This window comes from Ranitomeya variabilis, chromosome 1 (assembly GCF_051348905.1).
Source record: "Ranitomeya variabilis isolate aRanVar5 chromosome 1, aRanVar5.hap1, whole genome shotgun sequence".
In the NCBI taxonomy this organism is placed as follows: Eukaryota; Metazoa; Chordata; class Amphibia; order Anura; family Dendrobatidae; genus Ranitomeya; species Ranitomeya variabilis.
The window spans coordinates 990621040-990723308 of NC_135232.1; the positions used below are offsets into that span (position 1 = coordinate 990621040).

At 45.8% G+C, this 102269-nt stretch overlaps 1 long non-coding RNA gene across 1 annotated transcript; it reads right to left on the reverse strand.

Moving 5' to 3' along the window:
• Nucleotides 1-361: 361 nt before the first annotated feature.
• Nucleotides 362-68460, reverse strand: LOC143782437 (uncharacterized). The gene is made up of 3 exons (XR_013216952.1): nucleotides 68334-68460; nucleotides 640-816; nucleotides 362-457 (listed from the first exon to the last, which is right to left on the reverse strand). It is a non-coding gene; the product is annotated as an uncharacterized LOC143782437 (long non-coding RNA).
• Nucleotides 68461-102269: the final 33809 nt, after the last annotated feature.

Here is a 102269-nt window from a genome sequence, read left to right on the forward strand (position 1 = left end):
AAACACAATGCAAAATGGGCACACACTCCAGGGGTCAAGCACACAGACTAAAGCAGAACGTATAGCTGGCAGAGAAACCCAGCTAGGAGTAAGTATAAATATCCCTCCATCATGAAACAGAGGCCAACAACATTAACTCTGAGAGAACAGGATATCAAAGATGTCCTAACCATGACAGTACCCCCCTCTTAACGGGGAGCCACTGGACCCCCAGGCTTCTCAGGGTATCTGGCATGAAAAGCCTGTACCAGTCGATCAGCATGCACAGAACTGGCCGGAACCCATGACCGATCCTCAGTAGAATACCCCTTCCAATGTATTAAGTACTGAAGCCTTCGACGCACCCACAGTGAATCAATGATGCGCCCTACTTTGTACTCCAGCTCACCCTCTACCAACACCGGTGGAACATTGGATGAGGAATCTTCTCTAACCATCCCCAGGTTTTAATAGAGACCTGTGGAAGACATTAGAAATTTTGAAGGAGGTGGGCAACTGTAATCTATAGGCCACCAGGTTGATCACCTCTATAATCTTGTGTCTGTGGGAGAGAGGGGGGAAAGGGAAAAGTTGGAGCCTGACACGCTGAAACATATATCATAAACTGTTGCAATTGAATATAGCTGGTGGGTGCCTTACCTGCTGGTGATTTCAGCCGAAGTGAGGAAGAAGGAGGGGAGTTTCCAGCACGTCCATCCAGTTCAAGTAAAATTTCAATTTTATTTGAACGTTTTAAAAAACAATTTTAAAAATGAGAGAGAGAGACTCTTTGCCTGACACGTTTCTGGTGCACCATGGCGCCCTTAGTCATAGGATCTAAAGCAAGATAAATGGATAAATGGAAGGTTTATATATATAACAAGGAACCAATCACAAGCAAGGTAATTAATGACATTGGAAAAACAACAGCTGGACACGCATAGCATAAATCTCTCCTTTCAAGGCATATAAAAATTACATAAATTTGTGATTTGTATTACCGCATAGTTTTAATACTGTAGATGTCTTTCAGTTTAACAGATATAAAAAAGAGAACAAAGTCAACACTGGCGCTCGCCCAAGCAGGTGCAGAACTCCTTAGCTGCGAGATTCAAAACCGGGTAGTGCCCACCCGCATATACTTTAAAATAGACAAATAGACTAGAAACCGCGCTTAAAGGAGAGAATTAGTAGTGCTGGAACGGACCACACATGCAGTACTCAAAAACAGACAACACCGCTACTCGTCCTGAGGATATCTGTCGTAGTGTTATACCCCCCTGCTAATAGCTGACCCTACAACAGTGTCACCCAAGGAGTACAGCTGAAGCTGATACGCTTACCTATGTAGAAATACTGCTTGCGGTGTGCTAGTTGTAGGTCCTTGGGTTCCCGGTTACATCCGCAGTGTGCGGTGGAGCCCTATGTGGATAAAGGGAGTTGTCCGTGGTGTATGCCGCACGCTGTGCCAGATGGAGGGGCACACTGTGGAACCAGGAGCGCTCCGGCTGGTATTTATACATCCAAAACAGGTACCACATGGTGTGAAACCTACTGTACATTCGCTTGTGAGGATATCATTGTGCCTAGGGTCTGAATGAAGTATTCATTTTGAAACATGAAAAAATTGTGTTTTAATAGGTAATGTAAACATGCAAGAATGAATTGTATAGAGTATAGATTTGTGACATCACAGGTTACAAAGAAATAATTATGACACCATTGAAATGTGTCAAAAACCTTCAAAACTGTTGAGGTATCTTTGAGATAACCAGGAGTTCTTGGGATAAGAGGTTGAAGATATTCATGAATTAAGTGACTGAGGTTTTCATTGAGAGAACCTATCCCAGAGATTATAGGTCATAAGGGTGGGGGAAAATGTCTTTGTGCATTTTTGGAAGCCCATGAAAAATGGGGGTGATTGAATCTTCAGGCAATAACTATTTGTACATGTTACTATTAATAACCCCCAATCTCTGTGCTTCATTAAGTATTACAGTCATGTCGTATCTAAACGATAAGGTAGGATAAGATGTTAAGGGTGTGTATGTGCGGGTGTCTGGTATGATTAACCATATCAGTTTTCAATACAAAGCAGTATCCATAACTACCACACAACCCCCTTTATCCGACTGGCGAACTGTCAAATTGTGATTAAGTTGTAAGTTTTTGATAGCCTGGAATTGATCTCAGCTTAAGTTGCTCCGATGGTTGTTACTCTGGGTTTCAGCATGCAGTTTTTTCAAATCTTGTTCAACCAAAGTCTGAAAGAGGTCTAAGGAGGGAACCCTTGATTGAAGGGGTAGTATGCTGGATTGGATGAAATCACCTCTATGTCTTTATCCTTTATTTTGTCTTCATCAAAATTTTCTTCCTGGAGAGAAGTTAGCGTAAGTAAAGTACATTGTTCCATGAAGGAAAAAGAAGCATTATTTTCCCTGGTGCAATCCAATTTCCTACTCCAAAAATTGGAATTATTTTGATTGTCTTACCAGTGAGAAGGCAAGTAAATTTGTTAACATCTTTGATAGTTTAAAATAAATTGAAGTTACAAGTAGGAACAAAATTTAAGCCTTTAGCCAAAATTTCAATTTGTGTAGGAGATAGAATAGTGGTAGTTAGGATTATAACACTGTCTAGGTGCTAAAAGAGGGGAGAAGCCAGCACTGCTGAAGGTCAAAACGCAATATCTAAAGTGCACATGCACATAATAAATTCTGACTGTATTTCAAATATGAGATATTTAGCAAATAATTGATCAATTCTTTGAGCTACCCCGCCACTTCACGGCAATCTCATAATGGGGCAGTCCTAACTCTACGTTTTTTATTTACATTGTGCCATTACGGCCTCCTAAATGTATAGAGAGTGAGAAAAAAAAAAAAAAAAGGACAAACCACATTAAATAACATTACATGACAAACTGTACCTGGAGCATTGACAGAATCACTCCCTTAGTGCCAGGAAGGCGAGCGCGGATAGAGGCCGATCAGGTCCTGTGCGGACATATCAGATCTGGCCTCCACACTGCCAAACCAACACCAAAGTTAAAGGATGAAACTGGCTGAGGCACAGCTGCCTAATTAACTAGAGCCTGAGGCAGGGCAGGGCTGCTGTGTGTGTGTGCACAGCAGCCTATCAATCCTGTCTAGGTGCTGGTTCAATAGTATTGTCTGTGTTTCCTTTCCCTCCTGGGATATCTTCTCCATTTATCTCTTGCCGGTCCTCTTGTATGGACCTATAAAACTGGGGCCCAACTTCATAGAGGGTATCCTAAGTTTGATGTTACGGGTAGACAACCACACCTTCTCCACCACAGTCAGTGAAGGAGCTGACCCCCTCCTCCTGTCCATAAAATGTTTGTACCTCTTCTGGGCTTTGGAGATGTTCCCCTGAACCTCCCTCCAAAGGGTTCTTAACTGTTGCACTAAACCCTCAGCACCAGGGCAACCAGAATCAATGCAGGAAAATTCTCCAAACTGCGGAACAAACCCATAACTGACCTGAAAGATAGATTTGCCAGTAGACTGATTAGTACGACAATTGAACGCAAATTCTGCCATAGGTAATTCCTCACACCAGTCCTCCTGTCTGGAAGAGGCCAGACATCTCAAAATTTGTTCCAACGACTGGTTGGTGCGTTCAGTCTGTCCGTTAGATTCCAGGTGAAAAGCAGTGGAGAAAGACAACGCAACCCCAAACTTCTTATAAAAAGCCCTCCAAAACCTGGCCACAAATTGCACACCCCTGTCAGACACCACATTCACAGGGACCCCTTGCAACCAAACTGTATGTTGAATAAACAAGCGAGCTAAGATGTCAGCAGAAGGTAATGCAGGTAACGGCACAAAATTGGCTTGCTTCGAAAACCTTAAACCACTACCCAAACTACTGAGTTGCCCATGGAAGATGGAAAATTAGTGATAAAATCCATGGACAGATGTGTCCAAGGCTTATCTGGAATTGGCAAGGGTACCAATTTCCCAGTCGGCCGGACCAGAGAGCTCTTAGAACGAGCAAACACCCCACAAGTATTCACAAACTTTTTGATATCAGTACCCATAAAGAGCCACCAAAAATTCCTATCTATTTCCCCCCTGGGTAGCTGCAATCCCAGGGTGTGCACTCAACACAGAATCATGAAATTCTTGCAGAAGTGTGAGATAGAAATGATCGGGTACAAACAATTTGCCTGGGGGTTTATTCCTGGGAGCTTGTGCTTGTGCTTCCAAAATCTCTCTCTGTAACTCAGATGAGACTTCTGCCACAACCACTCCCGGTTGAAGAATGGAGGAAGGAGATTCTAGAGGGGACACAGAATCAAAGCTTTGGGATAAGGCACCCACCTTTACATTTTTAAACCCTAGTGGAACGTAATGGTAAAATGAAACCGAGAAAAAAAATCCCCACCAAGCCTGTCTGGGGGTCAATCTCTTAGCGGACTCAATATAGGCCAGGTTTTTATGATCAGTGATGACAGTAATGGGATGAACAGCCCCCTCCAGAAAATGCCTCCATTCTTCAAAGGCCAATTTAATTGCCAACAATTTCCTGTTGCCGACATCATAATTTCTCTCGGCCAAAGAGAATTTTTTAGAGAAAAAGGCACAGGGTTTAAGGTTAGTAAGAGTGGACGGGTCCTGAGACAACACTGCTCCCACCCCCACCTTTGAAGTGTTGACTTCCACGATAAAAGGTCTCAACGGATCGGGCTGTATCAACACGGGGGCTGAAGTGAATCATTTCTTCAGTGTCTGGAAGAATTGTTTTGCGGCCACGGACCAATTTTTTACATCCGCCCCTTTGAGTGTGAGGTCCGTTAAGGGTTTCACCACCTGCGAAAACCCTTTAATGAACTTCCTATGATAATTAGCGAAGCCCAGAAATCGTTGCAACCCCTTCAGGTCATGAGGTTGCACCCAATCAGGAATGGCCTGAACCTTCTCCGGATCCATGCGGAATCCCTCCCCAGATACAATTATACCCAGAAAAACAGTTCTTTCATAAACAATAAACACTTCTCTAGCTTAGCGTATAAATGGTTCTCCCTGAGTCTCACAAGAACCGTATCTAGATGGTGTGTGACTGACTGTCCTCTGAGTATATCAAGATGTCATCCATGTAAATGACAACATAGCGTCCAATCAGGTCAGAAAAATTTATTAATGAAACATTAATGAAACTCTGGAAAACAGCAGGGGCGTTAGTGAGACCGAAGGGCATTACCAAATTTTCAAATAAACCCTCAGTTGTCAGAAACGCTGTTTTCCATTCATCCCCCTCTTGGATACTTATAAGGTTATAAGCCCCTCGTAAGTCAAGTTAGAAAACCACTTGGCCCCAGTGAGTTGATAACATAAAGCAGGAGTCAGAGGAAGAGAATACATGTTTTATACAGTAATCTTATTCAGTTTCTGAAAGTCGAGGCACGGTCTCAAACCACTATCTTTTTTCTTCACAAAGAAAAACCCCACTGCCACGGGTGAGACAGAAGGCCGAATATGCCCTTTGCGGAGACTCTCTGTGATGTAATCTTTCATGGCTTGACACTCCGGCTCAGACAAATTGTACAGACGAGCCTTCGGTAGTTTGGCTCCTGGAACTAAATCAATAGCACAATCACCGAGTCGATGTGGTGGAAGCGCCTCAGCCTCCCTTCCGGGAAACACGTCTTCGAAGTCTTTCAGGTAGTCCGGAATAAACTCCAGACTGACAGACAACACAGATACAGATGTTACCGGGTTAACCAAAAGGTCCAGGCTACAACACAGACCATTACCCTTACATTCCCATTGAGTGATCTCCCCTGCCACCCAATCAATGACAGGATCGTGGCATTGCAGCCAGGGCATTCCCAGTACCAGTCCTGCAGGTAGATTATTCATCACAAAACAACTTAATTTATCCACGTGAGTGGAACCGACTTTCAGAGAAAAGACGTCAGTCCTGAAACAAATTGCAACATCTCTCTGCAACTGTTGGTGCGAGTGGACCAGGGCTTGCTGTTCCACAGACAGCTTCTGCAAAAGCTAGGAGAGCTCATTAATCTGCCCCGTGAGAGCCTGTACTGGATCCATGGCATACCAACACCCTCCCACACATCAGTAAAGAAGACTGTGTGATAGAAATATATATATCATGTAGATCTCACTTGCATGTATACTCCTCTATAATCATATATACTCATATACTCACAGCTAATATATACATTATAATCAATGGTTTAAAATGGCTGACATGAACTAATATAGGCCAGACAGATTGTATGGGGTTTTCCATCCCAAAAGCGGAACAACAGTGTCAGATGTATTAACTGCTGATCAAATGTCTCAACTTTGTCCTACATGCAGAGAGCTACACTTTAGTTGCTTGGTCAGCAGTCATATGAGCATTAATCACAATATTCCATATATGTTTAGATAACCAATGACAGAGGAGCTAGACAATATGGTAATTAACTAACCACCCCTAACAACCCCTAACCACTCCTTTCTATCTGCTATCATAAAAACTATGTATGTACAATAAAGTATCAGTATTGATGGAATGTTATTGACACAATGATGTTGTGCAGTCTCATTCTTCCTTGAGCGCTCAAAATACTCAGTCTTATTGGGAGCGGCCACAGCACACACAGGGATATATTTATCCAACCCAAATATTTCCATATCAAATGGCCCCCAACAGCGAGGCACGGATGAAACGCACGGGACCCCCACTGACCGGAGAAACGAAGGTGTTGGCCACGGCCTTGGTTCACGGGACGGAGACTGCGCAGCTCCATAAGTAAGGTAAGAAAATGTTATCATCTTACCTGAAAGTCCCCTGTGCCCAGTCCGGGTCTATGCCTCTTGCCGGTCAGGTGTGGTCACCAATTCCCAGGTAGTGTAAAAAGTCCGAAGCCTGAATCCCAACCCTGGGAGGTGTCTGCTGTGTGCCGTGTATGTGTTCTGTGTTTGTGTAAGATCCGGGAGAAGGAAGGAAAAAGTGACTTTTGTTTGTGGTGGCTGGGTAACAGACCGCAGGAGGTCAAATCGCTCGATAAGTTATTGCAGGATTCCCGTGCATAGGAAGGACAGGTAGTCCTGGGGCAGGTAGTCCCATGTTCCAGGCACGGGTAGTGATAACTTAGAGGGCTACTGCAGATTCCCGTAGTGCCGGCGATCCAGTGAGGACGACCGGACCGGGGTGGTAGATTTCCCGCTTGTTGTGCTTCTCACTCACTCAGGCGGCCCGGGCGCAGGTGTGTCCAGTGCGATTGGCAGTAGTCTGTTCCCAGCGCAACCTGCACGTGTCACAGAATTAAAAAGGGCATCTCCTGGATTGTCTATCTGTTTCTGTGTGTCAAGTATTGCCGCTTTAAGAGACACAATTGTAAAAGAAAGTTTTGTTGTTTTTTTTTCTCTCTTTCCCCTGAACTTCCTCTTTTTCAGCTGCGGGCAAAGATATATGCATTGTAAATCACACTGTCATATCTGTTTTTTTCCAGACTGATTTCAGCTGCAATGCTGGCTATGTGTAGCTTTTTGTGAATAAGTGAAATTAAATTGTATCTATCATTTTTGATGCGACATACGTGTTTTCAGATACGTGATTTTAGTGACATTGATTGCAATAGCATAAGAAAAGGGGAAGTATGTATGTCTCTAACTGCATTGAGCGCAGAGAGAGGGGAGAAGAGAAATATATATAGTTTTTTTTACTGTTTTGAAGGTCTTTATTCTGTTTTTTTTCATATTTTTAAGGGTTTTTTTTAAGTTTTTTAAGTTTTCCAAAGTTACCCTTTCTGCCTCTTTATGTTTTTTTTGTTTTGTTTTTTTTTAAAGAAAAAGTTTTTTTCTTTTGCATCAAAATTTTGAGTTTTTGATCATTTTGTTTTTTTTCCTGGAGTTTTATATACTCATTTTTAGAAGTTTTTTTTTAGTACTGTTTTCTTTTTTCATTTTTTTGTGTTTTTCATTTTTTTTTTTTGCTCTTGCATGGGGAATAAAGTGGCCAAGCAACAGGAGAGTCTTTTACCTCCTGATGAGAAAACAGCCCCCAGATAGTGGCAGAACACGAAGGTGTTAAGTATGTGAAGAATTTTGGAAGGTATAAAGTACGTGAAATTCATAAGAAAGGCAGACTTCAAGCTGCGGAGTGGCATGACGTAGAAAGGAAAATAAGGGAAGTTAGCTGATGATAGATTGCTGAACACTAATACATGGTATGAAGTAGCAGCAGAGCTTACATCGTTTAGGTGGTACAGAAAGTTATGAGAGCAAACCAGGAAGTGTTTTTTTTTGTGTGTATAAGACGGGAAATATTGGATCTGTGCAGTCTGCTTTTAGCAGAATCCATGGTATAGGGAGTTTTTTTTTTGGTTTTTTTTGCACAGTATGTTGTGTGCCCCGTCCCGCCCTACAGGGAGAAGGCATCATTGCTCCTCTCTATTATTCTTGTTGTTCTCCTCTATCCTCCTCTTTCTCTGTCACTCTTTCTCTCCTCATTCTTCTCTCCCGCTCTCCTCTTTCTCCACACTTTTCTCTCTCTCCACTTCTCTGTTCTCCTCCTTATCTCTCTCCTCCACACCTTCCATCTTCTCCTCCCTCTTCTCCTCACTCTCTCTCTCTCCTCCTTCTCCACTCCCCCACCACACCTATCTCCTCCTTCTTTTCCTTCTCCACACCCATCCCTCCTCCTCTCTCCACCTCCTTCTGCACACCCTGATTCTCCCCGTTTCTCTTTACCACACCTTTCTATCTCTCTCTCTATCTCCTCATTCTTTTTCTCCACACCTCTTTCCTCCTTCTTCAATCAACCCCTCCTCCTTCTTCTTCCTCTTTCTTCCTCTTCGTTGCCGGCTGGGCCAACGCCCAATTCAAACAATGTGGTGCTTACAGCACAAGGTTTCCCTTTCTATGCCCCTGGCACACTCAAGCCATTGCCAGTTGTGATATCGGGGTAAGAAGGTGAAAATCCCACTACACACAATGCAGTGGGCAGCCCTCAGACACATCAGGCAGCAGACAGCTCAGCCCTGGGTGCAGAGGGGGGGGAGGAATGACATCACCATTTGTTGATAATGTACAACTTCAGCACCAGTCAGAGCTGCCTACATTCACACCAACATGAAACTATAAGCCTAATCCATCACAGCTTTAGCAAGGGGGGAGACATCCACACACAAAGAGAAAAAGAAAAGCAACTTCTAAGTCCAAAATCAGCCAGTGTATGACCCCAGTACAAGCTATCACAACTATTCCTGTGATGAAGATGAAGAGGGAACATCATACATGCTGTCCAGTACTAGAAAAAGAAACCCACAGGCACCAAGAATGCAGGGGCAGATACAGGCACCACCATTACACTATGTGCACTGCACTTCAAGTCAGGTGACAATCTTCCAGACCCAGGGATGCATCCCATGCCATTTTACCGAAGAATGTAGCAGAACCAGTGAACATATGCAGCCACCTGGAATGATCTCTGGGCCATAAATGAAAATAGAAGCAGGTGATGCACTCTGGCCAATCATGAAGGAACAATTCAAACTTCCAGCAGAATTAGACGTACACGCTTGGGAGTCAGGGCCACAGCTAATTGATCAGCTCAGAGAGTGGGCCAAAGGCAGATTGGCAGGACAAGCCAAAACCAAGAGCCAAGACAAGACAGAGTCTGTAAAGAAGGTTCATGGCAGAGTAATGCAAGTATTCCAAGACTTGGGCTTCACCATTCATGACCAGATACACAGGCAAATGTTGGTACAGGCCTTTGTGCATGGACTGAGACAGCCAATCAGGAAACCACTGATAGTGGCTAGGCCTGAGAACAGGTCAATAGCAGTGGACTGACCCAGCAAAATGTTTTATGTGCGCCTAGGAGACTGTTTATTGCCGATTGTCACCAAAACTGCCGCCATTATAGCACCACAAAGAGCGCGAAGAAGGAAACGGGTGCCGTGCTGCTGAGAAGGGGAGCCAGAGGTGAAGACGCTGCAAAGTGCCGAGCGACACACCGGAAGAACCGCTGCAGACTCCAGAGAGGAGACACCAACCTCAATAAGGTTAGCAAAGGGGAGAAGCTATGTCAGACCAGGGGGAAGAAGTGATGGCAGATGCAGCCACAGCCCCTGTAATGCCCCAAGACCTTGGGTTGGATGCAGCCGCCGGTCTCATGGCACCCCCGGGCCTCGCCACGAATGCACCTGCAGGCCCCATCTTACCACCGCAGCTTCAATCAGCAGGCTGGACCCCGCTGCCACTACAGTACCCATCATACTGTTGTCCACAGTAGCCAAAAGGGATTGAGTCCCAGCCAGGGGTGCAGAAGACAGCCCCTCTCATGATGACCACTGACCTGGAAGCGCAACCACCCTACAAAGACAGAAGAAGTGTCAAATGTTACATCTGTGGCAAGTTTGGCCATTACCAGAACCAGTGCAAAGCACCCACGTCCCCGAAGAGACTGGAGCCATGCAACCCAAGAGTTGGTCCAGAGAAACAGGTCAAGGAAGAAGTGCAGAAAGCAGTGAAGTACCCCGTCCATAGGACAGAGGCAAGCAAGCCAGGTCCGCAAGACACTACGCTTCTGACATGTAAAACTTCATCTGCAAGACCAATACCTCAAATTACCCTTAAAATGGATGGCGTTGTCAGATCCAACGTGGTGCAGCCAGAAGTGTGACGACACCTGTGGAACTCGCTGATCCCACCTGCCTATCAGAATCCTCTGTGCCTCGCATGGGCATTGATGGTCAAGTTAGACATTCTCAGCTTACAAAGTCACTAAGCGGGTGCACTCAAACAGGACACTCTATCCTGCCCCAGTTTGTTGTGTCCAGGACCTTCCACTCAACCTGCTGGGAGTGAACCTACTGCAGATGCTGAAGGCAACCACAGTGTTCCAGGAAGATGGGACAGTGACACTTTCTTCATCCCTGACCCAAGAAGAATTATGCTGGCGGCCCTACAAGAACCTTAAGCAACCGATGAGGCCTACTCAAGGAGGTACTGGACGTAGTACCAGAAAGTCTATGGTCTAAGGGACCCCAGGACATGAGAGAACCTCAAGTTGCCCCAGTACAGGTGTCACTCAAGCCAGGTACCCCATACCCACGTAAGGCCCAGGCCAGGCCTAGAGTCAAGCTGCCTCTGACCAACTGAAGGTCTACCTGGAAATAGGAATTATTGTTCCTTTCACATCGCCTTGTAATACCCCGCTTTTCCCGGTCAAGAAAAAGACTGTAAAAGGAGAGTCAGCCAAGTTCAGAATGGTACATGACCTGAGAGCTGTGAATGACGCCACGGTGTTTGAAACTGCAATTATGCCGAATCCGCACACTCTACTCTCGAATGTGCCTGTCACAGCAAATGTGTTCACAGTGACCGACCTGGCTAATGCTTTCTCCAGTGTTCTCCTTCATCCGGCAGACCAGTTCCTGTTTGCCTTAATGCACCAGGGGGGACACCACACATGGACAGTGATGCTACAGTGGGCCCAGAACAGCCCTTCACAGTTCACCAAAGCAATGTCCACAGTTCTCACCAACTGGGTCGCAGAACATGCAGAAGTAACCCTGCTACAATACGTGGAAAATCTACTCCTTCGTGCAATTGACTTTGACACGTGTAAAGCCCATTCCTTGTATCTCCTACTCTACCTGGCGGAGCAGCACTGCAAGATCTCAAAGAACAAAGTCCAGTGGTGTCTGAAGCAAGTTACGTTCCAGAGGCACTGTATTGCTCACCAGGGGAAACACCTGACAGATGACCGGAAGACCACAGTGGAGAAGATGGTTCCTCCAACAACTCCAAAGGTGCTACAGGCCTTCCTTGGTCTAGTTTCGTATTGCAGAGCCTGGATCCCTGATGCCTCAGTCCTAATGCAGCCTCTGTGTGAATACATCAGCGTGACCCCATTCCTCCTGACAAGATGCAGCCTTCAGCTCATTCAAGAAGTTAAAAGGCTCTGTAGTCTCAGCGCCAGCACTAGGCCTATCTGACTACGAGAAGCCATTCCGTCTCTACTTGATGAGAAAAGAAGGCCTTGCTACTGGAGTCCTGACGCAGCTTCAGGGGGGAAAGCCGAGACTTTTGGACTACTTTTCAGCTCGCCTGGATCCAGTTGCAAGGGGAGCTTCTTCCTCCCAGGACAGGACTACTGACATCAGTGGAAAAACCATTGGAAATCCTGGCTCTGCATGACATCTCAGCAATCCTCAACCAAACCCAGCTAAAACATCTCTTCACCGCCAGGCATCTTCGCCTCCAGTGCTCTCTACTCCTGCCCGACAATGTCACCATCTCCAGATGCACAGTCCTCAACCCGTCCACTCTACTGCCACTCCCAAGGGGGGATACAGATACGGACCCTCAGATAAAAAGTCTTATCAAAATCTGCATGATATTGCAGCGCCCCAGAGTCCTGGTCGTTGCAGTACTGTGGCTCCGCCACTAAGGGGGGCTATGGTACGTCTGATGGCACTGAAGGAGTTCATCTGACCAGGTATCACATACACCAATACATTTCACAGTCTGGCCTCCAGGGGGAGCTAAGGGTACTATTCATTAGGCCACTCCTCACAGTCTGGTAAAACTGGGGGTTAGGCAGGAAGTTAGGGAGAACGCTGACTGGGTTGGAACCAGGCAACACCTTGTGGCAGAGGGTGTTGTAGGGGAAGATTCGGTAGGGTCCCTGTCAGGGGTGGGATCCTGACAGAAGCCTGGCAAACAGAGAGAAAGCTACGGGACCGCGCCTGCACTTCATAGCGGCGGTGCCTTAAGAAAGGACAAGAAGCGAGATTTATTGTGCTGAGTGAGAAACGAGATCAATGCAACAGGGAGAAATACCAGTAGGAGTCGTGCTGTTAGACCGAGGCAACATCCTACTGAGGCGTAACTAACCGGTGGCCAGAACGCCGAGGAAGTACAGAGCTCTAAGCATTACTTCAAACCAACGGCAGGACAGAGAGCTATAGGCTGGCTGTCTCACCTACATCACCTACGCAGACATAGGGGGCAACTTGTGGAGAGGGGCGACTCTAGGGTCCCGGAAGAGCTCCAAGCCTTCCCGTCATACGGGTGCGTCCTACCATAAGATCTGGGGGACGAGATTAAGAAGAACATCAGAATCGAGTTGTGAGGGAACACGAGAAACAGACACAACAGTTGTGGGGACTATCCCGTAAGCACAGCAGGGGAGGACCACAACACATAAGCGCTAGAAGAAAGGCACAGATTTCCACCTGCGAAGGGAACTCTGGAGGTGCCATCGGACCGGCCGGACTTGCGCAGCCCGGCTAACCACATTCCGGACTGAGGACCCAGAAGCCTTCAGTAAAGAGGTAAAGAGACTGCAACCTGGTGTCCTCATTATTTACTGCACCGCACCACCACCACCATCCACATCTATTACTGTACGCCCCTCAGCAGGGTCACGGACCGGGTCTAGCCACCGTGACAACCCCAGAGCAGAGACTCAGAGGCCCGGTACCGGGTATCCCTCGGCCCTGCGGCAGTGGGGGCGCTACAATATCTTCTGCAGGGATCTGAATTTGCTCCGGACGGGTGACCATGATTGCTTCAGCATCATGCAACAGGAAACAGAAGGACTACCCAAGGTGGCAGAAGAGCCACCGACCAACCCAGAGTTTATCCTCTATGTGAATGGTTCCAGATTTGCAGATGATGAAGGAGGATTCCACACGGGATGTGCAGCAACCAGCAATCAAGAGATCATGTGGTCCAGAAGTCTGCCGCCCAGTCTGTCAGCCCAGGAAGCAGAACTGATAGCGCTGATGAAGGCCTACCAGATGGCAGAAGACAAGACTGAGGAAATGTATACCGATTCAAGGTACTCGCATGGCATAGCACACGACTTCGGACCCATCTGGGCTGCAAGGGACTTCATCACAGCAAGCGGAACAGCCGTGAAGCATCATGGAGCCATTAAGGACCTGCTGAACGCACTTCAACTTCCAAAAGTGGTGGCAGTACTAAAAGTCAAAGCGCATGGAAAACTAAACACAGTAGAGGCATGAGGCAACAACATGGTGGATATGGCAGCCAAAGAAGCAGTCAAGGGAAGACAATATGGAAAAGTGGAAGAGGTCGTAGAGCCGGTCGGCTACTGCAGGATGGCTGAAGACAGGAAACCTGACAAGATGTCATCCTGGGATCTGCTCAAAAAGCTGCAAGAGCAAGCCCCAAAGGACAAGAAGGAATGCTGGATGTGGAAGGGAGCAACACATGAAGAAGGAAGGGTATACTCAATGGACTACAAACCCTGTTTACCCCGAAGCATGTACCCTATGGTGGTCCAGTGGGCACATGGGCCCACAGACAGATTAAAGACACAGATGAATGATCCGATTGGTGCTTACTGGCTCGCTCCAGGGATCCCCACCCTAACAGCCAAGTTCACTAGCAGCTGCCTGACCTGCGGCAAATGCAACCCTGGAAGAATGGAGAGAGTTCCCACACATCGTCTTGCCAGACCACTGTACCCATTCCAGAGGATCCAGATAGACCACATCCAAATCCCGCCAAGTGGAGGATTCGAATATGCCCTTGTGGTCGTGTTCTCAGGATGGCCAGAAGCTTTCCCAGTGAGGAACCAGTCAGCAAAGACTACTGCAAAGAAGCTACTCTCAGAGACGAGATATGCAGCTATGGGGTCCCAGAAGTGATAGAGAGTGACCAGGGGACCCGCATTCACAGCAAACCTCACACGAGAGATCTGGTCAGCAGTAGGGTCAGACTTAGGCCTACACACTCCCAATCACACTACTCAGCGTAAGGCACACTCCCAGAGGCCCAGGAAAGCTGTCACCATATGAAATTTTGTTTGGGTCTAGTCCCAGGTTAGGGGTATCCTTTCCCTCAGCAGCATGCAATATGATACTTTGTCTGCTTATGTAAATTGAACTCACCAAGAAACTTGCTAACATCCATTTTCGAGGTTTTTTCTTCATTGCCAGATCCAGATTCAGTATCCGGTACGCACTCCTAGAAGCCAGGAGACTGGGTGTTGGTGAAAAAGTTTGTAAGGAGAACACCACTCGATCCCAGATTTGATGGTCCTGTTCAAGTGCTGCTGATGACACCAAGCTCTGTGAAACTGGAGGGAAGACCCACTTGGAGCCACTCATCGCATTGCAAGAAAGCTCCCCTACCAGAAGATGACACCCAAGCCAGAATGATGTTGTGGATGCCCTGCCTGACCGAACAGATGACCTACCTGATAAAGACTACACATCGCTCACTACACATGCTATTGACTAAAAGACTGATTGCAACGAACCCCCGTTAGGGACAGATCTCCTGACCGCCCATTTGCGAAAAGTCTGTACGGAGTGGGGCGCAGGCATTAGGCTTGTGTCAGTTCACCGACAGCACAAAAGAGTTGCAGCGCTTTGGGACAGGAGGCTAGGATTAGGGCAATTGATATCTAAGGGGGGCTTGTGATAGAAATATATATATCATGTAGATCTCACTTGCATGTATACTCCTCTATAATCATATATACTCATATACTCACAGCTAATATATACATTATAATCAATGGTTTAAAATGGCTGACATGAACTAATATAGGCCAGACAGATTGTATGGGGTTTTCCATCCCAAAAGCGGAACAACAGTGTCAGATGTATTAACTGCTGATCAAATGTCTCAACTTTGTCCTACATGCAGAGAGCTACACTTTAGTTGCTTGGTCAGCAATCATATGAGCATTAATCACAATATTCCATATATGTTTAGATAACCAATGACAGAGGAGCTAGACAATATGGTAATTAACTAACCACCCCTAACAACCCCTAACCACTCCTTTCTATCTGCTATCATAAAAACTATGTATGTACAATAAAGTATCAGTATTGATGGAATGTTATTGACACAATGATGTTGTGCAGTCTCATTCTTCCTTGAGCGCTCAAAATACTCAGTCTTATTGGGAGCGGCCACAGCACACACAGGGATATATTTATCCAACCCAAATATTTCCACTGTATGGTCAGCTATAATGTCCCGGTTATCAGTGCTGCGGGGAGAGCTGCACACAGCAGCAAAGGAGCCGAGCCACACGCCGGGTCACTAGCCTGGTAACCAACAGGACCTTAGACATGTGACAGAATGAGAGGAGGTCAGGGGGTGGAGCCAGATGCCGGGGAACAGAGAAGGGATAAACACTAAAGAGTTATCAAACAAGCAAAGCGGAGCCAGGAGATCATGAGATATCAAAAGGGAGAAACAGGGGATGGTAAGAAGCAAAGCCAGAGTTCAGTAATCCAGAAGAACAAACAGAGTAACGCACGGAGAGCAAGATAAACACAATGCAAAATGGGCACACACTCCAGGGATCAAGCACACAGACTAAAGCATAACGTATAGCTGACAGAGAAACCCAGCTAGGAGTGAGAATAAATACCCCTCCCATCATGAAAGAGAGGCCAACAACATTAACCCTGAGAGAACCGGACATTAACCATGTTCTAACCATGACAGCAACAGTTCAAACACAGCAATTAGGAAACAACAGTATATGGTAGTTCTCACACTGCAGCTCCTGCTGTGCACTAAATAGTGCTGGCAACCACGGGCACAGCTCCTTCTGGAGGGTACTGTAGTCGCTGGTTCCATCTTCTGGCAGCAGTGGTCGGTCTCTGGTACCTTCCACTGGGGCTAGTCCATATACTAATGTGGCTATTAAAGGCACGGGCCACAGTTCGGTGCGAGTCCAACGTGGCTCATTAACTATCTCAAATTTCTCAGGTAACAGACCGTCAGGAAAACGATTCTCTCCCCACGTCAGGGTGCTAGTCTCAGTCACTTGTGTGATCTCTCTTGGGGGCAACGCGTGTGCGGCACTCACGGTGATGTCGTTTACAGCACCTGGTATTCTCTGCTTATCACTAGGCACACACTGCACGTTCCACTGTCCCTGGTCCCTGCTGTTGGCGGCAGGCGATGCCGGTCTCTTTGGTGCTGGTGCTCCCGACTGGAGCACTCTTCTCCATGTCTGCTGCAGTACCCGGCTCGGCTCAGCTCTGTGTGCACAGCTCTGCACACCTTGGTTCTGCACGGCTCTGCTCCACTCTGCATGGCTCTGCAGCGGTCTCTCTCTCTTGCATGCTACTGTGCATGCCTGTCTCTGTAGGCGACTGGGCCCCCTCTAGGCCTGCTACAGCGCCAGTACTCTCTGAGGGCAAGGGAGACAGAGCGCGCCGCTCACTGCTCTGCTCACTGCTCTGCTCACTGCTCTGCTCACTGCTCTGCTCACTGCTCTGCTCACTGCTCCGCTCACTGCTCTGCTCACCGCTCTGCTCTGGCCCACAACTCTCCTCTTATGTGCGCTTTCTTCTCTCTGTGCGCACTTTTCTGCCTCTCCCTGCCTCCTTGGGTCTGCAGTAAGGTCCCTCCCACTCAGGCTTCCCTCAGGCTGCAAGGGATGTTCCGCTTCCTCAAAGCTGTCCCCCGGAAACAGAGGATGCAGCCTATCTAGTTCCAGACCCGACATGCAAGTACCCAGTCAGGTCTATCTCCTTACATATTCATACCTTCAGGTGAAATCTAGGACAGCATGTCACATCACAGGTATATAGAAGCACAAATAGGCTTCTGATAAGCACCAGTTATTTTTAACTCATATGAGAGTTTATTCATAATTAACATAGTGTTTTTTTAATCACTTTTGTCAAATTTTAGTAAACAAAGTTTATTTGAAATACCAAACAGGAAAACATTTTAGAACATTGCTTACGAACAAAGAAAAATAGCCTCATCTTGAACTGGTTACAGGGAATCTATATGAAGGTTTTTGCTATGTAAGCTGAAGACAGCTTGAGGTAGCGATTAAAACACAGATTTTAGCAATGCCTCTCTCATCAAGCTCAGTGGTTTTGGTTGCCTGCAATAATTGTTTTAGCAACAGTAACTTATCATTTTGTGACCCAGCAGCTCTGGCTATGCCCCCTACTGTGACAGGCACCTCACTGTCTATGGACATTGTATAGCCAGAGCCTCCTGTGGGATTAGCTTTTCAGCTCTGCTTCATTGCTAAATCTAATACCTTTGTGTCAGAATGGCTACAACCCAGTAATCTAAGTGATACCTCCTTAAGGTACCGTCACACTAAGCGACGCTGCAGCGATACAGACAACGATGCTGATCGCTGCAGCGTCGCTGTTTGGTCACTGGAGAGCTGTCACACAGACCGCTCTCCAGCGACCAACGATGCCGAGGTCCCCGGGTAACCAGGGTAAACATCGGGTTACTAAGCGCAGGGCCGCGCTTAGTAACCCGATGTTTACCCTGGTTACCAGCGTAAAATGTAAAAAAACAAACAGTACATACTTACATTCGCGTCCCCCGGCGTCCGCTTCCTGCACTGACTGAGCGCCGGCCCTAACAGCAGAGCGGTGACGTCACCGCTGTGCTGTACTTTCACTTTCACTTTACGGCGCTCAGTCAGTGTGGGAAGCGGACGCCGGGGGACGCGAAGGTGAGTATGTAGTTTGGTTTTTTTACATTTTACACTGGTAACCAGGGTAAACATCGGGTTACTAAGCGCGGCCCTGCGCTTAGTAACCCGATGTTTACCCTGGTTACCAGTGTAAAATATCGCTGGTATCGTTGCTTTTGGTGTCAAACACGACGATACACGCCGGTCTGACGACCAAATAAAGTTCTGAACTTTGTTCAACGACCAGCGATATCACAGCAGGATCCTGATCGCTGCTGCATGTCAAACTAAACGATATCGCTAGCCAGGACACTGCAACGTCACGGATCGCTAGCGATATCGTTTAGTGTGACGGTACCTTAAGATTCAGCTTCTCTTTGCCTACATCAGACTGCTCTCAGGTGAGGTAGCAAAAACCTGGTGACAGATTTCCTTTAAATAGCACGAGGCACAAGTAACCACAGGTTCCACATTTGACCAATAATGTATTGCAAGTGAAATTGGACCTCACATACCAGACCTAAGGTATCAAACAATGTATACACAAACCATGAGGCCAGTCTCACACGTCCAGATAATTCCGGTACCGGAGAAAACAGTACCGGAGTTATCCGTGTCCGTGTGCTCACGTGGCACACGTGCAGCAGCCGTGTGCTGCCCGTGTGCCGCCTGAGGACCACACGGACCGTGCAGGAGAGACAGCGCTACAGTAAGCGCTGTCCCCAGCGTGTGGTGCTGAAGGCAGCATTCATCTCTTGTCCCCTGCAGCGCTCGCAGGAGAGAAGAGATGAAAAATCAATGTTTTATTTTTTACATTGTCAAAAATAAAGTTTGGGGGTCACCTCCCGCCATCCAACCCACCCCCCCATGTGCGCCCACCCGCTTGCGGAGAAATACTCACCCAGCTGCTGCGATGCCTCCTCTCAGGGCCGGCAGCTTGTCCTGTGTGAGCAGTCACGTGGTACCGCTCATTACAGTGATGAATATGCGGCTCCACCCCTATGGGTGACCCCAAACTTTATTTTTAACAAAAAAAAACTTGATTTTTCATCCCTTCTTTCCTGCAAGCGCTGCTTTCAGCCGAGCAGGACAGAAGGGATGAATGCCGGCTTCAGCACTACACGTAGGGGAAAGCGCTTTACTGTAGCGCTGTTTCTCCTGCGGCGGTACGTGCACATGGAGGAGAGTGCACACTTTTCTCCGTGTGCTCGTGTGCGGGATGCTTTGCGGTACTGCCAGACAAAAACAGACATGTCTCCGTGTTTTGCACACGGACACATGGTCCATGAAAACACGCAGGCATGTGCATAGACCCATTCATTTGACTGGGTCTACGTGTGTCAGTGTCTCTGGTACGTGAGAAAACTGTCACTACACGTACCGGAGCCACTGACATGTGAAACCGGCCTTAGAGAGTGTTTGCAAGACACTGGGCTACGAGCCTGACATCCAGCTACAGGTGTTGCATTGACCAGTCTCAAAGATTATTATGGTACAGAACACGACAGTCACAACACATGCATGGAAATCCTGTTTGTTGGGCTCTCCATGCATGTGTTATGACAGTGAGACAGCCACGACACATGCAGCTGTGGTGCCGATCAGCTGATCAGCAGGAGCGATCCAGGTATCCGGGTTCCCTCTGCAGCTTATTCGGTAAGCGATATAGCTTGCCGAATAAGGAGGGAGCCAAACATATTCGCTCATCTCCAGTCATGAGTCCCAATTTTGCTTTTGACACAGTTATGGGTATGTGCACACATTGCAGATTTGACTGTGGAATTTTCTGTGCTGATTCTGCATTTCTTGGCAGAAAATGCAGGTCAGAATCTGCACTTTTTTGTTATGTGCACACGTTGCAGATTTTTGGGCGGATTTCTTCCTTTTTTTTTACCGCTGCAGATTTCTATTATGGAATGGGTGCAGAAACGCAGCAGATCTGCAAAAAGAATTGACATGGTCCTTTTTTGAATCCGCTGCGTTTTCCATGCAGCCTAGGGCTGAGCTCAGGAGTTAGGGTGAGGTTCGAGGCCTGAACATGCACACCATCAGTGTAAACTTCAGGTAGAGGGTCAGTCAGGATTTCCCTAGTCTTAGGGAAATTGCAGGAGCCCGGGTTATTAGCTCTCGCTCACCTAGTCTCTCCCTGACATTATAATCGGCCCAACAACAACAACAAAAAAAGGGGTTTCTTTTTTTTGTTGTTTTGTCATGGATCCCATGACTTCCATAACCCGCCAGTTGGAGGCGCTGTTCCTACAGGTCACTGAGTTGAGGGGGGCAGTGCAGCAACAGGGACTAGCAGTGTCCAATGTGCAAGCTGGAGCAACAGGAAGAGTTACTGAGCCTAAATTTCCGTTGCCTGAAAAATTTGCTGGGGAACGCAGTAAATTTGTTTCTTTTCGTGAAGCTTGCAAACTATATTTCCATATGCGCCCGATATCTTCGGGTAATGAGGCTCAGCGTGTGGGCCTGGTGTTGTCATTGTTAAGTGGGGATCCCCAAGCATGGGCGTTTTCTTTGCCATCTGATTCTGCGGCATTTGTCTATGTGGAGAGTTTTTTTTCTTCTCTTGGGAAAATCTACGATGAACCTGACAGAATGGCTCTGGCAGAATCTAAGATACGCTCTATTCGCCAGGGGGAGCGAGTTGCAGAGGATTACTGTTCTGAATTTCGTCGCTGGGCGATCGATACCCAATGGAATGATGCAGCATTGCGGAGTCAGTTTATACATGGGATTTCTGGAAGGGTTAAAAAAGCCCTTCTGATGTCCGAGACTCCTACTTCTCTAGATTCCGCTATGAGTCTGATTGTCCGCATTGATCGCCGTTTGCGTCAGGGGGAGCATGAGACACCACCTATGGGAGAGGGTTTAGGTTCATGTGAGGTTGCTGCAGGTGAGCCCACGGAGCCTATGCAAATCGCAGGGGTGTCACATGTCAAGCATCGAGCCCCTGAGCTCAGGAAGCAGGGAGCCTATTTTTACTGTGGTAAAACTTGTCATTTTATTAACATCTGTCCTCTGCTGCCTAAGAAAAACACAACGGCGGAAAACTTCTGAGCTCAGAGGGTGTGGAGGAGACCAGTCTGAGCTTATGTATATCCTCCATGGTGGTTTCTCAGTGCATGCTCCCTGCTTCCTGCTCAGGTGGTTTTGGGTTTTCCTTGGTTTGTCTATGCACAACCCGGTAATTGACTGGAAAACTCAGGACATAATTCGGTGGAGCGAGTTCTGCCAGGAGAATTGCCTGGCCACATGTGTGGCTGTGGTGACTTCAAGCGTTCCGGAGTCACTTCAGGATTTTGTGGATGTGTTCTCTGAGAAGGGTTGTTCAGAGTTGCCGCCACATCGTCCTTATGACTGCTCTATCAGGTTTAAACCAGGGGCCAAATTACCTAAAGCAAGATGTTTAACATCTCCGGTCTGGAGAGACAAGCGTTAAAAGATTACATTGCGGAAAGCTTGAGCAAAGGGCACATCAGGCCGTCATCCTTGCCGGTGGCAGCGGGGTTCTTCTTTGTGAAGAAGAAAGATGGCGGATTACGCCCGTGTTTGGATTTCAGGGAGTTGAACCAGATTACGGTTCGTGATCCATACCCTATGCCTCTGATACCAGATTTGTTCAACCAGGTGGCAGGTGCTAAGTGGTTCACCAAGCTTGACCTCAGGGGGGCGTACAACCTCATAAGAGTCCGTCAAGGTGCATTGACCAGTCTCAAAGATTATTATGGTACAGAACACGACAGTCACAACACATGCATGGAAATCCTGTTTGTTGGGCTCTCCATGCATGTGTTATGACAGTGAGACAGCCACGACACATGCAGCTGTGGTGCCGATCAGCTGATCAGCAGGAGCGATCCAGGTATCCGGGTTCCCTCTGCAGCTTATTCGGTAAGCGATATAGCTTGCCGAATAAGGAGGGAGCCAAACATATTCGCTCATCTCCAGTCATGAGTCCCAATTTTGCTTTTGACACAGTTATGGGTATGTGCACACGTTGCAGATTTGACTGTGGAATTTTCTGTGCTGATTCTGCATTTCTTGGCAGAAAATGCAGGTCAGAATCTGCACTTTTTTGTTATGTGCACACGTTGCAGATTTTTGTGCGGATTTCTTCCTTTTTTTTTACCGCTGCAGATTTCTATTATGGAATGGGTGCAGAAATGCAGCAGATCTGCAAAAAGAATTGACATGGTCCTTTTTTGAATCTGCTGCGTTTTCCATGCAGATTTTTCCGCACCATTAGCACAGCATTTTTTTTTCCATTCATTTACTTTGCCCTGTAAATCACTTGCGGACCTGCAGCGTTTCTGGCGGAAAAAAACGCTGCAGATCTGCAGGAAATCTGCAACGTGTGCACATACCCTATAGATTATGTAGACCATAGTGGAAATACCATGAAGAGGTCTTTGGAACATCACACTGGTCCTACGCTTGGAATTATGGAGTGGGGAGGCATAATGTAGTCGGACCCCTCCAGTCTTCATTGACTCTCTTCGTCGCTCTCAGGTTTCTTGTATCAAACAATGTGACATTTATTTTCCACTGGTTGCACAGTACCAAACAAAAACCATAAACATAAAACCCTAGCCTTGTCTAGGTGCTAACTACACAACACAGACCCTGGCTACTCATACATGGCTGAGCTAGTCCCAATCTGGTCAAAAACAGCAGCTATCATCCATAGCAACCAGTTATACTTGCAGTTTAGTGCCTGTGCAGACTTTTGTCATATTCTGGCTTATCTCTCTTCTCTCTACAAGCGTAAAAGTAAAAAAACAAACAGTACATACTCACATTCCGGTGTCCTTCAGGTCCCTTGTCGTCTGCTTCCTGCTCTGAGTGCCGGCCGGAAAGTGAGAGCAGAGCGCAGCGGTGCTGCGCTCTGCTCTCACTGTACGGCTGCACTCAGAGCAGGAAGCAGACGGCAAGGGACCTGAAGGACACCGACGGGTGAGTATGTACTGTTTGTTTTTTTACGTTTACGCTGGTAACCAGGGTAAACATCGGGTTACTAAGCGCGGCCCTGCGCTTAGTTACCCGATGTTTACCCTGGTTACCCAGGGACTTCGGCATCGCTCCAGCGCCGTGATTGCAACGTGTGACCGCAGTCTACGACGCTGGAGCGATAATCATACGAATCGTGCCGTCGCAGCGATGAAAATTTCAATGTGTGACGGTACCCTAACACAAGTCTAGTCAGGTCAGCTTACCCAGCTGACTGACTAATGTGAACAATTAGCCAGGTTATATGCAAAGCCAGCCAAGTGTAAATAGTCAGAGCTTGTAGAGCTAGGATGTAACCCTAGCCTACATGGCTTTGCCATAATATATACATATATACAGGTATTACGGTGCAGAAAGCCATGGATTCCTACACTGCAATAGTTAAAATGGCCACTGGCCTATCAGAGCTCGGCGCATGGAAGTGATGTCATGCAATGACAATAACATGCAGACTGAAATCAACCAGCTGGCCTCTGGTAGCCAGCAGCCATTTTAATGGCCCTGCGGGATGTGAAGCAGCAAGAGGACACCGCATGGCGCAGGAGTACAGGAGGGTAAGAAAAATCGTTCCCCCTCTCTTTTTCAGTGGATGCAGCAGGATATTGGACATAGGGGCCCAGGATGGGGAACATATGAACCCAGGACGAGGGACATAGATACCCAGGACGAGGGACATAGATACCCAGGACGTGGAACATAAGGGACAATGACAGAAGAACATAGGGGCCAAGGACAAAGGAACAGGCACTTCCAAATCCTTGTTGCAGCACAGGATTCAGCTGTCCCTACCCCTGGCCTTGTAACGAAAAAGAAAGTTCCCAGCCACCCACCCACAAGTAAAAATGCTAAATAGGCATATTTCCAAGCTGTTTGCCATGGAAATGTTGCTGTTCAGGCTTGTACACATGGAGGATTTCCACCTACTCGTGGCGGCAGCCATCCCTCGGTACTTGGTCCCCAGCCGCCACTATTTCTCCACTTGTGGTGTTCCCACCTTTTACCAGCACATGTCCAGGAACATCATTTGTGCCTTTACCAATGCACTTACTGAGATTGTCCACTTAACGACAGGCACGTGGACAAGCGCTTGGGGCCAAGGACGCTACATTTCCCTGACGGCACACTCAGTGAACATTGGGAAGGTCGGGCCAAATCTCATGGAATGCCTGCCAGGGCCACGGGGTACTCGGTACCGGGTCCGGTACTTAATGGGATGTGTCACGGTGGCAGTGACCCGGTGTCATGTCGGACGTTGTTCAGACAAGGTCGTCCGACAGACTGTGGTAATTCCACTATTTACTCATTGGCGTCTGCTAGATTTTGTCTAGCTGTTCCGGGGTTAATTTACCTGATCCTCGGATTGGAAGCTGGGCCATTCCCATGGCCTTTAAATAGTTCTCCTGATCATTGGGCATCGCCGATTATAGCTTCTGTCTTGCGTTGTTATCTCGGTCTGGAGTGGAGAGCTGGTGGTTGGAGATTTGTTGCTGGTGGTGTATATTCCTTCGTCTTATTTACTCCTTCCTATATTTGTCTTTATTTTGCCCTGCACATTTATAGTGTATTCCTGAGTGTCTGCGGCGTGGTGTATATTTTCCTTTATCCTTGTCTGTGCTAACTGTGGGTATTTAAGTATTACCTCTTCACTGGGTGGTGGGTGGAGGTTTCAGCCTAGGGCTGAGCTCAGGAGTTAGGGTGAGGTTCGAGGCCTGAACATGCACACCATCAGTGTAAACTTCAGGTAGAGGGTCAGTCAGGATTTCCCTAGTCTTAGGGAAATTGCAGGAGCCCGGGTTATTAGCTCTCGCTCACCTAGTCTCTCCCTGACACCCGGTCTGTGGCCCTGGGCATCCAAGTAAAAGGGACAGTCTTTAAAGGGATTTGTGAACTAATAAAAGTTTGTGATGACACCTGTGGTACTCGGTCAGAGGTGACCGATGCTGCTTAAAGAGGTCCCCTGTTGTGGTATTATGGCAGCAGGGATGGTATGGCTTCCCACAGGTGAAGCTGGGTCTCTAGGGCTCCCGATGTGTTTGGCAAGGATGGTGTGGTGTCTCAAATAAATGGAGGACAGAGGGTTGGTCTCTTTACCTGGTTTACTGATGGAGACAGCCTCAGTCCAGGGTACCAGCAACAGGTGTCGATGGAGTCCAGGCAGCCTGAAAATGAGTGGGATTCCATTTGCCAGGTCAGATTGGGAGCCTTTCACTATGCACTAGATATTAGTCCCTTGCTGCCTGTGGCTTCTGTCAAGGTCCTCTCTTCCTCCCTGTCCTGGGACCATTCTTGCATGGTAGGCAACGCGAGCCATTTAATTGGGGTCTGTATCCATGGTGACTCCGGGCTCTGGATGTTGCTGTACCTCAGGGTGTAATGTGGACAAGTCACTTTCAATTTCCTGCCCTCCGGCTCTGCCGTGGGACATGTAGTTCCACACAGCCTCGGGCTCCCGGTGCCCGGTTTCTGTGCTCCAGCTTAGAGGGAGCTCACTCGCAGCTCTCCTTTAGCTCCTGACTCTTCCTGCGCTCCTTCACTGTTACTTGTCTGCTCCAGACTACTCAACTCCTCCTCCAGACCAGAATGTATATCTATCTAGGGAAGCTCCCCTGAAACCGGGTTCAGAGCTCCCCCTTCTGACCTGGAGTCAGAAAGTGTTGCATGTACAGATTACCTGCCAAAGGGATCCTCCTCATTTCCAGGCATGGTATCACCCTCCCCAAGAGGAAGATAATACCACTGTGGTACCCAAACTCGTGGGGTGCCACAATCACAGTGGCACGGCATATGTGCTCCTGCCACCGGGGGTTGCTGGCCCTACTTCTGTCAGGGTTTCTACCTCATCCTCCTACACCAGTTTCTTCATTCCCTCCTGCTCCTCCTCATCCTCCATCTTTGATGTGTTATCTCAGAGCACAACGTCCACAGAAGCTGGAAGCTCTGCAGCACTGCTTCAGCAAAGCGGCAACAGGTTCTGCTGAATCTAATTATTCTAAGAGATAAACTGCATACCACGGCAGATTTATTGAAGAAATAACAGACAGATCTGTGGCTCACAGGGTATGTGCACACGTCAGGATTTCTTGCAGAAATTTCCTGAAGAAAACCGGAAATTTTCTGCAAGAAATCCGCAATTTTTTTTTTTGCGTTTTTTTCCCGTTTTTTTCGCGTTTTTTTTTTTTTAGCATTTTGCAAGCGAAATTAGCTTGCAGAATGCTAAAGTTTTCCAAGCGATCTGTAGCATCGCTTGGAAAACTGACTGACAGGTTGGTCACACTTGTCAAACATAGCGTTTGACAAGTGTGACCAACTTTTTACTATAGATGCTGCCTATGCAGCATCAATAGTAAAAGATAGAATGTTTAAAAATAATAAAAAAAATAAAAAAATGGTTATACTCACCTGCAGACAGCCGATCTCCTCAGCGGCGTCCGTTCCTATAGATGGTGTGTGCAGGACCTTCAATGACGTCACAGTCACGTGAGCGGTCACATGAGCGGTCACGCGACCAATCACAAGACCGCGACGTCATCGCAGGTCCTTCACACACACAATCTATAGGAACGGAAGCGGCAGCATGCACCGATGAGAGGCGGGAAGACTCCGGGGGCCATCGAAGGTGAGTATATCACTATTTTTTATTTTAATTCTTTTTTTTTACCAATTATATGGTGCCCAGTCCGTAGAGGAGAGTCTCCTCTCCTCCACCCTGGGTACCAACCGCACATGATCTGCTTACTTCTCGCATGGTGGGCACAGCCACATGCGGAAAGTAAGCAGATCAATGCATTTCTAGGTGTGCGGAATCCCCGCAATTCCGCAAATTTAATGAACTTGTTGCTTTTTTCCCGCGATGCGATTTTTTCGCGGAAAAAAATGCAACATTTGCACAAGAAATGCGGAATACACTGTAAATAATAGGAGGCATATGTAAGCGTTTTTTTTGCGGTTTTTTCGCGTTTTTATCACGTTTTTATAGCGAAAAAACGCAAAAAAAACGCGAAAAATACTGAACGTGTGCACATGGCCTCACAGCTGAAATGACAGCCAGGCATTTTCGTGTTTGATAATGGGCATGTCATGGACTGACCTGGTTTGGAGTAGTGATATTGTAACCACTATGAGCAGCACCAGAAGGTAGCATAGCCAGGGATAGCCAGAGGTCGATATCAGGAGCAGCAATTTTGTTTGAAGGAACAAGCAGCAACTGTAGTCAGGGAAGCCAGAGTTTGATATTAAGAGCAGCAATATCGTTTAAAGGAATAAGCAGGAATTCCAGTCAGTGAAACCAGAAGTCAATATCAGCAGCAGCAATGTCATTTGAAGGAATAAGTAGGAATTGTAGTCAGAGAAGCCAGAGGTCGATATCAGGAGCAGTAATGTCCTTTTAAGAAGCAGCAGGAGGAAGCTTGTATAGAGGCTGCTAGCTCAATAATCATGCAAGGAAGGAGAGGAAGGCCAGGTTGAAATAGGGTGTGCAATCAGTAACTCAGGGTGGTGATCAACAGGAACTCAGAGTGAAGACCGTCAGCAACAACATAGGTACGAGTATTTGGATTAGCACAGAAATGCCCAGCGAGCTGAATAGTTCTGAGGGAAGAGCTGCCATCTGGTGAACAGGAGTTGCTGGATTCGAATCCTGACAGGCATAGCTCCCAACCATCCCTCATTGTGCGGGACTGTCCCGGTTTTGTTGCTTCGCCCCGCTGTCCAGCACGGGACGCTCTGATCCCGCCCTCCCTCCTTGAAGACGATACTCACCTCACCTTGCCCCAGCAATGCCTGGTCTCAGCGTACACAGCTCGTCCTGAATGAGCGGTCACGTGGTACCGCTCATTAAGGTCATGAATATGTGCATATTCATGACCTTAATGAGCGGTATCACGTGACCGCTCATGCAGGAAGAAGGTGCTGCGCCGGGAGTTGGGACAGAGCGAGGGGGATGTCGGCACGGCCGCGCGATGTGAGACAGGTGAGTATGAGGGACAGGTGAGTATGAGGATGGGAGCGGGGGGGTGGAGAGATAAGCCATGCATTCAGGGGGAATATGAGCCATGCTTTCAGGGGGGAGAATATGAGCCTTGCATTCGGGGGGGGAATATGAGCCATGCATACGGGGGGGGGAATATGAGCCATGCATTCGGGGGGGAATATGAGCCATGCTTTCATGGGGGAGAATATGAGCCTTGCATTCAGGGGGGGGGAATATGAGCCATGCATACGGGGGGGAATATGAGCCATGCATTCTGGGGGGGAATATGAGCCATGCTTTCAGGGGGGAGAATATGAGCCTTGCATTCGGGGGGGGAATATGAGCCATGCATACGGGGGGGGAATATGAGCCATGCATTCGGCGGGGAATATGAGCCATGCTTTCAGGGGGGAGAATATGAGCCTTGCATTCAGGGGGGGGGAATATGAGCCATGCATACGGGGGGGAATATGAGCCATGCATTCGGGGGGGGAATATGAGCCATGCATTCGCGGGGGAATATGAGCCATGCATACAGGGGGGGAATATGAGCCATGCATACAGGAGGGGGAATATGAGCCATGCATTCGGGGGGGATATGAGCCATGCATACAGGAGGGGGAATATGAGCCATGCATTCGGGGGGGGGGAATATGAGCCATGCATTTGCGGGGGAATATGAGCCATGCATACAGGGGGGGGAATATGAGCCATGCATACAGGAGGGGGAATATGAGCCATGCATTCAGGGGGGGGGAATATGAGCCATGCATTCAGGGGGGGGAATATGAGCCATGCATTCAGGGGGGGATATGAGCCATGCATTCAGGAGGGGGAATATGAGCCATGCATACAGGGGGGAGACTATGAGCCATGCATTCAGGGGGGGGGGAATATGAGCCATGCATTCAGGGGGGGGAATATGAGCCATGCATTCAGGGGGGAATATGAGCCATGCATTCAGGGGGAGAATATGAGCCATGCATACAGGAGGGGGAATATGAGCCATGCATACAGGAGGGGGAATATGAGCCATGCATACAGGAGTGAGGGTGATCATATGGGATCATTATACAGTATGGAGAACTGTGTGGCCATTATACAGTATTGAGCATCATGTGTGGCCGTTATACAGTATGGAGCATCATGTGTGGCCAATGGCCATTATACAGTATGGAGCATCATGTGTGGTCATTATACAGTATGGAGCATCATGTGTGGCCATTATACAGTATTGAGCATCATGTGGGATCATTATACAGTATGGAGAACTGTGTGTGGCCGTTATACAGTATGGAGCACTATGTGTGACCATTATACAGCATGGAGCACTGTGTGGCCATTATACAGTATGGAGCACTGTGTGACCATTATACATTATGGAGCATCATGTGTGGCCATTATACACTATGGAGCATCATGTGTGGCCATTATACAGTATTGAGCATCATGTGTGGCCATTATACAGTATGGAGCATCATGTGTGGCCATTATACAGTATGGAGCACTGTGTGTGGCCATTATACAGTATGGAGCACTGTGTGTGGCCATTTTACAGTATGGAGCATCATGTGGGGGTCATTATACAGTAAGGAGCACTGTGTGGCCATATTTTTTTTTTGTTTATAATTATTGTATATAAAACAGTGTGATCAGCAGTGCCAAATGGGTGTGGTTGGGACGTGGATATGGGTGTGACTAATTATGAATGGGTGTGGTCAGAGGCGTGGCCTAAAATTTGCCGCAGCACGCAAACTTTGTCCCTCTTTCCCATCTTCAAAAGTTGGGAGGTATGCTGACAGGGTGTAATCTGGTGAAACTCGGCAAGCTCACACATGTACCATGCTTGGTAAATGTGTTCAACTTGTTAGTTCAGCAGTTTCTCAAAACCTGCCCAGATTTGAAAGAGCTTCTGGTCAAGGTGCGCCGCATCAGAGCCCAGTTCTGTAAATTGGTTAATAGAAGAGAACAAAGGAAGCTTTCTCAAATATATAAAAGCGATAAATTTATTAGTTACAAAAAACACTCATACAAAAAAGACCAATAAAATAGACATGATACAAAAACACATGAACACGTTATCTGTAAATACCCGTGTACAAAACACAAGAGTGTAAAGAAAGACACCAGGATTAATAGAGGAGCGTACCACATAAACCATTAGCTGTACATGTTCTTAATGTGGACCATAACTAAGGTGCTACCAAGCCAAAATCTCCATGTGTAACTATGAATAAAATACTATGTCTATCACCCTCTGTGTGTCCTATGCCATATGGACACGAGTGGTGAAAGAGCTATAGACCATGCGTTATGTGCACCCTAAGGTCCTAGACACAAAAACCTTGTGGACCCTGGAAACGCTAGTGGTCCTGAAAAAACGGTTATCATATTGAACACATGGGAGGCTGGTCTCACCTGGTATGCGGACGCTCCAGCACGCACCCCGACGCACGTTTCGCTACCTGTAAGTACTTGCTTTATCAAGGGGAATAGTGTAAGGGTCCACAAGGTTTTTGTGTCTAGGACCTTAGGGTGCACATAACGCATGGTCTATAGCTCTTTCACCACTCGTGTCCATATGGCATAGGACACACAGAGGGTGATAGACATAGTATTTTATTCATAGTTACACATGGAGATTTTGGCTTGGTAGCACCTTAGTTATGGTCCACATTAAGAACATGTACAGCTAATGGTTTATGTGGTACGCTCCTCTATTAATCCTGGTGTCTTTCTTTACACTCTTGTGTTTTGTACACGGGTATTTACAGATAACGTGTTCATGTGTTTTTGTATCATGTCTATTTTATTGGTCTTTTTTGTATGAGTGTTTTTTGTAACTAATAAATTTATCGCTTTTATATATTTGAGAAAGCTTCCTTTGTTCTCTTCTATTAACTATGATCTATAAGGAGGATGTTTATGGTTTTTTGTGACATATGGGGGTCACAATGATGTTTCTGGAAAATTGGTTAATTATTCTGTAAATTGGTTACAGCTACCGCCATTTCCACAGTGCTGCAGTAGCGCATGCAAGTGCCAGCTCACAGGCTGGCATGAGACATGATCATGCACTGGAACTCCACACTGCACTTGCTGGCAAGACTTTATGAGAAGCAAAAGTCAGTTATTATTATTATTTATTATTATAGTACCATTTATTCCATGGCGCTTTACATGTGACAGTTGTTGAATACCAGCTGCAACGCACCCATCGGTATTCTGTTCAGCCTCCGCACATAACAACTGAAGAGTAGGCATGAATGTCTGACATTTGTGCGGTTCTCCAAGACTTTGAGGACTCCATAAAGATGGTGAGCGTTGATGACGCCATAATCAGTGCACAAATCCCACTTCTGTGCCTACTTAAACAGTCACAGCTGTCAATTAAACATGAAGCTTTGCAGGCCGACCAGGTGGAGATGGAGGAAGACATGAGACAGGGAGATACTACCCAGTCCAGCCTCATCTCTTCTGCTCAGCATGGATTGGGTAACTGAGTATGTGGAGGAGGAGGAGGAGCTGGTTGCTAGCGTATCAGAGGCTAGTATCCAAACACACTTTATCCTATCTCTCCTACGTGGATGGGCTGAGGACAGGAATGAGGAAGAAGAGACGGAAGAAGAGGAGGAGATGGAGAGTCATCATCATGGTGAAGACAAGGAAGTGCTATAGGGAGCTTGACACATATGGTCGACTTTATGTACCGGTGCCTGTCCCGTGACCCTCGTGTTATATTGATCTTGGCCAAAAGAAGAGTGCTGGTTTTTCATCCTGTTAGACCCACACGACAAGGAGAACCTTGCATCTAAATAGTTTTCAACCTGGACGGTGCCAAGATGCGACTGTCCAGGCTGAGAACCCCTGGTGAATGAGCTGCTGCGAGGACAGCGTCAGTGACCGGCAGTGACGTCAACGAGGTTACCTCCGTTCACTGACGCTGCATTCCCAGTAGTTCAGTCACCAGTTGATCTCAGCCTGGATGGTTGCTTATATATATATATTCCAGTAGGGGAAATAAGTATTTGATCAAAGACAAAGACATGAACAGTCTATAATTTTAAGGGTATGTTTTTTTTAACATTGAGAGATAGAATATCAAAAATAAAATCAAGAAAATCCCATTGTATAAATTATATAAATGTATTTGCATTTTGCAGTGAGTAATAAGTATTTGAACCCAACCATTAAGAGTTCTGTATCCTACAGACCAGTTAGACTCTCCTAATCAACTTGTTACCTGCATCAAAGACAGCTGTCTTACATAGTCACCTTTATAAAAGAATCCTGTCTACAGACTCAATTAATCAGTCAGACTCTAAAGGCCCCGTCTCACTTAGCGACGCTAAAGCGATCCCGACAACGATACGACCTGTCAGGGATCGTTGCTGCGTCGCTATGTGGTCGCTGGTGAGATGTCAAACAGTGAGATCTTCCCAACGATCGCTGCTGCGATCTCACTGTTTGACATCTCACCAGCGACCTGTAGCGACCTGTACAACGATGTCACATGGGAGCTAGTATGACGATTCAGTGTCTGAGTCGTCAACGAGGTCGTTGGTAAGGTGTCAAACACAGCGATGTGTGCTACCCAGCGGGACCTCAACGATCAAAAAAAGGTCCAGGCCATTCCGACACGACCAGCGATCTCACAGCAGGGGCCTGGTCGCTGCTACGTGTCACACATAGAGAGATCGCTACTGAGGTCGCTGTTGCGTCACAAAACTTGTGACTCAGCAGCGATCTCGCTAGCGATCTCGCTTAGTGAGACGGGGGCTTAACCTCTACAACATAGGCAAGACCAAAGAGCTTTATAAGGATGTCAGGGACAAGATCATAGACATGCACAAAGCTGGAATGGGCTACAAAACCATAGGTAAGACTCTGGATGAGAAGGAGACAACTGTTGGCAGATGAGGGGGGTGCCAGTACAGGGGTATCACTGCTGCAGCAAGGCATGTCCTCTGAAATCCGGAGGAGTGACTGCTCCAGTAAGGAGGGAAATAGGAGAGAAGGGCAGGCCAGACAGGTGCTGGTAGTGGGGGACTCAATAATTAGGGGAACAGATAGGGCAATCTTTCACAAAGACAGGGATCATTGAACGGTGTGCTGCCTACCTGGCGCTCGAGTCCGACACATCGCTGATCGGGTTGACAGATTACTGGGAGGGGCTGGTGAGGACCCAGCGGTCATGGTGCACATTAGCACAAATGACAAAGTTAGAGGTAGGTGGAAGGTCCTTAAAAACGATTTCAGGGAACTAGGCTGCAAGCTGAAAGCAAGGACCTCCAACGTGGTATTTTCCTAAATACTGCCTGTACCACGTGCCATGCCAGAGAGGCAAAGGGAGATTAGGGAGGTTAATAAGTGGCTCAAGAATTGGTGTAGGAAGGAGAGGTCTGGGTTCGTGCAGAACTGGGCCGACTTCTCAGTTGGCTACAAGTTGTACACTAGGGACAGGCTGCATCTCAATGGGGAAGGTGCAGCTGTGCTGGGGGAGAAAATGGCTAGAAGGTTGGGGGAGTGTTTAAACTAGGGAATGGGGGGCAGGGTATTCAATTTATAGGAGGGGAAGATAGTGCAGATAGAGACCTGGGCACAAATAAGGAAGTTGGGGGTGAGGGTGGCATAGGGGGTGGGGTTAGATCAATTAATAATTTAAGAAAGAATAGAGGTGCAGAGAGAGATACATAAAATGTATGTATACTAATGCCAGAAGCCTTGCCAACAAAATGGACGAATTAAAATGAATGGTGTTGGAGCATAATTATGACATGGTGGGGATATCTGAAATGTGGCTGGATGAGAGCCATGACTGGGCTGTTAACTTGCAGGGCTATAGCCTGTTCAGAAATGACCATACAGATAAGCTAGGGGGAGGGGTGTGTCTATATGTAAAATCGTCCTTAAAACCCATCCTGCTTGATAATATAGGTGAATCTAATGAAAATGTAGAGTCCATGTGGGTGGAGATGAGGGGAGGGGGAAAAATAATAAATTACTGATAGGGGTTTGTTATAAGTCTCCAAAAGTAATGGAAGCAACGGAGAATATCTTCATAAAGCAAATAGATGAAGCTGCGACTCAAGGAGAAGTCATTATTATGGGAGACTTCAACTACCCTGAAATACATTGGGGAACAGAAACCTGCAGTTCCAGCAAAGGTAATCGGTTTTTGACAACTATGAGAGACAATTACCTTTCACAATTGGTTCACCCAACAAGAAGGGGGGCACTGCTAGACCTAATATTAACCAACAGGCCAGACCGCATATCAAATATAAGGGTTGGGGGTCACATGGGTAATAGTGATCACAAAATAATAAGTTTTCATGTATCCTTTAATAAGATGTGTAGTAGAGGGGTTACAAACTTCGGGAGGGCAAATTTCCAACGGATGAGAGATGATCTTGGTGCAATTAACTGGGATGATATCCTGAGACATAAAAATACACAACGAAAATGGGAGACGTTTGTTAGCATCCTGGATAGGACCTGTGCACAGTATATACCGTATGGGAATAAACATACTAGAAATAGGAGGAAACCAATATGGCTAAATAGAGCTGTAAGGGGCGCAATAAGTGACAAAATCAAAGCATTTAGAGAATTAAAGGAAGTAGGTAGTGAGGAGGCATTAAATAAATACAGAAAATTAAATAAATTCTGTAAAAAGCAAATCAAGGCAGCAAAGATTGAGACAGAGAGACTCATAGCCAGAGAGAGTAAAAATAATCCCAAAATATTCTTTAACTACGTAAATAGTAAAAAATTTAAAAATGATAGTGTTGGACCCCATAAAAATAGTCTGGGTGAAATGGTGGATGAGGATGAGGAAAAAGCCAATATGCTAAATGACTTTTTTTCATCAGTATTTACACAAGAAAATTCCATGGCAGACAATATGATCAGTGATAACAAGAATTCACCATTAAGTGACACCTACTTAACATATAATAAGCTATGGCCTGGATATACCAAGCCTGTTGCTAACTCTTGGGGATTATCGACAGATATCAGCTAGAAGAGTATATCCCAAAAATTATTTAAAACATAACTTTTACTGAAGAATGTTAAAAATTAGAACAAACCATAACAAACAATGAGTGCTCACGCCGAAAACTGTGCTCAAGATAAAAAACTGGTTTGGTCTCACCAATTAAGGACAAAGGATCTCCAGATAGGTAAATCGGGTGATCCTAGGGAGGGTCCACACAGTAGATTAATGAAAGGGGACAGGAACCTATTCCCCTGTCGTGCCCCGGCAAAAGACTCCTGTCCTTACAAGGACAGGCCCAAGTATGCTCTACTTTGGACACCCCCCACCAAATGTAATTGACGCCTCCCTACGCGTTTCTTCACCAATGATGGAGATTCATCAGGGGAGATTTTTTCTGGCCAAACAGGCCTGGACATCAGTTTCAAAGTCCATAAATAAAGTCCACTCAAGCATCCAAAAGTACAGGGTATACGCAGTGGCTGTATAGCATCCTGGAGATGAGTGATATCCTGTGGCACCCCACTCTGGTAGGTGAGTCAGCACAGAGTGGTTAAAGCTATCCCTTTTTATATATGTAACATATTTACACGATCCCTCCTCCACCAAGCGGGTGTATATCAGTTAGTGCCCACCCCCATCCGGCTCTGCTTGCTTACCGGGTACTTTTGCGCTCCATTACTGGAACGCACGCCATCCTCCCATGTGTTCGATAGTCGCCGACCTCCTCCCAGTGTGTATCGCGCAACCGGAAGTGCCGACGCCATATTGGATGCCTCGCTTCCGGTGCGCCGTTGCCGCTGTGCGCTTCACCATGAAACGCAAGCTGATACCGACAGGCTGGCGCAACAGGATGACGTGATCTTATACATAAAGCTGGGCTGGTCTAGAGTACTCCGGACATTCAGCACCAGTATAATATATACAGGCACTTCTACAGCACATGAACGCCTCGTTTAGGACTCAAAAAGCAATGAGCCATCATAGACAATTGGTTATTATTAAGGCTAAGTACATCCTATACGTCTAAGTACCTAATAAATAGACTACTTAATAAAACGATAGTCGATTTATGTGAGCTGGAAGTGTCCAGACCACATGATAAACTATAGGTGTACTCTTTATTATATATAGAAGTGTCCTAATATAACAAGAGGCACATAAAAGATAAATATTCATATGCCTAACATAGAATAAAATAATAATATCATAGAGGCCTACGATGTGCTGCCAAAAAGCCACTCCAACTAAGGGAACATGCAGGCACAAGGAAGCATAGCCCCCTATATAGTGCTGAAAGGTGGATAATACGATATATTACAATAAGAGCACTAAATGAACGTAGATGTATAAAGAGTGCTGCATATTAAAGCCCAGGGGGTATACAGTGGAACAGTTTAAAAGATAGTCACTTGATGAACTTATGTGCCACATGGATATCGGATATATACAGTTTGTTCAAAATAAATTGCAGTACCCCTCATCCCTGGAATATAGCAAGGTTTACAAACAGAATCCCAATCTACCGAGACCAGAGATATGGTAAAAGCCAGGGGACCCTAGGCAGGGGGGTAGCCCTGCACATCAGTATGCAAATGTTTTGTTTATTACAGCTGGTTCCTTGGACTGGAGGTCCAAGACATCTATCAAAGGGTACCCTCACAGAGGGAAGGAAAAACAGAGAAGAGAAAGAGAGATCAAGAAAACACTCTTAAGCAAGGGGAGAGGAGAGTCCAGAGTAGATGTATAATACAAATATGTGCAAAGCGCACAGCCTTGCATGGCGAATGCGTGAATGTCACTTGGAGGTGGACAGAGGGTGCCAATAGCTACAGGAAACAGCTGAAATTCAATTGTTCATTGAGTCCATGGGGGTGGCAGGTGTCCAACATAAAGATCCACCTAGTTTCCCTTTGTAGTAGGGCTTTATCAAAATTCCCTCCTCTAGGGGATGGAGACACCTTGTCAATCCCCATAAAGCTCATGACACCCACATTGCCCCCATGGTTCATAGCAACATGTCTTGCAATGGGGGTATCCCTCTCGTTGCGGATATCCCCCAGATGTTCTCCCACTCGTCTCCTGAATTCCCTAAAAGTTTTGCCAATGTACGTCATACCGCAAATGCATACTGCTCTATATACCACCCCTTTTGATTTGCAATTGATGAATTCTTTGATGGTATAAGTTCTTTGAGTGTGGGTGTCATAGAAATCCTTCCCCACCCGTATTGACTCACACACAACACACCCTCCACATCTGTAGCACCCCCTCGGCCTCTGTGGCAACCAAGTTCCTTTAGTGGGTGCAATAAGATGACTATGAACTAGTCGATCTCCCAGGGTCTTACATTTCCTATACGTTATCTGAGGGCGTGTGCCTACAACCTCCCTGAGGTCCTCGTCCATCCCGAGGATACCCCAGTATTTCTCTAAAATTGTCCTCACCGAAGAGGCGCCATTATCGAATGCACAGATCATTCTGATAGAATTATGATTGCCCCTCTCCTTTTTGTGCGGTACCAACAGATTATTTCTAACCTGGGCCCTAGCATGATGGTAGGCCTCCCTCAGCACCCGATCAGGGTACCCCCTATCCAAAAACCTAGATCTCAGGTCCCTTGCCTTGATTTTAAAATCCGTGTCATTGGAGCAATTCCTTCTCAGGCGGAGGTACTGGCCTTTAGGGATGCCTTTTTTCAAGGAATACGGGTGATGACTATCCCATCTTAGTACTGAATTCGTAGAGGTAGGTTTTCTAAAGATTGTAGTTTCAATACCATCATTATTATCATTTTTTTAGATCAAAATATCAAGAAAAGGTAAACTCTTTTCCTCCATTTCAAAGGTGAACCTGAGACCTATGTCATTTAGATTTAGTGATGCCAAAAATTTCTGGAAGACATCTCTAGTACCCCTCCACAGGACAAATACGTCGTCTATATATCGGACCCAAAGGTCGATATAGACGGTATAGATCTCATTGGCTTCCGAAAAAACGATGTTGTCCTCCCACCAGCCCAGGAACAAGTTGGCATAACTTGGCGCACATGGGCTGCCCATTGCAGTGCCCCTGAGCTGGTGGAGGACCCTCCCATCGAAACAGAAATAATTATTATTAAGAACGAACTCCAAAAGGGTCATCACAAATTGGTTATGGGGGCCAAACTGTTGACCTCTTGTCCTCAAAAAATGCCGTACCCCTCGCATCCCACAAGTATGCGGGATCGAGGAGTACAGCGCCTCGACATCTATGCTTGCCAACAAAGTACCAGGTTCAAGGGAGATTCCCTCGAGCCTCCGTAAAAGGTCCATAGTGTCCCTGATATAGGATGGGAGCGACGTCACAAATGGTCTTAAAATTTGATCTATATATGTTCCTGCATTCTGGCAGATGCTCCCTATTCCCGAGACAATTGGTCTACCCTTTAGAGGCTCGACTCCCTTGTGGACTTTAGGCAAGGCATAGAAGGTAGCCATAACCGGGTGCTGAGGGAGGAGAAAGGAGAATTCCTCTTGACTGATGAGATTATCTATAAGGGCTTGCTGTAGTATGCCTTCCAAATCCTTTACACAGGATGTTGTTGGATTGTGCATTATTCGGGTATAGGTGGTTGGATCGTTTAGCAGGGCCAGGCACATGTCTTTGTATCTCTCTACATCCATCACAACCACATTGCCCCCTTTGTCTGAGGGCTTAAAGATGATGGTTTTATCAGTTTCAAGGTTGTGGAGTGCTGTAATCTGTGCTCTGCTAAGATTATGTCTGGACCATGTCCCCGTGAGTTGTTTAATGTCCTTAGTAGCCAGATTTAGGAAGACATCTATTGCTGAGACGTCCCCCCCTACAGGTGCCATTCTCTTACTGGGGTTCTTCAGCTGTGTAAATGGACCCATGCCTCTATCTGTCTGGGGCATAGTATCCAGGTTAGCTAGTAATTGGACGTCCTGTATCATATCTAGAGGAATCCCTAAATCAGCCGCAGTTTTTCTATCTTTTTGTTGGAACAGTTTATGCCACCTCAGGGACGAGGACCTCAGGGAGGTTGTAGGCACATGCCCTCAGATAACGTATAGGAAATGTAAGACCCTGGGAGATCGACTAGTTCATAGTCATCTTATTGCACCCACTAAAGGAACTTGGTTGCCACAGAGGCCAAGGGGGTGCTACAGATGTGGAGGGTGTGTTGTGTGTGAGTCAATACGGGTGGGGAAGGATTTCTATGACACCCACACTCAAAGAACTTATACCATCAAAGAATTCATCAATTGCAAATCAAAAGGGGTGGTATATAGAGCAGTATGCATTTGCGGTATGACGTACATTGGCAAAACTTTTAGGGAATTCAGGAGACGAGTGGGAGAACATCTGGGGGATATCCGCAACGAGAGGGATACCCCCATTGCAAGACATGTTGCTATGAACCATGGGGGCAATGTGGGTGTCATGAGCTTTATGGGGATTGACAAGGTGTCTCCATCCCCTAGAGGAGGGAATTTTGATAAAGCCCTACTACAAAGGGAAACTAGGTGGATCTTTATGTTGGACACCTGCCACCCCCATGGACTCAATGAACAATTGAATTTCAGCTGTTTCCTGTAGCTATTGGCACCCTCTGTCCACCTCCAAGTGACATTCACGCATTCGCCATGCAAGGCTGTGCGCTTTGCACATATTTGTATTATACATCTACTCTGGACTCTCCTCTCCCCTTGCTTAAGAGTGTTTTCTTGATCTCTCTTTCTCTTCTCTGTTTTTCCTTCCCTCTGTGAGGGTACCCTTTGATAGATGTCTTGGACCTCCAGTCCAAGGAACCAGCTGTAATAAACAAAACATTTGCATACTGATGTGCAGGGCTACCCCCCTGCCTAGGGTCCCCTGGCTTTTACCATATCTCTGGTCTCGGTAGATTGGGATTCTGTTTGTAAACCTTGCTATATTCCAGGGATGAGGGGTACTGCAATTTATTTTGAACAAACTGTATATATCCGATATCCATGTGGCACATAAGTTCATCAAGTGACTATCTTTTAAACTGTTCCACTGTATACCCCCTGGGCTTTAATATGCAGCACTCTTTATACATCTACGTTCATTTAGTGCTCTTATTGTAATATATCGTATTATCCACCTTTCAGCACTATATAGGGGGCTATGCTTCCTTGTGCCTGCATGTTCCCTTAGTTGGAGTGGCTTTTTGGCAGCACATCGTAGGCCTCTATGATATTATTATTTTATTCTATGTTAGGCATATGAATATTTATCTTTTATGTGCCTCTTGTTATATTAGGACACTTCTATATATAATAAAGAGTACACCTATAGTTTATCATGTGGTCTGGACACTTCCAGCTCACATAAATCGACTATCGTTTTATTAAGTAGTCTATTTATTAGGTACTTAGACGTATAGGATGTACTTAGCCTTAATAATAACCAATTGTCTATGATGGCTCATTGCTTTTTGAGTCCTAAACGAGGCGTTCATGTGCTGTAGAAGTGCCTGTATATATTATACTGGTGCTGAATGTCCGGAGTACTCTAGACCAGCCCAGCTTTATGTATAAGATCACGTCATCCTGTTGCGCCAGCCTGTCGGTATCAGCTTGCGTTTCATGGTGAAGCGCACAGCGGCAACGGCGCACCGGAAGCGAGGCATCCAATATGGCGTCGGCACTTCCGGTTGCGCGATACACACTGGGAGGAGGTCGGCGACTATCGAACACATGGGAGGATGGCGTGCGTTCCAGTAATGGAGCGCAAAAGTACCCGGTAAGCAAGCAGAGCCGGATGGGGGTGGGCACTAACTGATATACACCCGCTTGGTGGAGGAGGGATCGTGTAAATATGTTACATATATAAAAAGGGATAGCTTTAACCACTCTGTGCTGACTCACCTACCAGAGTGGGGTGCCACAGGATATCACTCATCTCCAGGATGCTATACAGCCACTGCGTATACCCTGTACTTTTGGATGCTTGAGTGGACTTTATTTATGGACTTTGAAACTGATGTCCAGGCCTGTTTGGCCAGAAAAAATCTCCCCTGATGAATCTCCATCATTGGTGAAGAAACGCGTAGGGAGGCGTCAATTTCATTTGGTGGGGGGTGTCCAAAGTAGAGCATACTTGGGCCTGTCCTTGTAAGGACAGGAGTCTTTTGCCGGGGCACGACAGGGGAATAGGTTCCTGTCCCCTTTCATTAATCTACTGTGTGGACCCTCCCTAGGATCACCCGATTTACCTATCTGGAGATCCTTTGTCCTTAATTGGTGAGACCAAACCAGTTTTTTATCTTGAGCACAGTTTTCGGCGTGAGCACTCATTGTTTGTTATGGTTTGTTCTAATTTTTAACATTCTTCAGTAAAAGTTATGTTTTAAATAATTTTTGGGATATACTCTTCTAGCTGATATCTGTCGATAATCCCCAAGAGTTAGCAACAGGCTTGGTATATCCAGGCCATAGCTTATTATATGATTGTCTAGTTTTGGTATGGCTGGTTTTTTGGCAGCGGGGCCGGACACTAATCTATGTTTAACGGAAGCAAAGGATATCTTTTCTGAGAAGACCTTTGCCCCAAAAAAGTACACACCAACATATGGTACAGTCTTTAAAGATCTTACCAGAACCTACAAAGAACAAATAGTTTCTTGGTGGGAACTACAGAGCCTTGAAAACTACTTGGCTAATAGCATTGTACCTAGGGGTTTTCGAATCTCCCTACTGCCAGCTATACGCTGTAGGACACCACAACTTATGAGCCTGTGGGAGAAGGAGGCTACCTCTAGTTCCCTCAGGCTAATGCAAATTTTGGTCAGTGAAGAGAAGACCAATTTAGAAAGGCTCAATGTTAAACTCAGAGAACAAATAGAGATCACCAAGAAGTTTAGTTCAGAAAGTGATTTTGTTACCAAAGAAAGTCAGCTGCAGAGTACTATAGAAAAATTTCAATACAACCTTAAAGAGAGGAAACATAAGCAATATCTGAGAGACCTACAAGATTTTAAGGACAATAAGATCTATCAGGTAGTGGGAGATCGACGAGAAAGGGTGGACAGAGAGACTGACTTTTCCTCCACTGAAACCGACATATCTGACACTGAGGGTAGAGTGGGTCCCTTTAGAGGTCAACAACGAGGCAAAAACAGAGGTTATCAAAGGGGAGGTAGATATCACTCATCCACTTCAAGGCCCGGTTTTTTAGACCGTCCTTACCAATTAAGGAGTCACAACAGTTACAACAAGGAGTAGCCCCACAAGTTATAAATTTATCTAATAGGCATCTCAGTTCTATAGAAATGTCGGTTCTCTCAAAGGGACTTTCCTTTATACCAACTACAGACTTTGCCCTATTTGATATGGTGAAGGACTTACATTTATTTGTTAGAAGACTGAGGTGGCATAAACTGTTCCAACAAAAAGATAGAAAAACTGCGGCTGATTTAGGGATTCCTCTAGATATGATACAGGACGTCCAATTACTAGCTAACCTGGATACTATGCCCCAGACAGATAGAGGCATGGGTCCATTTACACAGCTGAAGAACCCCAGTAAGAGAATGGCACCTGTAGGGGGGGACGTCTCAGCAATAGATGTCTTCCTAAATCTGGCTACTAAGGACATTAAACAACTCACGGGGACATGGTCCAGACATAATCTTAAGGTACCGTCACACTAGGCGATATCGCCAGCGATCCGTGACGTTGCAGCGACCTGGCTAGCGATATCGCTGTATTTGACACGCAGCAGCGATCTGGATCCCGCTGTGATGTCGCTGGTCGCTGCTAGAAGGTCTGCACATTATTTGGTCGCTAGGTCGCCGTGTATCGCCGTGTTTGACAGCAAAAGCAAGGATACCAGCGATATTTTACACTGGTAACCAGGGTAAACATCGGGTTACTAAGCGCAGGGCCGCGCTTAGTAACCCGATGTTTACCCTGGTTACCAGCGTAAAAGTTAAAAAAACAAACAGCACATACTCACCAGCGCGTCCCTCAGCCTCTGCTTCCTGACACTGACTGAGCGCCGGCCCTAAACTGAAAGTGAAAGCACAGCGGTGACGTCACCGCTGTGCTGTTAGGGCCGGAGCTCAGTCAGTGTCAGGAAGCAGAGGCTGGGGGACGCGCTGGTGAGTATGTGCTGTTTGTTTTTTTAACTTTTACGCTGGTAACCAGGGTAAACATCGGGTTACTAAGCGCGGCCCTGCGCTTAGCAACCCGATGTTTACCCTGGTTACCCAGGGACCTCGGCATCGTTGGTCGCTGGAGAGCGGTCTGTGTGACAGCTCTCCAGCGACCAAACAGCGACGCTGCAGCGATCGGCATCGCTGTCGCTATCGCTGCAGCGTCGCTTAATGTGACGGTACCTTTAGCAGGGCACAGATTACAGCACTCCACAACCTTGAAACTGATAAAACCATCATCTTTAAGCCCTCAGACAAAAGGGGGCAATGTGGTTGTGATGGATGTAGAGAGATACAAAGACATGTGCCTGGCCCTGCTAAACGATCCAACCACCTATACCCGAATAATGCACAATCCAACAACATCCTGTGTAAAGGATTTGGAAGGCATACTACAGCAAGCCCTTATAGATAATCTCATCAGTCAAGAGGAATTCTCCTTTCTCCTCCCTCAGCACCCGGTTATGGCTACCTTCTATGCCTTGCCTAAAGTCCACAAGGGAGTCGAGCCTCTAAAGGGTAGACCAATTGTCTCGGGAATAGGGAGCATCTGCCAGAATGCAGGAACATATATAGATCAAATTTTAAGACCATTTGTGACGTCGCTCCCATCCTATATCAGGGACACTATGGACCTTTTACGGAGGCTCGAGGGAATCTCCCTTGAACCTGGTACTTTGTTGGCAAGCATAGATGTCGAGGCGCTGTACTCCTCGATCCCGCATACTTGTGGGATGCGAGGGGTACGGCATTTTTTGAAGACAAGAGGTCAACAGTTTGGCCCCCATAACCAATTTGTGATGACCCTTTTGGAGTTCGTTCTTAATAATAATTATTTCTGTTTCGATGGGAGGGTCCTCCACCAGCTCAGGGGCACTGCAATGGGCAGCCCATGTGCGCCAAGTTATGCCAACTTGTTCCTGGGCTGGTGGGAGGACAACATTGTTTTTTCGGAAGCCAATGAGATCTATACCGTCTATATCGACCTTTGGGTTCGATATATAGACGACGTATTTGTCCTGTGGAGGGGTACTAGAGATGTCTTCCAGAAATTTTTGGCATCACTAAATCTAAATGACATAGGTCTCAGGTTCACCTTTGAAATGGAGGAAAAGAGTTTACCTTTTCTTGATATTTTGATCTCAAAAAATGATAATAATGATGGTATTGAAACTACAATCTTTAGAAAACCTACCTCTACGAATTCAGTACTAAGATGGGATAGTCATCACCCGTATTCCTTGAAAAAAGGCATCCCTAAAGGCCAGTACCTCCGCCTGAGAAGGAATTGCTCCAATGACACGGATTTTAAAATCAAGGCAAGGGACCTGAGATCTAGGTTTTTGGATAGGGGGTACCCTGATCGGGTGCTGAGGGAGGCCTACCATCATGCTAGGGCCCAGGTTAGAAATAATCTGTTGGTACCGCACAAAAAGGAGAGGGGCAATCATAATTCTATCAGAATGATCTGTGCATTCGATAATGGCGCCTCTTCGGTGAGGACAATTTTAGAGAAATACTGGGGTATCCTCGGGATGGACGAGGACCTCAGGGAGGTTGTAGGCACACGCCCTCAGATAACGTATAGGAAATGTAAGACCCTGGGAGATCGACTAGTTCATAGTCATCTTATTGCACCCACTAAAGGAACTTGGTTGCCACAGAGGCCGAGGGGGTGCTACAGATGTGGAGGGTGTGTTGTGTGTGAGTCAATACGGGTGGGGAAGGATTTCTATGACACCCACACTCAAAGAACTTATACCATCAAAGAATTCATCAATTGCAAATCAAAAGGGGTGGTATATAGAGCAGTATGCATTTGCGGTATGACGTACATTGGCAAAACTTTTAGGGAATTCAGGAGACGAGTGGGAGAACATCTGGGGGATATCCGCAACGAGAGGGATACCCCCATTGCAAGACATGTTGCTATGAACCATGGGGGCAATGTGGGTGTCATGAGCTTTATGGGGATTGACAAGGTGTCTCCATCCCCTAGAGGAGGGAATTTTGATAAAGCCCTACTACAAAGGGAAACTAGGTGGATCTTTATGTTGGACACCTGCCACCCCCATGGACTCAATGAACAATTGAATTTCAGCTGTTTCCTGTAGCTATTGGCACCCTCTGTCCACCTCCAAGTGACATTCACGCATTCGCCATGCAAGGCTGTGCGCTTTGCACATATTTGTATTATACATCTACTCTGGACTCTCCTCTCCCCTTGCTTAAGAGTGTTTTCTTGATCTCTCTTTCTCTTCTCCGTTTTTCCTTCCCTCTGTGAGGGTACCCTTTGATAGATGTCTTGGACCTCCAGTCCAAGGAACCAGCTGTAATAAACAAAACATTTGCATACTGATGTGCAGGGCTACCCCCCTGCCTAGGGTCCCCTGGCTTTTACCATATCTCTGGTCTCGGTAGATTGGGATTCTGTTTGTAAACCTTGCTATATTCCAGGGATGAGGGGTACTGCAATTTATTTTGAACAAACTGTATATATCCGATATCCATGTGGCACATAAGTTCATCAAGTGACTATCTTTTAAACTGTTCCACTGTATACCCCCTGGGCTTTAATATGCAGCACTCTTTATACATCTACGTTCATTTAGTGCTCTTATTGTAATATATCGTATTATCCACCTTTCAGCACTATATAGGGGGCTATGCTTCCTTGTGCCTGCATGTTCCCTTAGTTGGAGTGGCTTTTTGGCAGCACATCGTAGGCCTCTATGATATTATTATTTTATTCTATGTTAGGCATATGAATATTTATCTTTTATGTGCCTCTTGTTATATTAGGACACTTCTATATATAATAAAGAGTACACCTATAGTTTATCATGTGGTCTGGACACTTCCAGCTCACATAAATCGACTATCGTTTTATTAAGTAGTCTATTTATTAGGTACTTAGACGTATAGGATGTACTTAGCCTTAATAATAACCAATTGTCTATGATGGCTCATTGCTTTTTGAGTCCTAAACGAGGCGTTCATGTGCTGTAGAAGTGCCTGTATATATTATACTGGTGCTGAATGTCCGGAGTACTCTAGACCAGCCCAGCTTTATGTATAAGATCACGTCATCCTGTTGCGCCAGCCTGTCGGTATCAGCTTGCGTTTCATGGTGAAGCGCACAGCGGCAACGGCGCACCGGAAGCGAGGCATCCAATATGGCGTCGGCACTTTCGGTTGCGCGATACACACTGGGAGGAGGTCGGCGACTATCGAACACATGGGAGGATGGCGTGCGTTCCAGTAATGGAGCGCAAAAGTACCCAGTAAGCAAGCAGAGCCGGATGGGGGTGGGCACTAACTGATATACACCCGCTTGGTGGAGGAGGGATCGTGTAAATATGTTACATATATAAAAAGGGATAGCTTTAACCACTCTGTGCTGACTCACCTACCAGAGTGGGGTGCCACAGGATATCACTCATCTCCAGGATGCTATACAGCCACTGCGTATACCCTGTACTTTTGGATGCTTGAGTGGACTTTATTTATGGACTTTGAAACTGATGTCCAGGCCTGTTTGGCCAGAAAAAATCTCCCCTGATGAATCTCCATCATTGGTGAAGAAACGCGTAGGGAGGCGTCAATTACATTTGGTGGGGGGTGTCCAAAGTAGAGCATACTTGGGCCTGTCCTTGTAAGGACAGGAGTCTTTTGCCGGGGCACGACAGGGGAATAGGTTCCTGTCCCCTTTCATTAATCTACTGTGTGGACCCTCCCTAGGATCACCCGATTTACCTATCTGGAGATCCTTTGTCCTTAATTGGTGAGACCAAACCAGTTTTTTATCTTGAGCACAGTTTTCGGCGTGAGCACTCATTGTTTGTTATGGTTTGTTCTAATTTTTAACATTCTTCAGTAAAAGTTATGTTTTAAATAATTTTTGGGATATACTCTTCTAGCTGATATCTGTCGATAATCCCCAAGAGTTAGCAACAGGCTTGGTATATCCAGGCCATAGCTTATTATATGATTGTCTAGTTTTGGTATGGCTGGTTTTTTGGCAGCGGGGCCGGACACTAATCTATGGTTAACGGAAGCAAAGGATATCTTTTCTGAGAAGACCTTTGCCCAAAAAAAGTACACACCAACATATGGTACGGTCTTTAAAGATCTTACCAGAACCTACAAAGAACAAATAGTTTCTTGGTGGGAACTACAGAGCCTTGAAAACTACTTGGCTAATAGCATTGTACCTAGGGGTTTTCGAATCTCCCTACTGCCAGCTATACGCTGTAGGACACCACAACTTATGAGCCTGTGGGAGAAGGAGGCTACCTCTAGTTCCCTCAGGCTAATGCAAATTTTGGTCAGTGAAGAGAAGACCAATTTAGAAAGGCTCAATGTTAAACTCAGAGAACAAATAGAGATCACCAAGAAGTTTAGTTCAGAAAGTGATTTTGTTACCAAAGAAAGTCAGCTGCAGAGTACTATAGAAAAATTTCAATACAACCTTAAAGAGAGGAAACATAAGCAATATCTGAGAGACCTACAAGATTTTAAGGACAATAAGATCTATCAGGTAGTGGGAGATCGACGAGAAAGGGTGGACAGAGAGACTGACTTTTCCTCCACTGAAACCGACATATCTGACACTGAGGGTAGAGTGGGTCCCTTTAGAGGTCGACAACGAGGCAAAAACAGAGGTTATCAAAGGGGAGGTAGATATCACTCATCCACTTCAAGGCCCGGTTTTTTAGACCGTCCTTACCAATTAAGGAGTCACAACAGTTACAACAAGGAGTAGCCCCACAAGTTATAAATTTATCTAATAGGCATCTCAGTTCTATGTCGGTTCTCTCAAAGGGACTTTCCTTTATACCAACTACAGACTTTGCCCTATTTGATATGGTGAAGGACTTACATTTATTTGTTAGAAGACTGAGGTGGCATAAACTGTTCCAACAAAAAGATAGAAAAACTGCGGCTGATTTAGGGATTCCTCTAGATATGATACAGGACGTCCAATTACTAGCTAACCTGGATACTATGCCCCAGACAGATAGAGGCATGGGTCCATTTACACAGCTGAAGAACCCCAGTAAGAGAATGGCACCTGTAGGGGGGGACTTCTCAGCAATAGATGTCTTCCTAAATCTGGCTACTAAGGACATTAAACAACTCACGGGGACATGGTCCAGACATAATCTTAGCAGGGCACAGATTACAGCACTCCACAACCTTGAAACTGATAAAACCATCATCTTTAAGCCCTCAGACAAAGGGGGCAATGTGGTTGTGATGGATGTAGAGAGATACAAAGACATGTGCCTGGCCCTGCTAAACGATCCAACCACCTATACCCGAATAATGCACAATCCAACAACATCCTGTGTAAAGGATTTGGAAGGCATACTACAGCAAGCCCTTATAGATAATCTCATCAGTCAAGAGGAATTCTCCTTTCTCCTCCCTCAGCACCCGGTTATGGCTACCTTCTATGCCTTGCCTAAAGTCCACAAGGGAGTCGAGCCTCTAAAGGGTAGACCAATTGTCTCGGGAATAGGGAGCATCTGCCAGAATGCAGGAACATATATAGATCAAATTTTAAGACCATTTGTGACGTCGCTCCCATCCTATATCAGGGACACTATGGACCTTTTACGGAGGCTCGAGGGAATCTCCCTTGAACCTGGTACTTTGTTGGCAAGCATAGATGTCGAGGCGCTGTACTCCTCGATCCCGCATACTTGTGGGATGCGAGGGGTACGGCATTTTTTGAGGACAAGAGGTCAACAGTTTGGCCCCCATAACCAATTTGTGATGACCCTTTTGGAGTTCGTTCTTAATAATAATTATTTCTGTTTCGATGGGAGGGTCCTCCACCAGCTCAGGGGCACTGCAATGGGCAGCCCATGTGCGCCAAGTTATGCCAACTTGTTCCTGGGCTGGTGGGAGGACAACATCGTTTTTTCGGAAGCCAATGAGATCTATACCGTCTATATCGACCTTTGGGTCCGATATATAGACGACGTATTTGTCCTGTGGAGGGGTACTAGAGATGTCTTCCAGAAATTTTTGGCATCACTAAATCTAAATGACATAGGTCTCAGGTTCACCTTTGAAATGGAGGAAAAGAGTTTACCTTTTCTTGATATTTTGATCTAAAAAAATGATAATAATGATGGTATTGAAACTACAATCTTTAGAAAACCTACCTCTACGAATTCAGTACTAAGATGGGATAGTCATCACCCGTATTCCTTGAAAAAAGGCATCCCTAAAGGCCAGTACCTCCGCCTGAGAAGGAATTGCTCCAATGACACGGATTTTAAAATCAAGGCAAGGGACCTGAGATCTAGGTTTTTGGATAGGGGGTACCCTGATCGGGTGCTGAGGGAGGCCTACCATCATGCTAGGGCCCAGGTTAGAAATAATCTGTTGGTACCGCACAAAAAGGAGAGGGGCAATCATAATTCTATCAGAATGATCTGTGCATTCGATAATGGCGCCTCTTCGGTGAGGACAATTTTAGAGAAATACTGGGGTATCCTCGGGATGGACGAGGACCTCAGGGAGGTTGTAGGCACACGCCCTCAGATAACGTATAGGAAATGTAAGACCCTGGGAGATCGACTAGTTCATAGTCATCTTATTGCACCCACTAAAGGAACTTGGTTGCCACAGAGGCCGAGGGGGTGCTACAGATGTGGAGGGTGTGTTGTGTGTGAGTCAATACGGGTGGGGAAGGATTTCTATGACACCCACACTCAAAGAACTTATACCATCAAAGAATTCATCAATTGCAAATCAAAAGGGGTGGTATATAGAGCAGTATGCATTTGCGGTATGACGTACATTGGCAAAACTTTTAGGGAATTCAGGAGACGAGTGGGAGAACATCTGGGGGATATCCGCAACGAGAGGGATACCCCCATTGCAAGACATGTTGCTATGAACCATGGGGGCAATGTGGGTGTCATGAGCTTTATGGGGATTGACAAGGTGTCTCCATCCCCTAGAGGAGGGAATTTTGATAAAGCCCTACTACAAAGGGAAACTAGGTGGATCTTTATGTTGGACACCTGCCACCCCCATGGACTCAATGAACAATTGAATTTCAGCTGTTTCCTGTAGCTATTGGCACCCTCTGTCCACCTCTGTTATGACCCCAATGGCGAGGGTCTCAGAGGTACGTGGAAGTCTGCAGAATACAAAAATCCAGCTCATAGGGCAGTGGTAACTGGTTTGACCATATATCTACTCCTAACGCCAACACTAGAAGTAGCCGGGGATCATTCCTACGTAGATTCTAGATGACACGCTCCAGCCGGAGAATCTAGCTACCCCTAGTAGAGGAAAACAAAAGACCTTTCTTGCCTCCAGAGAAGGGGACCCCAAAGCTGGATAGAAGCCCCCCACAAATAATAACGGTGAGGTAAGAGGAAATGACAAACACAGAAATGAACCAGGTTTAGCACAGAGAGGCCCGCTTACTGATAGCAGAATAAAGAAAGGTAACTTATATGGTCAACAAAAACCCTATCAAAATCCACACTGGAAATTCAAGAACCCCCGAACCGTCTAACGGTCCGGGGGGAGAACACCAGCCCCCTAGAGCTTCCAGCAAAGGTCAGGATACAGATTTGGAACAAGCTGGACAAAAATACAAAACCAAAACAAATAGCAAAAAGCAAAAGGCAGACTTAGCTGATATAACTGGAACCAGGATCAGTAGACAAGAGCACAGCAGACTAGCTCTGATAACTACGTTGCCAGGCATTGAACTGAAGGTCCAGGGAGCTTATATAGCAACACCCCTAACTAACGACCCAGGTGCGGATAAAAGGAATGACAGAAAAAAACCAGAGTCAAAAAACTAGTAACCACTAGAGGGAGCAAAAAGCAAATTCACAACAGTACCCCCCCCTTAGTGAGGGGTCACCGAACCCTCACCACGACCACCAGGGCGATCAGGATGAGCGGCATGAAAGGCACGAACTAAATCGGCCGCATGAACATCAGAGGCGACCACCCAGGAATTATCCTCCTGACCATAGCCCTTCCACTTGACCAGGTACTGAAGCCTCCGCCTGGAGAGGCGAGAATCCAAGATCTTCTCCACCACGTACTCCAACTCGCCCTCAACCAACACCGGAGCAGGAGGCTCAGCAGAAGGAACTACAGGCACAATGTACCGCCGCAACAAGGACCTATGAAATACATTGTGAATAGCAAACGACACAGGAAGATCCAGACGAAAAGATACAGGATTAAGGATTTCCAATATCTTGTAAGGCCCAATAAAACGAGGTTTAAATTTGGGAGAGGAGACCTTCATAGGAACAAAGCGGGAAGAAAGCCATACCAAATCCCAAACGCGTAGTCGGGGACCCACACCGCGGCGGCGGTTGGCAAAGCGCTGAGCCCTCTCCTGTGACAACTTCAAGTTGTCCACCACATGATTCCAGATCCGCTGCAACCTATCCACCACAGAATCCACCCCAGGACAGTCAGAAGGCTCCACATGACCCGAAGAAAAGCGAGGATGGAAACCAGAGTTGCAGAAAAAAGGCGAAACCAAGGTGGCGGAACTAGCCCGATTATTAAGGGCAAACTCAGCCAACGGCAAGAATGTCACCCAATCGTCCTGATCAGCAGAGACAAAACACCTCAAATAAGCCTCCAAAGTCTGATTGGTTCGCTCCGTCTGTCCATTAGTCTGAGGATGGAAAGCAGACGAAAACGACAAATCAATGCCCATCCTACTACAAAAGGATCGCCAGAACCTGGAAACGAACTGGGATCCTCTGTCTGACACAATATTCTCAGGGATGCCGTGCAAACGAACCACGTTCTGGAAAAACACAGGAACCAGATCGGAAGAGGAAGGCAGCTTAGGCAAAGGAACCAAATGGACCATCTTTGAGAAGCGATCACATATCACCCAGATAACGGACATGCCCTGAGATAGCGGAAGATCAGAAATGAAATCCATGGAGATATGTGTCCAAGGTCTCTTCGGGACAGGCAAGGGCAAGAGCAAACCGCTGGCACGAGAACAGCAAGGCTTAGCTCGAGCACAAGTCCCACAGGACTGCACAAATGACCGCACATCCCTTGACAAGGAAGGCCACCAAAAGGACCTGGCCACCAGATCTCTGGTGCCAAAAATTCCCGGGTGACCTGCCAACACCGAGGAATGAACCTCGGAAATGACTCTGCTGGTCCACTTATCCGGGACAAACAGTCTGTCAGGTGGACAAGACTCAGGCCTATCAGCCTGAAATCTCTGCAACACACGTCGCAGATCCGGAGAAATAGCTGACAAGATAACTCCATCTTTAAGAATACCAACAGGATCAGCGACTCCAGGAGCATCAGGCACAAAGCTCCTAGAAAGAGCATCGGCCTTCACATTCTTTGAACCTGGTAAATACGAGACAACAAAATCAAAGCGGGAGAAAAACAATGACCAGCGGGCCTGTCTCGGATTAAGGCGTTTAGCAGACTCGAGATACATCAGATTTTTGTGATCAGTCAAGACCACCACACGATGCTTAGCACCCTCGAGCCAATGACGCCACTCCTCAAATGCCCATTTCATGGCCAACAACTCCCGATTGCCCACATCATAATTTCGCTCGGCAGGCGAAAACTTCCTAGAGAAAAAGGCACAAGGTTTCATAACAGAGCAACCAGGGCCTCTCTGCGACAAAACGGCCCCTGCTCCAATCTCTGAAGCATCCACCTCAACCTGAAAGGGAAGTGAGACATCGGGCTGGCACAAAACAGGCGCCGAAGTAAACCGGCGTTTCAACTCCTGGAAAGCCTCCACGGCAGCAGGAGCCCAGTTAGCTACATCGGAGCCCTTCTTGGTCATATCCGTCAAAGGTTTCACAATGCTAGAAAAATTAGCGATAAAACGACGGTAGAAGTTAGCGAAACCCAAGAACTTCTGAAGACTCTTAACTGACGAGGGCTGAGTCCAATCAAGAATAGCTCGGACCTTGACTGGGTCCATCTCCACAGCAGAAGGGGAAAAAATGAACCCCAAAAAGGGAACCTTCTGTACACCAAAGAGACACTTTGAGCCCTTGACAAACAAAGAATTTTCACGCAAAATTTTAAAGACCAACCTGACCTGCTCCACATGCGAATCCCAATTATCAGAAAAAAACAAAATATCATCCAGATAAACAATCAAAAATTTATCCAGATACTTCCGGAAAATGTCATGCATAAAGGACTGAAAAACTGAAGGCGCATTGGAGAGCCCAAAAGGCATCACCAAGTACTCAAAATGACCTTCGGGCGTATTGAATGCGGTTTTCCATTCATCACCTTGCTTAATGCGCACAAGGTTGTACGCACCACGAAGGTCTATCTTGGTGAACCACTTGGCACCTTTAATCCGGGCAAACAAGTCAGACAACAGCGGTAAAGGATACTGAAATTTGACAGTGATCTTATTTAAAAGCCGATAATCAATACAAGGTCTCAAAGATCCGTCCTTTTTTGCCACAAAAAAGAATCCCGCACCAAGAGGGGAAGAGGACGGACGAATATGTCCTTTCTCCAGAGACTCCTTGATATATGAAGGCATAGCGGTATGTTCAGGTACCGACAGATTAAACAGTCTTCCCTTAGGAAATTTACTGCCTGGGATCAAATCTATAGCACAGTCACAGTCCCTATGAGGAGGCAGTGCACTGGACTCAGACTCACTGAAGACATCCTGATAATCAGACAAATACTCCGGAACTTCCGAAGGCGTAGAAGAAGCAATAGACACAGGCAGGGAATCCCCATGAATACCCCGACAGCCCCAACTTGAGACTGACATAGCCTTCCAGTCCAGGACTGGATTATGGGTCTGTAACCATGGCAGCCCTAAAACAACCAAATCATGCATTTTATGTAAAACCAGGAAACGTATCACCTCGCGGTGTTCAGGAGTCATGCACATGGTAACCTGTGTCCAATACTGCGGTTTATTTGCTGCCAATGGCGTAGCATCAATACCCCTAAGAGGAATAGGATTTTCTAATGGTTCAAGAGTAAAACCGCAGCGCTTAGCAAATGACAGACCCATAAGACTCAGGGCAGCACCTGAATCTACAAACGCCATGACCGGATAAGACGACAGTGAGCAAATCAAAGTTACAGACAGAATAAATTTAGGTTGCAAATTACCAACGGTGACAGGACTAACAACCTTAGCTATACGTTTAGAGCATGCTGAGATAACATGTGTAGAATCACCACAGTAGTAGCACAAGCCATTCCGGCGTCTATGAATTTTCCGCTCATTTCTAGTCAGGATTCTATCACATTGCATTAAATCAGGTGTCTGTTCAGACAACACCATGAGGGAATTTGCGGTTTTTCTATCACATTGCACCGAATTAGGTGTCTGTTCAGACAACACCATGAGGGAATTTGCGGTTTTGCGCTCCCGCAACCGCCGGTCAATTTGAATAGCCAGTGCCATAGTATCATTCAGACCTGTGGGAATGGGAAAACCCACCATAACATTCTTAATGGCTTCAGAAAGGCCATTTCTAAAATTAGCGGCCAGTGCACACTCGTTCCAATGTGTCAGCACGGACCATTTCCGAAATTTTTGGCAATACACTTCAGCCTCGTCCTGCCCCTGAGACATAGCCAGCAAGGCCTTTTCTGCCTGAATCTCAAGATTGGGTTCCTCATAAAGTAAACCGAGCGCCAGAAAAAACGCATCAATATCAGCCAATGCCGGATCTCCTGGCGCCAGCGAAAAAGCCCAATCCTGAGGGTCGCCCCGTAAGAACGAAATAACAATTTTTACTTGCTGAGCAGAGTCTCCAGATGAACAGGGTCTCAGGGACAAAAACAATTTACAATTATTCATGAAATTCCTAAACTTAAACCTGTCTCCGGAAAACAGTTCAGGAATCGGTATTTTAGGTTCTGACCTAGGATTTCTGATAACATAGTCTTGTATGCCCTGCACACGAGTAGCCAGCTGGTCCACACTTGTAATCAAGGTCTGGACATTCATGTCTGCAGCAAGCATAGCCACTCTGAGGTAAAGGGGAAGAAGAAAAAAAAAAAAAAAAAAAAACTCAGAATCTTCTTTCTTATAATCCCTCTTCTGCAATGCATTAAACATTTAATACCGGCCTGGCAAACTGTTATGACCCCAATGGCGAGGGTCTCAGAGGTACGTGGAAGTCTGCAGAATACAAAAATCCAGCTCATAGGGCAGTGGTAACTGGTTTGACCATATATCTACTCCTAACGCCAACACTAGAAGTAGCCGGGGATCATTCCTACGTAGATTCTAGATGACACGCTCCAGCCGGAGAATCTAGCTACCCCTAGTAGAGGAAAACAAAAGACCTTTCTTGCCTCCAGAGAAGGGGACCCCAAAGCTGGATAGAAGCCCCCCACAAATAATAACGGTGAGGTAAGAGGAAATGACAAACACAGAAATGAACCAGGTTTAGCACAGAGAGGCCCGCTTACTGATAGCAGAATAAAGAAAGGTAACTTATATGGTCAACAAAAACCCTATCAAAATCCACACTGGAAATTCAAGAACCCCCGAACCGTCTAACGGTCCGGGGGGAGAACACCAGCCCCCTAGAGCTTCCAGCAAAGGTCAGGATACAGATTTGGAACAAGCTGGACAAAAATACAAAACCAAAACAAATAGCAAAAAGCAAAAGGCAGACTTAGCTGATATAACTGGAACCAGGATCAGTAGACAAGAGCACAGCAGACTAGCTCTGATAACTACGTTGCCAGGCATTGAACTGAAGGTCCAGGGAGCTTATATAGCAACACCCCTAACTAACGACCCAGGTGCGGATAAAAGGAATGACAGAAAAAAAACAGAGTCAAAAAACTAGTAACCACTAGAGGGAGCAAAAAGCAAATTCACAACACACCTCCAAGTGACATTCACGCATTCGCCATGCAAGGCTGTGCGCTTTGCACATATTTGTATTATACATCTACTCTGGACTCTCCTCTCCCCTTGCTTAAGAGTGTTTTCTTGATCTCTCTTTCTCTTCTCTGTTTTTCCTTCCCTCTGTGAGGGTACCCTTTGATAGATGTCTTGGACCTCCAGTCCAAGGAACCAGCTGTAATAAACAAAACATTTGCATACTGATGTGCAGGGCTACCCCCCTGCCTAGGGTCCCCTGGCTTTTACCATATCTCTGGTCTCGGTAGATTGGGATTCTGTTTGTAAACCTTGCTATATTCCAGGGATGAGGGGTACTGCAATTTATTTTGAACAAACTGTATATATCCGATATCCATGTGGCACATAAGTTCATCAAGTGACTATCTTTTAAACTGTTCCACTGTATACCCCCTGGGCTTTAATATGCAGCACTCTTTATACATCTACGTTCATTTAGTGCTCTTATTGTAATATATCGTATTATCCACCTTTCAGCACTATATAGGGGGCTATGCTTCCTTGTGCCTGCATGTTCCCTTAGTTGGAGTGGCTTTTTGGCAGCACATCGTAGGCCTCTATGATATTATTATTTTATTCTATGTTAGGCATATGAATATTTATCTTTTATGTGCCTCTTGTTATATTAGGACACTTCTATATATAATAAAGAGTACACCTATAGTTTATCATGTGGTCTGGACACTTCCAGCTCACATAAATCGACTATCGTTTTATTAAGTAGTCTATTTATTAGGTACTTAGACGTATAGGATGTACTTAGCCTTAATAATAACCAATTGTCTATGATGGCTCATTGCTTTTTGAGTCCTAAACGAGGCGTTCATGTGCTGTAGAAGTGCCTGTATATATTATACTGGTGCTGAATGTCCGGAGTACTCTAGACCAGCCCAGCTTTATGTATAAGATCACGTCATCCTGTTGCGCCAGCCTGTCGGTATCAGCTTGCGTTTCATGGTGAAGCGCACAGCGGCAACGGCGCACCGGAAGCGAGGCATCCAATATGGCGTCGGCACTTCCGGTTGCGCGATACACACTGGGAGGAGGTCGGCGACTATCGAACACATGGGAGGATGGCGTGCGTTCCAGTAATGGAGCGCAAAAGTACCCGGTAAGCAAGCAGAGCCGGATGGGGGTGGGCACTAACTGATATACACCCGCTTGGTGGAGGAGGGATCGTGTAAATATGTTACATATATAAAAAGGGATAGCTTTAACCACTCTGTGCTGACTCACCTACCAGAGTGGGGTGCCACAGGATATCACTCATCTCCAGGATGCTATACAGCCACTGCGTATACCCTGTACTTTTGGATGCTTGAGTGGACTTTATTTATGGACTTTGAAACTGATGTCCAGGCCTGTTTGGCCAGAAAAAATCTCCCCTGATGAATCTCCATCATTGGTGAAGAAACGCGTAGGGAGGCGTCAATTACATTTGGTGGGGGGTGTCCAAAGTAGAGCATACTTGGGCCTGTCCTTGTAAGGACAGGAGTCTTTTGCCGGGGCACGACAGGGGAATAGGTTCCTGTCCCCTTTCATTAATCTACTGTGTGGACCCTCCCTAGGATCACCCGATTTACCTATCTGGAGATCCTTTGTCCTTAATTGGTGAGACCAAACCAGTTTTTTATCTTGAGCACAGTTTTCGGCGTGAGCACTCATTGTTTGTTATGGTTTGTTCTAATTTTTAACATTCTTCAGTAAAAGTTATGTTTTAAATAATTTTTGGGATATACTCTTCTAGCTGATATCTGTCACCTACTTAACCCAGCAGGAAATACAGCGGCGTCTAAAAATAACTAAAATTGACAAATCTCTGGGCCCGGATGGGATACACCCCCAAGTACTGCAGGAGTTAAGTACAGTCATTGATAGACCATTATTTTTAATCTTCAAAGAGTCCATAATAACAGGGTCTGTACCACAGGACTGGCGTATAGCAAATGTGGTGCCAATTTTCAAAAAGGGGAGAAAAACTGAACTCGGAAATTATAGGCCAGTAAGCTTAACCTCTACTGTGGGTACAATCCTGGAGGGCATTCTAAGGGATGCTATACTGGAGTATCTGGAGAGGAATAACCTCATGACCCAATACCAACATGGGTTTACTAGGGACCGTTCATGTCAGACTAATCTCTTCAATTTCTATGAAGAGGTAAGTTATGGACTGGACCAAGGGAACCCAGTGGACGTGGTGTATATGGACTTTTCAAAAGCTTTTGATATGGTGCCACACAAAAGGTTGATACATAAAATGAGAATAATGGGGATAGGGGAAAATATGTGTAAGTGGGTTAAGAGCTAGCTCAGGGATAGGAAACAAAGGGTGGTTATTAATGGAGCACACTCGGACTGGGTCGCGGTTAGCAGTGGGGTACCACAGGGGTCAGTATTGGGCCCTCTTCTTTTTAACATATTTATTAATGATCTTGTAGGGGCATACAGAGTGGAATTTCAATATTTGCAGATGACACTAAAGTCTGCAGGGTAATCAATACAGAGGAGGACAATTTTTTATTACAGGATGATTTATGTAAACTAGAAGCTTGGGCTGATAAATGGCAAATGAGCTTTAATGGGGATAAATGTAAGGTCATGCACTTGGGTAGAAGTAATAAGATATATAACTATGTTCATAATTCTAAAACTCTGGGCAAAACCGTCAATGAAAAAGACCTGGGAGTATGGGTGGATGACAAACTCACATTTAGTGGCCAGTGTCAGGCAGCTGCTATAAAGGCAAATAAAATAATGGGATGCATTAAAAGAGGCATAGATGCTCATAAGGAGAACATAATTTTACCTCTATACAAGTCACTATACTAGTTCGAGCACACTTAGAATACTGTGCACAGTTCTGGTCTCCGGTGTATAAGAAAGCTGAACTGGAGCGGGTGCAGAGAAGAGCGACCAAGGTTATTAGAGGACTGGGGGGTCTGCAATACCAAGATAGGTTATTACAATTGGGGCTATTTAATTTGGAAAAAGGAAGGCTAAGGGGTGATCTTATGTTAATGTATAAATATATGAGGGGACAGTACAAAGACCTTTCTGATGATCTTTTTAATCATTGACCTGAGACAGGGACAAGGGGGCATCATCTACGGCTTGAGAAAAGAAGGTTTAAGCATAATAACAGACGCGGATTCTTTACTGTAAGAGCAGTGAGACTATGGAACTCTCTGCCGTATGATGTTGTAATGAGTGATTCATTACTTAAATTTAAGAGGCGACTGGATGCCTTTCTTGAAAATTATAATTTTACAGGGTATATATACTAGATTCCTTGTTAGGGTGTTGATCCAGGGAATGTATGTGAAGTCGGGAAGGAATTTTTTTCCCCAATGTGGAGCTTACTCTTTGCCACATGTTTTTTTTTTTCCTTCCTCTGGAACAACATGTTAGGGCATGTTAGGTTAGGCTATGGGTTGAACTTGATGGACTTAAAGTCTTCCTTCAACCTTAATAACTATGTTACTATGTAATAGTAAGAAAATGGAAGACATACAAAATGACTGTCAATCGACATCAATCTGGGGCACCATGCAAAATCTCACCTCGTGGGGTATCCTTGATCATGAGTAAAGTGAAAGAAAAGCCAAAAACTACGCGGGGGGAACTTGTTAATGATCTCAAGGCAGCTGAGGCCACAGTCACCAAGAAAACCATTGGTACCACATTATGCCGCAAAGGTTTAAAATCTTGCAGTGGCTGCAAGGTCTCCCTCCTCAAGAAGGCACATGTGCAGGCCCATCTGAAGTTTTCCAACGAACACCTGGATGATTCTGTGAGTGACTGGGAGAAGGTGCTGTGGTCAGATGAGACAAGAATTGAGGTCTTTGGCATTAACTCAATTCGCGGTGTTTGGAGGAGGAGAAATGCTGCCTATGACCCAAAGAACACCATCCCCACTGTCAAGCATGGAGGTGGAAACATTATGTTTTGGGGGTGTTCTTTGCTAAGGGCACAGGACTACTTCACCGCATCAATAGGAGAATAGATGGAGCTATGTACTGTAAAATCCTGAGTGACAACGTCGTGGCTAGGTCATACAAAATATGAACTAAAACATACAGCCAAGGCAACAAAGGAGTTTCTCAAAAAGTAGCACATTAAGGTCATGGAGTGGCCTAGCCAGTCTCCAGAACTTAATCCCATAGAAAACTTATGGAGGGAGTTGAAGCACCGAGTTGCCAAGTGCCAGCCTCAAAATCTTAATGATTTAGAGATGATCTTCAAAGAGGAGTGGACCAAAATTCCTCTTGACATGTGCGTAAACCTCATCATCAACTACAAAAAATGTCTGACTGCTGTGCTTGCCAACAAGGGTTCTGCCACCAAGTATTAAGTATTATTTGCCAGAGGGATCAAATACTTATTTCTCACTGTAAACTGCAAATAAGACTGTGGTCTCAGCTGTATTGAGATCAGAACAAGTTCCCCCACGTAGTTTTGAGCTTTTCTTTCACTTTCCTCATGATCAAGGATACCCCAAGAGGTGAGATTTTGCATGGTGCCCCAGATCAATGTCGATTGACAGTCATTTTGTATTTCTTCCATTTTCTTACTATTACACCAACAGATGTCTCTGTTATGATCCGCTTTTTGGGCTCCCCTAGTGGTGGCTGGTGGTACTGGAGACTTGTGTGTTCTTTTCTGCCTCAGCTCACCTGCTTCCATCAGTTTTGGGAGTTCCCTATTTAGCCTTGCTCTCCAGTCACTTCCTTGCCGGTCATCATTGTAACCTGAGTCTTTCAGTTGCATGTTCCTGCTACCAGTCTGCTGATCAGCTAAGTGGACTCTTGTCCTTTTTGTTTTGTATTTTTTGTCCAGTTTACAGTTTGTCATTTCCTGTTACTGGAAGCTCTTGTGGACTGAAATTGCCACTCCTGTGTCATGAGTTGACACAGGAGTCTTAAAGTAATTTCAGGATGGGTTTTTGAAAGGGTTTTTCAGCTGACCGTGAAGTCCTCTTTTGTATCCTTCCTCTATCTAGTAAGTGGACCTCGCTTTGCTAAATCTACCTTCATACTGTGTATGTCTTTTCCTCTGAACTCACCGTTAATATATGTGGGGGCTACTATCATCTTTAGGGAATTTCACTAGAGGTAAGCCAGGTCTGTTCCTTCCTCTTCCAGGTGTAGTTAGTTCTCCGGCTGGCGCATGGCATCTAGGCAGCCGTAGGAATGCTTCCTGGCTACTGTTAGTTGTGTGGTAGATTTAGGTCACGGTCAGCTTGAGTTTCCATCACCCGAGGGCTAGTCTGTTATTTTGTGTTTCTGATGTTCCCATGCCATTGGGGAATCATGACATGTCTCCTTCTCACGCAGCATCTTACTTATGGTTTTGTCCCTGACATCCTTATAAAGTTCTTTGGTCTTGCCTATGTTGTAGAGGTTAGAGTCTGACTGATTAATTGAGTCTGTAGACAGGAGTCTTTTATAAAGGTGACTATGTAAGACAGCTGTCTTTGATGCAGGTAACAAGTTTATTAGGAGAGTATATCTGGTCTGTAGGATACAGAACTCTTAATGGTTGGGTTCAAATACTGGTGATTTTATGGATTTTACTTTTTGATATTCTATCTCTCAATGTTAAAAATAACCTACCCTTAAAATTATAGACTGTTCATGTCTTTGTCAGTGGGCATATGCATGTAGAAAAGCCGCGGAGACACCATTACGTGTTTCTCAACGCAAGTTGTCAGTGGGCAAACTTACAAAATCAGCAAGGGATCAAATACTTATTTTTTGATTTCTTAAAAAAAAATATTTTTAAAAATTTTTTCACTTTTTTTTTACTTATTCCCACTATGGGACTTTCACTTTCTGTAGTCTGGTCGTAGTAATAAGGCATAGCAATGCAGATGCATGGCTATACCTTATAGCCTGTCAGCCCTGCAGACAAACGTTAGTTTGATCATGCACTGTGCATGATCTAAATAACTTGCTAGTACTTGGTGACCCAGATGTTGTCATGACAACATCGGGTCACCATAGCAATGATCGGGACCCCTCATCGTGGGGTTTTCCGATTCAAGGGCAGAGGGGCTTTGCTTCCCTCTGCCTGCTCTCTAAATCCTGCAATCACACCGATCGCAGCATTTAGGGGGTTAAAGTGCACCATTACTGGCACTGAGAGCCAGGTGTCAGCTGTCATAATCAGCTGACACTCGTTGGCGATCACCCGTGCACAGCAATCGCCATGACGTATATATACTGCAAATGTCGGGAAGAGGTTAAAGTGCTTTAGAATAAAAATTTTAATTAATATTACAATTCCCAATGAGAGATTGGTATACAAAAGTAGAGAATATACTAAAGTGTGGGAGGTATGGTGTGCATCTCCTAGGACCTTCTATTCTTCATATACCCTCAGGTTCCGACTACCTTCTGACAGTAGAGTAAATTGAGCCGATATGTCTCCAAAGTTCTGATCCCTGATACTGGAGAGAAGTTGGTTCCCAAGCTGGGGAAATATAGATATTAAAATATTGATTTTGTAATTGTATAGATGTTATTTATGTTTATTTTCAGTTTTCTATTGAATCCCCTGGTCCTATATATGTTGACTTTACCAGAATATATACCTTGAATCCTTTCCTTTCTGTATTTGATTTGCTGTATACTTTTGAGCTGAGCGTTCAATAAAACGAGTTTAAAATGTGTTAGAATATTAATTGGATGAACCTACCGCCACTACAATGTGAAACTAAAATGGCTTAGAAAGGTGTGCTGTACCATGTCCACATCAGAGAATCCTACGTATCTAATAGTACTCTGCTACTCGTTTCCAGTCTAATTTATAACATTCCAGTATATAATCTGTATGAGGCCGGGTTTAGAAGGTGGTTGCAAATTGCAGACATGACTGGCCCTGTGTGCAGCTTAGTGTGCTTGTCTACATATCGGACAAGTGTAGGAGCTTCCTTTGATTTACATGCACTAGTGTGGTCTTTAAATAGGAACAGAGTAGTAAAAATAATAATAATATTTATTTATATAGCGCCAACATATTCCGCAGCGCTTTACAGTTTAACAGTTTCAAACACAACAGTCATAAGTAACAACGTTAACAATACAATAATTAAAGAGAAATAAGACGACCCCGCTCGTGAGAGCTTACAATCTACAATGAGGTGGGGGAGATAAAAAGCACAGGTATGTATTTACAATGATGCACTTACAATGATGGTCCAGCCATCTTCAGGGGGTGGGGGATAGATGGAGATAGTGAATGGGCTACACACACACAAACATAAAATGACTTTGATTAGTGAATGTGATAGGCCGCTCTGTTTTGAGCGAGCGCCTAAAACTATGCAAGGTGTGAGGGAATGGGGTCGGTAGTGCATGTAGTCGGACGAGAAGAGGAGAGGAGCCTGGAGACTCATTCTTCTGTGATGGGATTGAATGTGGAGAGTGAGCCAGGGGAAATGCAGGGAGGGATGGGAGTCACTGAACTTGGTGATTGGGAGTGGATTTCCTGACGGATGTTATCTATTTTCTCTATAAAGTGGGAGGCCAGGTCATCAGCACAAATGTCTGTGATAGGGGCTTGTGCTTTTGGCCTGAGGAGGGAGTGAAAGGTGTCAAAAAGCTTCTTGGGGTTGTTGGATAGTGAGGAGATCAGGGTGGTGTCGTAGGACTGTTTGGCGAGGTGAAGGGCAGAGTTATAGGTCCTTAACATAAATTTGAAGTGTATGAAGTCTTCTGGTGTGTTTCCTCTATAAGCGTTCAGCAATCAGCACACCTAGAGCATCGCTGGAGAAATCGGGTTTGCGATGTGAGCCAGGGCTGTTTCACTCTGTGTTTGGAGGTTCTGAGGGTAAGGGGAGCTACTTGGTCCAGGGTGCTTCTAAGAGTGTCATTGAAGTGATGGACAGCCAGATCAGGACAGGAAAAAGAAGAGATTGGGGACAATAATGAGTAGTGCATGATGCAGTTTTTGACCATCTGACCTGGCACATTAGCTCCAATGGGTGCATGTGCTCGTCATATGCGGTCCATGATGCACACAAACATCACACATATACCGTATTTTTCGGACTATAAGACGCACTTTTGTTCCCCAAAATTTTCTTATAATCCGAATCTGTGTGCTGTGCTGTAGAGGATTGGGGCGGCTCTGGAGTGGTGTCAGGGGGCTGGGGTGGGCTGGCTGCAGGCTGTTGAGACAGCAGGAGGTTCTGTGCTCCCACTCATTAGCCTCATGTAATATTCACTGCACCTGCTGTCCATCACCTCGGTGCTGAACCTGTGCCGAGTTGATTCACAAGGGAGCAGTGAATATTACATGTGCCTGCATCTCCCCCCCACTCCCATTATGGATATGGCCCCAGGTCACTCTTATATGCCCCCCTGTGCTGCTGGCAGGCACATGCTTCCCCCTCCCTGTGCTGCTGGCAGACACATGCTTCCCCCTGTGCTGCTGGCAGACACATGATAAAATAACAAACACTTAACTCACCTTTCTCTTATGGCTCCGTGCTCACAGCTCCTCGGTTGCTTCCTGCGTCTGTGCTGACATCCGATCATGTGATAGGCACAGCACAGTGATGACATCACTGTGTGCCCAGGTCACATGATCAGATGCCTGGGAAACAGGAAGCACTCGAGGAGCTGTGAGCACGGAGCCATCAGGGAAAGGTGAGTTAAGTGTTTGTTATTTTATCATGTGTCTGCCAGCAGCACAGGGGGGCATGTGTCTGCCAGCAGCACAGGGGGACATGTGTCTGCCAGCAGCACAGGGGGGCATGTGTCTGCCAGCAGCACAGGGGGAGGCTTGTGTCTGCCAGCAGCACAGGGGGAGGCATGTGTCTGCCAGCAGCACAGGGGGAGGCATGTGTCTGCCAGCAGCACAGGGGGGCATGTGTCTGCCAGCAGCACAGGGGGGGCATGTGTCTGCCAGCAGCACAGGGGGTGGCATGTGTCTGCCAGCACCACAGGGGGAGGCATGTGTCTGCCAGCAGCACAAGGGGAGGCATGTGTCTGCCAGCAGCACAGGGGGAGGCATGTGTCTGCCAGCAGCACAGGGGGGGCATGTGTCTGCCAGCAGCACAGGGGGCATATAGTGACCGGGGGGGCATGTGCCTGCCAGCACAGGGAGGCATATAGTGACCCAGGGGGGCATGTGCCTGCCAGCAGCAAAGGGGGGCATATAGTGACCCAGGGGGCATGTGTCTGCCAGCAGTACAGGGGGGCATATAGTGACCAGGGGGCATGTGCCTGACAGCAGCACAGGGGGGCATGTGCCAGCACAAGAATGGGGGTTATATAGATACCAGGATGAGGGACATATGATTTGTAAGACGGAGACTGGCATTATAAGACAATGGTGGTCCATTTAACATAAAAAAAATATTTTTTTCTCTTTTTCTTCACCAAATTTGGGGGTGCGTCTTATAATCAGGTGCGTTTTATAGTCCGAAAAATACGGTATATAACAATCTTGCCTGAATTAGCCCTTAAAGTCTGAAGACTTTCCCCTGCTGGCAGATGTTGGAGGAATTAAGGATCAGGTTAGCGGTCAGGTTAATCCTTTTTTTATTGTTAGATCGGGCGTTTCTGAATGCGGCGATACCAAATATGTGTAGGTTTGATTTTTTTTATTGTTTTATTTTGATTGGGGCGAAAGGGGGATGATTTGAAGTTTTATATATTTTTATTTTTTTATATTTTTAAACACTTTTTTTAAAATTTTGGCATGCTTCAATAGCCTTCATGGAAGGCTAGAAGCATGCACAGCTCGATCACCTCTGCTACATAGGAGCGAAGTTCAGATCGCTCCTATGTAGTAGAATTGTTGTATTGCTATGAGCGCTGACCACAGGGTGGTTCTCATAGCAATCCGGCATCAACAACCATAGAGGTCTCAAGGAGACCGGAAGCGCTAGTTAAATGCCGCTGTCAGCGTTTGACAGCGGCATTTAACTAGTTAATAGCGTTGAGTGAATCGCGGGGACATGTCAGCTGTTTAAAACAGCTGACATGTCCCGGCTTTGATGCGGGCTCACCGCCAGAGCCCGCATCAAAGCAGGGGATCTGACCTCGGACGCACTATCCCGTCTGAGGTCAGAAAGGGGTTAAACTATGTACTATTCTTATCTTTTCCCTATATCTAATACATTTACCTGAACACATGGAGTCATCCACATATTATAGCAATACATTAACTGAGCACCTTGGTGCCTATAAGGTTCTATGCAGTATAGAACACTTTTTCGTATCCCAGTCACGCTCTTGCAAGCTGCCAGGTTTCCTTTAACATTAGTCAAAGGGAGGGGAAGAAACCAAAAGACAATCACAAGGTCCATAGTATAGTGTATATAAAATTGCTTTGTTACATAAATTAGACAGGCAAGGATAAGTGTGGACAAACACATATGAACCAACACACAGTCTGCATGCTGGGGGCATGCCGGAAAAGAGGAAAACCCACAAAATCAGCTAAATATATGTCAAACAGGAGTATATAGGTATAATCCTAGATATAGCAATGTCACAGATGTCTAGTTATGCAGTATAAGGTAAACCTAATGGAACCATACTGAAGTCCGATGTATATGTTAGAGATTATTCAGCCCCTGGCAAAAATTATGGAATCACCGGCCTTGGACGATGTTCATTCAGTTGTCTAATTTTGAAGAAAAAAGGCAGATCACAGATATGGCATGCTTGGTTTAAAAAATTAACCATTACTGACTACCACATTTTTTATTCTTGATTTCTTTTAGTGTTTCTTAAAGCCAGAAAGTTGCCATTTGAAATGACTTTATTTTTGTGCCATGTCTGTGATCTGCTTTTTTTCTTCAAAATTAAACAACTGAATGAACATCCTCCAAGGCCGGTGATTCCATAATTTTTGCCAGGGGTTGTACATATAGCTCTGGCAAAAATTAAGAGACCACTGCAAAATGTTCATTTTTTCAGATTTTTCTCTTCATAGGTATATTTTTGAGTAAAATGTAAATTGTTCTTTTATTCTATAAACTTCTGACAACATGTCTCCGAATTTCCAAGCAATACATTTTGTATTTTTCTTTTACAAAGAAAAATGGTCAAAATTAAAAAAAAACAAAACAGTGCTTTCAGACCTCAAATAATGCAAAGAAAACAAGTTCATAATCATTTAGAAACAACAATACTAATGTTTTAACTCAGGAAGAGTTCAGAAATCAATATTTTGTGGAATAACCATGATTTTTAATCACAGCTTTCATGCGTCTTGGCATGCTTTCCACCAGTCTTTCACACTGCATCTGGCACAAAAATGTAAGCAGTTCTTCTTTGTTTGATGGTTTGTGACTATCCATCATCGTCTTGATTACATTCCAGAGGTTTTCATTGGGGTTCAGGTCTGGAGATTGGGCTGCCCATTACAGGGTTTTGAGGTGGTGGTCTCTTAATTTTTGCCAGAGCTGTATATTTCTAGATGACTACCCCCTATTTGGGGATATTGAGACTGACATATACTTTCACTAATGCTTGTCACTAATCTTCTACATTCCTTTAACACTACAAAGAGAAGCATCCACAAATCATGTGTATTTGCTTCAATTTTTATATAACATTTTTTCTCTTCTCACTTTATACACACATCTAGTTTTTTCCTCTTTATCCATGTATTTAAGATTCTATTGGCAAGCTGGCAATATTCCTGAAGCAAGGTCATCTTGTGGGTCAAATTGATTTCTCTGAGGTTTACACTACAACCCGCTGTCACAGTCGTTTTATCATGTCAGTGCAGGCTGCAGCCTCCTGAACTGCTTTATGCCACACAATATAAGATATTTTGTATGACTTACCACTGAGTTTTTCCTGCTGTGAACAAAGCCAGTATATCCTCAGCTGTTATGTTTCAGTGATACTGAGATAAACCATAATAAGGATTAGCTGCATGTTATTGCTTGAAATGATAGTTTGGCCAAGAACAAGTTAAAGTCTGACACAAAACAATAGCTTCTCAGGCTTTTCAAAGCAAAGGAAGAAATTATTACTTCTCAATTACCATAGTTAAATACAGAAGCAAATAGACTGTGATACAATCAGATGATGGGAGAATGGGAGTGGGAGGCGGGAGTGTGTACATACATTAGACGCAGCGGTAACACTGCAAGTATTGTCACCTTACATCAAAGGCATTGCTGGAACAATTGCAAAGTAATTTAATGCCAGATAATCTGCTAAATGACCTCTTTATCCAACAGTTCTTGAAAGTTTAATGTGAATGTGTGAAAGTTTATACTAGTTCATAATATGTGGCACTATTTGCTGTGACTTATATGCATATTTAACCGCTTTCCGACATCAGACGTAATAATCCGTCCATGCGACCTGGACCCATTTGACCACGGACGGAATATTACATCTGCACGATCGCCCGCACACACTGATTCTGACAGCTGACATCCAGCACTAAGTGGCAGGAGCATTTAACCCCCGAAATGCTGCAGTCAAACGAGATCAAAGATCCCGCGGCGTGACCCAGGGTCCCGATTGTTGCCATGATGACATCTGGGTCACCATAGCTAGTAAACTTGCTGATCATGCGCAGTGCATGATCAACAAGTTCCTCTGTCAGTGTAAGGCCAGGGTCACACTACAGCGTAATACGGATGAGTGTTAAGTGAGAAAAAAATCGCTTAGCACTCGGACCAATGTTAATCAATGGGGCAGCTCCCATCATCCGTTTTTTTCTCATCTGTATTATACTTGCATGCTGCGATTGTCCGCGTATCTCAGCTGAGAAACGCCAATGCATGTCTATGGGTGCGAGAAAAAAATCACACAGCACACGGACCATCAGTGTGACTTGCGAGAAATTCTCAGGCATTGGGCAGGTGACAGGAAAGGCTCAGCCATTATTTGCTCATTTTGCAAGTGTGTGAGAAAATCTCACCATACGGATTACATACGGATGACGCACGGATACTTTTTTGAGAAAAAAACGCATCCTGGCATTGCACACGGATGAGATATGGATCACCATATGGAGAACATTTGTGCTATTCTCAGCAGACAAAATCGGACAGATTTTTTATACATTGTGTGTGACCCTGGCCTAAAGCTGACAGTTTCTATAGCATAGAGATGCTGCTGCATCCCCATGATGTAGAACCGGTCAGCCTGCAAAAAATGATAGTCCCATAGTGGGACTAAGTAAAAAAAAAAAAAGTTTAAAAATTAAAATAATTGTAAAAATATTTTAAACGCATGAAAAATAATAATTAAAAAAACTAAAGATCTTGTTTCTATAAATAAATATTTGAATGAAAAAAATATATAAACAAGAAAAGTACACATATTTGGTATTGCTGCGTCCACAATGACCAGACCTAAAAACTGTCCTACTAGTTAGCCCCTTCACTGAACACCACTGTACACCATAAAAAATAAAAATAAAAAACAAGGCAAGAAATAATGCTTTATCATCATACTGCTGAACAAAAAGTGGAATAAAACCAGCTCTACCCTCTCCTAGTGTATCCTCACCCATCCCCTGCAGACAGTGAGCACTCGCGGGCAGGGTCCTCCCTCCTTCTGTATCTGTAAGTGCTTTGTTTTTTGCTCATGTTTATTATATTTTGTCTATATTTGCACCCTTTTCACATGTAAAGCGGCATGAAGTAATTGGCGCTATAAAAAATGTATTATAATAATAATGATAATAATAATAATAATAATAAAATGCGATCAAAAAGACAGATATAAATAAACATAGTACGACTGAAAACGTCATCTTGTCCCGCAAAAAACAAGCCACCACATAACTCCATCAGCAAAAAAATGAAAAAGTTATAGCTCTCAGAATAAAGTGATGTGAAAATAATTATTTTGTCTGTAAGATAGTTTTTATTGTGTAAAAGCGCTAAAACGTAAAAAAGATATAAATGAGGTATCGCTGAAATCGAACTGACCTGAAGAATAAGTCTGCTTTATCAATTTTACCACACACGGAACTGCATAAAACCCCCCCAAAAAATTCCTGAATTGCTGGCTTTTGTTCTTTCTGCCTTCTAAAAATCAGAATAGAAAGTGATCAAAAAATGTCATGTGCCCGAATATGGTATCAATAAAAAGTCACCTCGTCCCGCAAAAAAACAAGACCTCACATGACTCTGTGGGCAAAAATATAGAAAAATTATAGCTCTCAAAATATGGTGATGCAAATCAATTTTTTGCAATAAAAAGTGTCTTTTAGTGTATGACAGCAGCCAAACATGGAAACCCAATATAAATCTGGTATCGCTGTAATCGCACCAACCTGAAAAATGAAATCGTCTTATCTTATACTGCACGAGGAACGGCGTAAAAAACTAAATGAAACCAATTCTTCACCTGCTATTGGTTTTTTCATTTTGCCTCCAAAAGATCGCAGTAAGTCTCGGCGCACATTTATCCTGCGCACTGTGCTGAGCGCTTGCATCTGGGTTTCCGTGTAAGTCTCTGAAATACGTGATTGAGATGGAACCTCTGGCGGAAGATTCCCTATAACACTGTGCAACAAATTTCAGAGAAGTTCTTGTCCCCTGAGAAAATTTTATTGTATCTTATAGATTTTGATATGCTGAACACCAATATGTGCTCTAAAAGTCTGTATCATGTAAGGTTTAAAACCCCCTTCATGACCGGAGCTTTTTTTTATTTTTTGTTTTCATTTTTCGCTCCCTTACTCTCCAAAGCCATAACTTTTTTATTTTTCCATCAATATGGCCATGTGAGGGCTTATTTTTTGCAGGACGAGTTGTACTTTTGAACTACACCATTGGTTTAACCATGTCGTGTACTCGAAAATAGGAAAAAAATTCCAAGTGCGGCGAAATTGCAAAAATGTGCAATCCCACACTTGTTTTTGTTTGGCTTTTTTGCTAGGTGTTCATAGACACCAAACATATCTAGGTTCTCTTTTATCTAAGTGGTGAAAAAAAATTCCAAACTTTGCTAAAAAAAAAAAAAGAAAGTGCAATTTTCCGAAGACGCGTAGCATCTCCATTTTTCGTGATCTTGGGTTGGGTGTGGGCTTATTTTTTGCGTGCCGAGCTGATGTTTTAATGATGCCACTTTTGTACAGATATGTTCTTTTGATTGCCCGTTATTGCATTTTAATGTAATGTAGTTGCAACAAAAAAACGTAATTCTGGCGTTTTGATTTTTTTTATCGCTACACTGTTTAGTGATCAGATTAATTATTTTTTTATTGATAGATCGGGCGATTCTGAATGCGGCTATACTAAATGTGTGTAGGTTTGATTTTTTTATCTTTTATCACCTCTATGCAGCAGAATTACAGGCTTGCTATGAAAGATATTAAGAATTGAGAGTCCTCAGTGGTTGATACCTTTTAGCCCCTTAATCCCATATGACGTACTATCCCGTCAAGGTGACCTGGGACTTAATTCCCAGTGACGAGATAGTACGTCATATGCGATCGGACGTGCTCACGGGGGGAGCGCGGCCGATCGCGGCCGGGTGTCAGCTGACTATCGCAGCTGACATCCGGCACTATGTGCCAGGAGCAGTCACGGACCACCCCCGGTACATTAACCCCCGGCACACTGCGATCAAACATGATCGCAGTGTTCCGGTGGCATAGGGAAGCATCGCGCAGGGAGGGGGCTCCCTGCGGGCTTCCCTGAGACCCTCGGAGCAACGTGATGTGATCACATTACTCCGAGCGTCTCTTACCTCCTCTCCCTGCAGGCCCCGGATCCAAAATGGCCGCAGGGGCTGCATCCGGGTCCTGCAGGGAGGAGGCTTACCAAGCGCCTGTTCAGAGCAGGCGCTTGGTAAGCCTGCAGCGCTGAATGTCAGATCACTGATCTGACAGAGTGCTGTGCAAACTGTCAGATCAGCGATCTGTGATGTCCCCCCTGGGACAAAGTGAAAAAGTTTAAAAAAAAAATTTCCACATGTGTAAAAAAAAAAAAAAGAAAAAAATATTATTCCTGTAAATACATTTCTTTATTTAAATAAAAAAAACAATAAAAGAACACATATTTAGTATCGCCGCGTCCGTAATGACCCGACCTATAAAACTGTCCCACTAGTTAACCCCTTCAGTGAACACCGTAAAAAAAAGAAAAAAAAAGAGGCAAAAAACAACGCTTTATTATCATACTGACGAACAAAAAGTGGAATAGCACGCGATCAAAAAGACATATAAATAACCATGGTACCGCTGAAAACGTCATCTTGTCCCGCAAAAAAGTGAGCCACCATACAGCATCATCAGCGAAAAAAATAAAAAAGTTATAGTCCTCAGAATAAAGCGATGCCAAAATAATAATTTTTTCCATAAAATAGTTTTTATCGTATAAAAGCGCCAAAACATAAAAAAAGATATAAATGAGGTATCGCTGTAGTCGTACTGACCCAAAGAATAAAACAGCTTTATCAATTTTACCAAACATGGAACAGTATAAATGCCCTCCCCAAAAAATTCATGAATAGCTGGTTTTTGGTCATTCTGCCTCACAAAAATCGGAATAAGAAGCGATCAAAAAATGTCACATGCCCGATAATGTTACCAATAAAAATGTCAACTTGTCCCGCAAAAAACAAGACCTCACATGACTCTGTGGACCAAAATATGGAAAAATTATAGGTCTCAAAACGTGGAGACACAAAAACTTTTTTGCTGTAAAAAGCGTCTTTTAGTGTGTGACAGCTGCCAATCATAAAAATCCGCTATAAAAAAATGCTATAAAAATAAATCAAACCCCCCTTCATCACCCCCTTAGTTAGGGAAAAATAATAAAAATTAAAAAATGTATTTATTTCCATTTTCCGGTTAGGGCTAGGGTTAGGGTTAGGGCTAGGGTTAGGGCTAGGGATAGAGCTAGGGTTAAGGTTAGGGTTAGGGCTAGGGTTGGGGCCAGGGTTGGGGCTAAAGTTAGGGTTAGGGTTGGGGATAAATTTAGGGTTAGGGTTGGGGCAAAAGTTAGGGTTAGGGTTGGGGCTAAAGATAGGGTTAGGGTTTGGATTACATTTACGGTTGGGATTAGGGTTGGGATTAGAGTTAGGGGTGTGCCAGGGTTAGGGGTGTGGTTAGGGTTACCGTTGGGATTAGGGTTAGGGGCATGTTTGGATTAGGGTTTAAGTTAGAATTGGGGAGTTTCCACTGTTTAGGCACATCAGGGGCTCTCCAAACGCAACATGGTGTCTGATCTCAATTCCAGCCAATTCTGCGTTGAAAAAGTAAAACAGTGCTCCTTCCCTTCCGAGCTCTCCCATGCACCCAAACAGGGGTTTACCCCAACATATGGGATATCAGCGTACTCAGGACAAATTGGACAACAACTTTTGGGGTCCAAGTTCTCTTGCTACCCTTGGGAAAATACAAATTTGGGGGGCTAAATATCATTTTTGTGGGAAAAAAGTTTTTTATTTTCATGGCTCTGCGTTATAAAGTGTAGTGAAACACTTGGGGGGTTCAAAGTTCTCACAACACATCTAGATAAAATCCTTGGGAGGTCTAGTTTCCAATATGGGGTCACTTGTTGGGGGTTTCTACTGTTTGGGTACATCAATCAGGGGCTCTGCAAATGCAACATGATGCCTGCAGACCAATCCATCTAAGTCTGCATTCCAAATGGCGCTCCTTCCCTTCCGAGCTCTGCCATGCGCCCAAACGGTGGTTCTCTCCCACATATGGGGTATCAGCGTACTCAGGACAAATTGGACAACAACTTTGGGGTCCAATATATCCTGTTACCCTTGTGAAAATACAAAACTGGGGGCTAAAAAATCATTTTTGTGAAAAAAAAAAGAATTGTTATTTTCACGGCTCTGCGTTATAAACTGTAGTGAAACACTTGGGGGTTCAAAGCTCTCAAAACACATCTAGATAAGTTCCATGTGGGGTCTAGTTTCCAAAATGTTGTCACTTGTGGGGAGTTTTAATGTTTTGGCACATCAGGGGCTCTCCAAACGCAACATGGCATCTCATCTTAATTCCAGTCAATTTTGCATTGAAAAGTCAAATGGTCAAATGGCGCTTCTTCCCTTCCGAGCTCTGCCATGCACCCAAACAGTGGTTTACCCCCACATATGGCGTATCGGCATACTCAGGACAAATTGTACAACAACTTTTGTGGTCCTATTTCTTCTCTTACCCTTGGAAAAATAAAAAATTGGGGGCGAAAAGATCATTTTTGTGAAAAAATATGATTTTTTATTTTTACGGCTCAGCATTATAAACTTCTGTGAAGCACTTGGTGGGTCAAAGTGCTCACCACACATCTAGATAAGTTCCTTAGGGGGTCTACTTTCCAAAATGGTGTCACTTGTGGGGGGGTTTCAATGTTTAGGCACATCAGGGGCTCTCCAAACGCAACATGGCATCTCATCTTAATTCCAGTCAATTTTGCATTGAAAAGTCAAATGGTCAAATGGCGCTTCTTCCCTTCTGAGCTCTGCCATGCACCCAAACAGTGGTTTACCCCCACATATGGGGTATCGGCATACTCAGGACAAATTGCACAACAACTTTTGTGGTCCTATTTCTTCTCTTACCCTTGGAAAAATAAAAAATTGGGGGCGAAAAGATCATTTTTGTGAAAAAATATGATTTTTTATTTTTACGGCTCTGCATTATAAACTTCTGTGAAGCACTTGGTGGGTCAAAGTGCTCACCACACATCTAGATAAGTTCCTTAGGGGGTCTACTTTTCAAAATGATGTCACTTGTGGGGGGTTTCATTGTTTAGGCACATCAAGGGTTCTCCAAATGCAACATGGCGTCCCATCTCAATTCCAGTCAATTTTGCATTGAAAAGTCAAATGGCGCTCCTTCCCTTCCGAGCTTAACCATGCGCCCAAACAGTGGTTTACCCCCACATATGGGGTATCAGCATACTCAGGACAAATTGCACAACAAGTTTTGGGGTCCAATTTCTTCTCTTCCCCTTGGAAAAATAAAAAATTGGGGGCGAAAAGATCATTTTTGTGAAAAAATATGATTTTTTATTTTTACGGCTCAGCATTATAAACTTCTGTGAAGCACTTGGTGGGTCAAAGTGCTCACCACACATCTAGATAAGTTCCTTAGGGGGTCTACTTTCCAAAATGGTGTCACTTGTGGGGGGTTTCATTGTTTAGGCACATCAGGGGCTCTCCAAACGCAACATGGCGTCCCATCTCAATTCCAGTCAATTTTGCATTGAAAAGTCAAATGGCACTCCTTCCCTTCCGAGCTCTGCCATGCGCCCAAACAGTGGTTTACCCCCACATATGGGGTATCAGCGTAGTCAGGACAAATTGTACAACGACTTTTGGGGTCGATTTTCTTCTGTTACCCTTGGTAAGATAAAGCAAATTGGAGCTGAAATAAATTTTGTGTGAAAAAAAGTTAAATGTTCATTTTTATTTAAACATTCCAAAAATTCCTGTGAAACACCTGAAGGGTTAATAAGCTTCTTGAATGTGGTTTTGAGCACCTTCAGGGGTGCAGTTTTTAGAATGGTGTCACACTTGGGTATTTTCTATCATATAGACCCCTCAAAATGACTTCAAATGAGATGTGGTCCTTAAAAAAAAATGGTGTTGTAAAAATGAGAAATTGCTGGTCAACTTTTAACCCTTATAACTCCCTAACAAAAAAAAATTTTGGTTCCAAAATTGTGCTGATGTAAAGTAGACATGTGGAAAATGTTACTTATTAAGTATTTTGCATGACATATCTCTGTGATTTAAAGGCATAAAAATTCAAAGTTGGAAAATTGCGAAATTTTCAAAATTTTTGCCAAATTTCCATTTTTTTCACAAATAAATGCAAGTTATATCGAAGAAATTTTACCAATGTCATGAAGTACTATATGTCACGAGAAAACAGTGTCAGAATCGCCAAGATCCGTTGAAGCGTTGCAGAGTTATAACCTTATAAAGGCACAGTGGTCAGAATTGTAAAAATTGACCCGGTCATTAACGTGCAAACCACCCTCGGGGCTTAAGGGGTTAATGGCTAACTGAAAAGATGGTAACACATTGCAAGAAGAATAGATCTACCTGTGGCAAAACATTTTTGTCTCCCTGATCACAGCATAATGGACATGAGATTACTTGTATTAAAGGAAATTTCAAATCTCAGAGAGACAGAAGAGTATGGGAATATAAACTGATGATGACCTTTGACACACTCAGTGCAGGAATGAATGTGTCCGCATTTATTTATGTCTTTTTACATCAATTAAGGAATTTGCTCCACAGACCGTGTGGTGGCATCATAACACAGAACTAGACCACAATCAGAGGACAATAAAACATTCACACTCCTTACCTATGAACTGTTCCAATATTTATGGACACAACTGTGATATGATAAACACTCTCACACAATGGTAGTTCTGCTTCACATCACCTGTCTTATCTATTGCATTATTTCTGGGCTGTATTGTGCATAAATATCTGATTCTTCAGAATTGGTATTAGTTTATACCTGATGAAGGGACCGGAGTAGTCTCGAAAGCTTGCAATTTGTTACCATCTTTTCAGTTAGCCATTAAAAGGTATCAACCACTGAGTTCTCTCAATTCTAAATATTTTTCTATCCACTGGCTAACACGGTACCAAGATATATATCTTTCCTATATCAGGCTTGCTATGAGTGCCAACCACAGGGTACACCGTACACGGTCAGCCGAATGATTCACTGCTCCTGTGCGCAATTCGGATAATAAGTGCTTGCATATGTGTAGATCAGCGATTTATGTTATTACAGTAGAAAATTCAGAATATACTGTTTCAGAAAAAGTTCATATATGAGTTTTTAGAATTATAACAGAATGTTATAATGTTTTGGATCATTTCTCAAAAACCTTATGCAGCGCCCCAGAGTCCTGGTCGTTGCAGTACTGTGGATCCGCCACTATGGGGAGCCATGGTGCGTTCGATGGCACTGAAGGAGTTCCTCTGAGCAGGTATCACAGACACCAATATGTTTCACAGCTGGGCCTCCGGGGGGAGCTAAGGGTTCTATTCATTAGGCCACTCCCCACCATAGTGGGTAAACTGGGGGTCAGGCAGGAAGTTAGAGGAGAAAGCTGACTGGATTGAACGAAGCAACACCTTGTGGCAGAGGGTGTTGTGGAGGAAGAGACAGTAGGGCCTCTGTCAGGGGTGGGATCTTGACAGAGGCTTGGCATTGGAAAGAACGTAACGGGACCGTGCCTGCTCAGCATAGCGGCGGTGCCCTAAGAAAGGACTAGAAGCGAGATAGATTGTGCTGAGTGAGAAACGAGATCAAGCGAAAGGAGAATACCAGTAGGGGTCATGCTGTAAGACCGGAGCAACATCCTACTGAGGCGCACTACCGGTGGCCGGAACGCCGAGGGAGTGGAATAGCATACAGCTTCAAGCCATACTCCAAACAGCGGCAGGGCAGTCAGTTTAAGGCGGGCTGTCTAACACATATCACCTATGAAGTCTTGGGGGGCAATTGCGGGAGAGGGGCGTCTCTAGGGTCCCGGAAGAACTCCAGGCCTACCTGACAAACGGGTGCCGTTCCAACCTGAATAACAGGGCGGGATGGAATACGAGAAGAACATCAAGTAATCGAGTTGTGAGGGAACTTAAGAAACAGACACAACCGTTGTGGGGTACTTTCCGTGAGCACAGCAGGGAAGGACTACAACACACAGCGCTAGAAGGAGGGCACTGATTTCCACCTGTGAGGAGAACTCTGGAGGTGCCATTGGACCGGTCGGACTTGCGCAGCCTGGTGAACCGTATTCTGGACTGAGGACTCAGAGATCTCCAGTAAAGAGGTAAAGAGACTGCAACCTGGCGTCCTCGTTATTTGCCGCGACCTGCACCGCTACACCACCATTAACCCCACTTATTGCATCGGACGTCCCCCACTGACAGACAGGGCCACGGACCGGGCCTAGCCACCGTGACAACCCCAGGACTGAGACTCAGAGGCCCGGCTCCGGGTACCCCTCGGCCCTGCGGCGGTGTGGGGGCGCTCCACAACTTGGCGTCACGAACAGGATCTACTTAAGCCTGAAGAATCAGGTCATGTGTGCCTTGGAACTGTGATTTATTGCGCTTGAATTGTACTTTATTGAAAAGACTGTGTGCTGCGCCAGTTGCCGACAAAATCCGCCGCCATTGCAGCGCCGAGGAGAGCGCAGGAGGAGAAGAGGGGCGTGAGGTGGGCGTAGACAAGCTGGAGAGCGCGAACCACAATGGCCGCCCAGTCTAAGTATTTCTGTGTCCTGAGGACGTGCCCGTCAACAGCCGAGGTCCGCCTCCTGATCCTGGTCGGAGGGTGGAGACCATGGGGGCGGGACCGCCCACGGAAGAGACCGCGGGAAAAAGACGAGGGAGAAGCGATAAAGATGGCCGCACGAGAAGACCCGTATGAGAAGGATCGGGCGCGGAGAAAGGTTGGACAGCCCAATGTAGCCCAGGATACGCCGTCGCTGCGGGGACTGACCCTAGCCGGATCAACGATGGGCCGACCTCCCCGGCCGCCGTCGGAAGAGAGCATAGCCGCGGCAGAGGCCCGGCAGGACGTCGCCCGCCTGGAGGCCGATGCCCGCGTGGTTGCTAGGCTGGGCCAGCCCACGGAGATCTGCTTGGCTTCAATGTCCTCTGCTTCTCCTAACTCGGCCGCGGCTGGAAATGCGCTGCAGACAACAGGCCTGAAGATAATGCCCGAGGTCGAACACCCGCGGCGCTTGATGGCTGCGTGGCGGAGCCGGCCCCAGCCTGCGGAGCCGGTCGATCTGCAGAGCACTCCGGAGATCCCGACATCACATTGGGGCGTAGTGGTGGCCTTTAACCCTCAGTGTGGAAGAGGAGTGATCCAAGAGATCGGGGAACCGGTGCAAGTCCGTGTAGACCGGGAGGAGGTGGAACCTTGCTGCGGGAGGTTCGATCGCGACCTGGAACCAGGCGATGCGGTGACTTATACCCGATGGAGGAGGGCTACGGGGGAAGCTGGCTGGATGGCACGAGGCGTGCAGCGGTGCACTGCCTTCCAGGCTGCTGCTGAAGCACCGGAAAAAGGTGACCCCAAAGGGAAGACAGCGGAGCCCGGCCCTGCGGAACCGCGAGAAGCCCAATCTCGCCGTGCCCCGGAGGGACGTATACGCCTGTCGACAAGGAGGACCTCCCGGCGAGGGATTTTATCATTGCTGGGACCAGAACCGCGTCCTGGCTCACCAGTGCGATCCGTTGGCCTGGTGAGACCGGACAGGAGACCACCTCCCGCTTCACAACAGTAAAGTATTACTGCTCTTTTATGAAAATGTAAATAGTTTTGTCCGTTAACTGTTTGTATACTGTTTGCTGCTAAACCCGTTCAGGGTTAACTCTTTATGGATCCCTTAGTTGACCCGGGATCCCTATTGTTTGTTTTTCCTACCAGTTTTTGCATAAGTTTTACAAACTGAGAAATCATGAACAGTGCATGATCCAAACTTTCGTGTAAATAGTTTGCACCTTCTTAAAGGCGCTTTCTACTGGTTTTACTTAAAGACTCTTTGCGAAGATACCATTCTGGAACCTTTGCTGAGCAAAGACTGGTAGGCTGAGAAGACGAGCTACCTCAGAAAGACTTGATCCCCTCTTAAGGGGGATGTGTGACCTAAACTTGAAAGTGATACTGTTTTAGAACCGTAATATGATGATGCTCTGGAAGAAATGTAACTGTTATGCATAAAGAAAAGTTATGTGTGTTTAATCTGTTTGAAATGTGAAACCTAGATAATGTTCTTTAAAAGGAAAGATGCAGAGAGCCCGTAGGGGAAGAATTAGAGTCCTGCATAGTTGAAAGAAAGGAAGTAATAACGAAGGTGAGGATAGAAGGTAAACCCTGAGTCCCCATAGAAAGTTAGTTCGTTACTAAGGACAGAGAGTGAACCCGTAGGGGTTAGGGAGCGAGTCCTTATAGGAGCCAAGTAGAGCCGGCTCAGTGTTCTCAAATTGAAAGTAAAGTTATGTTCTATACTATGTATAGTAGTTGAAAAGGCAGTAGGCCCTGGCTGAACGGGGCGGTCCTGTAACAGAAAGGAGAGGCAGTAGGTCTGGCGCCGATAGGACAGGCGGTCCTGCAGATTCCAAAGAAGGCGAATGAAAAGTTAGAATACCTTATAATGTGATTATAGGAAGGTCTTTAGTGGATTTAGAGTGTGAATCCTTAAAGGCAATGTTAAATTATTGTTCACAAAATTTGCACTTAGTAGAATACCCGGTTGGGTAATGAGAGTTAATTGGAGCCTGTTGCTATGATATTTAATTATGTTTGTAACGTTAAAAGTGTCCTCACCTCCCATAAAGGGAAGCCTGTTCAAGTATACTTATTGTTTTGCACTCAACAAAATTGTATGCCTTTTTGCTAACCTGTATTGTTGTTTTCTTCCCAGCCCCGGAGTACTGTGTTTAACCAGGGGGGAGTGCAGCGCCCCAGAGTCCTGGTCGTTGCAGTACTGTGGATCCGCCACTATGGGGAGCCATGGTGCGTTCGATGGCACTGAAGGAGTTCCTCTGAGCAGGTATCACAGACACCAATATGTTTCACAGCTGGGCCTCCGGGGGGAGCTAAGGGTTCTATTCATTAGGCCACTCCCCACCATAGTGGGTAAACTGGGGGTCAGGCAGGAAGTTAGAGGAGAAAGCTGACTGGATTGAACGAAGCAACACCTTCTGGCAGAGGGTGTTGTGGAGGAAGAGACAGTAGGGCCTCTGTCAGGGGTGGGATCCTGACAGAGGCTTGGCATTGGAAAGAACGTAACGGGACCGTGCCTGCTCAGCATAGCGGCGGTGCCCTAAGAAAGGACTAGAAGCGAGATAGATTGTGCTGAGTGAGAAACGAGATCAAGCGAAAGGAGAATACCAGTAGGGGTCATGCTGTAAGACCGGAGCAACATCCTACTGAGGCGCACTACCGGTGGCCGGAACGCCGAGGGAGTGGAATAGCATACAGCTTCAAGCCATACTCCAAACAGCGGCAGGGCAGTCAGTTTAAGGCGGGCTGTCTAACACATATCACCTATGAAGTCTTGGGGGGCAATTGCGGGAGAGGGGCGTCTCTAGGGTCCCGGAAGAACTCCAGGCCTACCTGACAAACGGGTGCCGTTCCAACCTGAATAACAGGGTGGGATGGAATACGAGAAGAACATCAAGTAATCGAGTTGTGAGGGAACTTAAGAAACAGACACAACCGTTGTGGGGTACTTTCCGTGAGCACAGCAGGGAAGGACTACAACACACAGCGCTAGAAGGAGGGCACTGATTTCCACCTGTGAGGAGAACTCTGGAGGTGCCATTGGACCGGTCGGACTTGCGCAGCCTGGTGAACCGTATTCTGGACTGAGGACTCAGAGATCTCCAGTAAAGAGGTAAAGAGACTGCAACCTGGTGTCCTCGTTATTTGCCGCGACCTGCACCGCTACACCACCATTAACCCCACTTATTGCATCGGACGTCCCCCACTGACAGACAGGGCCACGGACCGGGCCTAGCCACAGTGACAACCCCAGGACTGAGACTCAGAGGCCCGGCTCCGGGTACCCCTCGGCCCTGCGGCGGTGTGGGGGCGCTCCACACTTACGTGATAGGAAAAATCTGAAGTAATTTCTGAAATCAGCATGAAAACATCTATCAGGAACACTCAAAATTGTCCAAGGGACAAAACCTTTGTCACACAGTGTAATGAGCCAGATGGAGGCACTGTGGGCGCTGTCTGACCTGTGATCCAGCGGTGTCCATCTTTTTAGGATTGCATAAAAGTGCCGTCGGCCACAGTTTTGTGCACTTCTGAAAAGAAGGACACCGCTGAACAGAGGCCAGATGGACTCCAGAGTAACTCTGCTGCCTCTTTATAGTGTATGTATCCCTCGGGGGTTTCATCTTCATCTGAATCACGCCACTCAGAGATATAGAAGGAAACCTCAAAGTAAGTGGTCAGTGTAGAGCACCAGATAACTGTGATCCAAAACATTATGTAAAATGTTCCTAATAAAAGCTTTAACTCAATCCACAAAAAAGTAGGAATTAGTCCTATCGGTAATGGTGTTTCCAGGGGTCCATCATGACAGCACCACCAGGAGGTTGTCCTTCATATCCTTGATAGGGACAGGAACACAGAAGAGGTTAAATAGCCACTCCCCACCACCACCCTTCAGTGATTTTCCCAAGTACCACACCAGGATGGATGCAGCGCTATTTTTTTGAACTTCCTCTTTACACATGTTCATATCACATATCAGACATGAAATCCAATTGAGGGTATATAAGGGGTGCTGTCATGATGGACTCCTGAAAACACCATTACCGGTAGGACTAATTCCTACTTTCCAGGATGTCCCTCCTGACAGCACCACCAGGAGAAATACCAAATAACTCCTATTTAGGGTGGGATTACAGCTTGGAGGACTTTCCTCCCAAAGGCTTTCTGTTGGTTTGACAGAACGTCCAACTTATAATGCCTGCAAAAGGTATTTGACTTAGACCAAGTTGCAGCCCTGCAGATCAGGTACATATAAGCCCCAGCGCTTTCTGCCCATGAAGCTGAGATTGCTCTCAGCGAGTGAGCCTTGAGGCTCTCCGGTGGGGTTTTCCCCGCTGTGACGTATGCTGTGGTAATAGCTGACTTTATCCATCTAGCTAGTGTAGCTTTGGACTCCTTCTTCCCTCTTTTTTTTTCCGGCCATCTGGATGAAGAGATTAGAGTCCACTCTCCAGTTGTGTGTGATTTATAAGTAATGAAGAACTGTCCTCTTCACGTCCAAAGAGTGAAGAGAGAGCTCCTTCTTATTGCTATAGTTTTGGCAAAAAGTTGGCAGTACGATTTCCTGACTTCTATGGAAATCTGAAACAACTTTGGGAAGGAAAGTGGGATCCAGTCTTAAGGCAATACAGTACTCTTGAATCTTCAAATAAGGGTCCTTTATGGAGAGGTCCTGAATTTCTCCAATACGTCTTGCCAATGTTATTGCTACTAAGAAAAGGGCTTTGAGGGTTACTGATCTTAGGTGTGCCTGATCTAGGGGCTCATATGGCTCTTTACATAGTTCATTCAAAACCGGGTTGAGATCCCAGGGTGGTACTGAGCTGCTTATTGTGGGCCTGATACATTGAGTGGCCTTAATAAATCTCACTACCCAGAGATGATTGTCTAACGGAAAGTCAAAGAAGGAACTCAGGGCTGAAATTTGCACCTTTAACGTACTAGGCCTTAACCCCTTATCAAAGCCAGACTGAAGGAAGTCCAGGATCCTAGGAATATCTGGGCCCTGAGAAATGGATACTGGAACTGTACTTTGTGAACAGAACTTTTTCCAGACTTTCCGATATATTGCTGAAGTCACCGGCTTCCTGCTCTTTTGGATGGTAGCATGCCATCCCTGCCCTGCACACACATGTTAAGGTGTGCACTGAGCAACACCATCAGTGGCAAGGTCCACATAACCACCAATATGTGGACCACTAAGCCCGGCCAAGGACATTACATCTCCCTAACTGCCTGCTGGGTAAATGTAGTGGCGGTGTCAGGACTCTGAACATTTTTTACCTTTTGTGCATTACTGCCCTCTTCCAAGATGGCGTCTTTGGTCTCATGTGCACTGTGTCTTCCTGCTATAAAACTCCACCCCAGCCTTCAGTCTGTGCTAGAGTATTCTGCCTTGCATCCAGCTCCTGACCTCTGATTACTCCCTGGCTATACACCTGCTCCTGTGAACCTGTGTGGTGATCATGCTACTCTGCTCTGAGTTCCTGCTGCATACACAAGTTTCCAGTAATCCTCCTTCATCTGCTGCCCGTGTTTACTTCATCTGCATTTGCTGGACATGTAAGCTGCTGCTGCTTTGCTATAACCTGAGACTATTACCCAGGCCTCCCTGATTAAGCTAAGATATGATTTGAACTGCCTATAAGCATATCTATCTGTGTCTGGACTAAGACAAGGATTTATTCGTGTCAAGTATCCTCAAGAATAACTGTGCTTCATAGACTTTCTGCTTGATTGCATTTTTCTCTGAAGACTGCTAAGCCTTGTTTATTATTTGCACCAAGTGTTGTGGACTTGAGTTTCTCTCTGCACCTGTTTGAATCACCGTGTGATAATATAGACTTTACCACTTATAAAACTGTGTCCTGTAGTTGTCTTGTTCCATGCAAGGAGTCTCCTGAGTTATCCCCTATAATTATTACAGGCGGCTGGGACAGAGGCTGAAGGCAATCTAGCCCGTGTGCTACCATCACTGAGGATTGCTGGATATTTCTATATCCAGGTTGCCACCTCCTCCTCCTACTCCGCTACCACCACTGCCTCCTCATCTGGTCACAGTAGGACCTGCACCACCCACTTCAGCACTCTAAACATTTAAATTGGCCATTAGTAATGCTTCCCTTACAGCCTACTAAACTTTGCTTTCTTTACTTGTCCATATAGTTTAAACAAAAAGAAGTTTCATGGAATGAACAAGTTAGTGAAAGATGGCAAACAAGGTTCATTCACCTTAAAGTTAGTATATGTCTAAGAGTGGCATCGTTAGTCTCAAGTGCTACACAATGAAAATATCTGTCAGCGAAATACTTATGGGGGATGCTGAAGTATGCAAAGAAGCTCAATTTACTGGGATTCTTTTTAACCAATGGGCTATAACACAGTTATTAGGGTTGCTGATTGGATAATTTAAGTTTAATTATTAAACCTGATGATTGTTGTAGAAGCAACAATAACAAATTTGCTAATTGGACAATATCTCGAGGACAAGGCTAATTTTGGCCTTGAGGATCACAATATTTTTCTTCCATTCTCCTCTCTGCATTATAAACAGTCATAATTTTTCATTTTTATTTATTTGATTTTTAGGCTACATTCACACTAGCCTTTTAACATTCTTTGTGTGCTGTCATCCACCCATACACCCAGGTCTTTTTCATTGACAGTTTTGCCCAGAGTTTTAGAATTAAGCACATAGTTATACATCTTATTACTTCTACCCAAGTGCATGACCTTACATTTATCCCCATTAAAGCTCATTTGCCATTTATTAGCCCAAGCTTCTAGTTTACATAAATCATCCTGTAATATAAAATTGTCCTCCCCTGTATTGATTACCCTGCAGAGTTTAGTGTCATCTGCAAATATTGAAATTCTACTCTGAATGCCCCCTACAAGGTCATTAATAAATATGCTAAACTGGACTGGTTCTTCCAAGGACATCCACTTAGCCATTTACCCAGTGACTCTGGTCGCATCACACGTGCGCCTACGTGGACAGGACTTCTTGCTGCATCCCGTATATTTGTTCTGATGAAGGTCCAGATGTGGACTGGAAACGTTCGACTTGCCTTTATGGATGTGCAGCGCCCCAGAGTCCTGGTCGTTGCAGTACTGACGCTCCGCCGCTGAGGGGAGTGATGGTACGTCTGATGGCACTTAAGGAGTTCACCTGACCAGGTATCACAGTCACACTTTACACTTCACATTCTGGCCACCAGGGGGAGCAAAGGGTTCTATGCATTAGGCCACTCCTCACAATCTGGTAAAACTGGGGGCTGGATAGGAAGTTAGTCCGAAGCTGACTGGGTTGGAACCAGGCAACATCCTGTGGCAGAGGGTGTTGCGGGGGGAAGATTCAGGGGGGTCTCTGTCAGGGGTGGGATCCTGACAGTGACCTAGCGAACAGAACAGAGCGTTACGGAGCTGCGCCTGCACCCGTTGCGGTGGCATCCTAAGGAAGGAAACGAAGTGAGGTTTACTGTGGAGAAGTGAGAAACGAGATCGCAGCAAAAAGGAGATAAAGCCAGTAGGAGTCGTGCCGTAAGATCGAGGCAACATCCTACTGAGGCACGTGGCCGGAACGCCGAGGAAGTATTGGGCTCCAAGCATTACTTCAAACAGCAGCAGGACAGTTCATTTTAGGTTGGCTGTCTCACCTAAATCACCAAAGCAGACATAGGGGGCAATTGTGGGAGAGGGGCGACGCTAGGGTCCCGGAAGAACTCCAGGCCTACCCGTCATACGGGTGCGTCCTATCCATATCATCTGGGGGACGGAGAAGAACATCAGAACAGATACGAGTTGTGAGAGAAGAACATCAGAAACAGACACAACAGTTGTGAGGACTATCCCGTGGTGCTCAGCAGGGAGGTACTACAACACACAGGCGCTAGAAGGTAGGCACTGATTTCCACCTGCAAAGGAAACTCTGGATGTGCCTTCGGACCGGCCGGTCTCAGCCAGCCCTGTTAGCAGTGCTCTGGATTGAGGATCCTGAAGCCTTCAGTAAAGAGGTAAAGAGACTGCAACCCTGTGTCCTCGTTATTCATCGCAACCTGCACCACGCACCACCATCACATCTTTCATTGGACGCCCCTTAGCAGGGTCACGGACCGGGTCTAGCCACTGTGACAACCCCAGGACCGAGACAGAGAGGCCCGGTACCGAGTACCCCGCGGCCCTGCGTCTGGGGGCGCTCCAACTTGGTGTCACGAACAGGATCTACTTAAGCCTGAAGAATCAGGTCATGTGTGCCTTGGGACTGTGTCTGAATTGTGCTTGAACTGTGACTTAATGAAAAGACTGTGTATTGCCACTTCCCGCCAAAACCGCCGCCATTACAGCGCTAAGAGGAGCGAAGGAGAAGAAGAAGGGCGTGGAAGTGGGCGTAGACAAGCTGAAGAGCGTGAAAGACACTGGCCACCCAGTCTAAATATTTCTGTACCTTGAGGACGTGTCCGTCAGCAGCCGAGATCCGTCTCCTAATCCTCAATGGAGGGCGGAGACAACAAAAAAGAAACCGCCCACGAAGGAGAGAGCGGGAAAAGGACAAAGAAGAAGTCAGCCACGTGGAGGACGCCATGGCCAGCCACCCGGAGCCGGAGCGTGGGGTCGGAGCAGAGGACTCCCCCAGCTACCCGGAGGGGCACCGTAACCAGGCCTCCACCGCTGATGCTGAATTCCTGCAGGCCGGAGTGGACGAGCTCAGCGACCGACTCCGGTGGACGCAGCTGAGTACTGAGGCCGGGTGGAAGAAGACTTTTGTCGGGAGCCTCACCAGATGCCTGTCGGCAGCCTCGTCTGGTCTGGAGCAGGAAAGAAGTTCCAGCGCTCCGAAGCCAGAAAGCAAGGCCCCGCAACCAGCGTTCCAGACCCCAGCGGAGACAGAGCAGAACGGCACCGGAGGGACTGCATCTGAAGCAGGTATGAAGGACGACCCTGCCCTGATGACCAACACCACTCCAGCGACTGCTAGTGCCACAGCTGCTGACTCCGTTCCAGTGACTGATCTTGCAGCAGCCGCTACCTCTGCTGCAGCAAATGCCCATACTCAAGCTACGCAGACCTCCATCACTGCGCATGACTTAACCGTACATGAGAAACGGATTAACGGCGTTTATCCAGCAATGGGAGTAACCCTGGACCTCACTTTTCCCAGGCCAAGAAGGGTTAAGTGCCAGGTGCAGCCCTGGAAGCCGTCCAACTAAACCTCGGAAACCTGAAAATGTAAGTAGTTAACTGTTTGTTTCCCTGCTTTTTGCTGCTAATACCCGACCAGGGTTGTTCTTAAAGGGATCCCTTCGTTTACCCGGGATCCCTATTGCTTTTTATTTTTGCTTTTATTTTCCTTTTTGCTTCTTGTTCACCCATGTTCTAAAGACTGCCGAATCATGGACGGTGAATGGTTCACAAACTGTAATGTAAATAGTTCGCACCTTCTTAAAGGTGCCCCTTACTGGTTTTACAAGAAGGAGAGCTTGGTGAAGAGACTGTTCCTGAGTACAGCATGGAAGCTCTTGCCTTAACTGGACTTGCAGATAGAGTCTGCATTACCTCAAAGAGACTTGGTTCCCTCTTAAAAGGAAGGTTCACTAGTTGCACTTAAAGTATAATGTTGGCTTAAAGAAAGTAGATGGTAATAATGTTTTGCATAGGAGTAATATGTAGTTAGCTAGACAGTTATAGAGAATGTTTGATAATGTTGCTAGAGATTGAGGACAGAAAGTAGACCCGTAGGGGTTAGTGAGTGAGTCCTCCTAGGAGCCATAGAGAGATGGCTCAGTGATCCTGTACTAAGAAAAGAGGCAGTAGGTCTGGGCAGATAGACAGGCGGTCCTGCATATGAAAAATCAGAGAGTAAAAAGAAGAGTGTTGCACTTAGAAGAGAAAAATAAAGAAAAAGTTAATTTATATTTTAGAGTTTTATAGTAAGCCTTTAGTGGGTTCAGCTTATACGCCCTTAAAGGAAAAGTTAAATTATTGTTCAGAATTTGCACTTAGTAGAATACCCTGCTGGGTAATAGAAGTTATTTATAGTATGTTATTTAAAATACTTAACCATGTTTTGTTTGTAATGTTCAAGAGTCCTCACCTCCCATAAAGGGAAGCACTATTATTATTACTTGTTCATTGCATTTTAAAATTTGCATGTCTTTTGCTGACATGTATTGTTGTTTTCTTCCCAGTCCGGGAGTACTGGATTTAACCGGGGGGGGGGAGTGCAGTGCCCCAGAGTCCTGCTCGTTGCAGTACTGACGCTCCGCCGCTAAGGGGAGTGATGGTACGTCTGATGGCACTTAAGGAGTTCACCTGACCAGGTATCACAGTCACACTTTACACTTCACATTCTGGCCACCAGGGGGAGCAAAGGGTTCTATGCATTAGGCCACTCCTCACAATCTGGTAAAACTGGGGGCTGGATAGGAAGTTAGTCAGAAGCTGACTGGGTTGGAACCAGGCAACATCCTGTGGCAGGGGGGTCTCTGTCAGAGGTGGGATCCTGACAATGACCTATCGAACAGAACAGAACGTTATGGAGCCGCGCCTGCACCCGTTGCGGTGGCATCCTAAGGAAGGAAACTAAGCGAGGTTTACTGTGGAGAAGTGAGAAATGAGATCGCAGCAAAAAGGAGATAAAGCCAGTAGGAGTCGTGCCGTAAGATCGAGGCAACATCCTACTGAGGCGCGTAGCCGGTGGCCGGAACGCCGAGGAAGTATTGGGCTCCAAGCATTACTTCAAACAGCGGCAGGACAGTTAATTTTAGGTTGGCTGTCTCACCTAAATCACCTAAGCAGACATAGGGGGCAATTGTGGGAGAGGGGCGACGCTAGGGTCCTGGAAGAACTCCAGGCCTACCCATCATACGGGTGCGTCCTATCCATATCATCTGGGGTATGGAGAAGAACATCAGAACAGATACGAGTTGTGAGAGAAGAACATCAGAAACAGACACAACAGTTGTGAGGACTATCCCGTGGTGCTCAGTAGGGAGGTACTACAACACACAGACGCTAGAAGGTAGGCACTGATTTCCACCTGCAAAGGAAACTCTGGATGTGCCTTCGGACCGGCCGGTCTCAGCCAGCCCTGTTAGCAGTGCTCTGGATTGAGGATCCTGAAGCCTTCAGTAAAGAGGTAAAGAGACTGCAACCCTGTGTCCTCGTTATTCATCGCAACCTGCACCACGCACCATTATCACATCTTTCGTTGGACGCCCCTTAGCAGGGTCACGGACCGGGTCTAGCCACCGTGACAACCCCAGGACCGAGACAGAGAGGCCCGGTACGAGTACCCCGCGGCCCTGCGTCTGGGGGCGCTCCAGATGCACATCAATAAACCTTTTGCATATGATAATTATTCATCTAGAGTGCCAAGTTTTTTCAGACATGGATCTTATGCTGTCCAGAAAAGAGGTTTGTTTCTCTTTTAGTAACCCCAACATACACCCATCGCATAGTTTCTTAAGGTGTCCTTCTGGCAGTCTGTTCGAGCATAGGGGGCATCTATTAGCCTTGCATTTAGCTACTGCTGTTGAACACTTGGGCGCTTCTTTATCCTGAAATAGATATTTAAGAAGGCCCTGTAGCTCTGAATCCAGCTGACTCTAGGAAACCCCACTATGTTCTACTCACATGGTCTGGGGCAAGCTCTGAGGACTGGATGTCTGGACGGTTAGCACTCTCCATCTTTCCTAAGTTAAGTGTGCTGTCAACTGTCCGTCTTTAAATAGTCTGTCTCACCTGGCTTCAAAATATCTGATACGTCCTCGTTCCGAGCTCAGTTGCTGATGATCCTGTGTTGATGACTTCCGGCCGTCCTGCGCATGCTCCCAGTGGAACTCATGCCAAATCCTGCTCCAGGCTCAAAGCTCCGCTCCCCAGGCCCACCCGGCACCGCAGCATGGTGGGAGATTGCTAGCCCGGACCGCGCGCCTTCAGGCCATCGGCGTCACCGCATTGGATCCGACAGGCAGGGGGACACCAGCCGGAAGCTCCGCCCCCGGAAGTCACCACCGGCGCACCCCTAGTGAGGCGATGCGCCGGAAGTTCCATGATCACTGCCTGGCATGAGGCCGAAACAGCATCTATCTGCCCAGAGCCCCCTCGAGACGGATGCAGCAGGGGATGGAAGCACACAACTTGACCTGCGCTGAGGGACCTCCCTCGGTATCAGCGCTGCTTGCGGAGTCTGCCCGAGAACCGAGTCTCTGCCGCCCAGAGCCCTCTAGAAAGGGATGAAGCTGTCCACGGGGGCCCTGAACGACCGGCTACTAAGATCTTCGGCACGGTAATTCCGCACCTCTGTACTCCTCTGCGTCTGTCCCTGATAGGGACAGGAAAAACACTGATGGGTGGTGGTGGGGAGGGGCTATTTAACCTCTTCTGTGTTCCTGTCCCTATCAAGGATACGAAGGACAACCTCCTGGTAGTGCTGTCAGGAGGAACGTCCTGGAAAAGCAAGTTCTCACTCAGGTCTGTCTTCTGTTATCGGAAATATAGGGGGTTTCCATGCTACTGGTAGTACAAAGACTCTGGGAAAGCAAAATGACTCCTCACCCGCCAAAAGAAATTCAGGAAATTCTCCGATCTCCAATCCACATGGCCCTCTCCCTTTTAAGCCCAACAGGGTACCTAAACCACATATTGCGTCCACGTTTGGCATTTCTGAAGTGATGAGAGCCCACCTAATTTATGGGTGCATACCACCAGAAGCAAGGGCTGGGCATAACGTACTGGTGACTGCAACATACTGGTCACTACAATGGCAGTTTGCAATTTTCACTCTGCAACATTCATTGCTGCTTGTTTCTGGAAAATACCCATGGAGACAAAAATTTTCTTTACCTGTAGATAAATTCCACAAGGGGTATAGTTTCCAACATGGGGTCACTTAAGGGGGATTCTGCTCTTCTAGCAATTAAGGGCTCTGTATATGGAGTCTGAAAACTGTTCTAACAAAATCTGTGCTCCAGGAGACAAATAACACTCCATTCCTCCCGAGTCTCTCCACATTGCTAAGTAGTACTGTAGAGCCACATATGGGGTATTGCTACATTGAGTAGAAATTCAGTTAACAATCACTGACATGTTGGAAACACATTAAAAGTAATGGTCCTAACCTCAAGACCTACGAATGAGAGCGCAACGGCGACTCCAAACAAATATGTTAAACCTACAGAGAACCAGGAGTATATACTCTCATGGGTACAAATTGGGTAATAAGTAGAGCCCAAATACTTTGAATATAATATCAAAAAATCTATATTGTACAAAGCTCACTTACAATAAATAACGGCTATCTGCCAAAGAACAAATTGCATGACGAGAGGTGAGACGGGAAGAGAGCACAATAAAGTTCAGTAGAAATTGTGGGAAAAATTTTGGTGCTAGTTTTACCCACTTCCTGTGTGAAAATGCAAAATCTGGGGCTAAAACAAAATTTTGTTGGTAAAAATATAGTTATTTTTTCTTCACTGCCCAATGGTATAAAATTCTGTGACACACCTGTGGTGTCAATATGATCACTGAACCCCTAGATGAATTCAGTGAAAAGTGTAGTTTGTAAAATGGGGTCACTTATTGGGAGTTCTGCTGTTCTGGCACCTCATGGGCTCTCCCAGTGGATCATGGGACCTGCAAAGTATAACAGTAAAATCTGGCGCTAATTGCCTTCTGAGCTTTGCACTGTGCCTGAAAAATATTTCCCGATTACATGTAGGGTATTGGCGCACTCAGGAAAAAAATGGACCTCAGTTTGTTGTAAAAAATGTCCTATTGGCCCTTAGAAAAATTAAAAACTTGGAGCTAAAACAACATTTTAGTGGTAAAAATGTAATTTATTCTTTCTTCACCGCTCAGTGGTATAAAATTCTGTGAGGCACTTGTGGTGTCAATATGATCACTCAAACCCTAGATGAATTCATTGGGGAGTGTAGTTTGTAAAATGAGTTCACATATAGGGGGTTTCTGTTGTTCTGGCACCTCAGGGGCTCTGCCAATGTGACATGACACACTCATACCTTTCCAGCAAAATCTGAACTCCAATATGGTGCCTCTTCCCTTCTGAGCTTTGCACTGTGCCTCAAAAGTAGTATTCTCCCACATATGGGCTATTGCCGTACTCAGGAGAAATTGGACTACAAATTATATGGTGCAATTTCTCCTGTTAGCCTTATGAAAATGCAAAATTTGGGTCTAAAATATCTCTTTTGTGAGGAAAATGTGATTTTATTATTTTCATGGCTCAACATTATAAACTTCTGTGACGTAGCTGGGGGTAAAAGGTGCTCACCATGCATCAAAATACAATCCTTGATGTGTCTAGTTTCCAAAATGGGGTCACTGGTGGGGAGATTCTACTGTTTAGGCACCTCAGGGGCTCTCCAAATGAGATATGATGTCCGCTAATGATTACAGTTAATTTTACATTCAAAAAGTCAAATGACGCTCCTTCCCTGCTGTGCGCCCAAACAGTAGTTTTCTCCCTCATATCTGGTATCAGCGTACTCAGGAGAAATTGCGCTACAAATTGTATGGTGCTCTCCTGTTACCCTTATGAAAATGCAATATTTTGTGCTAAAAATATATTTGTGGGGACAATTTTTTTTTTTTTTTTTTACGGCACTATAAACTTCTGTGAAGCACCTGAGGATTCAATGTGCTCATCACACATCTAGATCAGTTCCCTGAGGGGTCTAGTTTCCCAAATGGTGTCACTTGTGGGGGATTTTCATTGTTTCGGCACATCAAGGGCTCTCCGAACACAACATGGCATCCGCCTATTGTTCCAGCAAGTTTTATATTTAGAAAAGGTGGCTGCCGCTTGGAAGCCTCTCACTCATTTATCGAATACAATTTAAATAAAAACCAGTGGCCTAAACATTTCATAAATGACTACCAAAAAAAAAGCAAAAAATGTTGCTTCAAGAGATAAGAAGCAGGCGCATCCTGAAAGGGTCTTCCATCTGAAACATTTGAGGGGTTTGCACAAGCTAAAAGATGTTGTATGCACAAACCCTTAGGCTGTGTGCCCTCGCTGCGTTTTTTATGTATTTTTGTCACAGCGGAAACTCTTAAAAAATGCATTCCCATCCTATTGGATTCCGCAGTTGGTGTACCTGTGCTGCGGATTTTCCCTCTGCCGAATAACATAGTGGTAAAATCCGCAGCATGTTCATTATTTCTGCGTAATCGCGAAGATTCCGCCACCATAGGATTGCATTGAAACGCTCACTTTACGCATGTGGCTATGCTCACCACGTGTAAAGTGAGCGCTTCATGTGCGGATGGTACCCAGGGTCTGGAGGAGAGGAGACTCTCCTCCAGGCCCTGGGTACCATGTTCCTGTAGAAAAAAAGAATTAAAATAGAGATATACTTACCTTCTAATGGCCCCCGAAGTCCTCCCGATGCACGCGGCAGCTTCCGTTCCCAGGGATGCATTGCGTGAATCACCTGAGATGAGGTCGCGGTCACGCGACAGTGACGTCACAAAGGTCCTTCGTGCAAAGCATCCCTGGGAACGGAACGTACCAGGAGCGCCGCTAATGAGATCGGGGGCTGTCGGAAAGTGACCATATATTTTTTTTTAATTATTATTTTTAACATTCTATCTTTTACTATTGATGCTGCATAGACAGCATCAATAGTAAAAAGTTGTCACGTTTTACGACTTTTACTTTTTTGCTTGACAAGTGTGACCAACCTGTCAATCTCTTTTCCCAGCGATGCTTCAAATCGCTTGGAAAAGCGCAAGCATTCTGCAAGCTAAAAACGCTTCCAAAATGCCTGTGTTTTGTGGGAAAACGCATGCTAATTCCGCATTCGTTTTACCCGCAGCAGAGAGTTGTGGAAATGCTGCAGACATTTCCGCAGCATTTCTGCAACGTGGGCAGATAGTCTTAGAGTTAACATACTCTTTAGGTAGTAGCTAAGGGTACTGTCACACTCTGCAACTTTCCAACGATCACGACCAGCGATACAACCTGGCTGTGATCGTTGGAAAGTCGTTGTGTGGTAGCTGGAGAGCTGTCACACAGACTGCTCTCCAGCGACCAACGATGCCGAAGGCCCCGGGTAACCAGGGTAAACATCGGGTTACTAAGCGCAGCTCCACGCTTAGTAACCCGATGTTTACCCTGGTTACCATCGTAAAAGTAAAAAAAAAAAAAACAGTACATACTCACATTCCGGTGTCCGTCAGGTCCCTTGCAGTCTGCTTCCCACTCTGACTGACTCCCGGCCGTAAAGTGAAAGCAGATCACAGCGGTGACGTCACCGCTGTGCTCTGCTCTTACTTTCCGGCCGGCAGTCAGTCAGAGCGGGAAGAGCAGACTGCAAGGGACCTGACGGACACCGGAATGTGAGTATGTACGGTTTGTTTTTTTTACTTTTACGATGGTAACCAGGGTAAACATCGGGTTACTAAGCGTGGCCCTGCGCTTAGTAACCCGATGTTTACCCTGGTTACAAGCGAACGCATCGTTGGATCGGTGTCACACACACCGATCCAACGATGACAGCGGGAGATCCAGCGACGAAAGAAAGTTCCAAACGATCTGCTACGACGTACGATTCTCAGCAGGGTCCCTGATCGCTGCTGCGTGTCAGACACAGCGATATCGTATGGATATCGCTGGAACGTCACGAATCGTACCGTCGTAGCGACAAAAGTGCCACTGTGTGACAGTACCCTTAGGCACCAAAACACATTAGACTATAATTGGATGAACCCACTGATATTGACAGGTTCAGCCGACAGTCTAATGTGCAAGGGTGCCTCTGAATGATGATTGTCAGTGGCGATAAGGACCCAGCTTGTCCCATTTCAGACTACAAATCCTTTTGTTCTCTAAGTGATAAGTTGCCAGAGATGTCTAGCAGAAAGTCTCTCACGGAAAACACAGGAAAGCTCAGCACAGTTAGTGCTCTTGTGTATGTAAAAGTTGGGAGAGACAGCAGTCGGCTGAATAATCTGACAGCTGTTTATAGCTTATAGAGGCTTTAGTCAAAAACTTGTTTGACTGACATAAATGGTCTCATTCAGACAGTTGTATTTTCGGTAGAACCCACTGACTCTACAAAGATCTAGCACCAAGTCTAATAAACTGAAGATAACATGTACATTAATACATCATCAGAACCACCATTGGTACATAAATACATCACACAAACCACCGTCATTGCATGACTATATTACCAGAACCCTCCTTAGGTACATGACTACATCACCAGAGCCATCATCAGTACATTATTATCTATCTATATAATTGTCTAAGGTCCACTTCCGTCTGTTTGTCTGTCTGTCGTGGAAATTTTGCGTCGCTGATTGCTCGCGGCCGGCTGGGCACGACCAATCAGCGACAGGCACAGTCCGGCTGCGAATTGGCCCCTCCCTACTCCCCTCCAATCAGTGCCCCGTCCATACTCCCCTCCAGTCAGCTCCCACACAGCGTTTCAGAAGTCCGTTAGACGGACTGCGATACACCGCGGCATAATGCGGTGTAACGCAGTCCGTTAACAGTGTCATTAACCCTGTGTGACCAATGTTTTACTATTGATGCTGCCTATGCAGCATCAATAGTAGAAACATATAATGTTGAAAATAATAATAATAATAAAAAAAATTATATTCTCACCTTCCGTCATCCGCGCCAGACTTTCCCGCTCCTCGCGACGTTCTGGTCCCAAGAATGCATTGCGGCAATGACCAGAGATGACGTACCGGTCTCGTGAGACCGCTACATCATTACGTGTTATTGCCGCAAGGCATTACTGAGAACGGAGCATTACGACGAGCATCGCTAAAGACCTGGGCTGGATCCGGGGGCCGCCAGAAGGTGAGTATATACCTATTTTTCATTTTAATTCTTTTTTACAGGGATATGGAGCCCACATTGCTATATACTACGTGGGCAGTGTTATATACTGCGTGGGCTGTGTTATATACTGCGTGGGCTGTGTTATATACTACGTGGGCTGTGTTATATACTGCGTGGCCTGTGTTATATACTGCGTGGGCTGTGCAATATCCTACGTGGCTGTGCAATATACTACGTGGCTGTGTTATATACTACATGGCCTGTGTTATATACTGCATGGGCTTTGCTATATACTATGTGGGCTGTGCTATATAATATGTGGGCTGTGTTATATACTGCATGGTCTGTGCTATATACTACGTGGCTCTGCAATATACTACGTAGTTGTGCAATATACTTTGTGCGTTATGCTATATACTACGTGGCTGTGCTATATACTACGTGGCTGTGTTATATACTACGTGGCTGTGTTATATAGTACATGGGCTGTGTTATATACTACCTGGCCTGTGTTATATACTGCGTGGTCTGTGCTATATACTACGTGGGCTGTGCTCTGTACTACGTGGGCTGTGTAATATACTGCGTGGGCTGTGCTATATACTACATCGGCAGTGCTATATACTACGTATCTGTGCTATATACTACGTGGCCGGCCACAAACAATCAGCGACAGGCGCAGTCCGGCCACGGGATGTGAACCATGCTTCGCTAATTGGTCGCGGCCGGCCGGCCTAATCCTCTCTATTTATTGCATTCATCTGAAATCTTCATAAATAAACTATATACATGTTCTAGAATACCCGATGCATTAGAATTGGGCCACCATCTAGTATACCATAATTAGCACATGGCTACAGCACCACAACCATAATCAGTATATGAGTACAATACTAAGCATAATACAGCAATCAATTGCAATTTTACGTCAGTGTCCGGCATATACAATTGTACCACATGAAACTGCAACTCCCAGTTTGTCTTTAACAATGGTAAGAAGATGATAGGAGTTTTGTTACCAGCCATCAAAAAACTGCAGATTGTACAAGAACAGCAGTACTCATTAGTCTCAGGCACTAGCATTATTAAACATTTAAAAGCTAATAACTTTTTATGTTTAAGGTCCATTAATTCTGAGCAGATTGGTGCGAGTCTGGGACCTAAGACTCCACAGATTACCCAAAAGACCTCTAAGAAGTGTGCTGCTCAGAAAACTGCGCACTTCTATGAGGTCTTTTGATTAGTGGGAGATTAGTTCAGAGATATAGGGAGGGGACAGGTTGTGGATGGCTTTGTAGATCAGTGTTAGTAGTTTGAACTGGATTCGTTGGGGAATTGGGAGCCAGTGGAGGGATTTGCAGAGGGGAGAAGCAGGGGCGTAGCAAGGAGAGAGGTGGATTAGCTGAGCAGCAGAGTTGAGGACAGACTGGAGTGGTGCAAGGGAGTTAGCCGGAAGGCCACAGAGGAGGCTGTTGCAGTAATCGAGGCGGGAGATGATGAGGGCATGCACAAGAGTTTTAGCAGATTGTGGGCTGAGGAAGGGATGGATTCTGGCAATATTTCTGAGTTGGAGGCAACAGCAGGTGGCAAGAGTTTGGACGTGCGGTTTGAAGGACAGGGCAGAGTCAAGAGTTACCCTGAGGCAGTGGATTTCAGTTGAGGGAGAGAGCGTGATGCCATTTACCATAATAGATGGATCAGGTAGGGGAAATACGCGAGATGGGGGAAAGATGATGAGTTCGGTTTTGTCTACATTGAGTTTTAGGAAGTGAGAGTTGAAGAAAGAGGATATGGCTGACAGACACTCCGGGATTCTGGACAGCAGAGAGGTGACATCTGAGCCAGAGAGGTAGATCTGAGTGTCATCTGCATATAGGTGGTACTGGAAGCCATGGGACTTTATGAGTTGTCCTAGGCCAAGTGTATAGATGGAAAAAAGTAGAGGCCCTAGGACAGAGCCTTGAGGGACTCCAGCAGAGAGAGGGCGGGGTGAGGAGGTAGTGTGGGAGTGGGAAATGCTAAATGTGCGGTCGGAAAGGTATGAGGCAATCCAGGACAGGGCAAGGCCTTTGATGCCAAGGGAAGAAAGAATCTGTAGCAGCAGGCAGTGGTCGACTGTGTCAAAAGCAGAGGACAGGTCGAGAAGGAGGAGGATGGATAACTGTCTGTTAGCTTTGGCTGTGAGTAAGTCATTAGTAATTTTGGTCAGAGCAGTTTAGGTGGAGTGGAGGGGGCGGAAGCCAGATTGGAGGTTGTCAAGGAGAGAGTTAGATGAGAGGTGGGAGGAAAGTTGAGCATGGACATGCTGCTCAAGGAGTTTGGAAGCATGCCACGGCGATTAAGGATCAGCTGACGCCACATAGTCTGAAGAAGGCGGAGGGAGATGAGTGAGAGGTGAAGATATGCACTGCGCATGCCCATGAATCCCAGCCCCGCAGTGTGAATAAATCAAAAGACACTGCGGGGCAGGATCTCGGGCAGCGCGGCCGCACAGGCGCAGTCAGCCTGACATCAAATGATGTCAGAAGATGGGCAGCGCTAACTGCGCATGCCCAAGGGATAACATAACAGCGCAGGCTCCGGGACAGATTCAAACAATGCTGAGGAGGCGGCGCCCGGCGCCAAGGGGGTATGAATGATGCCTGTGCTGCATCTATTTAGGGGGGAAAGACCCCCCTCCCTGGTGATTTCACGGTATGAGGGGGCACATTTTATAAGTGTTTATTTCAGCGTGTGCAAGGAGCATAACTAAAAGAGCCACCTTGTCAGAATGCAGCATTAGTGCTGCACAAGGTGGCTCTTTTAGTTACAAACGCCTGGGGGGGTGACAGGTTCCCTTTAAATGAGTGACAAAATGAAAGTCACGGAAACTAATGTAACTTAACTGTAATGGGTGCTGTTTGATTTCAATTAAAGTGTCCATCATTTGGCAGATGTCCTAATGGAAACTAAACAGACTCCATTATAGATAAAGGGAGACGGATATGTATGACTGTTTTTAAAGAAGCACTCCTCCCATAAAAGTTTTTATCCACTTAATATATAGCAATGTGTACTTACAATTGCTCATTTTGCCTTTCTACCCAGCTAACTCTTCTATTTTCCATTAGGTCTATCACATCACGTGATTAAAAACTGACTAGCTGAATGTTCTAAATCAGGCCAATATACTGTACATGTGTATCTCATGAACCTACAACTCCCAGTACATCCTTAAAAATGATAAGGAGATCCTGGGAGTTATTGTCAGTCTTTATCAGACTGTGGACCATACAGGAGCCACAAGACTGATGAGACATAGTCAGTATCAACAAGTAAACATTTACATCAAGGTACATTATGTGACATTGTTATTATTATTATTATTATCTATTATTATTATAGCACCATTTATTCTATGGCGCTTTACATGTGAGGAGGAGTATACATAATAAAAACAGGTACAATAATCTTGAACAATACAAGTCACAACTGGTACAGGAGGAGAGGACCCTGCCCGCGAGGGCTCACAATCTACAAGGGATGGGTGAGGATACAGTAGGTAAGGATAGAGCTGGTCATGCAGTGGTTTGGTCGATCGGTGATTACTGCAGGTTGTAGGCTTGCCGGAAGAGGTAGGTCTTCAGGTTCTTTTTGAAGGTTTTGATGGTAGGTGAGAGTCTGATATGTTGTGGTAGAGAGTTCCAGAGTAGGGGTGATGCACGAGAGAAATCTTGTATGCGATTGTGGGAAGATGAGATAAGAGGGGAGTAGAGAAGGAGATCTTGTGAGGATCGGAGGTTGCGTGCAGAAAAGTACAGGGAGACGAAGTCACAGATGTATGGAGGACACAGGTTGTGGATGGCTTTGTATGTCATGGATAGGCTTTTGTACTGGAGTCTCTGGGTAATGGGGAGCCAGTGAAGGTATTGACAGAGGGGAGAGGCCGGGGAATAGCGGGGGGGACAGGTGGATTAGTCGGGCAGCTGAGTTTAGAATAGATTGGAGGGGTGCGAGAGTGTTCGAGGGGAGGCCACAGAGCAGGAGGTTACAGTAGTCGAGGAGGTAGATGATGAGGACATGGACTAGGGTTTTTGCAGATTCTTGGTTTAGGAATGTAGGGATCCGTGAAATATATTTGAGTTGAAGGCGGCAGAAAGTGGAAAGGGCTTGGATATGCGGTTTGAAGGAGAGATCAGTGTCAAGGATTACCCCGAGACAGCGAGCTTGTGGGACTGGGGAGAGTAGGCAGTACTGTAATGGATAAGTTCGTTGGGGGGGTCTTGTGAGATGGGGGAAAGACAATGAATTCTGTTTTGTCCATGTTAAGTTTTAGAAATCTAGCGGAGAAGAAGGATGAAATAGCGGATAGACATTGAGGGATTCTGGTTAGTAGGGTGGTGATATCTGGTCCAGAGATGTAGATCTGTGTGTCATCAGCATAGAGATGAAACTGAAAACTGTGAGATTCCATGAGCTGTCCCAGGCCAAAAGTGTAAATGGAGAAGAGCATGGGCCCTAAAACTGAACCTTGCGGGACTCCGACAGATAGGGGGCGAGGTGAGGAGGTGGTGTGTGAATGGGAGACGCTGAATGTTCGGTCAGTTAGGTATGACAAGATCCAGGATAGGGCCAAGTCTGTGATGCCATGGGATGAGAGGGTCTGTAGTAATAGGGAATGATCCACTGTGTCAAAGGCAGAGAACAGGTCCAGGAGGAGGAGGAGGATAAAGTAGTGTTGCTTGCTCTTGGTGGTTAATAGGTCATTGGTGACCTTAGTTAGGGCAGTTTCAGTGGAGTGGTGTGACCGGAAGCCTGATTGTAAGCGGTCGAAAAGGGAGCAGGAAGATAGATGGGAGGACAGTTCAAGATGAAAGTGTTGTTCCAGTAGTTTTGAGGCATAGGGGAGAAGTGATATAGGGCGATAGCTAGATACAGAGGATGGGTGAAGAGAGGGCTTTTTGAGGATAGGTGTGATTGAGGCATGTTTAAAGCTTGAGGGTAAAACACCAGTTGTTAGTGATAGGTTGAAGAGATGGGTTAGAGATGGGATGAAGACTGTGGCGAGGTTTGGGATGAAGTGGGAAGGGATCGGGTCAAGTGCACAGGTGGTGAGATGCGATCTTGAGAGTAGAATGGAGAATCGATCTTCTGTAATAGTGGAGAAGTTGGTTTTGGAGGTGGAGGGCTGGGTAGTTGGGAGGAAGGGCTCTGGGGGTTGTCGACTAAAACTGTCTCTGATGTTCTCAATCTTCTGCTTGAAAAATGAGGCAAAGTCTTCAGCTGAGATGAGTGGGGAGGGAGGAGGTGCTGGGGGATGGAGGAGAGAATTGAAGGTGTTGAATAACTGTTTAGGGTTGTGAGACAGGGAGGATATGAGAGATGAGAAGTAGGTTTGTTTAGCTGTGGCGAGTGTGGTCTTGAAAGTAGCGAGGGACTGTTTGAATGCGATAAAGTGCTTGTTGGAGTAGGATCTTTTCCATCTCCGTTCTGCCGCCCTGGAAGCTCGCCTCAGTTCTTTGGTCAGGCTGGTGTGCCAGGGCTGTCTGTTGATTTTGCGAGCTTTGGTATGTGTGAGAGGGGCAAGAGATTCCAAAGCTGCAGCTATTGTGGTGTTATATAGAGCGGCAGCGTCATCCGCATTGTGTAGGGAACTTATGTCTGTGAGAGGGAGGAGGGATTCAGAGATTGAATGTAGATCAAGGG